The following is a 144179-nucleotide window of genomic DNA, read 5'->3' on the forward strand; positions in this document are numbered from 1 at the left end:
TAAATTGGAAGGGGGTCTTAAGAAAGTTGAGGCTAATTACCAAAGAAGTGTGGCAAGCAGTGAATGGGCTATTTGCTTTGGAGGGAATGAGCATGTGTGTTCAAATGAGGAGTATCACTGTACCATTTAAGGACAAGGGTTGGGAATCAGGGATCCCAAACTGATTATAAAACCCTCCAGTACCTAGAGAGAGCTAGCAATGAGATGCAGCCCTAACCCCGTGTTTGCACACGTTTGCAGTAAATATAAGGTGCCCTATGTAGAAAGGTTTCAGGATGAATTCTACAAATTGCCAGGGTAGAAAGAGTGTTTTACCTCTCACCACAGTAAACATTTGCTAGCAATTTAGACAAGCCATGATAAACAAGCCACGCTTTCCACCAAGACAGGACGACTGTAAAAGGGGCATTAACATTTCCACACAAGGGAAAGCAGCCTGTGAGCATCAGCCTGGTCTGGAATTAACTTGGGAGCAGTAGTCACAAAGGAGGTAGAAATCTAAATAGAAACCGTAGTTCCAGTCCCTTCCTGCTTCTTTCCCATTCTGCATCCCTGATCATATGGACTAGGTAACTGTTAGTGTCTATGGCTTGTTAGCTAAACTTTCAGATACAACCTTAGGAATAATTGATGGTTTTCTTTAACTTTTGTTGGCAGGCTGTTACTAAATATCTACAATAGTGTTTATTTGGCATTTTCAAATGAGCGCTTTTGTTTTCTTTAAATTTAATCTCTCTTGTATTACAGATTCAGAATAGCTGAGTAAAATTAAAATATACCAATCCTACAAGGAGGTACTTACTCATTAGTATCAGTGTCCTGGGCAGTACTCAGAGAAATGCAAATACTTTGCTCCAGAATATGAAAAAAGCACAAAGGCATTCCTCTGCTGAGATGTTTTGGGAGCTAGAAATGGAAAACTATGTTCTCAATATCAGCATTATCCATATAACTTTTCTCTTCTACAGGTGTTTCCTTGGGAAAGTATCAGAGCCTTGTGGGTTTAGAATCATATAATCCTTTAGGTTGGAAAAGACCTTTCAGATCAAGTCCAACTGTAAATCCAGCACTGCCAAGTCCAGCACCTAAATGCCACATCTGCAGGTCTTTGAAATACCTCCAGGCATGGTGACTCAGCTGCTTCCCTGGGCAGCCTGTTTCAATGCTTGACCACCCTTTCAGTGAAGAAATATTCCCAAATACCCAACGTAAACCTCCCCTGGTGCAGCTCAAGGCCATTTCCTCTCACCCTTGTTACTTGGGGGAAGGGACCGACACCTAGCTCGCTACAACCTCCTTTCAGGTAGTTTATGAGAATGCCAAAAAGTAATACACTTCCAGGGCTTGTAGGGAGACTGGTTCGATGAGGTGCAAGTCCATTGTAGGGATACTCAATCTTTGGCAATTTGATGGGTAGTGGGGAGTGAATTTAGAGACTCTCAGCGCCTAACTTCAGGCTCCTGCTCTGAATTTTCCTCTGGCAAAACAGATCTCTGGCTATTGAATATAAAAAGAGTAGGAAGAAAATCTCTTACTTAGTCGACTTAGTTACCAGATCAAATGGTACTAGTCAAGACTTAGATGAAAATAAACATGATGATTTGAGTGCCATTCCAATAGAGGATTTTAGCATGTAGAAGCACTGCAGAATTGTTATTGTTTATCAGTACAAAGTCATGCATGAAGACTGCCTCTGTCCTTTTTAAGGATAGACTTTCTACATCTGCCTGGAGTAGATGGCAAAGTAAGAATACAGGGCAACTTGAGCAGTCACTGCCAGTGTTGTACCCATCCAACAGATAAATACAGGAAGACAGTCTCCAGAGTTGTCAGCTTGGTAACTTTCAAAATAATTTCAATCCGTGACAAAAATTCCAATAAAAAAGCATTCTTCTTGCCAGAAATCTTGTGATGAACACGTAGTACTAAAATCAGACTCCCTGCTGCTGTAAAAATAACTCAGTTCTTCTGAGCACACCAGAGAAGACAAAGCATCCTAACAATGTTTTAGAGTTAATGAGGCAATTATTGGATGCTAGATAAAGATGTGTTTCTAACGGTGTGTTTAAAGGGTAAGCCATGGGATGGATGTGTACCTGTTCTGTATTTCCTGTTTCACAACAACTATTTTTAAAAATCACACGGGCTTAATTGATATATGTGTAAGCTCCTTCTCACTCTAATGAATTAGACACATCTTAAACCAAACAAAAATGTCATTTGAAATCTACAATTAAATAATTACAAATATATTACATTAAGATTATACAGTGGACACTGTATTATCACAGAATCTGAAAGATTTTTCCGTGCTTTCTATCTTCCTTCTTGCAAGAGCTTAAGTCACAGTGGACCCCTCCACCCTGGTTATGCTGGGGACAACTCCAGAGACCCATCACTGATTCAAAGGCAACAAGAAACAACTTTGAGGGATACTGTCAAGATAGCAGCACTTTGAAGTCATTATCATCTACAGCTATAGTCCTTGCTCAAAACACTTCTTCTCTAGATAAAGCAGATACAGGAAAAAAGAATAACAGTATTTACACAAAGATTTGCTAAGGTCACTGAGGAAGGCTGGTAAAGACCTTGGCACAAGACTTCATTAGTCTTTACACCATCCTTCCTTTCCAATTGTAAGTTTCTGCTGATAAATGTCTACTCTAAATTGAATTATGAGTTAATTAGCTTTCAGAAGGCTGACTCAGAAGGCTCAGAAGCTGTAGCCCACCGATTTGAAATAGAGTTCTTAGACACAGCATATTAATTGTAACAGAGAAAGAAAGAAAGAAAGAAGAAAGAAAAAATCCCCTAGATTCTTTTAACTTTTTTTTGAAAGAATAGTCATTTAAAAATCAAGACATGTAACTAGTTTCCAAAGCAACAGTAACTAAGAGAAACCAGTCATGGTTTTTGTTTGCTGTTTGACAACAGGGTTAATAAATGGAGGCATGAAATACTCTATCCAAACCCACAGCAGGATTAACTATTTTATATTACAAAGGGAATTGCAATAATATCATTAGCATAAGAAAAAAGATAATGTACACTTTAGTTTGTAGCAAATGTAAATGGTAAATTTGAGTATCAACTATATTTTAATATTGACAGTAGTATCTTGGTAATGAAGTGTAAATAGCTTCTTATTAACTAACAGAGAAATTAGTCAAACAGAAAATTAAGAGCTGGGAGGAAGAGCTTTCAGTGGAGTTCAAGGGATTGAGATCTTCAATAAAGACAAAATTCTGCTGGAACCTGACTTTTATCTTTGGTATATATGCAAATGTCTAAGAATCTATACTCATTTTTGCAATTCAGAGCAGAGCACTATGTTCAATCAGCAGGGGGTTTTATGCTTTTAACAGCTTGATGAAAATATTCCTACTGAAGCAGTATTTTGCAGAAAATTAGGGTTTTGGTTAATTTTCCAAGGTCTGCTTTTCATGCTCCATTTGATTTTTTTGTGAAATATGAAAACCTGAAAGACAAAACATTTTCTCTGAATCTCAAGATGTTATGTTTGGAAATGCAAGTAAGTGCCCTGTGAGTTTCTTTATCTGCCCATCGCCATCACCTTTTTGGGTTGCTCTCCTGAGAGCTTCCCCAAGGTGCACTGCTTTCATGAACTCCACTGATGCTTCTATTTAGCAACAGGTTGATCATCAGATACAGGATAAATAGAGAAACTAGACCAAAAAGAGAATTAAATATTGCTTGCGAAATAAAATAACAAAACGGTCACTGAAAAACTTCCACAGAATATGTGTCTGCATGTGTCTGTGTCTGAGTATTGGTCTTCAGCATTTTTGAAACATGCAACTAGCTATATGTTACCCAACTAGCTCTAAAGATCACCATTAGTTACTGCTGTCCTGTGTAGCCACCAAATGTACAGGGCACATAGCTATTAAAATATGCATGATTAACAGCGGTGATGGAAACTTTTACACAGAATACTTCAAATTCACAGAAACTAAAGAAACACTTTTCCTCAAATCACTTGGGAAGTTTCATCTGCTACAGAGTCAAGCCACATAACTGTGCTATACCCTGCCCATTACAGATCTAGCTCCTTAGAAAATTATTAGCTGTGCAACTATCCCTCAAATGACTCAGTCCTGCAGAAGCCTACCAGAAACAATTGGCTCATCTGTGGTTTGTGCTAGCTTAAAAAAGCTTATAAAAGCTGTCTGATCCTGAACGCCAGTATTACCCCACGGGGCACTGCAATCGCCACATGCAGGATTTCATCAGTAACTGAGGATTTTACAATCAGGAGTCTCTTGAGGGGGATCCCCCTTCCTCCTCTTGGATCAGGAGAATGATGCTCCCCTCTGCATCCCTTGCCTGTGCCTCTGATGGCTCCACTATTACCAGCAGCCAGATTAGCCCAGGGACTGACAAAAGGAGAAAAGATAAACGGGACAAATACCATCTCCACAGCCCACCTTGTCCTAAAAGCGTCTGACTTTTCACGCCCTTTAAATAGCCCATCACTACATTCTCCCAAGCCCCAGGGATGTCGTGTCGATAGGAGTGGGGCCGCATGCAGCCCCCTGGGAGGCAGTGGGTCACCGCGCCTGTGCTGCGGCTGGGCTGGCCGGCCCTGAAGCTCCATCCTGGACCTCCTCTGAGGCCTCAGTCATGCAGAGGAGGGACAGCCCTTCTTGCTGGGTTTGTGGCCAACAGCATCTGCCCTCAAGGACCTGTCAGACATTTTTCTTTGGCTTTTGGGCCTGACACACCAAGCCGAGGATTTAAAGGGCATTGGTGTAGGGATAGGCACTTACAGGCCTGCCCTGCCATGCAAGAAGAGCTCAAAGCTTTAGGATGTTCCATCAGGATGAAGCCTCTACAATTTGTGTTGAAAATCAGACTTCCTCTCCACGGCCATCTTTAGTAATTTGTGTAAGATTGATCTGATCTGGGAGAGTACACCAGGACCTAGTTACTCTCAGAAAGTACATGCTTGAACTTGCTCCAAGGGGTCAACCCTGAGGCATGCTCATGTGCAGACACCGCAAATCTGGACTCTCAACAGGCTGGAGAAGTCCAGATTCATTTCAACAGCCAACATACTGGGGCCTTTCCCCTTCACTCCGTGCCAGGATTTTTCCAAGGCTCAACGCCCACTTCTTGCAAGACGAAACCTCTTTAATGTATCAACTTGCTGTATGCCTGATGAAGTGTGTTTAGGGACTCGTACAGCAAAGAATGCTGTATAAATGTAAAGAAGTGCTATCACAGCTATGTGCACTTGTGGGAAAAAATTAAAGGGAAACGGTTCCAGGTTGAGGCCACAGTAACTTGGTAATTGAAATGTTATCCACAGCATCCTTTAAACAATGAGCCAAATGCTAAAGACCTTATTTCAAACACTGCTTATTATTTCCTTTGAAGCTTTATGCAAGTAATGTTTAGAATAAAAAAAATGAGCTGGTAATTGAGGACTTTTCCCACTGTTTGTATACAATTTTCTTTTTAAAATATAAGGAGAAAAGGAAACAAAGGTTTCACAATGAGAACAAACTGAAATGCAAGAACTTCTGTGGGAGACTGAAATAGCAGCAGGATTAAAAGCAGAAAATACATGCATCCCACAGACTCCTTTCTTGCCTCTGAGGCCTCTCATTCAAGTACTGACCAGGACCACTGTGGCTTTGTTTATGGCATCTGACAAGCTCAAAGCCTCCGGCTGTAGGACTGCATTAGATATTTTTTAAAGCATTTTTGGAAGCTCCAGGGAACAATAAACCAGTATTAGGAATCAAATTCAGCTCTTCCACATTTGCTCAGCACTCCATCTATATTGTTAATGTGGAGGCAAATTTGTGTCTCTGTGTAGGCATGGGCGTGTGTGTGTGTGTATATATGTTGAAATATTTTATTTAACTATCACAGAATTACAAAGATCTGCTGTTTATATTGTGGAACTCCAGATAGTTTCAGAAGGACATGTGATATGATACCTGCATCTTCTTGTTTTATAAAACTGATTGACAGTATATATAACTTTTGTTAATTACATATAACAGTTATTTATAGCACATTAGCTTAATTTAAATAGCTTCTCTTTCACGTTTAAGGGTTTCAGGGGAATTTTTAAGTATTTGTGGAAAAGAATGGATTTTTAAGGCTTGTTTCAGCACCACTGGAGTCAATGATTTCTCATCAACATCTGCAGGACTGAAGTCACAAAATTCAAATGGCTTACAGCTGTCATCTTGCCCTCTAGTGGTATTTCTTTAAAGCCACCACTGAATAAATAACAGATGTACTAGAGTATTTTAAATTCATGAAAAATATAAATTGACTTACGTTGCAGCTGGAGAGGCAAATAGATTTAAAAAATGCCTAACTATTCTAATTTTCCATAGCACAGCAGGCAAGATAAGGCTATTACAAAAGCTCTGAAAACATCACAGGAATATTTGCAATTGAAGGTCAGGCAACTCAGGTAGCTTCATTTACTTTGTTGGTAAAAAATACCCCCTTCTTTTTTTTCAACTTCTCCAGCATCTCAACTTTCTTCATCCCTGATAAGAATATACTCATGTTTTGGCATTTGATTTCCTGTACAGGGGCTACGATGTCAGACTTGTTGGATCACTAAATATCACCCAGTTTTGCAAGGACTGTGAGCAAAGGTTAAAAAACCATCATGACTGCAGGAATTTCTGCCTGTGATTCTCTGCAGAAGTCTCTCTGGCTTCATAGGATGCAGAAAGACAATACTGAGATTCAAAACTTCCAGTAGAATGAGGAAGAGAGAGGTCTTTTTATGCTCATAGGGAAACGGTGTCCCGACACTGTCAAAGCACTTCTGGGCAGGCTATGCTGAAGCTGATTTATAGCAGAGTAAAGGGATGCTGCATTGACCCAATCTATTTCCTATGACACTTCTGCAGTATGTCACATGCTTCTTATCTTGCAAAATATTTTGCTATCTGTTCGCACTGTTCTGTGGGTAAAAACAAAAGAGGCTGGGGGCAAGCCAAGAGAAAGACAAGTTGTTCTAAGGCAGAAAAGTCACCGAAAACTAAGAGTAAAGTCCTATAGCAACCTAGGACTTATACCTCTTTCTTAAGCCTTGTCACATGTTTCCACCTGCTTTTACACTGAACTGGCACCATCAGGTGAGGTTTGGGGAGCTGATCTAGCTGGAACCCAACTCAGCAGAAGAGGAGGTGACTTCACCTAGATCAGCTTTCCTATCCAGTTCACCAGGTAAATCTTAAGACTGAGTCAGGAGAGGGAAGACCTTCCCTGGAAACATGGACTTTGATCAGCCTCACCTGCAAAGGTCCTGACTGAGAAATCTAGCAGAGTTTTGGAGCAGCAACAAGGAGAGGGCACGAGAGCACTGCTGTACAGGACCTCTGTGTGGGACATCCAAGCCCTCCATGTATCCTAGAGATTCATGGAGAAGAATTGCCTCATCTCTCAGAGTCAAAACCAGCTTTCTCCGTGGGATCATTTTTGCACAATTCTGTTCAGGAGACAATTCAAGATGTAACCTCTACCAGTTTTACACCCATTTATATTACCACAGGAGAGGAAATCTGAGCCTCTGGCTTTTATGTTTCAGCATTTTTAAGTAGTCCATGAAAGAAGACTCTGTCAGAGCTACCTCACTGAAACTGTATGATGGGGAACAGACACTGCTTCCCTGGCAAAGTAAAAGATATCAGACTTGGGGCTAAATTTCTCCCAAAGCTTTTCACTTCTAAATAGCACAATCAGAACTGCAATATTCATAATTACGAAAATTCATAAAGACAATTCATGTTATCACTATTATACTCTGAGATGAAGTTACATTGGCTCTCATCTTAAGGATCGTGGCCGCTGGAAAGGCCTGTTTGCAAACAATTCTAAAAGCAATACAAAGAAGTACCTTTTCAGAAAGATTTTTCTTTGTAGTAGTGTTGCAAAAGAGTTTCTACTTTGCTCTGGTGAAGTTACCAGATAACGATAAATATTTTTCTAAATTTTCCTCTGGGCCTAATCCTGAAGTCATCACTCTTGAGTCTGGCAAGCACCCTTTTGCTTTGAGGGTACAAGTACAAAGTTTCATACCAGTAAAGACACTTCTCACATCACCAGGAATGTTGCTGTGCCATGCTTTCTTTGATCATTCAAAACAAAGCATAAAATTTTACTAGAGATGATCGTGAGCCACAAAATCTTAATCTGTAAGTAAACATGTTTTTAAATACATATTTTGGCTCATTCTGCTGTGGAGATAGTCTGGCTAAGAGTTCATAACCTGAAAAAATACTAAGCAACTTTAAAGTATACTGACCTCTACACAGAGGTTTGAGTTCAGGCTACCCTCCAATTCTTCACTGTGAGATCATAATTTACCTTAGTTGACTGTCTTGATCAATTAACTTCCCTAATTGCCTTTAAAAGCCAGGCGAAATACACCAGTGACTGCATGTTCAGCCTGATTCTTTATTGTGATTATTATCATAAACATAGTTTATGAATCTAGAGATGCATTTGGATAATTCTGGATTGGAACATCTATTCTGCCCTGACACTATTAGGAAAAATCCCACTGATGCCTGACATTTACATGCAATGCAGATTGGAGACAAAAACTTTATTTTAAGTGAGAAATAAGTTAGGTTAGTTACATTGTTCAACGATTACTAAAAGCAGTTCACTCCAGAAGATGGGAATCAGTCAAGCTACTAAACTGGTAAATGATGTATTGAATGTGAAACTTAACCACTATATTGCCATCCCTGACTCAGGAAATAAAAGCTTTGATATAATATTTGATATAACATAAAATATTCTTAAAATTTCCAATGAATTTTCTATGTCCTACCTAACTTAACAGATGTTCGCTTCAGAATAAGTTTAAACAGCTTATGCTTTCAGCATCAAAACCTCATAGACCCAAACTTGCAAAAGTGTCTACTGATCTAGGATATTTCCATTTTTACAGACTGAACTCATGATAGTTAAACAGTCTAAATTTTACAGTGTACTAAGCATGCATGCATAAGATGTCTCAAGGCTAGCAACCTAAATCATGAACCACTCCTTAAAATCTTTTTAAAATTTTGTCTGAACCACAAATGAAACACATTTCTGTTGGAGGCAATGCTGGTGTATGCAGTTTATATATGTGTATGTGTATATATATCTTTCTTTTATTTATAAGGTATATATGTTCATATTATGTACGATCCTTTTTTATATATAAAGTAACAATTTTTCCAGGTGTAAGACAAATAAATTTTGAGAAGGTTCAGGTCCACCTTTAGTTTCCAAGAAATGGTAGGACAGTCAGAACATTTTCAAAGACCTGTCCAAATATCACTCCTGCGGTGAAGTTGGGAGCAGCATAAATGGAGAAAGCTAGTCGCCAGCATATGCATTTGGCCCCTAGTACTCCAGCCATTCACTTGATCACAAAGTTTCTTGCTTCATACTCTGAAAAGACAGGAAGCTATCATGCAGTTATCCACAGGTCTGGATAACAAATACTCTTGGACAAACGAGTGTGGACATAATTTTGTATTAACAAAGAGAGAAAAGAATGGAGTGGGAGTGCTATGCCTAACATGGGAGAGGCAAAAAGGAGATCTACAAAAGGCTGTGGTTCGCATAACTGATCTTAAGAAGCACCTTAATGATTGATGTGTCTTCTAAAGGCTCGGCAATGAGCTCAGTTTCACTGAAAGCACTTAACATGTTTCCTTTTACCTGCACTGTTGTTGTAGGACTACCTGGATTCCAGTATGACCCTCGCAAAGTCCCTGTGGTCAGATGGCGCTCAAAGCTCCATGGTGTGTTCTGTGGCTCTAAACATGAAAGCCTACACAAAAAGCAAGTAATGGTCTTGCTTGGCCTGAGTTGTAGGACAAAAAGGTCAGCAGACTTTCTTGCTTACCACCTAGCCTTTGGCTTTGTTTAAAGCTGAGAAGATACCACCAGTCTGTCTCTCACGTTCTGGCCTGAGAGAAGGAGACAGATTTAACCTTTGGCAAACTGAGGCCTTTAGGGACTTTTGTTTCAATTTTGTGGGCTGTGTTTCTATGAGAAGAGGAAGCCACTATATAGCACAGAAATATACGACAAGTGATTACTGTGTGCCAGATCTGTGGAGAGAGGGTGGGAAGTGTTCATCTGCATATGCTGTAACACTTCATTAAATGCAGTAAACTGCCTGCAAAATTTGCATAGTGGAAAGAAGGCATTTCATTTTTCCCTCTCTGAGAGAGACAAAGACTACTGAATATATCTCAGCAGTCATCATCTTAAGAGGATTCTGTTCACTACAGGGGAAGTAGTACCTGGTAACACTTCAGTGGGACTAGGCTCCTGCCTTGCGTTCGTCAGCTGCCCTCAGGCTCATAATTCCAGAGATCAAAAAAATATATTCCTAGACTAGAAGAAAATTTCCTTCAAGATTTTATGCAGCAAATATTCACTGCTACATTGGGTCTACATAAGTTAAACATTTGTAGAGTCACATAAGTGCAAGAGAAAATATCAGAACAGAGATCTTCAATGTGGCTGTGAAAGAAACGCTTCAATTCAATTGTCAAGATGCAGGATTTTGCTGCCAGACAGTATCATACAAGAAGGCTTTGCCATCTAGTTTGGGTGATCCTAGGTTATCTGACTTTTAGTACTTAAACTATGCCAGGAAACTGACAGCCATTCATATTTTCACTAAGTTACTTCTTCCAAGAGAGTCCTCAAGTGATTTGCCTTCTCTTGCATGTATTTGCAGTATGTAATTATTTTAAAGCAGAAAGAACACTATGCTTTTGCGCATCTCCTTTTGACAGTAGTCATCTTGGATTTCAGTAGAAATTACTCAGATTGAAAGGGATGTGTTATTGTAATTGACTCCTATTTATATGCCCCAAAATATCATTTGCTGTGGGTGGCGGGGGAACCTCCACCAACATGCTGATTTGTTCTGTTACTACATGTTCTTTGAGATTATCAACAACCTGAAAAAATGAATCTGCCATATGTCTATACTGAGCCATTCTCCATTTGGTTGAATGTACAATTCCTATTTTATAGAGCTCTGGAATTTACTCTCAAATCATGCTGAATGAAGAGACTTAGTACCCAGGTAAATCAATGATCTAAAGCCAAGCAGGACAATTATGATCATCTATCTGACCTTCTGCAACACATTTAATTCTATCTAGTCAAAGCCCAATCAATTTGTGGTTAAAGCAGGCTAACTACTTTAGGATGATATCCACTGTTTCAGTCAGCTGCAGAGAGCCTGAAAGTATGGGACAGAGCATCAAACATTTTTCTAAAGAAAACGGAATCAAGCAGCAGACATAGCTATGCAATCGCACCCATAGAAAATTACGCTTTTGGGAATGCACCACGTTTGGAGTATATCCCTAGATACTGTGCAATGTCGCTGGAGAATTTCAGGTCCTCTGTGTATCCTATTCTTTTCTTTCTCCAACAGTCACATGAAGACATAACATTTTATATAAAATAAAGTAAATGATGAGTACAAGGAAATTGTGGCTTGTCAACTAGTGCGACATGTCAGCGGAGGGCAGTCAGATCACCTGCCTGCAGGAATATTTCTGGTCCATTCACTGATTCGCTAGGGAGCAGAATCTTTAGTCAGGGCGAATACCTTTTCTGGCCTGACATATTACATCAAAGCACAAATATAAATGTGACTTTGTTATCAACATCTACAGGATACATCATATTAATTATTTCCTACCAGATAAGAAAAGCTATAGCCAAGTAAGATTTAGTGAGATCTTAAACACCATCATGGTGGGAAGTCCAGGTTCTGGTGCTATTTTGCGTGTTCTGGTGCCATTCTTTGATGACATGAGGTGGGAATCTCCTTTTCCATTGTCTTTTTCTCTCTTCTCTTGTTTCACATTGATCACTACATGCTTTGCAGAATTAGTTTCTTCTATCAAATTAGGACTTAAATCTGCCATAGACAACTGTTGTCACCTTGCAATCCCAGCTACTTGCTGTGGTGTTCTGAACTGCCTCACTCCAGTCTGTATTATCACTAGACCATTTTCAAGGCAAGTAATACTTTTTGTTACAACATCAGCTTCTCTTTGGTTACACACTCAAGAACTTCCCTAGCCTTCACTATTACCTGAACAGCAATGTCTGCTGCCCTTGATCCTATAAAATGCTTGTGTAACTCACAATGTGCTGCAAAACCCATCATGAATCCCCACCTGCAATAACACACATGTGGACCACAGGCTGCACCTTGATACGGGCCATGGTCTATGAGAACAGCTTCTGCTATTTAATGGTGAAAAAAGCTTACCTTCAGTTTTCTCCCTGCTCACCATAGAAGAGTGCACCAACTAGAAGATACCAAGGAGCTTGCACCAGCCCCACCAGCAGAGCCTCCTCCTGGCTGCCAGGGGGAACCGAGCGTTACGGGAAGAGAGGCGATTCCGCTGGGCACAGCAAGCACCAAAGCAGGGCTCTGCGGAGGTGCAATGGCACCTGGAGGACAGAGGACTTGTGGTAGGAGGTCTGGGGGTGCAAAGAGTCAGCCAGCCAGTGACAGGTATAGGTGAGTGAAAGCTGGGTACAGGACTTTGGAGGGGAAAAGTTAGACCTGGATTGACTACAGTGGCAGTGATTTTTGAGGGGAAGAGGGAGAGGAAGCATTTTGTCAGAGAGGTGGAAGATAGAGAATGAAGGCTTGGTGCAAGCCAAGACATACGTCTGTCTAAACTATCAGAGCAAGGTAGTAGCAAGCCCAATGTAAGGAAACTTGGGAACTGCTACTCTAGCGAAATGACTACAGAGTAAGACTGGGCTCTAATCTTGGCTTAAATATTGATTCGATGTATTGCCTTGGGCAAAGAATCAGTTAGATGGGATTAATTATGTCTATCTACCTATTTCAAAGGGCTGCTGGAAGGATTAATTAGTCATTGTTTGTAGATTTCTTTGAAGATGGAAATGTAGAACTGTATAATTAAATGAAGTCATCAGACATAAGGTTATGTGACTTTGATGTTTTCCAAAAATGCATAAATTAATACCATAACATCTACTTCCATTTTATTCTTAGACATATTTGTAATCCTGGATAAGGAATTAATGGTGCTTGTAAAACATTCCTACATAGCGGTTACATGAATGAAATCCACTTTATAAATAAGGCTATATTAAAAGTATAAAGATTAAAGCAATAAAGCTTAGGTTTATATATCAAGCTTTCTGTTGATATTCAAAGACTTAGTGAATCTGAGATAGACCACTGCTGTTTTTAAGTATTTTTTTATCTATAAAACCAAGTATCTGATTGCTTTCCAACACTTCGGAATTGTAGCTGATGTTCCTCACAGCAGCAGTGAAACTCCACTGGAGAGAAAGGAATTACCAATGTCCAGGTAATAAGGATTACAGTCTAGCACTGGAGCTGTGCCTGCTGGGGTGACATGCTAGCCGATGCGCACACATTTCAGTGTCCTCTCTAGGACAGCCTTGGGCCAGAATACATGGGAAGGATGATGGATCTTGCCCATCTCTCGCTTAAATGAACTGAAAGATGGTGATACACAGTGTATATGTTGGCACAAAGTTTCAGAAAGCATAAACTGTCAAACACATACCACATCAACTACACAACTTTCTGTCGTCATCTCAGGCCAAATAGATTAATAGCTATGACAGAATCATGTCTTTGAAGTTCAGTGGTTTTTTGATTCTGCATACCTACTCACATGAGTGTAACAGAAGTTCCTGTATAGTTTTACCCCGTGATATAACACTGACTAACTTTACACCTATGGCAGAAACAGTTTCTGGTGATAATGAATTTGTCATCTTAAATTACTCTGAAACCATCATGGAAAGCTGCTGTGGAAGTTTCTAGAGTAGATTTGTTATCAAAGACTTTTTTTTCTCTTTTTTAAATGGAACTCTATTCTGTTTCTGAAAGGACACAACAGATCCACCACCACACAGTTTGCTTCTTTGTAGATGTTGCTTAGTATTCATATAATTACAACAGCACAAATGAAGTTTTGTTTTCAACTGGTTGTTTTCCAAACAGCTTTTCTGCACTGATTTATTGGAGTTGGTGGGAAGGGGGGAGCGAGAGGGAGTGTTAGATTCCTTCAGGGTCCAATCATCCCACCTAATTTTTCACAGCTCCTAAGATCCATACCACCCCCTGGTAGGACCCATCTGCTGGTACAAAATGGTGCCTAGGACATTATATGTCACAGAAACAGAAGTTAGCAAAACAGCTAAACAGAAATAAAAGATGACTATGTTTGTATTTAATTATCTTTAGATCACATGCAGAAAGCTTCCTATACCCTCTTATGGTAATACTCCTTGACCACGGAGCTCAGAATACAGTCCTTATGCAAGTCCATCACATCCTGTGGAAGCAAACCTAAAGAAGATTTCAGCCAGAGAATGTATGCCTCCTCCCTTTGTTAGCATCTGTCTGGAATAATTCTTACCTCCGCAGCCCTTTTTGCTTTGTCCTTCTCACCTCCGCCCTGACTCCTGCTCCGCATCAAGAGACTTATTGATTCATAATTTATTCAGGAGACAATGTCAATACTCACTCAAATTCTTCACTGCTTTCACCTCCTCGAACAGCCGGCACACCTGCTGAAGCCAGGTGTACACATCCCTCTCCTTCCTGAAAGCAGCACCTGTTAATGACGGCCACTCCCCAGACTTCACTAAGTGTTAAAAAACTATTTAGCCCACACTAAGGCAAAATGTTGCCTCTCACTTGGTAATGGACTGTTCAAATCTCATCATGAGTCTTACCGCATATTCAGATTCGTATTACATACAAGCATGAGTACATAAGCATATACATCTGCTTATATGTTTTGCCACACCTTACAGAAATATGTCCATGTATGATTGGCTTTTGCTTGAAACGGGACTTGGCAGTAATTAATCATGTGGAAGTGGTGAGGTTTGGTGCGACAGAACCCTGAAGCAATCTTTGAGGGACGCTATGACAGGCTTATTATTTACAAGACATGTCAATAGGAAGCGCGTATTTCAGACAACTCTTTATGAAGGGGGTTTTCCTCAGGGGCATTGGGAAGAAAACATCCAGTACTTCCTCTCCTCATCTGGACTGCTTAGTTACAATTCACACACCTGTCTGCCTAACCAAGTGCATTACAGACACTCTCCATCCAGAGGTTTCCTGGGTCAACTATAGCAACTGAACTGGATGCAGAACAGAGGTCTGTTTTATAGAAAAGACGTAGAAAAAAGTTGTTAAGCATTCCAGACAAAGGGTCTGGTTTTCTACAATTCTGTACCTGTGTAGAGTGAGAACAGATGGCTGTAAAAAGCAGGAAGATCAAAATTATCTACTTGCAAGTCACGTGCAATCTCTGCATCTCACTATCTACACCATCACTACAAATATAAGGCACAGAAACATGTCTCTGTGGAGGCCGAGAAGAAAGGAGTGGTGAATTGAAACACTAATTTTATAGGATCAGAAGGAGGCCTACCCTGCATAGATGTAAACTGCCAAGAAAAACGTGAAGAATTGGCTTTAGCTGCCTCCAGTACCTGGGCTTAAACACTGAGTCACTCCAGTGGCTGGCCATGGGTCCTCAGTTGCCTCATGCATAGACAGACACACACACACGTCTGACCTCAGCCAAGCCCACACCCTACAGGCTCTCTGCCACACAGCTGGGACCCCCGCTCCTTCCCACAGCCAGCTCCTCCAATTGTCTCACTCTCACATGTGCACACCTGGCTCAGCAGCAAGCACGCTGACTGACATACCTCACCCACTCCCCTGACTAACACCACAGCCAGTGCCCCCGGTGATCCCATGGCCCCACTCCAGCTGCTGGGCTCTCAAACCTCCTTACACACAGAAGAGAACCCTGCGCCCAGGAAAACAAAAGTAGAGTTTAACGAGAAGACGGGACAGACTGTGCTGATCGACTGCAGGGATTGTCAGATAAGTCTACTGACCACTACCTGTTTACATGCAACTGCTGCCTTTTAGCCCCTTATCCCTCTGTTTTCCCATGGTTTTTTTTCTCCCCAAACCGGGGAGGGATCTCCCTTTCCCTGCTTGCAGTTCCTTTCCTAAACATCCTATGGAAAGTTTTGCACAATCCCAAAATGCTCTTCCCCTGCAACCCATAATACATCCTGTACTCTCAGGCAGCGACCCCCCTCAGTCTGTGAAGTGCTACAGAGACACACTCCCATCTTGCTGACAAAACTTTCTGTCTGTATAACAACAGCAGACCTGGATTCTGACAAAATTCAACATGAAATGAAAGCCTCTTCCCCTTACAGATTCCTCTACCAGTACAGCATCATCCCGACATCTGAGATGCTGTATCCATGTTCTCAGCTGCTCCAGAGCTCTTAGATCTTGCTGGCATCTGACACACAGTGATAGCTTGCTTTTGCATTCCTTGGTAACCACGTGGAGGGAAAAAAGGTGAAGACCTGCATGAGAAAAAAATACCCAATATGAAACAATACACTCTGGTTGTAACCCACCCCTCCCCTAAATCCAATGCACTAGCATTGTTCAAAAGCTGTTTATAAGAACATTAGCTGGCATAATCTTGTTGCCAGCTTCCTCCATGCTCTTTTTATTTCTATGTTCAAACGTGTGCGTTTGGACTCTTCACACGGCATAGACACCCCATGCTAGCCAACGTCTAAACCTGCAGCAACAATTGTGCCCTTCTGAACGGAAGGTTTGTTCAGCTGTAACATTACTGATTAACCACCAATTCAGCACAACAATGTTTTAAACTAAAAAATAAACCTGCTTCAGAAAACCTGGCATTATACTCGGCATTGTGTGTTCCAATACATACACACATGGTGCTGTGATGTACAGTTTCTAAAGCTGAGCATTTTCCTGGGAAGAATGTATCCCTGAGATGCGAGGGATGTATTGGTCAGGAGTTTTTTCTACCTTGAGAAAATTTTCAGCTAGGTATATATAACCTGGACACAATGCCTCCTGTAACAATAATTTCTCTCTGTACAAGAGTGGTGCAGCAGGAAAAAAAGAAAAACAGGAAAAAAAGCTTACTTTCAATAAGTATCGAAATAAATTTTCTAGCAGTGACTAGAGATGTTACCAGCTCAGCTTCATCTGAAAACTGAAGATAATTACGTGTCCCTCACCAAATACATTTTCATAATACAATCAAGTCACGCTTATATTTCAAGATTTTCAGAAAGTCTTGAAATGCATTTTAAAAATCAGTGCCAGGCAAACTCTGAAAGGAATTTTCTTAACCAAGGGCAATGTATTGCTTTATCATAACAAATGCATTTTGCATATTAACAACATGATTAAGTTTTATAAAAACATCTCAGTTATTTACAATAGCTGTTATTCAAGTGACACTGCTCATTTCATCTAATTAATCCAGCTCTTAAGTTGAAATTGGGAAGAAATTGTATACAGCAGCTAAAAAAGAACTAGATGAGACTATATATATAAGTGCTTTCCAATTTAATAACATACTTGCACTTCTAACATAATGATAATGCTCCCTAGGTACAGACTGGAAATCAGATTCAAATCACCATAGGTTTGTACATGAACATAATGAACGCTAGGTATTCTTTGAAAAATAATCATAACACCCTCTTGCCAAAAAATAGCAACACTTCTTTTAATTATTTCCTCTATAACAGCCCCTTTTCCATGTGCAGAACAGATCACCTCCTGTTTAAATACCACAATCGTGACTACAAAATACCAGAGTCAGCCAATACTAAAAACACTTATGTGCTGTATATGTTCATAATAAAGAACAAAAATATGAAAGCACTTGCGAAAACAGACTGTGCACGTTAGCTTTGAGGCAGCACAGATTTGCACAATGACAATCTTATCTTGATACTGTGCTTCAGTCTGCAGTGGCCTGTTTTGCCTAGGAGACACACCTGCCTCATCATTTATCTGACATAAAAGACAGACCATTTTTTCAAAGATATATAAACACCTTAATATGTCATGTCAGTGTCATCTGGAATGGCAATGAATATTATTTCTATTCCAATGATCTTCTTTCAGATGCATTTAATTTTGGTTTTCTCTCTCTCTCTCTTTTTTTTTTTTTAATTAAAAGACAAGCAGGTGAAGCAGATGATAATAGTGCTTTACCTCACATGTGGTGTACTGTGGTCCATATCCCATTGTGGCACTTCTCCAGAGACTGAAAGAGAATGAAGGTGATTAGCAAAGTACTGAAGTCTCTAGAAAGGGGATGAGAAGGGGCAAGATGGGGAATGCTCATACATGTTCTGTATCAAATTACATGCTGAGGAGGAAGCAGGAGAACCTTCCTCAAAAACCAAAAGGGTGTTGTAAAATAAACTATGAGAAATTGCCTAGAATATGTTTCAGAAATCTGAATGTTATTTCTGCTGGTGATACACAGCAGCCTTTGGAAAATCACTTTTCTTTGCATTCTGTTTGTAAAATAGAATAGAATATTTTCAGTTGGAAGGAACCTACAATGATCATCTAGTCCAACTGCCTGACTGCTTCAGGGCTGATCAAAAGTTAAAGCGTTATTAAGGGCATTAAAATGGAGACATCAATACCTTCTTCCTTCTGTACTTTCTCTTGGCTATTCACTGTACAATTTCCTTGTAGCCAAGACTTCTTGTGTCTCTTCATGTTTATGTAGAGAGTTTAACATAATGAGGCCTTAATGTGGACTGAGGCCTTCTGGTGTCTTTGTAATACCAGTATTTAGAAGTTAGCTAACTTTTATTTACAGTTCCACCACGGGCTTCAAAAGAAATTCTGATATTTCTATGAATGTGTATGCAATTTGACTTACAGATTTAGTAAATAATTTAGACTAATATTTACCAATCATTGCGAGATATGGAAATTTAGCTTAACTAAGATGTACAGACTACTTTTACTCCCTACAATAAGTGAAGCATGTGAGCCTCCAGAACATTAGTAGCAACAGCATACCTAGCACAAGTTGAGTAAAATATTTTTAAAAATAGCATTATATTTGGAAATTTGATGCCTTCAGGATGGTTTCAATGTTCAGTGACGTACATAGTTTTGCCAATGACTATAAAGGGAAGGAGTGTTTATGAATTACATTCACTCATTCCTCTTGCTATTCAATTAGATGTGGCTGATATGTTAAGTGGTTTTCAGTAAGAACATAAGGGACCAGCAGGAATGGCTTTCAACAGCATTAATCAATAATGCAATAGCACAGTGGTTGATAATGAAAAGGCAGCAGTTACTAATGGTTAGCACCGTGCTCTGAGACATTGCTCTTCTCCCATTGTGGAGTGATGGTAACCCTTCTACACCATAGCCAGGTAAGCACGCACCCCAACAGGACATTTCTTAAGGCTTTTTACCATTTCCCGCCCACTACCAGAGCGCTACAGAGTTGCAAAACTAACTTGCACTTTCATGCATGAGATGTACCCATCCAAACAGCCCAGAAATTTCAGGGCGTGAGTTCATTTGTGCCATTCATCGCTCCAGAGCGGCGATCAGGCATTGCACACATGATCACATTAATCTGAGGAGAACAAATTTTGTCTGAGATTAAAAGGGGGAAAAAAAACCCCTGAGCACAGTGTAACTTCTTGCTGTGAAGCAGATCTGCCTTAAACAAAAAGTTTTACCCATAGGGATACCTCTTCAAACAAGGAATACACCTTGTCGTGACCCAAAGCCCTGGGGTTTTTTGTTTACAAAGATTTTCTCTGATTTCAACAAACAGTGCAAACAGTAAGACCTTCTGCTGCTGCCAGTCGTTCTTACCGCTATAAATCTCTGTAAATGTGATCCCTCCTTCCCCTCCAGATACCCTTGTGCTGGCTGCAGCCCAGATTCCAGGGTGCAGTATACACAGTTTTCTACACACCAAAGGCCTCAACACTGACTCCAGCGTTGGTGCCAGCTGCCTGCTTGAGTGAATCATGAGCTACCACAGCTGGGACAAGCAAGCTCATTGAAGCTATTTCTTTCCCCCACTAAGTTAACTGACCTCAGTAACTGAACTCTAACAGCTGAAAAGACTCATCAGTAGATGGAATCTCTGGTGCCAACAGAAACACTAACCAGAGGATTTGAAAAAGAGTACCTGAAAGTACCAAGTGAAAGAGCTAGCACGTACTCTGGCAGTGAACAAGGACACTAGTTGCAATTACCAAGGAGATTCTGGGGGTTGTAAAAGAAAATATCCAATTGGAGCAATAGCTTGCAAAATCCTAGTCTAGAAATAAAGACAAAACAGCCCTCTTCAAGGCTGTGAGGAAAGCATAGCATCTGCCATCCTCATGTTCCACCTCTCTTCATCGTGTTAATACAATTCTGTTTGCTTGTTTCAAAAGCTTGCTTTAAGTTTTGCCTTTCACTGCATAGCCTACTGATAAAAAAAAAAAGCCTCCTCCCTGTCCTTTGATCTTCTGCCTTTTATTAGACATAGTTCAGACCCCGTTAAAAGAAAGACAGGTTCTCCTATTTATCTCCCTCTCCTGATGATCATTTTTCATTGACATGTTTCTGACAAGGATTTCAGCACCTCTTCTGGGCAGGACCAAATCCACAGCGTATTCTTTCTCCACTTGCGTAATTGGTTTAAAGGTCCTGGTGCCAAAAGACTGCTCTATGGTACAGTGAATAACCTACTTCACAAAATAATGATGCCATATAAGTTACAAAGCAGAATTACATTGATTTTCTAGTGCAATCTACATTATATCTGGCAGCAGGCAGTGTGTAAGTCGCCTCTGAACAGAGCCCTTTGACCATGTGCGATTATTCCTTTTATATGGTGATCATGTGCCACAGAGCAAATGAAACAAGAAGTGGAATGGGGTCAAATGGGCATCCTTGCAGAGTATTAAGATAAAGGACTTTATATTTAAAACTGGAAGATCTAGTCATCTTAACACAGGCTAAAGATTAGGATCAGTGCTTTTACAGTAAGATGAATTATACTTTGAGAAGTAGGGAATCTATCAGAACAAAAAGCCTGCTTCATGAGAGCAATTTAGCAAATGCAATTTCAGCTATGACTGTAAAAAATGATGAACTTGACATGCTAGTAAATGTCAGTTACTTGAAGCTTATTATTCATTTTATGTACAACAGAGTTGTCTTAATACTCTGCTTAGAGCAGCTGAAAACAAGAATCCATCTGCTTTGTAATTCTGTAGTTGTAGGTGCATGGCCCATTAGCAATAGCATTTCTCCTACCAATAAGTTCATAACATCCCCTAAAATTTTTATCTAAAAGGATAATGGTACTGAACTTCTACAGCTGTTTTCAGTTTCTTCTGTTTTTTAAAAAAAGAAAAAGGAAAATGGAAAAGTTTATTTTCCTGCAAACAGAAACATGCAAAGAATTTTTTTTATGCTACCTCATTAAGTAGGGATGTAATCATTAAGATTCTTATGGTATTTTGCATATTGTAGCAAAAGTTGCTGGAAAAAATATACACTTTCTCATATAAAGGAGGTCTTTGAGTAAAATTAGGTTTTTTGTAATGTATCCTATCATAGCAGCAGTTTCTATCACAACAAACAACATTTAGATCAGATGTTTGTTAACATTGAGTTTCTAAAGATAAATAAAAAGCACTTTGGGACTACTCATGCTACAGATTTGTTTCTAATGCATTGTAACTTATATTGAGAGTCTACCAGCAATTTTCAGACTGTTAACCTTCTAAAATATTTGCCAGTTGTTTCATTGCAAACCATTACCATTTGATATAATAACGTACATGAAACATATCTCAATTTAGATTGCAGCTATCATGCATGAGGTAAACAAGATCTTTCTACTTTTCTCCAGCTATCTGATAAAATCTATGTCCTTGCATTGCTGATTACGGACCCTAGAGCCTCCACAGAGTCAGAAGAACAAAGTAGAGGTGAAAGACTGTTTCTGGTTTTCCTGAACACATAAAGAGAAACACATCACGTTTAGCCAGGTTGGGTGTGTACAAACTAAAGACGAGCTGAAGGGCTAGGCTCTTTTTATGGAGTGACATTCTGGGAATGTAGATGAAAAATCAGAAAGATTTAAATCTCTGAGTTCCATAAAGTATGAGAAAGGCTGTTAGAAGGATTAAGTAAATTAAATGTGTGGAATTTGGGGATGCTTACTTCTCTTCTGGAGTACATACTGTCTGATTCTTCTTCAGTATGTACCCTGCATTATTCCCTACCTCAGGTACTATTTTTCCTTGAGCAGCAACCAAGGGATGCAATCCTTGTTGAGCAGGCTAACAGATGTTACCAATTTGGGGGTTTTTATTACAAGAAATTTCTTAAAGCTCCTGTTCTAACAGTCAGGTGATTACATTAGTTTCCATTTTCAAGGAAGTCTGAGGAGTAGGCCTTGCACCTTTCTCCATCTGATCTGACAGGGACATGGCTTGACATGCCATGGCACAGTGGTACCAGTCAAGCCTCTCCTTTCGCAAGAACTCTACAAAGCCATTTCACCCTTCAGCACGGATGGGTTTATAAAACCTGGCTACTTCCTAATAACCAAGGAAAGCAAAGCCGCCAGAAGCTAGGATGTTTTGGGAGACATAAAACTGATCAGCAACACATGGTGACAGCAGCAACAAAACATTCACTCATCCATTCCACCAACCCTAGGCTAGATAACAAGCTTACAGACAATAACTGCTTGCACATATACCCTGCAACTACCATTGCAGGGTTTCCTTCCTGCTGCGGCAGACTGTAAGGAAGCAGGAAAGTGTGCAGAGACACTCCAGGGCATGATTAGTTGGTTATATATTCTGCAAAAAGCATAGCATACAGCAATCACTTTCCATAGCAACCTTAATGTATGGAGAATCAATTGCAGAAATAAACTGATTTTAATTACAGGAGTGAATGTAATTAGCAAATAAGCTACATCTAGACAATGTAAGAGAAAGGGAAAGCCTTTTTCCAAAGGTGTTTTGTTTCTTCAGTCAACTGAGAGCTTAACCAGCATTATGCTCGTATTCAGTTATTTAGCGTATGCTTGTATTCAATTATTTAGTGTGTCCTCAAGGGCAGCTCTGCAGCAACTGAAGGGAAGAAACAGGCACAGTGTTGCCAGCTGCAGGTTTCTGATCAGGAAACCAATGTTATTTTGGCAACTATGGTCACCAGGAATAAAATTTGTCTAGCCTAAAATAGTTGTAAACCTGTGAAATGTGTGTGTCTGAGTTAGTCACCCTAGGCTCATTTTATAAGTATTGGAGAAACATAGACATATTTGGTGTGAAATGCATCTCATCCTATGCTAGAAAACTAATTATTTTTCTCTGTAAAGAAGACCAGGGTGACATGCTTAAGATACTTAATTTCTACATGTAAAGGTAGGACTCAAATGGTCTTGACCAGCAGCAGAGAACCGGTGCTGAAGGCTGCTTATTCATTTCATCTAAAATGAGAGACCTTGGAACAGCAACCAGAAGCTAAGATTTCCCTCTACTGGACAAGTAGTTTAACCACAGTTTTAGACCAGCCTAATGAATCCATTTCTCTGCACATGGCACAGCTTCAACAAAAGGGCAAATTATGGCCCCAGGTTGGAATTTAGTCTATGAAACCTTGCTACTTAGGGGGAGAGGCAGACAATATCTTCCCCCCTTCCCCCCCCCACAAAAAAAAAAAAAAAGGGAATTAAATTAGAGTTTTCCACTTCTTACTTAAAGGTGTATTTTGTAAGAGAAGAGTAACAGTAGTGGTGGCTTCAAACAGAAGACTGAACCTCCGTTAGGACTGTAAGAAGAAGGGCACTGCTGCTTGCCTTCAGGAAAATGCAGAGACTCTAATTAAGTGAAGCCAGGAATTCTGTTTTGTGAGCTGCTTTATACTGACAGTGCTAACTGCTCTTAAGCACCTGGCTTGGCAAAGTCTGGGCACCAAAACTTCTTTGGGTTTCAGCCCTCCTTGATAAAACAACTAAAAAGCGTTTCTCTGCTTTTCAGGGACACTGCTGATATAAACAGATCAGAGATTCTCAGGGGATCACTAGTCTGGTACTGTCATGGTGCAAGTATTTTAAGATTTTATCATACATCCTTGTGTCCCAGTGATCTCATATTCTTGGCCTTTGAAAATGTCTACCTTTAGGGAGAAGGAAGAGTATGAAAAGAAAATTCTTTTCACAAAAAATCTTCAGCCTCTTACATGGAATCACAGAATCATAGAATCACAGAATGTTCAGGGATGGAAGGGACCTCTGGAGATCATCTAGTCCAAGTCCCTGCTAAAGCAGCTTCAAGAAGCTTGGTAGAAAGACTGTTGTAAGAGGTCAACACCTGTGTAAGACTTTAGGCATCACCAGCACACTGCTATATTATTAAATACCATTAGAGGGGTGCATTCATGAATATATTGCAGCACAGAGGATGTCTGTGTGTACAGCATACTACAGTATGTTTCTGAAAGCCTGTTGCACACTAACAATGACATCTCCCACAGGCAAATATGGCTAAAGCACCAGGATTGCCTTTGTAGCTTAATTTGGTTCTATTAGTGGATGACTGAAATTCATTTCCCTGAGATATTTCTTCTTGTGTATCAGTCCAGCTTCCTACATTCCTGAAAACTGCTTGCCAGCACCACCATTGAATCCAGCAGGTTTCATGCACTCCTTTATCTCACAGGACTCAAGGAGATAGGGAACGCTGTGCATCATGCACACCGATCAGAAAGTGTGGAAGGCTGTTATGCTTAGGGACTCATCGGAAGAAACAATGGGCCACCAGAATGGAAAGGGAATTATGCTAGCGGCAGGTAACATTATAAAAAAAATGAAAAGCACAGGTTCTTCAGGGCATCCCTATTTGCCACTCCCCCATTTACAGATTATGGCAAAAGGAGATTCCTGTAAGCATAAATGCCAAACTGCCGCATAAGAATCACCACTTACTTGGCACTACGCCTTTTTAAAAAGGTGCATAGTTTTGCACAGATTGCAGCGTCTGACCACATTTTCCTTTACAGCAGTGGCACAGCTCTCCACTTGCAGATCCCCGCCGGACTGGAAGCGCGTGGCTTGGCGCCATGGCCACTACAGCATCGGGCGCGGGCACGGCCGGAGCACCCTCCCGCAGCCACCCGCCACTTCCCACACAAAGCACCTCTGCGTAGTGACGTGCGGAATCGCAACTCTGCAACTCGAGGAGAGTTATAAAGCAGGTATGTTTATTGTGGCACTGGGTGCAAGGGGGATCGCTCCTCCTAACTTGCACACCGTTTCAACAGGCAGCCCGATAGTTATTATACAAAGGCACGCACAGGTTTCCGAGCATTCAGAATCTCCTCCCTCTGGCGCCTCTTCAAGATGTACTTTTCATCTTCTTGGGCAGTTACCTGAAGTTCTTGTTTATCTTTGCACACATTAGCAGTCTTTCTTATTTAGTTTGTTATCTTAAAACATCTGCTAGCTAACAATGAGCCCTTCCTTATTGCCCACTCTAAACATGCCAAGCTAACACATGCCCACAGGGCTGGTTTTAATCTGTACCAGCATGATCCCTGAGCGGGGGATCCACCCTCTTCGGGGGGGCGGGGGGGGCATTTCAGTAGGAGGACGCTGATCTACTACAATTCCTTTACCGTGGTTTGTTTTTCTTGTAGCAGTTAGCACGTCCTCGTCAGAAGGTTCCTTATTTACATTCTTGTTAGCTCATCTACATCGATACTAATTGTCCCCTCTCGAAGAGCTAAGTGCAAAGCTCCCGCCCTTCGCTCTTTCTCGGGTGTTAATGTTTCTGTTATCTAGGCAGCTTCTGTGTGCAGCAGAGTTCTAGGGTTTTCACCGTATCGGTAGGACTTCAATAAGCTGCGCTGCAAGGCTGGCCCCGGGCACCCCTCCCACAGCCCCGCTGCGAGGCCTTCCCGAGCCAGCGCCGTGGGGCGGCAGCAGCCCGGCCTCCTGCCTGCCCACCTCGCACCGCCCGCCTGCCGGAACCGAGGGAGGGATACGCGGCTCCGCGGCCAGCCAGAGGCACGCTACCCTCGGGCAGCGAGGCCCTGCAGGCCAGCCGCCTGGGCACGGACACAACGCTCCCACTGCCCGCCAAGCGCTCCCTCGCCGGCCGAGCCCCCCACAGCCGTGGCGGCGACGGGGCCTCCTGAGAGAAACCGGCGAGCCACCCCGCGCCTCCTGCCCCCGCCCACCCAACGGATGGTGCCATGTGCCGCGGAGGGGGCACCGTGACACCCCCCTCCGGACCGCTACTTGGTACAGCCCGCTCGCATCGCTTCCCGCCGCCCCCCGCCCCCCCACCGCGCATGCGCGGCCGCTCCCGCTCGGTTTGACAGGCGGCCCGGCGCCGTGCCGCGCGTGCGCAGCGGCTGGAGCGGCGCGCCCTGCCGGGTCTCCGCGTTGTGCGTCTGCGCGCCGGGCCGCCGTCATCTGCGCGCCCGGATCCTGCCGCCGCCGTCTCGCGGGAGGTGGTTGCTGGCGCCGGGGTGAGGCGAAGCGCGGGAGCCGTCGCCATGACCTCTGCTTTGGAGAATTACATCAACCGTATCCTTCCGGCGGGCGGAAGCGTCCCGGGGCGGCCCTAGGGGTGGCGGGAACGGGCCTTCCTTCTCCTTCGTGCCCGCGGGCGTGAGGGGAGGCCGGGCGCGGGGGGCCTGGCGGCTCGGTGCCGCGGAGGGCGAGCGGCGCCCGCCCCCGTGGGCTGGTGACAGAGCTGTTGTGGGCATCGGGTACCTCCGGGCCCGGCAAGGTGTGAGCTGCCAGGAGAGCCCCAGCCCTAGGCCGGCTGCTGAAGGGCCTGCAGAAAGCATACCGGCCGGGGCCGCAGGCCTCCTGCATCCAGCTCCCGCGGGTGGTGGCGTTCGTTGGCCCTTCCTGGCTGGCTGTGTCCCTTTACATAAGGTAGAACAGAGGTTTACGGGAGACCCAGAGAATAGAATCCCCTATAGCCTCCCGCGCTGCAAACTTGATCCTCGTTTGGTCGGTGTGAGGAATGAGGCCTGGCCCCATAAAGGGCTCTTTGCATGTATTAAGTTGTCGGCTTTACATCGTTTGCTCAGAAGCTGGGAGTTGCTGTTCTTGGAACGCCCTTCTTGTAGTTCTTTGCACTCCTAATAGCCTATGGGCATTTTCAAATTTATTCACAAACAGTAAGGTAGTAACCCAGAATCATTCAGGATAATGGATATGTGGTCATCAAATTGGGATAGCCAGACTGACTTCAGAGTGAGGGCATGTAGAATGCCAGGGATCCCCACTAGCAAAACAGCTAAGCTGTTTTGAAGGACTTAGCTTTGAAGTGTTTATAAAACTTGTTTCAATTTTGAGGTAGTGCAGTTAGTAATGGAAGAAGAGATGAACTTAAATCTTTAGTCTGCCTATGGTGTTCATGTTTGTGTATAACTCTCCATAGTTGAGTAAAGTGAAACTTTAAAACAGAATGTCATAAAAAATACTGCATTGTCAAATGTTGCTAACAACCATGGTGCTCTTTCTTATGAAAAAAAAAAAAAATACTGGTAGGCTTTTCTGGCTTTTACTGCCTCTTAAAACTTTCAGAAGTGTTAATGGTTCCGTTTCAGATATGTCTAAATATTTTCTTAATGAACTATCAGGTACTGTTGCGGTAATTACTTCTGATGGAAGAATGATTGTGGTGAGACTGGTATTTTTTAACATTGTATTTTCCCCCATAAAGACTCCATCATGGCATTAAAGAAGCAGTGCTAGGGTATTATCACTTACCTATTCACGACTTCACAAACTTTATTTAAAAGCTTTATGACCATTATTTTATGCTGTTTGATTTAAACACTGGTTCTTGCCTGTCAGCTTTGTCCATTGATAAACTTGTGCATGCAAATGCTTGACTTTTTTCAAATGTTTTTGTCTATAGGATTGCACAAGAAAATGCATTTTCTGTTCAGTAATATGGTTTCCACCTAAAATGTTCTCTTTGTTCAGTAAGCTTTTCAACTTCCATGCTAAAACCAATTCTTCTATATGGTAATAGAAAAAGTCAGCTAATAATTACTGAAGAATTGTGGAATTCTGTAAGCTTGAAAAGCTGAGGATTGGCAAACTGTTATATATCAGACTGCATAATGTTTTGGTTTTATTGCTTATGTATTATGTGGGGTTTTTCTTCCCCCTGCCCCCCATCTTTTATTCTTTTGTGCTTTAAGTTTAACTTTTTAGTGTGATCATTGCATGATGGTTATATCTTTCTGTCTGTACTTAGCTTTGTGCAGCCTCTGGGCAGACAAAACAGTACTTTTAGCAGAAAAATACTAGTTTCACCCAATCTTCTGTCTGTTTGGAGTCAGTCTGGTAAATTTTGTGTTGTGATACAAGATCTTTTCCACCAAAAAGATTTGAATGAAATCAGTATATATGACTCATTGTTACATGGTTAGATGATATAAATGGATACTGCCACTGCTTGAATGATGGTGTTTTACATTAGTTGGAATTAATCAATTACAGATGGTAAATTGCACAAATCAATTACACATTTGGAAAAATGATAACGCATTAAAGTGGCACAGAAATTCTTCTCTTGATGCATTTTAGTTTTGCAGCTTGGGTGGTTTGGGGTTTTTTGAGTAATTTTATGGAAATAAGCTAATCTCTTTCAAAGAGATACCACTTAAAATTGCATGTTAAGAATAGATTCAATACTGTTGACCACAAGAATCCAACTTTTCTGTTTGTTAATTTAATTATTTGATTTTTGGAAACTTCCGTACAAGGAAGACTAACACAGTTTATAAGTAGCAAAATTAGTTGTCTAGAAGGCCTTCATTGGTAAAAAGGAAACTTTATTTCTTTCAATGTTAAAGATTGCTGTGGCTTTTAGCATGAACACAGTAGTAAATACAGATACTTAAATTGATTATTGCTTTTCAAGTTTCATTCTCCAGCTCTTTGTGTTTAAGCCTAACAATAAAAATTAAGTAGAGCATCTGTTCTCCAGTGCCTTAGTATTGCCACCTTGTTTAAGATATCCTTGAGACCAAAGATGATAAATTTAAAAGGTAATTGGAGTGTTTTATTTTTTGTCTTGTTTTTTTTCAGGGAACCCTCAAAGGTTTTGATCAGACCATTAACTTGATTTTGGATGAAAGCCATGAACGAGTGTTCAGTTCTTCACAAGGGGTTGAGCAAGTAGTGCTGGGATTATACATTGTAAGAGGTGATAATGTGTAAGTATAACATATTCATATTTAAACCAATTAATAAAAATTTAGTATGTGTATATATATAGTGTATCTGTATATATCTTAGCCCCAGACGTCTTATATCTTTGCATCTGTGGGTAGCACTAGTAGTACTGCCAAAGCTGAGGCAACCAAGGAGGTGGTTGAGTCACCATACCTGTATTTAGAAGACATGTAGATGTGGTGCTTATGGACATGGTTTAGTAGTGGACTTGGTAGTGCTAAGTTAGCCTTTGGACTTGATGATCTTAAATGTCTTTTCCCACTGAAACGGTTTTGTGAATCCTTAATAAATGGCTACACTTCTGTTACAGAAGTGATTGCATTGTAACGTTAAGATACTGTTAGTCTAGATTTACTGAGCTGTAAATTAACCAGATCACGTAGTGATTTCTATCTAGGAAAGGTCAGCATAAACCTCAGCCATTTTCCTTTGAGTCAAGGCATTGTGTAGATTTTCTTTATTCCAGTCTGTGAAAGGCAGGATCCACTGATGGAGGAAAAGATAGAAGAATGAAAAAAGATTAGATGGAACTTGTGTGTAAAAAGTCAGCAATCTTGTATACAAAGTTGACTTTTAACAGGATTTTTTTAGATTTTTAGAAAATATATGAAGGTTCTGGCTTGACAATGTAACAGCTGCTGAAGCTGATATAGTGACATGTCAAACGTATGAGTTGATATTTGATGTTAAATACGCTGACAAAATGAAAGTAAAAGCTCATTAAATGCAGTGAAAATTAGCTATTATGCAGAACAGATGGGATGGTTATAAGAGAAGTGGAAAGAAGGCCTGGTAAGTGGCCCTGCAAGGAAGATGACTTTTGCAGCAGCATTCTGAAACTCATGGTAAAAAATGAGATTATTTTTTATCACAAAGGAAAAAGGGCATGTTGCAGTGACCAAAATGTGTACCTGGACAGGAATCTCAATCTTCTAATTCTAATGGATATTTCTGTACAAAGAAATGTCAAGACTGAATTTTATTTAGACTTATTTAGGTGTGTTTATCTAACATCATTGAGAAAGTGGATCATTTTGGAAAGCTTTCATCATTTTTGACTTGAGCTTTTAAGCAAAACCACATAGTGACAAATGTACAAAGGTAGGCTAAACATGCTACTTGTAACTTTTCAAATTGTATGGATGTGTATAAAGCCAAATTACTGCTTCACTTTTTCGCCATACTAGGCTGCCACATTACTCAATTATATTCAAAACATTCTTTTATAGAAATTAATCTTTTTTTTAATCATAACAAACTTGGAAACATATTTGTTAGAAGGAATAGTTCTGTATTCATGCAACTCCTAACAAACTAAAATTCAGCATCCTTATAGGAAGAAGAAGAAAGAAACAACAGCTAAGTAACAGTAACTTCAAAATAGGGGACTTGTATAATAGAGAAGCTATTGAAAAATAAAAGAAACAAAACACTCAAGGGATAAAGTGCTTCCAGGCGTTCCAGTGTGTATCACTAGAAGCTTGCAGTGAATATACAGCATCAATCAGAAGAACTTGGTATGGTTCAACAGCAAGTAAAGGCTGTTAGAAGGAAAAAGACAACTTCTGCTTTAGAAGGTGTGATGACTTAGGAAAATAAAAAAAAGGTATTAATACTAGAAATTTATGTGTAAAACTGTAATAAAAATTGTGAAGAAAAGCTGATTAAAAACCCAAAACCTCTTAAATACATGTGTGTTTGTTCTGCTGCAAGAGAAACAGAAAGTCTGTGGAAGAGATATCAGGAGTGACCGGTATTGTCTGTTCCTTTTTCATCTAGGAGAATGTGATCTCTAATGAAAAGGCTTTATTTCTCTATGTGAACTAAAGAGAAACTTACGCTGTGATACCATAGATGGATTTTAATCTAAGGAAATGTTTTAAATTGAAGTGTCACTTTGGAAAAAGCTAGTAAATGAAATGGTAATGAGCATGCAGGATCAAGTCCTTTTCATGCAAGAATTCTGAAGGCACTCAAATTTGAAGTGAGGCTTCATGCTGGTCAGTGCTTGAATATTCAGTTGGCATAAGCAGTTTACATTTGTGTTGTCTAAGCTCCCAGTGTAGTGATGGAACTGAGAAAACTACTCAGCTAACCAGATTACTCTTTCAAGGCAAGTTAAACTCCTCTTTAGTTTCCACTGACTGTCATAGGAACCTGGACTCCTGTATTGGGATGTTTGCTCTTAAGCTCAGTCTCACCCTGCTCCCTGGCTATTTTGTGGTAAATATGGATTCACTGGAAGAAAGAATGTTAGGGGTTATTAGGAAGAAAACTAGAACAGTGGACATCATCATGTCATTGTATAAACACCTGTTATGCCACTGTGTTTAGAGGGGTGCAGGATGAAATTACATGAAGAGCGCAAGTGAGAATAACTAGAGGTATGAAATGTTTTCTTTCAGGGAAAGGCTGAATAGGCAAGGGCTCTTCAGTTTGGAAAAAGCACAGATATAGTGGTTATTGTTTGCTGTGAAATCAGGAGTTGTAGGAGAAGTTGGGAAGATAATTGCTTTATGTAAATTCCTCTGTTTTTTTTCTGCTATTGAAAACTGACATAATCTGACAAGTCACATACAAAGGTACTTCATTGCACACCGTAAAAGTTAATTGTAGAACTCACTGTTGCGGGATGTAACAAACACCAAAAATGGAAATGTATTCAGAAAGCTATTGGATGGATTAATTTAACAGTTTTTAATGGCTCTTAATTCATTTTGTGGATACAGCCATTAGCTCGTAAGTCTCTGACGTGGTGAATGTAAGGGTGTGCTGGAAGGAATAGATTCTGTTCTTACTTTCCCTCTGGGTTACTTCCCATCCTGAGCTAGTGTGATCTCTATTATCTTAGCCTTCTCTTTAAAATGGTTTTACTGAGTCCACTAGTGTTTTAGTTCAGGTAAGTCTTAACATAGCATAGGTGAAATACTATGTACTCTCCCTTGGATAAATGAACGTTTTACTAGGTTGTGTTGAAGGAAATTGTCTTGCTTCTCTAATGCCATAGGCACTTACGAATTGCTACAGTTAGACATTATTCTTGAAAAGCTGTTATCTCTCTAAAAGGTTGTGGTTCTTGTTTCAGAGGCTAACCTGCTGCCTAAAACAAACCAGTAGTATTTGGTTCTTATAACCTGTGTCTTTAAAAAAAAACCAACCAAAATCCAACCCGAAAACAACAAAAAATCCCAGCAACTTCCTTTAGATTCTACTTAAGACTATTTATAGTCATCAAAATTTGAAGTTCAAAGGATAGAGTTCTACAATTTTAAAAAAAAAAATCTTCACTAACAACTTCATTTTGTGGCTTTCCAGTTTTGTACCAGGGGATTTCAACAAATGATAACCTGTTTGTTGTTTGTTTGTTTATTGCAGTGCTGTCATTGGTGAAATTGATGAAGAGACAGATTCAGCTCTTGACTTGGGGAATATTCGAGCAGAACCTTTAAACTCAGTTGTGCATTGAAAAGATGAAAATGCACATGGACTTTGTAAATCTTCGGTTGTACAGACCTATTTAACAACGTGGATGATTTTTACAAATTGTGTTTAATTTTAGTCACCAGTTTTTTATTATGAATATATTGTAGTTTGCCATGTAAAGTAAAGTTTCTACGTTTTACTAAAGAAGTTTTCATTGAATTTCCTTTGGGGTTTCATGCTGCGTGATTTCACTCTGAAATATGTACTGGGAAATGTAAACAATGTCAGTGGTAGTCCTGTGTATATATACCTCATTCTTAAACAAAGATCTCAATCTTAAAGGAAAACCAAGGCTTTTTTAACTCAGAATTATTTGGAGGTAGATTGTGTAATGGTCAGTTTAACCAGCTCTAAACCTAGTTCTGGCTGTAAGTAGAAAACCAGGTTTTGTGCCTTTTTTTTTTTTTCATTTTATTTGTAGTGTAGAGAGCAAGAGCATTAAAAGCTTTTGCAGTCAAATTAATGACTTGTGCACATAATAGGGTTTTTTGTGGTTTATGTAACATTGTTCTCTAGTCCCTAAGGGTGTACTGGAGGTGCAAGAGTTCTTAGTGCCTTAAGACTTGCAGACAAATTAAATGGGGGAAAGAAAGACTTTTGAGTAGAAACACAGAACCTAAACCAAATATATGCATTTATTTGAAGCCCACTGAATTCCAGACCAACTGATTCTCTGTCTTCTCTTCTCACCAGATGTTGTGGTGCTCAAAAACTGGGTAAGATGTATAGAAGGAGAATTGTGTCTTTGCTAGTATGTAACCATTGTCTTGCTAGATTGGAGGTTTTAGGGGACACAGGAGTACTTTGGCTAGAGAAATTATTTCCTTTGAATGAAATTTGCCTTAATATTGGGTGTAAGAATTACATGTGACTGTTAATAGACCTCCTCTTATACATCAGCAACACCTAATTTAAGTGGGACAAGCTCTGGGCAGCATGGTGTATTTTAGGCTTACTTACTCACTACCTAGCCGAAATACTGGTACGGTGGCAGCAAGAGGAAGTTGGTATTGGACAGAGCTGTTTTCCTTGTCCTCTAGTGTGCCAGCAGGTCCGGTATTCCTTCCCCACCCACCCACCCCATATAAACGTGCTGTTGAAAAAAGAAAAGTGATTTTAATGTGCATATTTGTTTTTACATTGATTTTAATATTAAGTGGGATTTGGTACTTTTTATTATTGCAAGTTCAGTTTGGAAGCCAAATACATTGAATTGAAGGTATTTGTTCTGCATGTAATTGGTTCTCAATTCTTGTAGCTTCCAGCTTGTTTTCTGAGATTGTTCTTAGTGACGCATGTGAAGCCCAGCGAACCTATTTCAACTTTATCCATCTTACGACCTGGTGATGTGTTGTTTTTTGTCCACATTTCTGCAGGGAATTGCTAAGCAGATGTCGAATTGGGGGGTTTCCATACCAAAGTCCGTAGAGTCTGGCTATAATTCATTATGTTAAAAGAATCGATCAATTTTGTTAAACAGTCAACAAAACAGTGTATAACAAAAAGCCCTTTTGCTACTCATACCAGCATGAGAGAAAAGAAAGTATAGAAAGTGAACTGTATTGATAAAGGACAAGTAATGTGGATGTAAATTAGCTACTTTGGGGCTCAGCCAAAAGAAATGCGGAAGCAAAAAGGTAGAATCAGGATGAGCTGAGTTTAAATGCACTGCTTGGCCTTGCATGTATTAGGAGAGTTACTGTTGAGATACACAGGCTAAATACTTATAGGAGCTCTGGAACGACTAAGGAAGTCTGTTCCTTTGTAGCTGTGGAATTATGTTTGAAGCAGAGTTATGGAATGTTAATACATACAGAGGCCTTCTGCCTTGAGCACGTCATTTGTAATGCAACTCCTTGGCCCTGTGCTTGGTTGAGGACTTACAATATGATGAGCTGCTGATGTTAATTGAAAATTTTCTCTGTCCTTGAAGTGATTATTTCAGATGCAAAGCTGTGGCACCGAAGTGGTGAAGCTGATTAATAATATCTAGGGACTGACAGATGAGAATTCTGAGTAGTTCAGGCATTGCTCAAGCAGGAAAAACAGTCTGGAGAACCACAGTTTCACACAGTTATGTGTTTAAAATGCAGATTGCAAACCCTGTCATCTTCCCTTCTGGTGAGTGATTTCAGCTCTTGCATGCGCTCTTTCTGGACCTGTGAAATTGTGTGTGTGCAGGGTGGGGTGGTGGGGGAGGGGTTACAGCTTGAAAAATTAAGATGTGTTTCCACTTACAGGCTGACATAAACGGAGGGCGTTTTCCAAGGCATTGAGAAAGGTGTTTAAATTCCCTTTCAAAAAAAGATCCTAACAAAACCTGGCTGTACAAAGCCCAAATGGGTTGATATGCAGTGCACTGTCAACTTGATTCTTCTGCAGTGAGATAGGTGAGGGATGGCCAGCTCACTGGTCTGACTGGGATTGTGGGCAGTAAAAGCCCTGCCAAGGCAGAGCCCACTCAAAAGCAAAATTCTGTCTCAAACCTTAAAACTGGCAACTGTGGAGTTTGCTTACCTTCATGCTTAGGCAGCAGCAATGTAAAGGTTTTTGGAGTTGTGGGTTTTGGCTTACACTTAAATTTTGTTTCGGTTTCTGGACCACATTTTGCTTCAGTTTGATGCCATTGACTTTGATCTGGGTTTGACTAAAGCCTTTTCTGGATATACTGGTGAAGGGATCAAAGCCAGGAGACCCAGTCAGAAGGGGTATCTTGAAATTTAATCTAGGGCTTAATATGCATTTAAAATTCATAAAATGAAATTATAGCCTTGTGAACTTACAGGAGCTTTTAATCCATAGGGGGTAGCTAGGTCCCTGTATGTATGGTGGAGAGAAAGCACTCTGGAAAAGTGTTGGATGCAAGATGTTGAATTATAACCAGCCTGAAACTGTTCTCATAGAATCAAATCTGTAGTGCAGTCCAGCTGAAGAAATAGGTCATCACTGAAAGTTAGGGGTTTTATATCATTAATTTATTTTGATTCATTCTATTAAAGTAGGAAAAATAAATGGGGTTGAAGTCATAAAGTGGACATAGTTATACTTTAGTATAACTTGTATTATCATTCTAATAAAGCAAGCCAGAGGACGTTAGTTAGTCCCGGGAGGAGGAAGAGTCTAGGGTAGAAGCTCAGCAGGTGTGAAGGTTGTGGATTTATCTAGACTCTAGGTGAACCCACACTGCAGCCAGTGTAGCAAAAGTGTTGAAGGTAATGAAGAGGTAAAACATAGAGGAAATTAATTAGAGCTGAATTTTTGGGTGGAAAAGTTATTTCTGATGCTGAGGAGGTATGAAAGAGGACTGGAATGGAAAAAGAGCACCGCAGATTACTATTGTGTGTTGAGTGGGGGTATGCCAGTCAGTGTCTGTCAGCTGGCTGGGGCAAAGGTTCTCTGCAGATGCCCACTGATTGTAGAGATGTAGCAAAGGAAATGTCTCCTGGGAGATTAGGAGTAGTGTTGTCTGCAAAAAGCCTTTGCTTTATTCTTGCTGGAGCAAAAGTACCCTCAAAGAAACAACAAAAAGAGTAACTCCCTTTTCTGACTTGAAGGCATTCACAGTGCTGGCCACTGTGGCTCTATGACTGAGCTGGTTCCCTGTGGTATGTGAAGAGCCCTGCTGAGATGGGAAAAAGGTCATCGTAGTCCATAGTGTTCTTGGAAACTGTCTTTTCCTGCAAAAAGCCTAGATTAAAGATTCAATAAATAACAGGTGATGTTCCCTAAAATCCAATGAGTCCTTGCAGAATAATAAACCAATTTTACAGAAATGAGTAGGGCAGAGAAAGGTGATGCTAAGGACAAGAGGAAGTAATGCTGAATTGGAGGTAATTGTCATATTCCATTAAGTTTCCTGCATTGCCCTAGGTTGGTCACTTCCTCCTTTTGTTTGTTTAATAGAGATCATGGAGGGAAAGGACAAATCCTGACGAGTACTGGAAAAGGATGCCTCCAGTGAAAGGACTCAGTTGGCTTATAAAGAGATTAAATTCGTTTGTTGTGCATGAAGCAATGCAGGAGCCATCTTCTGTGGTTCAAGGGCAGCATCCCTAATTGCAGTCCATGTGAAGTACCTCCATGTCCACATATTTGGAATCAAAGTTCTTAAAATACTGCATGGCCTATAGGCAGGTTATGGGATTGAAGGAACGTGGATTCTATTTTGAGGACTTATTCCAACAGTGGAGAATTTCTGTACGACTCAACCTTTGCCATCAGCTATAGCCTGTCATCCTTAGTTCCTGGAGTGTTTATTCTTCAATCCATTTTATAAGTAAAGCAGCTGAGTGACACATTAAACGCGCTGTGCTGGAGCTGAAGATAAAGTACAGATGGTTTGTACGATTTCTCATGGCCACTGCTGTTCTCATTTCATAGCAAATGTACCTTGAGTAGGTCCTTTGCACCTGTGGTAACATAATTCCACCTCTCAGTCTCTCCTGCAGGAATCTGTGCTCTACTAAGAATTTTATTCTGCAGATTTATACAGAAAAATTCCTAAATACCAGGGTTGTGTTCTCTGTGCATTGTTAAGAAAGAATTAAATTATTCCACAGTTAATGTGACAAATACCAAGCCATGAGCTGTTGTTCCTTTAAGAATTAAATGACAACCACCATGAAGGCACTTCTGAAGAAGGTAGATGCCTCGTTTGAAGAGACTTGGAATCTATGAATGTGAGTCGTGCCAGTGAAACATCAAGATGGTTTGTGCTTGCTAATTATATTTGGTCTGTCGTGCATTTTGGCACTGGTGTATGCAACTCTACTAATTTTTACTAATTGTGTTCTTATTTCTGCTTTCTAGCTGGGGAAACTGCAGTTCCTTGATTAGAATCACAAGTCTGTGGATTATTTTTATTTTCAGTGGAAGAGAGTTCTTCAGTCGCAGTAAAGATCCAGTAAAGCTGTGTCATGTCAATCAGTCTTAGCTTCCCTGTTGCTTAAATAATAAGACATACTTCATGTAGCGGGTATGCACAGACAAACCGCCAAACCTAGATGTGCCAGAAGGTGCTATCTGTATGGACCAAGCCTTGAGGTGAGGGAGGGAAAACTTGTACCAGGCTTCGGTTAAAAACATGACAGAAGATGGTAAAGAGCCAGGCATTTGTCCTGGAAGTCCTGTTCTAACAGCCTCTTCCCGGGTGCTATATTCTGTCTTAGGGTCCTTTTCTGGGCCTTTTTTTTTTTTTTTTTTTACAGTAGTTTTTAGTTACGGCAGAAATGCTGACATTTCTTCCAGTAGCAATGTTTTCCCTGAAGAAAATAAAAGCTTCACCGACAAAGGTGGAAATCAAAGCTGAAAACACAATAGCATTCAGACTTTTGCCAAGAATTACTTGCTAGCACTAAGGGCCTGACCTCATCCAGGCGGTAATACCTTCCTTCCTGGAGCCTTCCAGAACGTTCCAGGAACTCTGGAACTTGCGTGGAACAACGTGCTGCTGCTGTTCAGCCTTACATCAGTCACAGTGCTGCCGAATGCCAAGAAATTTTACTCGGTGCTGAACTCCTTGTCTGCTATTTGCACCTTTTTGATACAAGGTGTTCATTACTCAAGGGAGCACAAGGGCATGTGCACACGCTGGTTTTGTCCACCAAAACAGCTTTAATGGTTGTCCCACCATCATCTTTTTGTTTTGTACTTTAGATTTATCTTTAGTGCCAATTTTTCCAGCAGTGATTACGGTGCTCTGCATAGAAACAAGTGGAGATTATGCAGGTGGAGAAATGAAAGAAGCTGGATATGAAGTAGTGAAATCCACAAAAAAAAAAAAAAAAGGCAGAACACAAACCTGTTGAATGTGAACAAAGTTAGGTTTTACAGCAGTGCTCATTATAGGGACGTTTTCTCTAACACAGATACAATTGTTGCGCATGTCATTCATATTACAAGAAATACTGAGAAATGTGAGAAAACATTCTCTACCGAGAAATATTTTAGGCACTAGAATTTCATATGGAAGCTTCCTATCATAAAATGTTATTTTAAAATTTTTGTTCTTGCTTTGGATTTTTGCGCTTAAATCTTTGGCAATTCTCACTTGTACAATTTCAGGCTTCATCTCTGCTTATGATGCAGATGGAAACCTACCTGTGTGCAGATGAATGCTGTGACGTTTCTGTGAAGTGGCCACAGTTGCAGGTGGCGTATGGCGAGAGTCTGCAGTATTTGCACTGATGGAACGTGCAGGTGATGTAGTGCCCTCAGATACAGGGTACAGACTGTCAAAACCGTATTTAAAGCAACGTGCCTGCAGAAGACCAGGAAAAAACATGCAACAGTGAAAACCTATTTACAACCACTTCAAATTCGGTTCATAGCATTTCCAATGAATAAAAGCAGTTCTTGCCAACTGCCACCTAAATACTGCTTCATCTATACCATTTCATGCACACAGACCAGGTGTGTGGGAGTTCTGTTCTGCAGCAAGTTGCAGTGCTTGAACAGAAGCCAGGGCAGGAAGCGATTATGGCTGAAGAGCCGATGCTGATTGAAAGTGTGTGATGCTGCGGAGGAAATATAACACAATAGAACCTCAGTTAGTTTGGAAGTAGATTTCAAAAACAGGGCACATTAAGATGTAAACAGTCAATAGGACTGGAGCCCACCTTTCTCCTAACAATCAGGTCATTAGCAGTAGGAGTGTGCAGAATGATTTCCATGATTAAACTGCAAGTGCAAAATGCATGAAAGTGCGTGCTCATCAACGCTGAGCGGAAATGGCCTTGCTTTTTGCCATGTTTCTGCTACTGCTTGTTCTAATTCATCCTGGATACAAGAGTCAGACGTAAGTGCAAAGAGGCCTTTGAAAAGGCAGGCTTGATTCTTTTGTGTAACTGTAATGGGGAAGCATTGCTCACTGGACTTGTGCTTCTGATTTTCAAGACTGCGTCCTTGAAAAGTCATCAGCTTGCATTCAGTTAAAATTGTCAGGATCTGAGTGGAAAGCATCTCTGATGAGAAATGGAACAGAATTCAAATATTTGGTAGTGTTAGCTATTGTTATAATGTAAGTGATGATTGTTACATGGGTGAAGGGGGCAGCTTCCTGTTTTATCTAGAGGTTAATATCTTGCGTAGTTTATAATATCCATTAAGTAATTTTGAGTTTTATTCTCTAACTTCTGATTGCACCATTTTTTAGAAGTCCAGTCAGTGTAGAAAGGAGTAAGAAAGACAAACTTCAACCTGGGAGCTTTTTGTTTGGTTGGTTTTTTTGTGGGTTTTTTTGTTAAGATGCGTATGATGCTCTGCAATCACATTGTGTCTGTCAGCAGTTTTCCTTTTCTTTGCTTTTCTGCAAAGTGCATGTGCCGGCAGAATTGCTCATAGCTGAAAGGGAATTGCCAGGCTGCCCTACTGCTAATGCCGTGCTTCAACACAGATGTACCCAGAGCAATGCCCTTTGTCATCTTGGGCCTTTCAGCAGCTGAGCATTATTTATGAAAGCACTGAAGTTTCCCTGCACTCTTCCATGCACCACCTGAGCCATGGTAACTTATTAAAGTGAGAAACTTCTAGGATGACAAAGGTTCTAATACAGCACCAAGAAAGGCTTTATCAGTGAAGATAATCTAGACAGAAGGAAGTTTAGGTAAGTTGCAAAAGCCAGTGATCCATCATTTTCCCCCTGCACTTCTTTTCCGTTTGCTACTGTCTGTGTGCCCATAACATCTACACATCTTGTCTTCCATGTCCAAAATGAAAGCTGATTTTTCTCACAGTGACTTGGGCCCCTCGTATGACAGATGGCAAAATGCAGGTGCAGGTTTTTGTTTCAGGGATAAAGTTGGAATGTAATACAGCCAGTCATTTATACAAGGAAGATTAAATTCAGCCCATGTTCAAAGTCATTTCTTCCTTGCCCCAAAATAGGTGAGTAAAAAAATCCCCCAAGTATGTCCTTTTCTTGATGGAAGAAAGCTCAGCGCCATTGTGGATGCCAAGGAACAAACCAGGTTTTAAATCCCAGCTTCTCTGAGATGTTGGTGTATTTCTGGGAAGCAGCCCTGCAGCTCTCAAAAATTAGAGGACAGCATAAAACAATGAAGAGTTTATTAACAGTAAATACAAAGACACATTGTTGATTAGATTGCTCTGAAGATTTATGTGGAAAAGGGAGCTGGAACAGGCCTGTGTGATTTAGGATTCCTTGGTAAATAATTTCTAGCTGCTGTGAAAGGACTGTTAGCTTTGTACTGGGTTATTTTTGCCTTGATGCTCCAGAAATCCGTAAGCACGATGCTGTTCCATGAAAAGCCATTGAAGAGGAGCATTTGAGCTGGGTAATAACTGCCTATTCATTCTTGCAACAGGGAACGCAGTTTTATGCACAGGATTTTGATAATACAACCGGAGATTAAAAGTGAACTTTCTCTGAGGCTGTGGCAATTGGCACTTCACCAGCAAGAAGGTGACTGGCAGTAGTATTCGTGTAGGTGCCGTGAGTGTTCATAGAAGTGAAGCAAGCTTGCTTGTTTGTTTATAAAGGTGCCTAGAGCTCCATTCTACGCGAAGGCATTGCTGTAGACATCTGGGGATGGGCCTGTGAGGCGGGAGCAGAATTTGTACTCAGTTTCTACAATTAGAACAGAATTGGCAAGAGAAGATAAAAAATACTGTCCTTGTTGTCTGCGATACACGGCTGTGCTCATAAGGCCCAACAAGTGTGTGGTCCAGATTATCCTGAATAAGACATGGACTGTGCTGCTTGTCTTCCTAACAGTCACCATCCTTGTTGTGCTTATAGTAATTAATTAATCATTTATAGTGATTAAATTTATAGTGATATAATAGAAAAAATAATAGTAATAATCATTAATAATTCATCATAGTTAATAGGTAGGAGAATGATCATCTATTACAGTAACCTCAGCTAAAGTAGCGCTTATACTTAGGGAAAGGTGGTACTATCAATGAAAAGCAATTTGCATATTCAAGGTTGACAGTGTCAAGAAATATAATTATCAACTTGATTTGCAGGTGCAAACAGTCAACACCATCTGCTACTGGCAATATGTAACCAGGGGGTGAGAGGAGGCATGAATCAAATAATACACATGATGGTGTATTAAAAGTTGAAAAACTGGTTGTCAACCCCTTGTCCTAGGGGCCTTTTCTAGGTATCCTGATACCTCCCAGCACCTGCACCTTGTGCTTCTGGCTGTCGTGTAGAAGAGGTGTGTTGTGATGGTGATTCCCACAGTCTTCTCAGGCTAGCTGTACTAGGAAAAGGCATGCAAAGACATTATAATTATAAGCAGATTAAGTCTTTCACACTGCTATTTCTTTAAGCGTTCAGTGATGTTAATCTGTTTTAGAAGTTAAAAGAAATCAGTTAGCCAACAGCAATGTTAAGTTACCGGACGCTGGTATGAGGAGAGATTGGGACAGCCATTAAGAGTGTAAGTCAACACCAGCCAAAGGTCGTTTTGCCAATTTCTTGGGGTTTTATGGGTAAATAATGGGTACAAGTGACACTGGTGAGAAATCTGACCCATATGCATGCTGGAAGGCGGTGAGGCACCGAGTCGTCAAGTGTTGGATTACGTGATAAAAGCTTTTCTGCTTGCCCCCCACAAAAGAGACAGGGTGCAGGTGGGGTGGGACACTGGAATAATACCCTGCTCCAGCTGCACCCAGGCCCGTCACAGGAGCTGCCAGCTCTTCAGAGGCCCATCTGCACCAGCTCAGGGGAGCAGAGAGGCCCAAGGGTGGGCAGGAACCCAAGTTAAGGACCCGGAGGAAGGGGCTTGCCAAATCCTGTAGGCTGCTAGAGAGATCCACGCTGTAGTACCTGTACCTAGCTAGGTATCTCTGTCTACAGACGTACCTACATGCATGTATCTTTGTATATGTAGCTATACATGTTTTTGTACTGTCACATCCTCATCAGCCTACTGGATTTGGCAGTAGGAATTGCCTGACACTATGGTCTGGAGCTGGAGGTGTGGTGGATAGGAAAGAAACCAAAGCTCACGTTAGAGAAAATGCTCCACTAATAGGCATAGTTGAAGAGATGTGGTTTGGTAGTGGGAAACATCTCTTGGCATGCTGTTTGTTCAAAGTCTCATACATTTCTGCCTTGCTTAAGAAAGGCATTCTTTGTTTGAACTCCTTGCTCTGGGGTGCAAGGAACACTGGCAGTGGGGAGCAGGAACAAACTGAAATTCCCTTGGTCACATGCGATTTGCCTGCACTGTTTGCATGGGACAGACAAAATGAAAAAAAGAACCCTGGGCATGCACTCGCTGTGTGCAAATAGTGTGTGGTCAAGTACTAAAGACGCTAGGTCCAGATGCTTAGTCGGAAATTATGAAAGATAAACACCTGCACAGAAGATCAGTTCCCTGCTTTATAGAACAGGACACAGCTCTGCTTCAGCATAGTGAGCTTGCGTATGGTCAGGTGTGGTAGCAGCACGCCCTGGTTTCAGCTGGGATGGCGTTAATTAGCTTAGGAGCTAGCACAGTGCTGTGTTTTGGCTCTGATGTGAGACTTTTCAGTCCCTCAGGCCTTCTTAGCAAAAAGGCTGGAGGGGCACGAGGGGTTGGGAGGGGACACAGCCAGGTCTGCTGACCTGAACCAGCCAAAGAGGTATTCCATACCATGGGACGTCGTGCTTGGTATATATATACCTGGGGTTGGCTGGGGCAGGGGGGTTGTTGCTTGGGGACTGGCTGGGCATCGGTCCGTTGCGTTGTGCACCTCGTGTTCCTTTCTTCCTCTGGATCTTCTTCTTTCCCTCGCCCCTTCCATTATAACTGTTACCGTCATTATTGCTCTTTCATTTTTATTCTGTTTCAATTACTAAATTGTTCTTATCTCAACCTTTGAGTTTTACATTCCTTTCCAACTCTCCTCCCCATCCCTCTGGGTGAGGGGGCAGTGAGCGAGGGGCTGCGTGGCACTTGGTTACCAGCCGGGGTTAACCCGCGACACGGCACCACTTTCAGGTGGTTCCCAACAAGCAGCAGGAACCAGCCACCCCCATTTGAGAGCAGGGTTTTCACTGGCAACCAGAAAACAGACACGTCATCACTGAAGTTCCGTGACTTGCCTAGGCTTTCCCTCGTGGTCCTGCTCGATGTTAACACTGGTTTGCCCAGCAGCCAGTAACCTCCGCTTCTCACTGACAGCCAGCAGTAAAGCAGCATTTACCAAGGCTTTCCTAGGTATATAGAATGTGTAGCTTGTCTGTTTTGATTAACAAGTGCTTTATCTCTGTAGCCAGGTAAGTGTGGTGAGAGGTACTTCTAGGGTAGAGGCAGGATGAAAACAGGACGGAGTTGGTCAGCATGCTTACGGGACACCGGATTTATGTTCCCTCTGCAAAGCATCAGTGAAACAGCCATCAGTGGCAGCCATCGGCAATGAATTATAAGCAAATGCCTGGACGTTTCAGAAGCCAGGACTCGCTGTGCAGACATACTAGTGCTGCAGTAGCACTACTCAACTGCTACTCTGCTAATAAGTAACAATGAAAAACTAATGTTTTGTAGCCATGACTCAACACATTTTGAAGACAGCAAAACCTGCAAAACTTCTGACACATTTGCTCATGAGGAAAAAGTGACTGGCATAATAAGATTTTCTGAAACAGAATTGTTTATTCCATACAAGTGATTGCAAAGATCTGCAACCTGCTTGTAGCTACTGACCGAAAAGGGTTTCTAATGTATCTTAGCAAAGAAATCAAGAAACACACTTGCTTTCTTCTTTGGAAAGAGATCCGGAAGTTCCAAAACCTGAACTTGACTGTTAATGCACAAGCCAGAGAAAGCCTTGCTGAAGTCAAGGTCAGCAACACGCACTGCTCCTCCTCTGTCCACTCGATTACTCACACATCGCTAGAAAGGTACCAGATTAGTGTGGCACCATTTCACCCTTTGCAAACCCATGCTGGCTCTTCCCTACCAACTTCTTGTCCCTAACATCTTTGGAAACGGCTTCCAGAGTATGTGCTCCATCACCTTCCCAGGCAGCAGGATAAGGCTGTAGTTCCCCAGCTTCTCTGTCTTGCCCTTGAAGATGGGACAGACGTTCCCCATCTTCCAGGCCTCAGGAGCCTCCCTTAAGTGCCATGCCCTCTCCTGCCCCACAGTGACACTGGAGATGGACTTTCAAGCGAAGGAATTGCCTGGACTTCTCTTTACTCCCCTCACCCTCATCATAACTGCTATCAATGCCTGTTATGGCAGATGCCAACACTGAATTTCTGTTCTGCTGCTCCACCAGCCAAGAGCTTTCCCCTCTCACTAACAACTGGCAGCAGAGCGCAGGTTAAGAAACTTGAGCACAGGTCGTGTCTGAGTTCATCACAATGACAACACAAAGTGAATGTCAGGATGTTCTGTCCCTGCTTCCTCTGTGGAGGGACACTAGAAAGTCACTTCTCTGTGACCACTCTGGTGCAGGCTGGAGAAATTCCGTTACACCTTTTGCCTTTGCAGCTACACATTGGCTGGCTCCCCATGGGATCAAAACCTGTGGGATTTCCCAGCGTTTCATGGCCACCAGAAGCTCACCTGCTACCTTCCGCCCAAACCACAGGAAGGATTGCTCTAAAATACAGGAAGAGTCTGGGAACTGAGCATTAGCAATACCACAACTCCAGTCCGTGGTCTTAACAATTGTGGAAAAGGACATACACAGGTGCTGGCCTTTCACCTGGCCTCCAGGACAGGCTGAAGGTGCAGCTGTGAACAGAGCTGAAGCGAGCAGAGGAGAGCTCAGGAGAGCTGTACGGTTAGGGAAAGGGGTAGAAAGTCATGTCAAGAAGGGGAACTATAAAACAAAGACATATACTAGATGACAGAGTTTATTAAATTTCAAGTTGAAACAATATCTGGAATTAAATACAGTATATTAACTTCACAAATATGTATTCATATAAAAAGGAACAGTGTCACAGCAACATTCATCGCTTTCCTCACTGCCTGTTAACTCAAGTCCTTGAATTAGTGAGTAAAACCCCCAAATTTTTCCAGTCTTAATTCATCTGGCGACAACCATTCTTCCTTTTCCAGAACTGGGACTTTGCTCTATCATCTTCTGATCACTACTGAGTTCTGTGGACAGGAAACGACAACGCAGATCTTCAGTAACAACAGCTAACTCCCTGAAATAAGTAAAACTGCTGCTTTTATTGACACAAATGTCCCAGAACACTGGCTAACATCTGGGCTACAGCCACCATACCATCAGCTGCTAGCTGCAACAAAAAGATTGGCTATCCTCTCATACAAGTTTTGGAAAGTACTGAGGAGACTGCAAATTAATATATTAACATTCATTTTTCCCGCGCATGAAGTGTTTCAGGTGCCCCACAGCTGCTGATGTAGTAACTGTGAATGTCTACAGCTGCAGCGATTTTTGATACAAACCTCAACACGAATACTGTGAGAGGCAATGGGCGCAAACCGAAACACGGAGGGTTGAGGCTGAACATCAGGAAATGTTTCTTTACTATTAGGGTGACGGAGCACTAGCACAGGCTGCCCACGAGGCCATGGAGGCTCCATCCTGGAGATAAAAGCCAGCACGATCTTGGGCAACCAGCTCTAGGTGGTCTTCCTTGAGCAGGGGAGCTAGAACAGGTGACCTCCAGAGGTCCTTTCCAACCTCACCCGCTCTGTGATACAAAACAAACATACCAAAACCACCACATAACATTCTTGGCACTACTATACACTCACAGTAATTTTAAACCTAAGGCGCATAAAGTGACAGCCATGTAAAGTGCTCTGTTCTCCAGCATGAAACGTAAAGATTTCACTTTATCCACAGAAATATTTACAGCATCTGGACTGAAGCAGCAGGCTCAAATCACATCAAATGACATCCTAAGCATTAAAATAACACTTGAAACATTAAAAACACATAGGGTGAAAGGATCAAGCAGAACAAAGGGAACGTTTTTGTTAAAACACAGGACATCAGCGGAGAAAAGTAATGCATCTACCTTAATAAGAAACATTTTGACAATTCTGTCAAGCTCAGGAATCAAGATGAGTCATTCTGCTAGTCAGAAAAAAATACGTAGGCTTCTTATGGTGAGTGCAAAATAAAACAACTATGCATCAATAAACCAACAGGCAAGTGCAATGTGCTTGACATCCATTTAATAGACTTAGAGTTTATATTCAGATTGCACTAAACGCATTTTCACATCTGAACTGTGGGATGAGAAACTATAGATGCACTATGTAAACAAAATGATTTCCAGAACTTTTTCCCAGCATTCTGTTCAAATCAGGTAATTTTTGGTTAAAACATCACGGTACTCCTGTATCGCCCTGCAAAGGGGATCCTGGTCAACATGGATATTTCTTGAAGATCCATCAGTCGATACCATGGGAGAAGCTCTGGCAGATCCAGTTTCAAGTTCAGCAGTGGCTAGGGAGAAGAGAGACGAGATTCCAGTGTTGCTTTTACACTAGACAGGGCCAAATCAGTCACTATAAAAACATTATGGGTAACTGGAGAGACTACAGTCCAGAAAGAGATTTAAAAACTTCCAAGGGAACATAACAATCAAAGGGCTAGGCACAAAGGAAGAAACAATCTTTTTCCACATTTACTTACCAGTCAACAGCATTTCTAAAGCCAGTGACAGAAATTCTATAGGCTACACATTGAACATCTTCAGGGAATCCACAAATGACTCCTGCTTACACCGGTGCTAAATTGAGCCCCCTCTTGAACCTCAAGTATCTGTTTTCGTTACATGTTCAAAGCAGCGATTTATTGGAACTCTACTCCTAAAAACCAGCTTCTGCATTCTCTGTGACACACTTAAAAAGAATCCGCCTGTGAAAATGCAAACATCTGTGCAATGCAGTCAGGCCAGGACAAGTCTCCTAGCCTGGCACTTTCTTTGAGGCATGTCTTTGTAACCCACCCTGGCAAAACCCTCTTTCCTCCACAAAAACACATACTCAATGAAAGCAAACCCACCTTTACTATCCTTCTCCAGCCACATTTTTCAGAGAAGGTCCTGAAACCAAACGCACTCTATGACACCTAGCAGATGCACAATTATGTCCAAAATGCACGTGGATGAAATGTGATGGCTTTGTGTCCATTTGGACACATGCAAAGAGCTGTGAAGCTACAGCTAAACACTCTCTGTATTATTAAAAGCATGCAGGAACAGAAGGAAATTCTCTCAAGGGCTACCTGCTTTGAAATAGCACCAGTCACTGCAAAGCAAAGCAGTGACTCCAGAGGAGCAACTACCATGAAATAGGTGGAATTCCTCTTTGGACACCTGGCCTCCTATTATAGAGCATGTTTTATGCTATGTGTTAAAAGCATTCAACTTATGTTTGCCTAAGTGCTCCTAAATGATCTTTTCCTCAAGAAAAGGTATCTTTTATCACTAATTATGTTTTTCTTGCTTATTCAAAAAAGACTGCAACATATAAGCTACAAATACAAGCAATGAATAAGAAACAGCAAAAATCCAGACCCAACAGCAGAGAACATGTGTGGTCTGATTTAGTGCGGAATGCAACTGATGCACTTGGAAGAAGCAGTGATGGCTGAAGTCTATGAAAATCTCAGGGCTTCTTTTATGTTTGATGTTTGTGCTCAAGGATTCACTCTAGCAAAAGGTGACTTCAGCTTAAGCCACCTGTGTAGAGGAAATGGGTTAGTTTTCTTTGCACTTGGTTTTTTCAGGCAACTGCATAACATTCTACACAATGTTTCGGTAAGCAGGAATTTTTCATGTTCAAGTCTAAACTGGAAAGCTAGCAGAAAAAACCCCTGTGCTTAGCACAGGAACTTGACAGCTTTCAAGCCATTATGTTCAAGAGTTAGGAACACTCTTTCCTTAAAAACTAACATAATGACACATTACCTTGTTCAAGTTCTTTAGTGATTTTTTCATCTAGTTCCTGCCGTACCTAGAATTATACAGAAAATACAGTTAATATTTTAACAGTTACATTTTTCTAATATTAAACTTCTAAAACATTCTTAAAACCCACACATAATGAGATAAAACCTAAAAATATCATTCCAAACAGAGACATCTTGGTTTGGGGTTTGATTTTTACTAAAGAGAAACTTTTGGTCAGGCAGGCTGCAGCCGCCTCATTGCTCAGCAACGTTTAACTGTAGCACAAAACAATCTGTAACTCACCAGCTGGATTATAACTGGGCAGTTAAAAAAATACACAGGAAGAAAGCAAGAAAGCCTAGCGCAGTTATTACAATGAAGGTATGGCTACAGTTTAGCATCAAACACATGAACAGAATGTCAGCTAGATGCCGAGATATGGACAAATGCCATCCCCGGGGACAAATCAGCCAGCTGAGCCTGGCTCCTGCAACTTCATAAAGAGAAGAGGCGCAACAGCAGCTGCTGCAGGATTGACATATACCGTTTGTATAGAAAAAAGCGTGTGCCGATATTCTTCTTTTCTCCACTTTAAGATGGGAAATTGAAAGAGCTCCTACAGACCACGCCAAAATTTTTCTTTATTGTAATTGCAAATACCATGACACACGTTTATAAAAATACAAAAGCGCACACAATTTTTTCTTGCAAACTTTGTACTAAGAAAAGATAACCACAGCTACAGCTTCTACGCAGCAAGTGCTGTGGGATTTGTTATGTAGCTGGAATCAGGCTGGATCACTAGAAAGGAGCACTTATACCTTTTCTCCCCTAGAAAGTCGGTACTGTTACCAATTAAGTTATTCTCACTTATGATTCTGCCTTCAGAAGCCTTCACAAGAAGGAATCACATCTCTTTAAGAGTCAGTAGTCCAAGCGCTATATGCTGCTGTTTACATTTGATGATACTTGTTATTCCTACATTTTTTCCATCAAATTTGTGACACACAGAAGCAAATTTCAAAATAGATATCATACAGCTTCCAGGCCTATGATGGCCATGAAAACGCTGCAGGGCTTGGACCTTGTGAGCTATACAGAGAGGCTGAGAGCTGCAACTGTTTCTTTACTGGAGTACAGGAAAGCTCAGGGGGACCTTATCGATGTGTATAAATACCTGGTGGGGAGAGTAAAGATGATGGAGCCAGACTCTTCTCAGTGGTGCCAAGCAAAAGAACAAGAGGAACAGGCACAAATCCAAATAGAGGATATTTTAACGTAAGGATTTTTATACTTTTTTTTAAAAAAAAAAATTTAAGCATGGACAAACACTGGAACAAGTTGCCCAGAAAAGGTTGTGCAGTGTCCATCCTTGGAGACGTATAAAACCTGGCCGGACAGAACAGTGAGAAACCTGCTACGGCTGGCCCTGCTTCCAGCCGGGGTGAGGTTGGACTAGATGATCTCTAGAGGCTCCTTCCACTCTCACCCATTCTGTGATTCTCTGATTTTAGTACTGAATTCCTGGGGGAAGAAGCATTTATTTTATGAAATGAGCAGACCCACCTAGCAACATGACAACAAGAAGAATGGAAACACTGTACAATGTACTCAACAGGACAGAGAGAGCAAGAGCCTCAGGAAGGAAACTGCTCTGCTTACCCTCACAAGAGAAGCAGTAACAGGCAGTAGCTGCAAGGGTCAAAGAAGCGGGGCTGTAAACCAGCAAAGCGGAGGGAAGGGCTCCTCTCTCCAGGAACACAGGGACAGCTGTGACCAAATTCACCAGCTCCTCCAGGAGAAGCACCACCCTGTGATACTTCATTGAAATACTCTGTGCCAACAGAGCTTCATGAACAATGGAAAAGGACACCCCCCCCCCCCCCCCCCCCCCGATCTCTAATTGTTTTCAAGCAGGTACAAGCAGAAGCAAAATCCTGGGGAGAAAGGACCCCCTAACACCTGAGATGAGACACAGGTAACAGAAAAAAGCAGGTAAACTAATGCCTAGACCAAAATAAGACCCAAACCCAGGACCAATCCCAAGCAAAGAAGCAGTAGTTGAGGTGTTAGAAGAAACCACTTTCCCTGGTTTCTGGAGTCTTCACAATGACTAGAAGGTCCACAGGACCCTCTGCAACATGTATGAATCGATCAAGAGAAGAAAAAGATCTTGTTTTTCTCTTATTCATTCCATCAATGTCTTTGTGATTCTCACCCGTGTCTGAGGGAAGAGAAATAGGTGGAAATAAAGCCAATACACTGATTTCTGAAAAGGGAATGGATGAAGAGCCAGGCAAAATACACCTCTGCGGACCTTAACTTGCCTCCACTGTTCTCCTTCCCCCCACACCCCTGGGAAAGGCATCACAGCTGAGTATCCCAAACCTCCTGAGCGGGTACCTCTCACCTCACCGCACATCTCTTCAGGCAGGCAGTTAACACACCAGGTGTTCATTTGCAGCAGTCACCTTCTCAACAGTTCTTTTTCAGAAAGTGGTGGTGACTTACTACTTATCCACACAGGCTGCTTCAGCACAAAGTGAGCTGGATCCAGTAAGACTCCATGAGATGACGCTCAGAGTCTAGGAACTCAACTTCAGAACAGTACTGGTACTCCAGACACAACTGCTGTGACCACCGAGAACTTTTTGAATATGAGAACTGGCAAGGAGGGTAAACCAGCCTACTCCTATAGTTCAAAGAAGTTCCATGCTAACAGATTAAATCCATAGATTATCATCTTTCAGATGGTTAACTACCACAGAAGCCGTAACACTACAAATACATAAAGCAGGAGAGTACTCTGCAACAGTCATTCTTTCACTTGGACAAACTAAAGTTCAAAAATACGTGCAGTGTTAGGAAAATGTGAATACATCAGTAAGTTGTAATCAAAACCTAACAGCATAAATAGACAACATTTCCAGTATAAAATACCACCCAACATTAAACAATGCTGGCTACAAACCTTGCCATGTATCTGGCTGCAGAGAAGAGAGAGACGGACAGATTTTTGATTAAGGAGCTGAAGAAGAAAGAAAAACGGCCTTAAGTTCACAGGTCTTCAGTGAGAAACAAGAACATGGCCTACATGTAAATGAAGCAAGTAAAAAAGCTAACAATAAAGACTGCTACAAGAGTGCAGAAAACCAAATCAGAAACGGAACAGAAATTGAAGGATTAAGTAGGAAGCAGACATTTCCCTTCCCACATTACGTAGCAAAACTGGTTTCATTTATCCACTGATTCACCCTGGTTGCAGAGTTCACTATCCTCTTCTATCAAGACACCCACGTTCATTTTCACCAGCCTTTGGCACAACTGTTAGGATTTAAGCTTGTCATTTGTTAAACCTAACAACAGGACTCCAGTCCCAAAATCTCCTTGCAGCGCTTGCAGGAGACACTCCTTGCCTTAGTCTATGGACTAAGGCAGCAGGTCTGAAATTACAGTACACAGACCACTAACAGTGCCTCGTACTTGTGTTTCATCATCTTGATTCAATTTAGTTCTGGATGGTGACACGCCAATTCATCAGCAGCTTGGGAATCAGTACATCAAATCATAAAAAGACAAAAAGACCCCATCAAAGATCTCTTTATTCCTGTAAAGGAGAGGCAACATGCACGTACATCCTTCTTACGACACAAGTCCTACTATGAAACGGAACAAGTTTCAGTCAACCTCCTTCCAGAACATAATGAATTGCTCATTGCTACAGTCACTGTCTAATTACATGCACAGAATTTGTCAAGTACTTGTAATTTATTCCACACTACTGGAGTTCTAATAAAAATAAAAACCACCAAAAAAACCCAAAGACATTTGCATGGGATTGGGATTCTACTGGTTAATAAACTTGTGCCAATACGAACTTTTTTGTATTTTTAAAGATCCTTTTGCACTTCCACTTCAGGGTTACTCATTTCTGTAGCATATATATTTGATGAAGGGGAAGGGGCTATACTGTAATGGAACACATTTCTTTATGCTTTTTTTAAGAATAACATGCTCATTTTTTGCTGAACTTGCGACATGACCATCTTCAACATGTAAGGCTCTATGTGTAATCACTGATATTCACGCCTCATGTTTAGGAAAACGGTGCAATCTTTCAAGCCTTTAAACACCAAATTCCTTAGTTAAGTCTAAAGAAGAAACCGTGTCCATTTGCTAGTGGAGCACTTCTTCCTCCTGTCAGCATCGTTTACCAGTGTTTTTTCCAACAGCTGCAGTGGATGTGGGAATAAACACCATCACTTTGAATAACAGCAGTGTGGACTATTTTCACCTCTTTGCCCCTGAAGCTCTCTCAAAGCTTCTGCACAAACAAAATTTACATCAACATCTTCCTCTTAAGAATGGCTTGCATGTTCTCTGCTTCCAATAACCTTTCTCACCTTGAGGAAGCTACTACAAGGAACGCCAAATCTGAAGAGAGCTTTGACTAAAAAAAAGAAGTGCAAAAGGACTACCTGAGGCACACTGCAATTTAAGCTTCGTAACTCCCTGTCATTACCAGCTTTAGTGGCAGAAGCATTTGTAATCTCCAGCCAAGGCAGCACTGCGCATCCTGAATTTAAAGGCAAGGCAAATTCTGTAGAAGGGAACCAGGTTAGTGGGAAAACAAACCTGAGGCATAACTGAAGTAAACAGTGAATTGAAGAAAAGGCTTAGAGTCAGCGAAATTCTTCTGTCTTGAAACAGTCTGGTGAACAGACAGAATACTAAGCAGCACAAGCAGCAAAGCATTTCAAAATAGACTAAAACTAGAATCTCTGAACTCCTCCCTCATGCTCCAGCTTGCCTCCTGAATGGCACGGGACTCCTGTGGAAATGACAGCACAGACTGTGCATCTGGTAATTTTGAATTTGGAAACTGATTTTGATTTGCCACCCATTATTGTATGCAGAGGGATATGTGCAGTTTTTCCCTTTTGTTACTTCTTGACTTAAGTGTCTTACGTTCCAATTCAATCCCCTTCTTTCAGATGCACGTTACACACATGACATACTGCACCCAACTGAGAAAAATTAAGCCAGCAGTTCTAAGTGAAATACTCACTTAGATGCACGTCCTCTAGCAACTACTGCACCTCTGAGAACTCAAGTTTCTTTTTTCTGAAGGACTCAAGAGAAGATCAGGTTTTAAGACTTCCCTGAATACATCGAACATCAGGTGACTTGAGGCTACAAACAGTGCCATTACAATTAGTCTCAGTTGTTCCCTAACTGGTGATCACAGGAAGAAATATCACAAAAAGATGTGCAGCTGCATTTAGTCACAGGGAGGTTATTCTTTTTTTCCCGTTTCTTCTTCAAAAAAAGAAACCACAACTGTTAAACCCTTTTCTTTTAAACTAGGACAGCTTTTTTCCTAGAAGTGGGATGGTTTCCTTCTTTGCCTTTTTCTTCTTGTAACATCTCGCTCCCATCTCTCTGACGTTTTTCCCTGCCCTCACTTGCTCCCTGCTGCCTGCCCCTCTTGTTCCCTTGTCCTGGCTTTCTCCTTATTTCAGTTTTGCAGTGGATCCCTGAATCTTGCCTCCTTTCTACTGCTTGCATGCTGCATAATCCCTGCAGATGGTACTGTACTAATTGCCTCCCACGTTCTTTGTGTAGTGTTATGGCCACCCCTCTGACACAAAAACACATTCACAATGATACAGAGAAGTTATCTCTTAACTGCCACTGCTACGCATTACCTACACACTGCTTTGCCTATTTTTGTTTTCTTGTTTGGGTTTTTATTCTTTTTCTTAAACCAGGTGCAGTATGCAGACATCTTAGTGAAATGGATTCTTTCCGCTGTAGGTGGGACCACTGAACCGAGGTAAGACTTAAAAGTGAACAAATACTCCTCACATTTGTTCAGTGACAGAATATGCGAGGGACAGAACACTGACTGAATAGGCTTGTCCATGCCTCAGTCCTACGCTAGGTGGGAAACTGATTACAACTACTGACATCTGGTTTCCAAGTCTCATGACATCATGTTTACCATTCTGTGAGGGATGTGCGATCATGCTGACTGCTAATTACAGGGCATACTTTGACCAGAGGTACTGCAGAGGTTGCAGCTTTTGTACAAAATCAGAAAGCTCTGAAGACTTCCTGAGGAGCAGTTACATATAACACCACATAGCAGGACCTACAAAAACAAATGCCTCCTATGCATAGCATACATCCCACACTCAAGTGAGAAGTTACGTGATCCTGTTCATATCATCCTATTTTTGAAGCATCCCTTTGTTGGTATTGTACTAAAACAAGTTCTGGTGAAGAAACTGCTAAAACGAAGATCAGTGAAGAAGGAAAAGGTGTCTCAAACATAGATGTCCGATGGGATTTTGCACTCATCATGAAGTTAGCTGTTTTAATAAAAGGTCATCCATAGAATGGGCTGGGTTGGAAGGGACCTTAAAGATCATCCAGTTCCAACCCCCTGCCATGGGTTGCTAGACAGGGTTGCTCAAAGCCCCATCCAGCCTGGCCTTGAGCACTGCCAGGGGTGGGACAGCCACATTAAATTTTACTGAAGAGCTATCTGGGAGCTTCCTATGCCACAGTATTCTTTATCGCAGTTTCTCTTCATCATTTAGATCTCAGTGTTTTTTGGTCTTTGAGCACTTTTGGAAACTTGTACAACCCTGATGACCAAAAGTCTTCAGTTCTACCACCTAGTTGTGTACTGTTTTGATGATGAGCAATTTGTTCTGGCATATGAGAGCATATGGTTTGGAACTATAAATGGATTCTAAGTTTAGACTGAAAAGCACAACCTTGCTTACAGATACGCTTCAACACTAGTTGAGAACAGTATTTAAAGACGCTTACCTTAGCCACGTAGGCTTCAACTCTGTTTCTTGATGCTAACGTATTCACGGCTGGGCTTAGGAAGCTTCCTCCTAGACTTAGACTTCTGTTCAGTGCCAGATTGTTGCCAATATGTCCCAGTTCAGTTGAATACAGAACTGGACTTGCAGCCAGACCTCCAGTGACAACGCTACTTGCAATTAAAGGTTTGCTTCTATGGCGCGCCTGAAGGAGCTTAGCGTTGGCTTCTGCTAGTCTCTCATTAGCTCTGAAATGTTCAGAAGCACACAAAGAATTATCCTTGGTAGTAACACTTCTGCAAAGTTACCCTCCAGGTCTTTGACTATTATTTGACTTCTGAAAGTGGAAAGGATTAAGAGGGTCTAAAAAAATCCCCGTGATTTGATCTGAGGTTTTTTGGAGAGCCTATTTCTAAGTAGTCACACCACCTGCAAGAAGCAGCAAGAGTTAACCAATACTTTGGACTTCTCAGCATTCAGGCCTCAAAGCAGTCTGTGCACACCGTGTGTTTACATAGCTTTTCCTGAAAGGTACATCGCCTGCGTAAGAACTCTGGGCTACCCTTCCTTTCCTAAAGAAAGCTTAAACCTAAGGCGTGCTGCTAAAATGGAAGCCAAAAGACTTTTGTTGATGTCGCTTCACAGCATCAAACGCTGTTCTCTGAAGGGCCTATCCTTATTCAAGCAGTAGAGGACATGAAATTTATCTTTTCTGCCACACTTAGAATAAGAAGAGGAGATTAGAGACTGGCAAAAAGGCTGCCTGTTAAAACAAAATCAACTTCAAAAATATCCTATTAACGCCCATGATTGGTGGTGTTACTGCTGGAACACTGAAGAGAAATGAAGATAGTTCCAATGAAGAGGGGGGAGCCTTAAGGTACTTTCACCACAAATATGCTATCTTGTGCATAATGCTGACCAGATGTAGAAAGGGTATTTAATGAAGAAAACTGCTTGAGGAAAAAAGTAGTATCTTATTACCACCCCAAAAAAGCATGGACTTACCTTTCCAGTTTATTTGCTAGGCATCTTCTGTTTTTTACTTCCTCCAGATACAGGTCTTTGTACTTTTCCACTTCTGCCTGTGTGGATTCTTTTTGAAAAATACTGTCTTGTTGGGTATTTTTTATCCTGTCCAGTTCACGTTCGAGGTCTCGAATTCTGTGTTTTAGCTGGTTTCTCAGTGAAGCATGATGACTGGCTCTGATTTGTTCTAATCTGTCCTGGGAAGCTGCCTGCGTCTGAAGTAGATACGTACTTTCAACCACCGCAAAGAAAAAGAGAACTCTCCTCGCCAGTCAATTGCATGTACCCAGTTTCAAGGGCCCAGCTTTACTCAGCGAGGCAACTGGGCCTCCTCACTGCCATCAGCGACCAGGGCAGAACCCTGGAACTACCACATTAAATAATTCTTTTCATTCGGAAAGAACCCCCACCTTAGCACTATTATTCATCCAAGCTACTGATGAAAGAACGCTACCTCTGTAGGACAGGGCATAGCATTCCTCAAAGAAATTATGAGTCTGCCTCACCCTCACACCCCACCCTGCAACTGTGGTGACTTCTTTTCTGAGCATTGTCCCCTGTACAATGACTAAGGAAGATGTGTATGTCTGGCTGCGACAACTCTAAGTTGCAATACCCATTCAAGGATAAACAATGAGTACAAGACCCGTGGACAGTGATACCCCTCCAAGAACTGCAAAATGAAAATCTACCTTGGGCAAGCTTTTGATTCAGGGCCTGCAGGCACATTGCACACACATGAAAGCATCTTGCCCAACCATATCCCCTTCTCCCACTGCCCTTCAGGAAAAACAGAAGTATAACGTAACACATGGAATCAGGCACCAAAAAAAAAACCAAACCCCTAAAAATGACAACCAAAACAAAAGTATATAACAGACACACATAAGAAATTAACTTACCTGCAAAAACAGATTGACTTCTTGCAGTTTTTGTCTTATTTCTTGTTCAGCTCGTTCTTCCACCTCTTTTTTGTATTGTTCTAAATAGCTGCGATCCACCATGTTAGTATCCACATGGTGTTTGAGATTAGCCACCTCTTCTTTCAGCTGGCTTTTGCTCTTTTCCAGTTTTTCATGGTTCCCACGCATGGTGGACAGCTCCTCTTGCAAATCGTGATTTTGTGCTTCTAGCTGCATGCATTTTTTAGACTCTATCTCCAGCTGCTGGGAAAGTTCATCAACCTGTAGACAGAAGAGGGGAACAAAAAGGGAACTCAGAGGGATCTAAAATTAGTCAATTCTGTGAAAACTGGTAAAGGAGTTGGCCATCAAGACTGCATTTATCATCTGCTGATTCAGTATTAGAACAAAAGTGAAACCAGGCTCTTCTTTTAAAACAAGAACAGCTTTCACAGAATTTCTGATAGTATTCCTCACGTTCCCATCCTTTATCAGTTCTGCAGTGGGTCACAGACCAAGAGGTACCAAACTAGCGGCATTACACCCATAGGGCTAGGTTGAAAAGGACTAGGGCTATTCATCTGTGAGATGTTCATATGATCATGGAAAATTAAACACACCCATACCCGGTTACATCACAGCCACATTCTGGTTTCATCAAGAAAAAAACCATGTATCGTGCTTCAGAGGAATTTTTACATGCTGTCATGCAGTCAAAGCTTCATTACAGAACTGACAAGACAAGAAATGGGTACCCTTTTCTTCCATTACGCTAACAGATCTGGAAATAGTGGTTCAGACCACAGCTTTTACAGCGGTGGTGGTAGAAGGCAGTCTCTTTAGGCCAAAGCTGCAGTTTGTTTTCAAAAGATTTCCAGGAAATATCAGACTTCCCATAGTTCCCATTGGTCAACTACAGCTCTATCCCCTTCTTTCTGCCTCCAGAAACATACATTGTTTATACCTATTAACCATAAAACATGATATCCCATCTTTTATTTTTAAAAAAGTGGAGGAAACCAGCATAGTAAACACTTGAAAGAGTCTCTAACATAAGTAGAAACTTTACACCTATTTAAAATGGCCCAAACGTAATTCCATGCCCTGTCATTCAAAATAACTCTTCCAACAGGAACACAAATATGCTGCTAACCTGTGAACTAAAAATGAGCCACTGTAAAGGCAGTTGACTCATTCTACAATAATATGTTCTAAAAAGGAAAACAACTTTGAAATACAGCTGCTCTAGCAACAAATCTCAGTAATGAGCAGAGAAGCAGATAAAAGGTTACATGCTACCAAACAGCCAGAGCAACCTCATAAGCACTTCTGGGTCTTCATGACCAGGGAAAGATGGACTGAGGCAGCTACTAGTAAGCAATAAGTTATTGCATTTTTAATGCATCACCTCACACGGCATTGTGCCTTAGGAAGCAAAGAACCGTTCAGAAAAGCAGAACCCCAACTGCCTCCTGCTCAACTGGTGCCTAAGACAGGCTTCTGGGGGTGATCTTGGGCAAAGCCAACTTCATGCAGTCGTTCCGAGTTATGGTGGCGTTACTCCTCTCTCTTCCGAGAGGGAACTCATCCGTCAGAGCCGGACGATGCTTCCACGGCCTCAAGCTGCAGCCAGGCCTGTGCTGGGCCTTCACTGCTCTCAGCCCTGACCCTCACCCATGGACGTGACGTCCCAGTAGGACCGCAGACCTGCCCATCCCTATGGACTGGCCTGGTGACCTGCACTCTTGGCAGACTCTGCTTACTGTCCCCAGAACTGTCCCCAGAACTCTTCTGCTCTTCTTGGTGAGGGCCTGTGGGACTGATCCCCGGCCTGTGTGGTCACAGACCCAGCCAGCCTTGCCGTGACTCTCGGTTTGCCCTTCCTCTGCAGGACAGCCTACCCTTGATGTGCCCTCACAGATACTGCTGTGTATGGAACACTTTCATCTTTACCCCTAATAACTACATCAGTATTACAGTCATCTGCTACTGTGACAGTAGAAGGAACATCAGAAAACACTCAATTCCAAAATACAGCCAAGGAAAAAAAATAATCAAAATCAACAATATGAAAAGAAGTATAAAGAAAGAACAAAGGTTCTGAAAGAAAAAACACCACCACCAAAATAACCCAAAGAAAGCAAAGCTCACCTTTGTTCTTAATCTGCCAACTTCATTGACCATTTCAGAAGACGTGTTCTTCATCTCTCCCTGCAAATTAAGCTGGGACAGTCCCCCTCTCTCCTCATAGACCCTTAGTTTCTTTGTAGCTTTGCTCAACAGCCTCTTCAACCTGTACAGCAAATTAGTCACGAAAACAATGAAGCAAAGGAAAAAAACTGGACTTTTTCACATACTCTCATGTAATCAGCACAGACAGAGCTTATTCATCTTTAATGTGCTTGACACACCAGGAATTACTGAGAATAACCAGTATTCCTGTGCCACATACACTCGGAGAGTCTAAATTTCACCTGAAAAGAGGAATGAAAGACTCCCTTTTCTCCAGGAGAACTGCAGGGCAACCTGCATCTGCAGTTGTTTTGGCAGCTATTGAAAACTAGGGGCTGATGTACAGAAGCACCTTGCAAGAACTAACACGATGCTGCTCACAGTTAGGTACGCCTGTTTCTACATTACAGTTCAATAAAGCATGACTTCTACTTAGGGATACCTCTTCACCATACTAAAAAGCCGTACCTCTTACAGTCTTTCTGCAGATCGAGGTTTCTTTTCATTTCTTCGTTCAGACGTAGTTCAACTGGGCGTTTCAACTCTACCAGCTTCTTCACTTTCTTTCTTTCACTCTCACACTTTCAAAAGAGAAAAGAAATATGTATCATACACGCAGAGCACAGGAAAAATATCTATATACAGTCTGTACATCTAGCGTTCTCCACAGAGAAGCTGCCGGATGTCTCTATCTGTTAGCCAAGCTCCAGAGAATGGCATGGGACAGAATTCCTGAGAATATTCAATCACTTCAGGTTTCACATCAAACAAACCAATATCTAACTACAGAAGCAGATGCCCTCACTGAAGCTAAGGCCATCCTCTTCCGGACAAAAAAGGTGGAAAAGATGCTGGAGAACACTTCCGGCACTGCCTCTGCTCATAGCAGGGATTATGTAGGTATGCACTTCTTGGGAGAACATCGATCCATCTAAAGCTTTCATGGGATCTTCCACCAACCAGTAGGCAGGGGCTTGTGGAAGAATCTGATCTTTTGGTGTTCTTCAACATTTTATTCCCCTCTGCCATTACCTCCATCTCTTCTGTGTGGGTATTTATTTATTCACGTGCTGTTCCTCCTCTTGGTGTTTTCTCAGCCACACCAGAGGAGAGCTGCCAGCTCTTTTGACTTTGTACTTCCATTTTTCCTCTACAGAAAGGCAGAAAAGGGGAAGGCTGCCCCTTGGAAACTAGCAGCCACTGCTTGTTTCCCAAGAACTAGTTTATTTACCCAGAATTCCTTCAGTACGTTTTTCTGCAAGGCTTTTAAGCTCCCGCTACGCTGAAAATATACAGCAGCTCCTCCGTACATGCATTGGAAACAGCAAGCTTTTTAAACGTACCCAGAAACCAAGGGGTCAGAAGATGACCACATGAAATCCAAGGAGGAACTGGGAACTGTGGCCTTGCTCGATGTGCTCAACTGATAGCCAACCACACCGGGAACTCTTCCCAACAGAACCACTCCAGAACTTACACAAAGATACCTATCTAGCTTTTATTTGCTTCCTCCATGACCCCTAAACAATAAGGTCCTTGAAGCCTGAATGGCAGGGATGACAGAAGACAGTGAGTATGTAAGAACTTGACCAAAAGGTGCATGTGGTTCTCCTGGGTATTGGCTCGATGCCTGGAGAATTTTCTGGGCTCACCTGTCCCAACAGTTCAGCCTTTTCCTTGTCAAGCTGAGCAACGCGCTCTTCAAGGTGGAATCTTGACTTCAAGTGCTCCTCCCACATGCTGTGCAAGTCCTTCGACGTCAGAGCCAGCATGTTCTGCTTCTGTGTCTGTGAAAGCAACAGTGCCAAAAGAAAAAGTAAGGTGGCCAGGAAAGACCAGAGTGCAGGAGAATGCAGTAACTTACACAGAAACAGGCCTAAGCTCTCCTCTCCCCATCCAAGACCTACAGTTAAGGTTGATGAGGAGTGTAAAACATGTTATGTAGGAAACATAACCAAGAACAGCAGCTGGAGCTGGTGGGAAGAAGGAATACTCTAGAAGTGACAAGATGAGGTTACAACTTTAGAGGATAAGATGACATGCGCGCACACACACACACACAAAATCACCCTATAGCTTTCCTGAAAAGGTCCTCTGGATTTCATAATGATACATACTTTATAATGTAATAATTCCTCTAGTGCTCACCACAGAAAATACCCTACCCTCACAGCTTCTGTAACAGCTGTACATCTCCTGAAAGCAAGAAAACATTTTCAAATCAACAATGCTATTAATGCTTCTACCCAAAGGGACAAAGATTTATCCAACAGATGCATTTGAGTGAAACAGAACTTGCTGATTCAGTTCAAATATAAAGAATGCAAGCTGACTACATGCTTTTAGTGGCACTCTAAGGAAAGAAAAAAAAAAAAAAAAAAGATGTCTACTAATCTACAGAAAGTCATGAAGACCTTAGCACAAAGGCTTAGATTAAAAAAATCCTTAGGGTGTACAACTTTCTCAAGTGTCCTTACAGAGTAGGTGAAACGCTGGGTCTTACAACAGAAGCAAACACTGTCTCAAAGGTAAGCTCTGACAAAGCTGCAAAGATAACACGGATCTCCCAATGCCGGTCTTCTCTCTCAACGTTCAGCCATAGGTCTCCCCCCGCCCACAACATCCATCCTATCCATTATCTGCCATTTGGTTTAACTCCAGTGAGCAGCTCAGCACCACACAGCCATTTGCTCGCTCCCCCTGGTAGGATGGGGGAGAGAATTCATCAGATGAATTATGCTGACAAACACAACTGTCTTGCACACCACGACACAGATACAAAAGACAGCAGGAAGGGAATGAGGAAATTTACAGTCTTTTCCCTCGAGGGTGCCTTGCCCTAAAACCAGAAGGGTATTGTGAGGTGCACTGTGCCTACACAGCCCACCTGATCTTTTCAATTACCTGCACAATTTCAAAAACTGAAACACTCATAGAAGCCACTCACGTACCTCTTGATGGTGGTGGCCCTCTGCAGCTGCCTGCGTTGTCCGTAAGCTAGTTATCAAGTCTTCCAGGTGGTTATGGACCTACAGAAGCAAGAAGAGAAGCAAGAAGACACACTATGACTTTCCAGACTGAAGTTTACACCTCATGACCAAAAAAACCCCAATATTACATACACCTCTTCATTCTTAGAGTCTTTACACCCAGCACCAATCAGAATGGCTTTAGTTTGATACCACTGTAAAACTGTCAGCAATCATCACCTCTGCTCTTTGCTTCGGGGAGAGAGAACGCCATGTGGTACGCAAAGGATCGTCAATGAAAACAGGCAGGAGTAGCTTTCTCCACCCACAGTACATTTGAAAACCGTACCCCAATAACCACAGGGGAAGGACCAGCGCCGTGACTGCCTTTCCTCTTCTCTTGTCAGTATCAGTGTATCACAAAATTCAACTTTCACATGTAGTCGTTTTCAAAATCTCTTCAGCACTAATTAACAACTACAGTTGTAACAGGAACCCTAGGTCACCGGTTACAATACAAAATGAATTTGCTTCATACAGGCCACAGGTGAAAGCACCTTCTCTGAGCTAAAATTAACCACTGTGTAGAGAGAGTGGGAAATTCCAAGGCTTGCACTGACTTACGCAAATGACACCACTGGCACACCTCTTCACTGTTTCACAGAAACAGACACACATCAAGTAGGCAAGGGAAATGCAATGCTGAGCAGCAAAAACTCTGAGGAGTACAATTTTTGTTCCCATCTGATGATGCCCGTCAGGCCTCCAGCATCAATATCCCCTGTGGTATTTCCAAGATTTAACTTGATAAATACTTTTAATGCTACACTTTGCAACAAGTGCCTGAAGCAGCATCTAATGTCAAGACGGGTCTAAAGCAGACAGTAGTTACACCAGCATATTAGTGGCAACTCCTTACCTTTCAGAGCGTTAAAGAGGACTTGCTATAGTAGCATGGGAAAACTCAAACCCAGAAAGCTAGGGAACGGTTCAAGCAGCCTATAATCGGTAGAACACAGGGACTGAGCTCCCCTAGGCTCTCCAGGAAAACCTCATCTTATCGCTTTCCCACAGAAATAAGCAACTGGGCTCAGGAGCTCACAAAGAGGGAAGTTTATGACCAGCTTACCGAGGCAAAAGCTTGCAGATCTCTCTGAAGTGCTTCAATCCTATCGCTCTGTTGCTGGACTGTGGCTTCCAATCTGGCATTTTCAATTTCAAGGCTTAAAAAGAAATACAGGTCTTATTAGGGAAATCCACCCTAGCACCAATTCTGAAAGAACAGTGTGAAATAACATCATCTAAAACAAAAGCATCCTTCAAAATCGTGTATTAACTTGCTGTGATGCAACAACACTATCCTGTTCCCTCCACACAATCCCGGAAAGCGGCAGACACCTTGTTTCACTGTGTTATTCTCTTACCGTTGCACGTCTTCTTGCAGTTGTTTTATAGTAGTGTTAGTCCCAGAAGATGCCTTCAGGAGCTCCTGCAGTTTCTGGGAAGAAGCTGTTACTTCTCTTTCCTTATTATCCAAGGCAGCTTTCAAGTCATGAACACAATGCTCAGACTGAAGATGCTGTTCTTCCAACTCCCGCAACTGTAAACTCACAGTAAGAATCCACAGTAGTCAGATGAGCTTTTGTAGAGAGGAGTCAAAGGAATCGACTGCTGCTGAAGAATTCAAGTCCTGCATATATCTGCACATACCCTCTACCCAAAGAGCTGTAATCCTTTCAAGTACATTCAGACCTTCACTTCTCCAAGCAAATAAACACAAGCTGTGTTACTTCACCATCTTTTACACTGGCCTCTCCCATCCCTCCACTGATTTCCTGCAGCACGGTTCCGAGCACCGACACTGCCCCTCGTACCCTGTCAGTGACTTGGGACACTCTTTGTATCCACGTGTTTGCTCCTCCATTGAAAGTGTGGATTAAAAAGTTCATTCTTCTCCTGAAGTGACTTCACAACTGCCTCATAAGGAGATTTAAGATTATCTGTTTTCAGAACTCCAAGGCCTCTATACTTCAGTTTTCATAAGAAAATTTAAAAACGTGGCGCCCCCCCGTGCCCAAAATTAGCTTACAATTCACTTGCAAGAAAGCTGCTTAAACGTGGCAAATGAGAGCAGGGCCAAAGAAGAGGGAGGTGGAGGGAAATGCATATATATGCACAGTAAGTTACAAAAGCATTTGAATTCACAGGTTCTGTGGTGGTGGGGCAGGGAAGGAGCAGTGACCCCATAAAAAAGCACCAATGCAGCAGTACAGTATTTGTATTTTTTTCCAAAATCAGACAACATGCTTGGCCAAACCAAATGCAATAAACTAGAGACACATCATTTTCTTTTGCAAAGCATCTTAGCAAATACAAACCTTTGCCCAAGTAAGGGCACAGCATCCTCGTGCCAAAGAGTTGGACACATTTGTAAAACAGTGAAATTAATTCACACGTCATTAAATCTGTTCTGTTGAATTTTTTTCTAGGGTTTTAGGACAACATTCACTCCTACTTTCAACAGATACACTCAGATTTATTCATCTAGTTACAGACATTATGTACCTCAGTTTTAACCTTTTCCAACTCCTTTTGCAAGCGGAGCTTGTCTTCCTCCAGGTCACTGCGGTAGCGTGTAGTAACTTCAAGTGAAGCTTCTGACATAGATTGCTTTTTAAGTGCATCAGCAAGCTCCTGCTGCAGTTGTCTGACCATGCCCTAACGACACAGTTAAACGAGCATGAAGAAAGTCCTAAGAACACGAAATATGCCTTTAATTTATTCGATTATACAATTAGACCTGTCTTTAGATTGAACCCAAAGGTATCAAAATTTGCCTGCCACCAGCAGGCATCTGCACGGATGATGACCTCTCATCATCCTTTTCTCGGCTGAGCACCTCTGACTATCAGCAGCTGTTCGTGAGGATTTCTGCTTCCTAACACAGAAAAAAGGCTCAAGTATTGCTCTTCCTTGAACAATACACAAACACACACTGCAATCAGGTATTTTTTTCTAACAAAACCCAAAGAAATCTGTTGTGATCTAAGAGCCATAGTTTGACTGCAAATAGTACTCTGATGACTGAAGGCAGGACTTTGTATTAGATTGTTCTTTGTTCTGTTCCTTCATTATACAAATATAACTAAATGAATACATATATCTGAAAGCTCTTTTGAGATACACTTTAAGGGTATGTTGAATCACATCCTCTTGTAGTCTTCTTAATCAACTTGTTTTAGAACAACAACTGCCTTTATACTCATAGATTAGGTTTACAAACCTCTGGATAGCTCATATATAGCTATATACATATACACACACACTCTCTCACATGATCTTCAAAAGGAGCCTGTTATTTTGGCAGTAAGAATACAAAGCAAGTCACAGATTACAATGATTGACAGTACTGCTGGAGTGTGGCTACACATCACAGAAGAGAAGAGAAAGCTTAAGGTCACCGTCTGACATGAACTTTGAGGAACTGGCAGGCCCCTTCGAACCCTCAAAACACATAAAGAAATTAACATCTGGACATTACTAATACTCTTCAATCTAGATAGCAACTTCCAGAGAAACTATTTTTTCCCCTCTGTAGAAGTTTCATATAAATCCATCCCCAACCACTTCACTTGTCTGCATCGTCATTTCTCAGCCCTTGTGTATTGGACGGTTCCTCCTTTTATACCACTCTCATTCATGTCATCAGTGAAAGACTTACATCAAAACCATCAAATACATAAGACTATTCTATAGGGCATAAAATGGACTAAGTAAGAAGAATCACCTTTCTTGATCAGAGCTTAGACTTGGATACCTTTTTTCTGTTCTCTGCTTAGATCTGAGGACTAATATCCCGTTTGCCAAAACTTTCCGCAATTCCAAGAGAAACATAACAAACCACAACAAATCAGTATTCTTTGGTCCCATGCATATACATACCAGGTACATTGTAGAAACAAAATCATTTCAAAAACGGATAAACTTTAAATTGTTCTTTCTAAGCATATACTTTACCTCTCTTTCTACTTTGTCAGTCTCGTATTTGAAGACTTGTTCCCTTAAATCAGAACACTTTGCATTTAAATCCTTGTTTCGCTCTTCTATTAGATAAACTTGCTTTTCCGTATCAGCTCTGAGTTTGTTGAGAATATTATTAAACCGGTCCTGCACATCATTCACTACTTCTGCTTTCATGATCCTCTTGTTCTGCATATCCTCCAGTTGCTGACGCAGTAAAAGGTTTTCACTCTGGAGCTGGGCCAATCGCTCCTGCAAGGACTCCTGTTTTATTACAAGTTTGCTTGCTTGATCTTTCTCAAGTTGTCGAGCATGATCATATTCCTTTGCCTGACACTGGGCTTGACTTAATTCTTTTTGTGTCATTTCTAGAAGCAAAGTTTTTTCTCTGAGGGCTTGCTTCAACTGGTGAAGCTCATTTTCTAGCTTATTAGCTTTGCTTTCAGCTTTACACAGCTGCTGAGACAAGCTCTTGTTGGTTTCTTGCATGTCGGAGAGGTCATGATGGAGCTTGTCTTGCAAGCGATGCCATTCATCACGTTCTCTGTGAAATCTTCGATCAGCATCCTTTTCTGACGACCGATGACGTTCAAGTTCTTGAACAGCAGCGTTCAGGCGGGAACGAAATGATTCAATTTCTGTCTCTAATCTGCCTTTGCTTTCGTTTGTCTGCTCAAGTTTGGAAGTCAGCACTGCAGATTCTGTCTTTAGTAAGTCCAGCTCTGCATTGTACTGAAGAACCGTTTGTGTTAATGCTTCCTCGTTCAGTTTAAGTTCCTTTTTGAGATCTTCATTTTTTTCTTTCAAGGTCTCATTTTCCTCTAAATATTTTCCTTCTTCCTCCTGGTGCCTAAGTCTTACTTGATTGAGTTCTAGCCTTAGCACAGCAATCTCGTCTTGTAGTAACTGATTCTTGTACAATAGATCCTTCTCTCTCTCACTGCTGGATTCCTGAATGACAGGGAACATGAATAAAGAGCCAACTGGGAAATGAATCTACAAAAAAACTTCAGCAATAAACTGCATTTTAACATTTCTAACACTGAAGCATGACTTCAAAGGAAGTTTCAGGCAATAAGCTACTCTATGAACCCATGCACATGTACAATCCATGTACACAATGGAAGTGTAACATATCCTTAAAACCTAAATGAACATCCCAAATACACAATGCCTCCCCCCCCCCCCCCCTTAAAGCAGCAACCTAATAATAAAATTATTTAAAATATCTCAAGTGTAAAGCTTTTCAAATGACTGTGCTTTCTTGTATGTGCATGCCTGTATAATATTGCCTTTAAGGTTGAATTAGTTGTGCTACAGATCTGGTAAAAACAAGGCTAGAAAGGGTATTTTCCTTCTCAAATGTCTGCTGAACACTTATCCTTTTGTATTACTGAAAGTTAGCTATAAAACTCCATCATCCTTGGAGTGCAGTAGTCCTGTATATTTCCCCTTTCTTATATGTATAACTTTTTTCCACTTAAACACATTCACCCTACATTTATTGGGCAGCACAGCCAAGAACAAACAAGGCTTTAAAGCACTGCACGTTCTTAGGAAATTCAGTAAACTCTTTTCAAGATCTTTTTTAATACAGTGTTTATGACTGCTTTTTCTCCTCTGGTTACTCTAACTCCTACAGAGAGTTGAATTCATTGTTGATATTCGATCATAAAATTTTAGTATGTGGAGGTGGAAAAGAAAGGCATACTTGAAGAAAGTTCAATAAGGGAATAAGTACTTAAAAGAAAAAAAAATAATGGAAACACACTGTCAAACAACTTTCTTCCTGGTCAACCTTGACATAGGTAGCTAGGTGTTTCACTGCTAGAAACCCTAAAAAGTGATAATAAAATGTCTATGGAATGAAAAATAACAGATAGGTTAAGAAACGGTGTAAATAGTGTCTTCTTTTAGTTTCCGACTTGCGCAGGTAATTCAGGTACACACAGGACTAATGCTGCTTTCCAGAACTTTAAGGACATAAGAGAAAACAGGAAAGGTATTTAGAAAGTTAAGTTACACTGGTAAACTGTAAATAAACCATCAAAAACTAGAAAAAGTTATATAAGATTTATTATGACTTTAAAACAAACATGGTGAAATCTGATTTATTAGGAAAAAATCTGCTTACCTCTGATTTTTTTCCTATAGTTCTTATTGTCTCTTCGAGTTCCTTTTGTCTCCAAAGGTGGTTGTTCAAAATTCCTTCTTGAAGGGCTCTGGCACTTTTTTCCTGAGAGAGCTGTCTCTGTGTTTCATCACGCTCCTCTTCAACCTACAGTAATACAATACAACTACTTGCATCTTAAGAAAAATCAGAGCTAGCAATACATCTTCCCATTCTCCCTTGTATACTTGAAAATATATTTTATTCCCCACAGTTATGATAATCCACCTATATATAATAAATTGCAATTTTCTTCTGAAAATTCAAGAAGAAGAAATACAGGATGTTTTGTAGTAATTTAGAAGAAAGTCAGGCTTTGCCTGAAACACAAATGAAACTTAAATTCTGAAAAAGGAAAAAAGGAATAATAAACTGCAAAACACAACAAAAAAAGAACAGACCAATTGTGAACCAACTGTACTCTACCGCCCTCAAAATCTGGCAATAGTTATCCAATGCCTCTTCCGTGAATAAAAGCACCTCTTTCTCTAGGCATACTGGAATACAATTGAGAAGAAGCAGAAAATAGGACAAAGTGTTCAATTCATTATTTCATATACCTGTTTCAAGAGCATTCTCAGTGTTCTTAACTCCATTTCTAAATTCCTTGAGTGTAACTCAAGTTTCTGTTTCTCCTCCATCTCTTTACAATATTGATCTTCTTGCTTTTGGAGGTTTTCTCTCATTTTCTCATACAGTACTTCTACTCTGAGCCTCTTTTCTTCTTCTTGTTTCAAAGAACATCTGGGATTTAACAGAGTATTTGAGAAACAAAACTACTGATATGAAAGTAGATATTCCACATTATGAACTTGCAGAGACAACTCAAACCATAAAAATGTTAAATGTTTTCAGATTTCATATTTTTACTGTACTTTTCAACTTTTTAAAGAATTCTAACTTCATTCCATTGTCCATGGTATCAATTGTACAAGATATGGAAATAAACCTTTGAGTGATTTAACATTCATTTGTAATTTTACATTGGGAAATACACACTAGCGTGCACACTTTATAATAAAAAAAGAATCATCTTCATATTACAGACATTTTGTTCAAAAAGGAGTTCGTTGTCTCATCAGATCAAAGCATCATAAACTTTTACTATCATTAATATACATTTTCTCAGTATACTGAGCATTGCCTACGTATTACGGATTCAGTGACTAGAAGTAATACTGATGAATCAGCACGCCACTTATCTACGGCAGACTCAACAATTTTTTTGCAAGCCTTCTGTAAGTCTAAAACAACTGCTGACCATAGAAAGAACAAGTAGTTTCTATTTACTCAAGAATGATGTCAGTGTTCAAAACCAGATTCGGAAATGCATAGGGTTTAAGCTTAATATGATTAAAACCAGTTTTAAACATCAAGGGATCTAACTCTGGGAGAAGGAACAGCAATTTCATTTTGAAGTTAATTTATAATGAAAGACTTGTGGAAGGTCATCTTCTTTACTAACTCAAACAATCAGCAATAAGCACTGACATGGTAAAAAATGGTCCACGGTGTGCCCACAGTACCCAAACAAGAAAGCAGTTTTGTGTTTGATTATTATTTTGACTATTTTTTCCGATATACTTGCAATGGTGAACAAGAAAAAATAAAATAAAATCAAGTATGAACATAAGGGAAGAATTGCCAATTGAAAGCCTGCTTTAGAAATTCTGCAAAACAAGAATTAACAACTACTAAATTTACTTGAAAGACTGATGGAAACATTTGTATTTGAATGGTGTATATTGCAAGGAAAAAGATTTACATATAAGCTGTAGTGTGTAATTTCACAAAACGTGTAACTTTTAAGTATAAATTTAACACTGCTTGGAGAATTTATTTAAAATGAAAACATTAATTCTTTATAATTGATAGATATTTGAGAATTTTGAACAAGTGCTGAAGTCAAATCCAGGCCAAGCTGGGACTGCTTTGTCTTCCTCGTACTCCCCCCCTCCCGCGCTGGGAGGCCCAGCTCCCCCAGCCTCCCCTCACAGGGCTGGTGCTCCTGCCCCCGGGCCAGCCCGGCATCTCCCTGCCGACCTCACACGGACTGGGTAAGACCTCTTGGGCTGGGAGGCCAAAAACCGGACCCCGGGCTCGAGACACATCTCAGCAAGCCCTGAGGAGGGGTGGGCACTCACTGCCCCCAGTGCGGGCCGCCCCAGCTGCCAGCTCACGGTGGCTCCTGCTGAGCTCGCTCTCTGCCTGGGCCGTCTGGCCCTGCTGGGCCAGCTCCCCAGCCACGCCATCCCACCGGGGACCACCACAAGGAGACCTCCCCTCCCAGGCCAGGGCTTCGCAGTTGGCCTTGCTGAATTTCCTACGGTGCCTGCTGGCCACCCCTGTCTGACGTGAATCGTGATGAGAAACCTCACTCATACAGGTCTAGCTCAGGAGTATGGGGAAAGGGGCAATCCCAAATTTTACCTTTCAGCTAAACAAACAATAAGCAAACAAATACTCTAAGCTCTGTTTGGAGCAAACCAGAAATCCTAGTATAGACCAACAGAAGCTGCAAGGACAAAATAAATAAAAAAAATTACATATCTCAAATCTCTCTTATAAATCTGAGTTTCTTATACACACTCTCTTGTTCTCTTCTCTTGCGATAAAAGAAAGATAAAACAACATACACATACGTGGAGCTGATACCCAGACATTTTTCCCCTCTGACATTATGCACTTTATAGCGTAACTTGCCCACAGGATTCAAAAAACCCAAACCCTAAAGACTGGAAACTTCTCATCCCGTTGCCTGTTCCATCAGAGTCTTTCGGAACAAAACCACTGACAAGATAATACATTATCAGAACACAAAGTTACATACTTGAGGTTTTGGATATCACTTTTCCATTCTGCTTCTTGGTGAGCCAATGTGGATTTCAAATCTTGAGTCTCCTCTGCTCTTAACTGTGACTCCTCCTTTTCACCTTCCAATTTCCTTACTTCTCTTGAGAGAGCTGTACACCGATTTTTTTCATGTTCTATTACCTGTTCATATTCAAGAAGTATGTTTTGCATTTTCAACAAAATAGTAGAACCTGTTTTGAGAAAGAAAAGACACAAAGTTGCACAAATACTTTCCAATGTATGAACTGTTCAATGCTTTGCTGTATTAGGTGCAGGTGGCAGGTTTCGGTAGTGGGAAGGTCCCTGTGAGAAGAAGGCAGGAGTCGCCCAGCACTGGACATGGATGGATTCAATGGACCCACTGCAGGGCACAGCTGAGCCTCTCAGCCGTGCTGGCAGCACCTCAGGAAAAACAAATTTAGGAAAGGGCAAAACCACTACACAGGCAGAGAAGGGGAAAAGCATGTGAAAACCAGCCCCGCAAATGAACATCCAGGCCAGCGAAGGAGGAGGGAGAGGTGCTGCTCCAGGTGCCAGAGCACAGACTCCCCTGCAGCCCCTGAGAGAACCATGCTGGAGCAGATGCCCACAGCGCAGTGCTGCGGAGGACCCCGTGCCAGCGCAGGTGGATATTTCCAGAAGGACCAGCGATTCACGGAGAGCCCAGGGTGGAGGAGATTTTCCCCAAAGGACTGCAGCCTGGGGGAGGACTCACACTGGAGCAGGGAAAAGGGATGAGGAAGGAGCAGCAGAGAGAAACTGCTACATCCTGACTGCAGAAGAGCTTGAGAAGCGGGGTGGGGTGGCGACGTGTCCTTTTAAGTTTTTTGGTCTTTGTTTCTCACTGTCCAAACGTATTTTAATTGGTGGAGTCTGTTTTGCCAGTGACAGTCACTGGGAAGTGACAGCCCTGCCTTCACACTGACCCACAAGCTTTTTCACCCTGTTTTGTCAAGGAGGGGCAGTGGCAGCCCCTGGGTGGGAGTTTGGCCTTCGGCCAAGGTTAACACTTGCCTAATGAAATTTTAGCATAGTTTAATAGACTAGTAAGTGATGCTTATGTTTATATAATGCTATGTGTATATATGCAAGCATCTTATAACAGTTGATTTTTGTTATACATCTATTTATTTATTTATTATTTTTAAGCAAAGCTGTTATTTTGCTGTACTATTTGTCATTAGCTATTGAGGGGTGTGCTGGTATTGGCTGGAATAGAGTTAATTTTCTTCACAGCAGCTAGTACGGGGCTATGTTCTGCGTTTGTGCCGGACACAGTGTTGGTAACACAGGGATGTTTTCGTTATTGCCGAGCAGCGCTTACGCAGAGCCAAGGCCTTTGCTGCTTCTCACCCCACCCCACCAGTGAGGAGGCTGGGGGTGCACAAGGAGCTGGGGGGGACACACAGCTGGGACAGTTGACCCCAGCTGACCAAAGGCATATTCCATACCACATGACATCACGCTCAGCATATAAAGCTGGGGGAGGAAGAAGGAAGGCAAAGACATCCAGAGTGACGGCATTTTGTCTTCCCAAATATTTGTTATACGTGATGGAGCCCTGCAGTCCTGGAGATGGCAGAACACCTGCTTGCCCATGGGATGTGCTGAATAATTCCTTGTTTCGCTTTGCTTGCGTGTGCAGCTTTTGCTTTTGCTATTAAATTGCCTTCATCCCAACCCATGAGTTTTCTCACTTTTCCCTTTCCGATGCTCTTCCCCACCCCACTGGGGTGGAACAAGTGAGTGGCTGTGCGGTGCTTAGGTTTTTAGGTGTGGCTGGGGTTAAACCACAACAGGGGGATGTAAAGAAGAAAAAGATCTTGCTAACTTTTGATGACTGCATTAGAAGGAGCTGAACTGTACTTTGCGAGAAAGTGCTTCTTCAGCCCTGACTAGACAGAGAACCAATGATAAAGTAAGGCACGTTGGCTGGTAATACAGGCAAACATCTCAGGTTAGGTCACAGTTTCACATCTTTTGAGGGGGATCTCTAATCATAAAGAGATATTATATCAAAATATGAAACTAAAATACTTAGGAGTGCATACAAAGAAATCATGTTTTAAGGGGAACTTGTAACAGCCGAAGGCAGTGACTTGAAAACATACCTGTATGATCCACACTAAGCTGTTCTAACAGCATCATAGCCTCGTTGTAGGTTGAAGTTCCTAATTTGACATCCTCTGAAGTTGAGACAGATGAGTGAGATAAATCAGGGTCATCAGTTACTTCCATTTGTCTGCCGACCTACAAAAAATACAGTATTTTCTGTATGCCACTGTCTAGTATTATAGATCATTACAAATGCATGAATGATTCGTTCTCTCCTTCACAGCCTACAGATTTGTCTCAAATACAGTAAAGCTGCATACTAGCAGCAATTTGTACATCCGGTTGATCACTACATAAACACGGTTCCCATCTAAGTGATTAAAAGCTGATAGAAACTTTATCAAGAAACTAGTTTTACAGTACCTTGTTCTCTTCACTCCCGGTTGTTGCTCCAGGTCTAGAAAACAGAAATATGTTTCAGTACTGGAGTGCTTATATTGCATTATGAATAATACCTGAAGTTGCTTTGAAAACTTCATTTCAGAACTGAATTAAACTAAAATCTAGTATAGCAACTTTGCTAGATGTAGTTCAAGACCGAAACAATTATTGTGTACTATTATGTCTACTGGAAGGCTAATTTTTCCACAAGATATTGAGCAAATAGTTGAAATAACCGTTCTCTCAGCTTCACTCATCGACAGAAATCGTACAGCTACGGACATGTAGATATACAGTTATGTGCCTTCCCTGTTTAATACCAGGGGTTTAGCTCTCTTCAGTATTGAGAATCCTTCTCTTACAGGTCAAAGAACTGTAATTTTGGATTCTCTAGTGGACTGGGTCTGGCTGGGATGCAGTTTATTTTCTTCACAGCAGCCCACACAGCGCTGTGTGTTAGATCTCTGACCAAAACAGTGTTGATAACAAACCAAATCTTTAGCTAGTGCTGAACAGTGTCAATAACTTCTCTTTCTCACTTTGCCACAACCCACACAAGTAAGGTTGGGGTGGGCAAGAAGTCAGGAGGGTACACAGCTGCAAAAGAAAACGCGGAGCAGGAAGCAGGGCAAAAAAACCCGAGATACCTGCAGTGAAAGAGCAATTTTGCTTTTCTGTCTCTCCTCTCCCTTTTTAAAGCTATAAAATACTTTGATGCATGTGCACACACTCACATAATTAATCAGAATTTGTACACATGTGACCTTATCATTAACTTGGCCAGCATGCTCAAAGCACTCTAAACAAAAAAGAAGTGTTTTTCAACACAAAGCACATCAGGTAGTGTCGTCACATAAAAGAACAAGAATCTTGATATGCATCAGGTGTACAAAAAACCTCAAAACACAACAAAACCCCAATCCTGCCCCTAGCTCTTAGGTCAATTTTCATCATTAAGTAAGTTTTATTTTTAACATTCCTTATATGCATACCTTCCTTCATCCCGAGATGTTTCACTGGAAGTGCTATCATCCAGTACTTGACAATGATTCCCACTGGAAGAGCTCATCTGCTGGTGAGCCTTCTGCTTTGAAGACTGTCTTTTACTTTTCTTTGCAACGTTGGCATTCAGGGCAAATTCACTGCATTAAACAGAAAGAAAAAAAAATCACCAAGTGAGTAGGTTTACAAAAAATATTTCTGTAAAACAGACATACTTAAGATGATGTCCAGAAATGACTGAGATAAAAAATATCTACGATACATTCACAGACTTGACTGCAAAGATCGTGGAAGATACCCAAGTATTTAAAAAAACCTTCCCCTAGGAGTGAGGGGCACATGTGGAATCTGAGCTAGATTCAGGTTAAGCTGGATATCCCCGTTAAAGCAAGCACCTAGAGCAGAGATCCCTTTGAAGGACAGACAGGAAAAAACCTCCTGCTTAGGTTTACATAAAAATACGTGTGCCTTCTTTAGACTTTTGAGATTGGTTTGGTAATATAATCTTTTCCCCTTTCCTGACAAAGGGCATATTAACTTAATGAAAAGGAAAACACCAACTGCATGGAGACCACTAAAATCCCTTAGAAAAGGGAGTAGTAGTAAACCACAAGTTCCTACTTTTCCTACTCACTATGGCTTTCACCACTGGGGAAACTACTTCAACTACTACAATATTAGAAAACCTAAGATACTTACATAGTACTACAAGTAAGAATTAGATATTATTTCATTAGCTTACTCTTTCATTGGCATTTTAATCAATTTTGAGCTCTCATCAGATGAAAAATTCTTTTCGCCTTTTTCTTCTATAGTGTTTTCATTCTCCATTTTCAAATAGTCATTCTTCCTTAAAGTAATCTTTTGTTTCATTTGCCGATCAGTGACGTTGCCTGATGGTATATTTAATTTATCAAGACATTCCTGTTTTGCCACCGCCTGCACTTTGGAAATTCTTTGTTTGCTTTTTTCCTTCTCAACCTATAAAAAGAAAGTTAAGCTTTGTGTATTTCTTACTATTTCTAGAAGACAGAAACACCACATCTAAGATTGATTAATTCAGGGTTTACCCCTGAAATAATATGAAATTAGAGAAGCATTTTCACAAAATTACACTGAAAGTGTATTATGTCATTGAAAGTACTTCAAATTCACTCAATTAAAGATAACAAAAATAAAGCCCTTAGAAAGAAAACAACAGTCTATCTTAAAACATGAACAACAAAAAAGTGAAAGCATTACTGATGGACAGAGTTAGGAGGACTGCACAATGTTGGCTGTAACAACACCAGAAAAAAGATCAAGTGGAACTGCAGGGGGATAATGCTCCCTTAACAAGGGGAGGAAAATAAAAAAGATGCCAAACCCACAAACACAAATGGTTTCACAGGAAAGAGGAATTTTAGTGAAAGGCAATGAAGACACACCATGCAGATACCACAGCACATGAATTATTAGTCAAGACCCTGTTCAGAAGCTATTTTCATTCTTTGATTCAGAATCAGAACGGATATAATTGTATGGATTTCTTTTTATAGCAATGAAGTGATAATTACTTACGCTGGAACCGAGTGCCACCTATCGTTAAACTGGAACAAGAATGCATTCTGTTTTCCAAAAATGGGGAAAAAGAAAACTTTCCACTGCTCTCTTTATTCACAAGTAACATATTTCCATCAGAACAAAACACAATTTGAAGGAAGCATCTTCCCTTAATGATGAATAGCTAAAGTGAACAGGACCATTGATATAGAGAGAGATTAAAGAATAAAGAGTAGCAGGTGAACTACCTCTTTTTGCAGCTGTACCTTCTCTTTCTCCAAAGCCAGGAATACTATTTGCAGCATTCCTACCTTACCCTTAAATCTTTCAATATCTTGTTGTAGTTCTTCATCAAGATTCCTTTGCAGCATGCTATGTGCTTGCTGAGCATTTGCAAAAAGACCTTCCATTTCTGTTTCTCCTATTCTGTTGTCGATAAAGCAGTCCCTGGGAACATCATCATTAAATCCAGAGTCTTTTCCAAGTTCCCTCTCTGTTACAAAAAGTGCATTTTCATCACATGTAGAAACTGGTCTTATTGTAGGAATAATATTAGAAATGTCATCCAACAGACTTGGTTTTAAGCTGTATCTCAGGGAGTATTCAGGACCTCCCACTACATTTCTACTACTTCCATTTTCATTCTCTTCCACTTCCATAGTAGGCATTTTTTTTTCCTCTCCTTTTGCTAGAGGCACCTTTGTATCATCGATATTGTTTGTGCAGTCTTCTTCATCTGTACTCCAGGTATCTTCCATGTTTGCATTTAAGTTATTTTGATCAGAAAGGACACCAAGAGTTGGAATTACAATTTCCATTTTGGGTACTTTTCCACCTCGTGTAAGTTTAGTATCTCCAAATTCAACTTTACTTTCTAAGTTATTACTTGATTCTGTTGCATGAGATGAAACAACATGAGAACTCTTCAATTCATCACTGAAGCCAACTTTTGACATTTCTTCCACAAGAGAAGTAGTTTTCCCAGTTTCATTAATTTCACCAAACAGCTGCTTTAGCTCTGCTGTAATGTTTTTAAAGTTTGTTTTCAATTCCCTTTTCTCATTTTCAACCCACATTCTTTCATATCTTTCCTCCCAAGGTTTTGGACTTAACTGCTTGTCAGCACTGTGCAATTCCTCATTTTCTGCTAGGGCTTCCTGATGTGAAATTTCTGCTTTATCAGTCTGATTTTCATGTGCTGTTTTTTCTATCAAGTTGGTAGTTTCTAAAATATATTTATCCTTACGTAAACAGGTATAGACAGAAAGATTATCAAGAAAAAATATTACAGTTAATCTATGCAATTTCTGTTGCAAACTCATCATGTAATAGAAATAAGGCATTTTGAAAGCGAGTTTTCTAATAAAAATCAAGGGTTACTAAATTAAAGGTTCACTGCATCACCATCTTCTTGAAAAATAGAAGGACTTAAGAGACAACAGTTTCCTGGATTAGATTTGTCTGGGCACTAGGGTTGCTTTTACCTTTTAGCCTGCTTGCTTTCTGTAACTGCTGGCATTTGTCACAAAGTATTTTTACTTTTTCAAGTTTTATTGCTTTAATACCATTTTACATTAAAACTGCCAACATTTTTCTCACCCAGTCCTCCCTCCATCATTCTCTACTGCCTGGCATTTTACAGTCCCCGGCCATCTAAGCTAATACAATGTGAATGAACATGACAAGCTTTTTACCGTTCACCACACAGAGAAGTGGCTAAGGGAGGATTATTTCTTCACTCAAGATTCAGAAATAATAAATTCCATTCCAAGGTCCAAAGAAAAGGATTTATTAGGGAAACCTGTCTGTTCCTTCCCTCATCCCAGAAATCAGGAACCCAACTTGCAGGAAAACCGCACCGTGCCTTAATCCTACCCAGTCCCCTCAAGTCCCTCTCCCCACGCTCTGTTTCTCAACAGCTCCGACTGCTTCTGCCCTGTGTCACAGTCCTCCCCATGTGCCTCCTCGGCTCGTGGTGCCTTCTGAACAGGTCCTGGCAGCCTTGGTGTCCCAACAGGCTGAGACCATCGCGCTCCTCACGCTCCTGTCGTGTTAGCCAGGCCCTTTTCTCCCGCGGCAAAGACCCCTCCTCTCAGAAGGGGGAAGCAGCACCTCAGCCAGCCACCACCCGTCTCACCCTCCCTGTTCCCAAGCTCATCGGCCAACTACTACCACCTTGCAACAGGCTTTCTGTGCTTTGCCTGTTAAAATTAAGCATGTCCCTCTTCCGTGATGCCCGGGTGTGCGGTGGAAATAATTTGCTATACTGTCCCTTCAGGTGCTCCAGAGGACGCCAGACCCCCCTGTGCAGCCCCTGCCCCGTATGCCCAACACAAGCAGGACGCCTGCCTCATTCCCCTCTAGGATACCCTCTGAAAAACCCTTTTCAAACACTTAACATGGCCAAACAAGAGCATACTTTGCAGAGACTGGGAAAGCATCAGAAAGGTCACCAAATCTCAAGGTGTTCTGTTTGTTCTTTGTTTTACAAAGAGGAAGACCAGGTATGTTTAATCAAACAGATCAGCATATTATAGACAAATCTCCCTCTTCACTTGAATGTGCATTTTGCACAGGCAAAAAACCCCCACATTTGGCTGCACTGTTTCTCAGCAGCGCACAAAAGGAAAAACCCTGCCCAAAATTTAAGCAAACCAACTGAAAACAAATCACTATAACAGCAAGTATCCAACATAATGGCAAAGATTTTACCCCACCATAAGAAGACTGTATCCAACTTTACTTCAGACTGTAATACAACCTCCAAGACTCTCCCTTTATTCAGCATTATTCACTGACTGGTAAGTTTTCTTTACCTTAGTGTATAATACAATTTACTGAATCAGACTGTAATCCAAAATACTTGGTTTTACATACCCACAGCCCGTAATTTTCAATAGCATCCTTCATGTTGTCTTTTTCAGCTGATGATGACATAGGAAAGATAGATCCTGAGTTCTCACCTGCAGTAAAAAACCACAAATTTTTATAAACAGCATAACTTAATACTACTTATTTACAGCTAGAGTGCATCTTGAATCATCCTATTTGTGACAAAAATCTTAACACAAAATAACACATCCCCTCAAATTTGTGCACTGTTAGAGAGAAAATCATAATACAGATTTAAGATGCATCTGTGTGAATTCCTTTCTTCCTTTCTTCCAGGGCATTATACTTTTTAATGTATAAGGGAAATTTGCTGAAATTCACTACATATGGCCACAAATAACCCATTCCTGTTTCTTAAACATGCACAATCTCTCTCTCTCATACGTAGATAGATACCTCTGTATCTCTGGCACACTGTGCGCCATACAGTATTCCTCCATCAATTTCAAGTTCCCTATGTGTTGTGCACAGAAAATCATGAACAACAAAGTCACAGGTTTGAAATCTTGAAGACCCCAGCTTTGTTCCTTGCACGACACAAATCTGTCTCTAGACATGGATCTAGACAGAGTATTTCAGTCAAACTGTTGCCCCATCTGTTCCAGAAGACACGGATGGGCCACTGAATGAAAGACAGGCTTGTGAAATGTGCAGAAATAAACCATGATCTGGATGTCTTTACAGTTGGAAACTGGATTCCACCCTTTCCTCTCTCAGAATTTCTAAGTAATACTGGACAGGTCACAAACTCCTCAGAAGCAGTCACTCACTCAGTCTGGGCTCCCCATTATGGGGTGCCTACCTTGAATCTCTGTTATACCCGAGAACTGGACTCCAAATAGTTCCAGACACAATTTAGAAGCAGCAACTCATTGTCATTGTTTGTGTGGAAGGCACACTGAACATTTTGAAGGAACAAGTATTCAGAAAGAAACAAGTCCCAGCAGCTCAAGTGTGGCATCTAAAAACAGAGATGGATTCTTTTCACCTTAATCACTCTGGATCTCCTTTCCTGCTCCATAATCCTATGGCTTCTACCTAACAGCCTTTCTGTACACAAAGCTTCGCTGCTAGAGAGGGACACAACATTCTTCCCATAAGAAAAGCAAGCAAGAAGGAAGAAAATAGATAAAATCATAAGAATACAAAAGGGTCCACCATTTATGAGTCACAGGGCCAACCTCACTTTTGGCATTTTCTCCTGTAGGTGACTCCTTTTACAAACTTTCATTGTATGTGCTAGTCCTAGAAGCCTCTCCACCCAAGTACAGCAGGGGGTGGTCAGTCTGTCGGACAGATGGGGCTGCTCCAACTCTGTTTCCATGAAGGTACGCTTACCAGATTTCTTCTGTCACTTCACCAATGTTCACTCAGGTCAAAAACAGCAAAATGCAGGCAACTTCCTACCATACCATTTGATACGTGTCATCGCTCCCATCATCTAACATGGACACCACCATTTTGCTTAAAAGACAGACTTTAAGTATTTTGTGGATGCAGGAGAACTGTGACATCTTTCCTGTGCACAACACAGACTGAATAAGCTTTTCTGGTCAACTGTATCTGCCTGAAAACTGGATAAAAGCAAACCTGCCAGCACCCAGAGTTTTGTACTGGCCTTCTAAGAATGCAATTCACATTCTCTGTTCAGAGTATGTAGGTGTCTTAATGTTTTGGATTCTGTTTCAGAGTGCGGTCACTTTACAATTAGGTGCCACGCTGCTATAATCAAAAGCAACCCTAACTCCTGTTCAGCCTTGCCCATCATGGTCAACAGTAAAGTTTTCAGCAGCAGCTATTTGAGTCTGAAGTCTCAGTCTTTAGATAAGATTTTAGTAACATTGGAGGCCTAAGAATTCTTTTCCATAGGGTTTAAATCAACCTTGAAATTTCTGTATGATGGGTACAGAACAAGGAAGAAGGCAGGAAAGATGAAAGGCTACCGTGTTCTTCCCTCCTTAGAGTTCTCATTGTGTCGGTAACTCTAGTCAGTAATTACTTTTCCAACCACCAGAAAAATAACTAAAAAATAAACCAGACTTCTCCCATTAGCTGTTGCAAGTAAAATTTCTTCTTTTCTTGGAGCAGTAATTCATGAATCTATTTTCTGTATTATTGGCTTCTGTCAACATTGTGAAAGAGGATGACTCCTCATTGCCAAGAGTTCTTCACTTTTAGCACAGGGAGAAAGTTTTAGTTAAAACACTGGTAGAACCCTACTCCAAGGCTTCTGAAGAGCCCGTCATTCAAAAAAATGTATACAAAAAATTCACAGGGTAAATTAAATTCCAGTATTTTTGCCTATCATTTATTGCTAGCATGTATTTTTATTAACGGATGCCTGCAGTGCAGTGTATACAAAAGATGCAAGTCCCCCACCTTTTACTCTGTCTGCTTTCTAGCTAGCACTGAAAAATGACTTCTAGTCATCTTAGGTCTTTCCAATTAGTCTTTACCTCTCCACTCTATTCTGAGACTTCCCTCATAAATTGTCGTACATAATGACTTTTTGCAGATTACAGTGGACAGCAGCTACTCTGCTATACAGGAAACATGAGAACACCACTACTTTACTTTGACTCAAAAACAGATTTTAAGAATGTATTACTATGAGTCAGTAACAAAGTAAATAGAATGGGAAATTCCATCTCTCCTTGAATATTTAATTGCGCAAGATACTGTACCCGTTTTCCACATTTATGAAATAAAACTTGTCAAGGATGGCATTCAACCCTTTTAGAGTCAGAAATATTTGTGCTGCAGGAATCACGATGCTTTGTTGAAGCAATCTAATTTGCTTAAACCCAAATTCAAACATAAAATGTTTGAAAGAAAGAAATAAGAAATTTTTACATCTACTTCTTAGCACCTGACCTTCAAGATAACATACGGGTAAAAACCAGCATGACACAAACGAATAAAGCCATACAGGAAAAATAGCTGACCTGAAATGAGCCATGAAAAGGCAACCTTTCCTTTCTTTCTTTGTAATATTGTAACATACTGGTCCATTATGGGGCTACACTTCACATTACTGTGGAATACAGACATAACCAAAACTCATGTTTTAACTGAACAACTTCTAACAAATATCTGTGTGTCTTACAAGAACACTGTCACTGCAAAATAAAGGGTGAAAGAGGACTCGCTGCTTACCCATTGCAAATACGTGAGAGGGAGAAGAGCGAGAGGAGGAGGAAGGAGATACTGCTAGAGAGAATTTTCATCTCTATTATTGTCAAAAGAACAATACTTTTTTTTTTTCTTCCCCTACAGCAAAGATGCCCAAGAACTTGGAACTATTTGTATTCTATACTTAGAAGTTACAAGTCCGCTTACTTGTCTACATATCTGTTCACCTCTCTCTGGTTTATAATTTCAAGAGCCAATTGTAGAAACTCTAAAACCTGAGCGGCAAATTGTTTCTCATCTTATAAACAAGTGTGATTAATACAAAATACAACACAAATAATCAAATATGCAAATCAATAAACATTAGAACAAAGAAATTAAAAAACCATTAAGGTTACATATCCTCTCTCCAATATATAGCGGACCAGCTAGCTGCCTCAATTTTAGCCTTGTTTCCAAAGGAAACAGAATTCCTGACAACATGCTGACACTAATTTCCTCCCATCTTGTCTCTCTTCCCCACTTCCTTCCCATACACCTCTGAACCTGCTGGTCATTTTCCATGAAATAAGAGAAGGAAGCCTTAGAGGAATGTGTTTGCTACATGTTTCAAAACAACTGCCAGACAGGTAGAGAAAAGCCAGGCAAGTAGTAATTCCTGAAAACTACAGCTACAGCATGAGCCCAAGAATTACCCTTTCTGCCTCACCTGCAGCTCCTGGACAGCCTAGCCTGCAGATCCCTAGCCTGGAATCAGCCACAGCACATGCTCAGAGACCCAGGAAAATCAGGAAGGGCTTTTTTTTAGAAACTGAAAGAAAAGCAAACTTCAAGACTGCCTGAAAAGGGGAGATGGCAGCAAGTATGGTGTAGGAAGCGTGTATCATGAAAAGGTATGTACAGTGCTCAATAGCAGACTAGAGGAGGGAGCAAATACATACACAGAGGTATATTTCAGCAGACCTTCTGCTCCCAGGATGCCTTGCTAGAGCCACTCATTTAACATTAGAAACAAAATTGCAAGTACAACGTGTCTGTCCATAAACGAACACTACAAAGAGATTGTTATGATACCTTCAACATCTTCTGCATCTCCTAAACCAAATTCCTCCAACAGATCTGCAAAACAAATCAGATGCTTTATTAAATACTCCTATCTAGAAAATTATGCTAAACCCAGAACCACATGAAGTGAACATTACCTGACTTCTGCTGCTTTTTTTTAGGAGAGGTTTCATTCATTTCCAAAACAGATTCAGAGGTCTTCAGCTATGAAAGACAATACAATGACAAAAAAAAAAAATCAAACTTAAAGTAACTACATAATATTTAATGAGCAGAACAAGTAGTCAGTCTGACATGAACAAATACTTACCTGGGAATTATTGGGTGTCTCCAAAAAGCCTGGAGGTGAAAAATGTTTTAGAAAGTGTTATTTTATTTAATTTATACAATTTTTACTCCATCCAACATCAGTAGTTTCTACAACTAAGTATTAGTTGCAAGCATTATTTCATCGAGACTACGATACTGAACATTCAATTTACCTGAACATTTGTATCAGTATACAAGAAATGGACAATGCATGCTTCCCATCATGCACCTTGGATTTAAGAAATAATAATCACAGAACTAGTACAATCCATAGGAAGCAATAAGGACTTGCTTGTTAACAAAACAAGATCAAAATACTTATTTTGAGGAGCTGAATCCTGCTTTCTACAAAGATTATTTCAAAAGCCAAAGCTGGCTTGCTGTAATGAATGCTCATAAAATAACACTATGAATTATATAAAATAACAGCACTATGACCGTGATGTTGAGGGGTATTTTCCTTTCCATGGATGGGACAGAGAAAACAGGCGTGCAGACATAGAAACCTCATACACATCATACAATGAGGAAGAATCAAACTAGTTCTTATCAGGTTGTTCTGGTTTAGATTGCAAGGAAAGAAAAAAAAACAAATTACAATTGCTTGTAATCTGCATTTATAACACAGTTCCAAATAGTTATTTTTTTTTAAAGGCTTTTGTCCAACATTAAGTAACTTACAAACCCACACAATCTACTGGCCCACCTATATTTCTCAAGTCCTCTGCTTTAGTCATCTTACAGTTTGAGTCCTCTCATGAAAGAAGCGTATGAAATGTTGTTAAGAATGGCTCCACAGCAAAATTTTTGTATTTAAAAAAATTGTTAAAAACCTAACAGCATTTGATTTCAGTAAACTTGGTGGTCTAGCAGTATGGAAACACCTTAGAAAGATTATCATAATCACCTTCTATCCCCTTTTTACACTGATTCTGGATTTGTATGAATCTACTAGAATCTAGTGGATTCACACAAAGCAGACTTTCATGACAACTACTCAACAAGTAAATTTACAAGCTCCCAGGAGCTTTTAAAGTTTTGCTTCCAGCTTACTAAACTAAAATTGGATTAGCTTCTTCAGCTATTCTATTGTACTTAAGCTACAAGCAGGACTGACCATTTAGCAAGAAAGAAATCCTTCAGGTAAGAGTTCTACCCCAATAGCAAAACTTCCCTGCCATTCTATGCTCCAGATGCTCAAGAGACAGTGTCACAAACTACAGGCAGAAACCCTTCACAGCAAAACCTGAACTTTTAGTCACATTTTAGCTCCTAGGCAAAGCATAACAGAAAGGTATAAAAAAGATTAAGATAGGGGGGAAAATGCTTTAGCCAGATCACAGCTCTCTCCTGCTACATTATCATCCAGGAATGTTTAGATGTTCAGACAGCCCTAAACCACATACACTTTCATCGCTATGCCACAAGAACCTGAATCCAAAAAAACAGAAACACATCCAAAGAACACACATAATGCAAACAAGATATCTTCCTTTACAAACTTGCCAGCAAGCACTGTGATAGCTGGTGTTAATTAACAAATACTAAGCACTTCATTGCTATAGTGCACACCCACACCATACCAGCATTCCTAAGGCAGACATTGATAAAAGCTCATGTTAGCCTATACGTGTTTACAGACAAACATTTAGTCCACCAGGAAGTTACCAGTCTTGTGGTCCCCTGAAACCATCTGTGAGCATGCTCCGTGTCTGTCTGCAGCTGGAAGCAACACACCAGGTGATACTATTTCCGGACTTTCAGAATCCGTCTGTATAACATAAAACACATGCGTGAGAATCAGTACAAATTTTCAACTCATTTCTATGTAAAAAGTTCCTGCTAAGCCAACTTGCACAGCATGGAATCACAGAAGCCTTTGATAAGCCCCTTGGAAAGGGCACATCAAGACACAGTGGAAAATCACAGCAGACTTGTGTGTTTTCAGATCTTAGGCAAAAACCTCACAACTCATCTAAACTATTCTGTCATGTTGACAAACTGCACAGCCACAAAAGAGAATTAACATGGTAACTCAAGATGTGGGTTGTGAACGAGTAACTGCAGGTCTGTGGTGATCCAACTTTCGTACTGAACTGGTACCTGATACTCAAATTTGTGCTGGTGTTCCCCAGGCACATATCCTGCAGTGCTGAGTGAACACATGGCTATTCCCAATCGCAAAGGTTGAATCAAGACTGTTGGGGTTGAACAAAGACTAGCAAGACAAAGCTTACAGAAACTAAGGCTACCTAAAAAAACCCAGTAATATTTTAGCCTTGTATTTTTAAGAAGGGGATGGGGAAGAGTTCCTTCTTCCTCACAAGAAAAGTCAGAGGGGGTAAGCTACAGACTCTGCTTGTTTTCTTCTAACCCGTTACCATAGATAGAAAGAACTAAAGGGGCAAACACAGCCAGACCGTGTGGTATCTCTGTTGAATATTACTTTCAAAAAGGGCCAAAAAGGTAGAAAGGATCTTTACAGAAGTAGCTAATCATCTAGGCTGTAGACCCTAAGGGCAACCACTGAACAGGTCAGCAGGACAAAGTTGTGTGGTGAAAAAGCAACAATCCCACCAGCCCCCGTGGGAAGCTCAGAGTATTTTAAGCAGCAAGAAACTTCACGGCCTCAATACTATACTAGAAACCAAACTCAAAAGGCCAGTTGCTATGAGACCCAAATCATTAGACAGACCTAACTTCATCCCAGGCCTACTGAACAGCTAGTATACAGCACAAGTATTTCAAGGGCCCCCAGCTACAAACATACAGCAGAACCAGGAAAAGAGGACGTAAGCCTCATCAATGGCAGGGCCCAAGCTCCGAGTGCTTCTGGATCTTACTCCCCACCCCCGCCAGTGGGTGTCTTCACAGTCCTTCACAAAGTCCTTCACAGGAAATACCTCAGAATCCCAGGGAGATTCAGCATCTTCCTCTTCCTCTGCTCCAACTGCTGTCAGGGCACCTACAAATGCAGTAAGAAAGAAGTGAGGCACTGAGTGTTTATATTTCACTCTGCTTTTCCCCATCAGTCAGTCCCTGCATCCAAAAGATGCACAGTGGTTCTGTTGCTGAGGACAAACTAAGAAGTGAGTGCTATTCAAGGGTTTCTTCACACCCAGAAACATCATGGTGTTTCCTTTAGATTGCCACCTCTCTTGCCTCCTTTCCAGCAGAAGACGGCTATGCACAACAGCTGGCACAGCTACAAGCTACACCGAACACGTGTTTGGGTCACACCTAGGAAGGGGCTCCAGCACGCCGCAGTCCGGTGCTATACAGAGTTTAGGTCACCTGCTCTCTGGCCTACAGCTCCAGAAATTGCCACTGACTACCACTATCCACTGTACAACAAGTACCGTAGAAACATCATCCAACATATCTTCACACTCAAATCACCAAGAAACAATGCTCCTTTTGTAGCACTACCAGCAAAGATCTTCCTTGACTAACAGTTGTTATCTTGCACCTTCCCAGAAGGCAGACACCTAAGCGTTGCCATTTAAAAAGAGCAGAGGCTCACAGCCCAAAAACTCACCCCAAACACACAAAAAAATTGTTTCTATCTCAGGGGGCTAACATCCAAATCTCTTCTCTACTAGACAAATGTAAGGCTCAGTCTCAGTAGGTTCCTGGCCAGAATAAACTATCTTCATTTCTGTTTTAAGCTAGTCCATTTAGGTAAAAAATGATTCAGGATTCACTCTTGTGGAGACATGCACACAAAAAAGGGGAAAGGAGCTAGAGACCAGTGAGGGCACCCATCCTAGCAGAGGGCAACTACTGGTTCCAACCTCAGCTATGACTACTTACACTGTGCCAAATGCATGCTTATGGTAAAATGCAGAGACAGAAGAGCGTGTATAGGCACAACATCTGGAATACAGCAAGTTTTGCCAGGGCCCATGTAGCATTTAACCAGCTCCGGTAACATGCTCCGGTACCATCTACCATACCTGCTCCGGTAACATCTACCATGCCACACTACTCTCTAGAGACAGACAATGGAAACTGTGCCTTCTACTCCTGCTCCAAGACCTGAGGTGAGTACCAAAGTGCTCAGCCCTGACTGACGTGGCAATGCTTTCAAGCCCACATAAGTGTGGCACTGGAGAGACTTTCTCCATTTTAAAACTGGACAAGGTGAGGCACTGGACCAGAACAGCTTTCTCTCAGACTGACTCAAATCTTTCCCAGGCTTCAGCCAAGAGCAATCACAACTTTTCAGTCTGACAGTATGGGCCAGAAAGGGGAATGCTACTCTCACACCCAAGACACTCTAGTCCTTCCCTTTTTATTCTGTGCATTTTGTTCTAATTGCTTCAGGGAGAACACAGCAACAAAACCAAGAATGACACTTGCTCCATATAGCATTGTTTGGAATCGAAGGCCACAATTTCTTCTTCAAGAACAAATGAAAAGGAACAAAAGCTACTTTCCTTCTCTGCCAGTGCCCACTAGGGTTCACAGGCAAGGGAAAAACTAACTGTTCCAGAAGTCAATCACCATTTTGGTTCATTTACTGTGCATTAATGTTTATAGGAAAGAAGTGGGATCAGTATTTACTAACTCATTTCTCTCACCAGTGTTGTCTTTTGAAGCACTGTGGACTTGACGGCTATCATTACGAACAGAATTTTTCACACCCTCAACAACTGCAGTTTGTAGCTCTTTACCAGTGTCTTCCTTTTCCTGCTCTTCCTCCTCTTCTTCCCATTTAGGTGATTTTTCCTAAAAGAGATTAACCAAACAGCTGGAAATAGCAGAAACAAGCATCTTCTCAGCCACCGATTGACAATTTTAAAAACACTTTTCTTGTGCAAGACAAAAGGGAAACTTTGTTGAGCTTTCTTTCACAAGGCCTTCAGTTTTTCCATGGGAATCTATGAGTAGACAGCAATGACTCATGTCCTAAGTCTTAACCCTGGTTCTGCAAAGCTCCTGAGAAGCAATTCCTCATGCCAGCCTAACTCTAGCTTTCATTTAAGTTACATCATTCTGGAACGCACTCCTTTTCCTCTACTTTGCTCCAAGGAAAATCACTAGCTTCCTGCCCTCAATCTTACTCAAACTTTTTGTTTCCTCACTTTCAGCCATCACACCATGAATTTTACTAAATGGTAATAAATCCTGACAGATAAAACCTGTTCATACAACTGAGAAAAACCGAAATGATTTCAGAAAAATTATACTGCCTATTCTTTCTCCTGCAAAACCACTGTAACCAATAAAAAAAAAATGAAAACACTGCCTGATATTATTCTTATATCTAAGAAACTGCTTTGCTTAGGAGTAAGGCATTTTCTAATATAAAAAAAGGATGATCAAAAGATGGATATATGTGAAGTAGTACCAGAAATCCAGTTTGCCATTTGGTTCTTACCATTATTATCCTTAGAAAATACCTTTGTGATTGAATCGTCCTTATACAACTTACCTTGGTGCTTGAGTGAAATGCTGCTCTTAAATTTTCTTCATGTCTATTCAAGCCTAAGTTTTCACTTTCTTGTTTCAGTGCTTCACAGACTTTATTATCTACTTCATATTGCTCTTCTTCTGTATCTTCATCATCCACATGTTCAAGAACAACAGAGTCTGGTCTTTGACTTTCAAGCCTTGGGTTTTTTCTTGCTGACCAAGAACTATTATCACTTTCGAAGCCATTACTGAAGCTTGACTTTTTCTCCTTAAGACCACAGCTATCTGAGAGAAGCTGAGGTGTCTCTTTTTTCCAGTCTGTCATCTCAGAGCCTGCAAAATGGGAGTCATCATTTCTGTTCAACTTCTCCTGAATTATGCTTTTCTTGTTCCAACTTTCTTGTTTATCTTGCAAATTATTTAGATTTTGAAAGACAGTTGGCTTTGGTACTGACTTGCAAGATACTTCATTATTCATTATCTTTGGAGACACGGCAGTTACATTTTCTTGCAACCTTTCATAAGACCCAGCTATAAAAGACACAGGAGTATCAACAGATTTCTCCACGTTTTCATCAAGTTCTTGACTTATTTCACCATCCTCACAGACAACTCCAGCTCCAGTGTCCAATTTCTGATTAACTTCCCCTTTAGGTTCTCTCTTCTCCCTCTGTTTCTCTTCCGGTATGTCATTAAACTGAGTTTCTTCATCTTCCAGATCTTCCTCCTCCTTTTCATCTTGAGTAAGATTTTCTTCCTCCTCCTCTTCTTCTTCCTCCTCATAATCTTCATTGTCATATACATTGTCATTTTCATCCTCCTCCTCCTCCTCCTCCAATTCTTCTTCCTCCAGGTTGCTTGCATCTGAGACATCTTGATTCAACAGTTCTCCACAATCTCCTTTGTTCCGGTTTGCATCTGACAAGGTTCTTTGTTTGAGGCTTTTCTTTGGTGACCTAGGGATTTCAGTTCTAGAACCATCACCATCATCTTAAAGCACAAGAAAAGGAAAAATGCATGTGAACAAAAGGAGTTATGTGAATAGCAACAGGCACGTTACCAGATTAATGGAGTAATCTGGGAATGTCTGGAAAAGGAACCATGTAAAGGATGGGCAGGATGGAGGAAGGACTTGGCCAGGGACAAAGGCTTAAGAGGGGATTAATATCTTCATTTTAACAATATGACTTATCTTTTCTGAAATGACTAAGTGCTGTGTTTTAAAAATGCTACTTTTCTCAGTCACTACAGGAAAAAAAATTGTTTAAAAAACACTTAGCAAATCTACTTTTATATATTAGTATACCATGCAATCTTTTCCAAATAGCTTACTGTTTTTCCTGAACTGCTGGGAAGCATTCATTAACAGTGCCAAGTTTGGCTTCTGCAGCTTCTGTAAATAAAGAAGCCAAAAAATAATTTGGTTGTGTTTTTTGTTTTGTTTTTTTAGAACACTAACGACGACAACAACAAATCCTTTGTTCACATCAAATCTTGAACAGTAAATGTAATCAGGCTGTCCTTTTCGTATGCAATTCAGTGAGCACTTCACCCCCAAAATACTGCGCAGGCACCCTTCTGCAAATTGTTTCCAAAACTATGTTTACATGCATAACAGTTCTAAGAATCTGTTTTTAATATTTGTAATATCTCAGTAAAATTCAGTTATATTTAAGATCGCAGCTTCTGGATGCTTACTTGCAAGCGTGCACAAGGAAAGTAACTGTTAAGAACCCTAGACTTAATGCATTAATTAGTCCCTGCAAGCACACTTAACAAAATATCCTTAAATTTCAAAATCATGCCAAAAAAATGCATCATTTTTATTTAAATCAGTGCAAGAAAATGAAATTATGTTAAAACTAAACATGCTTGCATCTCCAGTATTACAGAGCAGGTTGAATACCACACTGGTTCTTCATCACTGCAGAATCCCAGAGCAACAGAAGAGATGCTCCAGACATCACTGCAGAAGTTGATAATTCTTCAGAACATTAGCAAAAAAAGTAGGCATGAGAGCTTGTAGCTGACAAAAATAATACTACCCAAGCATTCAAAAAAGAGGGAAAACATGCAGTGTGAGATTACATGCAAGTACAGAATGCCATCTCAATAGAAGAAAAAAAGATGACACATTTGAGTAACTCATCCACTGAGCACTCTTAAGTAACCTGATGAGGAGGAAAGGAGAACTAGGTGATGAAGGATTTCAGTAGATCTTCATTAAAAAATGCCCTTTATCAGTCAGGATTCTATCACGAAATTTACAGGAAACATTAACAGTGTTTGGGGAAGAACAGAATAGGTTATAACAGTAACTTACAAACTTAAAATCTGACTCAAATGAACAAGAACAAATAAAACTGTGGTGGTTTATCTCGTCACCTATTGCTCTTTTGCCTCAAACCACAAATCTACTGCATGCTCTGCCATAGCTACAGATCTTTTAGGAAAAACTCACAGCAGAAGAAAGGCTGGCAAGTCAGAGACTGCTTCTAAGGAGAAAACAATATTGGCTGGAACCACAGTTTCTTTCAATCCCTCATTGCCTTCAAAACACTTACTTTTACAGGACATCTACTGTAAATACACCATACCTTGGGAGTAAAACCGAGTTCTTCTTCCTCAGAAGTATTCCAACTGACATCACTCCCCTCCTTCTCCGAGCTTCTTAAAAGGTAAAGCAAAATGAGTACTGTCTCTCTGAAATCATTCCTCAGGTAAGTGTTGGGTATGTTTAAAGTCTTACCTGATTGAGTCTCCTTGCGACAAGTCATCTATTGCTGTCAAACATTAATTGACATGATGAAATTAGATTTGGCATGCTAAAAATTAACCAGCGCATACAAACATTTAACATGGACAACTCTACATGTCATAACAGAATGAAACTCTGGGGAGTCAACTTAACATAAGACAGCATGAATGAATGCATTTCCAAACAACTGCTTTTTCAAGTCACACTGAATTATAAAAAGAAAACAAAAAAGACTAGAGTTATATCTCCTTTGAACTTTACAACTTAAAAGTTTAAGAACTATCTCTAAACTAAAAAAAACCCAGCACAGCATGAATATGCTACGTTAATAAAACAGTTAACAGAATACTGGTGCTTTAGCATGACAGTAAATAAATGAACTGTTGAAGTACTCATACTGCACACACGAGTATACATTATTTACAGAGATGTTACCATTTTATTTACTATCCCAGCTGCTGCTCTACCCAGTTACAGATTATTCTGAAAAGGGGAGAAATATCAAAAAGCATAACCAAGATCTAAAGCTTATCCTCGAGTAGAAGAATCACCAGCAGTTCTCTACACTGCACCAAAAAAGGTATTCAACAGGCAAAACAGGCGAAACCAGGGCATTCTATACTACACTCCAAGCTGTCATCAGTGTTATGAAGGCAACTTGCACATAGGATCACAGGATAAATCAGGTCACAAGGGATATCAGGAAGTCTCTCAGCCAACCGCCTCCTCAAAGCGGACTCAGCTCCAAGGTCAGATAAAGCTGCTTAGGGCTTTATCCAGTCTGATCTTGAACAACTCCAAGGAGGGAGACTGCACAACCTCTCTGTTTTACTGTTCTTACCATGGCCAAGCTTCCCACATTCCATTAGAAATTCTCTTGTTTTATGCCTCTTGTATCTTTGCTTCCTTGTCACACACCACTGGGAAGCGCCTGTCTTTGTCTTCTCCTTATACATACTGGAAGCTGCTGCTGGGTCCCCTTCAAAGTCATCTCTTCTCTAGACTGAACAAGCCCAGTTCCTTCAGCCTCTCCCCAAAAAGCAAGGAGTCCTGCCCCTGACAAAGTTTGATGGCCCTCCACTGAACTTGCTCACTGATGAAAGACAAATCTCTCTTGCACTGGGGGCTCAAAATTATACCCAGGGAGCTGGACACAATCCAGTGAGTGCCACGTAGCGGTGTACAATCACTCTCCTCAGCCTCTTGGCTATGCTGCTCTTCATACAGCCCAGGACACGGTTAACCTTCTCAGTTGGCAGGGCACCCTGCTGGCTCATTCTCAGCTCACTTTCTGCCAAGACCCTCTGGGGAATACCCAGCAAAGTAGCTCTCCAGCCAGGCAGTTCCAGCATGTGCTGTAGCAAGTGGTTGCTCCTTTCCATGTGCAGGAATTGGCATTTGCCCTTGTTGAATTCTGTAAGACAGGCCTGACAGTCCATTTACCCAGCTTGTCAAGATCCCTCCGAATGGTAGTGTGGCCCAGAAGCATATATTGCAAACTCAACGACTGTGCACTCCAGCACACCACTGATGTACTAAAGAAATCTGAACTCTAGGAATCCTGCCTGAAGAGTGTTAAAACTTCTCAATTATCAACAACTAAGATGAAATAAAGGGCCTCTTCAATTCCCAGGACAGAAAGGAAAAAAACAAATGTAACCTCCACATCCTATCTATTTCAGTATTCCTCAATTCCTCGATAACTAGTTCTTGTTAACTATCATCACAAAATGAAGTTGCTTATAAACAGGAGATTGGTGACCTTCCATAAAGTTGGATGATAACAGCCAAACCGAGCTCTTGGACAGAATCATTAAAAGGAAAAGAAAACAAAGGGCATACCATGTTGAGTAAGTTATCTGAACTTTTGCTTTCGATGTATAGTAACTTCAAGCAATGATCAAAACCAGTTCCCATTGTGCTTTAGAAAGCAAGAGAGAAAGTTCATGAGCTAGTTTTCAGACAGACCTTGATGCCCTGCTGTAGAAATGGGATCTAGAAAAGCAGTCTCTGGGGATCACTTGTTTCCACTTTAACTGAAGTCCATTTTCATTTTGGAGTAACAGAAGAGCATGTTTTTTTGAAAAAAATTTTTTACTATCAACAATGACACAAAGCAAACACTCAATTCAGTAATAAAGGACCCATGCAAAACATGCAAACAAATAAAAAGCGCCCAGAGCCTGCTCTCAGACCTAATTTATAAAACCAAAACCATCAGAATAGAGACCTCCAAGATAATAAACATCATAGGTGTGTTAGTATTTGTACATCACACAACATGTTTCATATTTGAAATGCTACTGTATAGAATACCTTTCTTTGTTTTTCCTGTTCTTGATGTCTGGTTAGGAGATTGTTGCATTCCTATATCCATTTAGGGAAAGGCATGTCAAGGACAGACCAAACAATGACATCAGAATAAATGTGAATTCCCAGAAATTTGGAAAACATAAGGAGTACATTAACACAGCTATAGCAAAGGGGGAATGTACTGTGGCCATCAGCCTACTCTACAGTTACAAGTGCTAGAAGCAACACCTATCACAATCTACAGAACTCTACTCTTACGGGACAGTGCCAAACAGTGTAACTTAATGTACTTGCTCCATGTAAAATACCTATATTCCAATGTTTTGAAATACTGAAACAGATTACTGGAAATTTAATGTACTGCCAACTTTATATGTCTCTCAACTTGACTAGTCCTTGTCTAGCACCGAAAGCAAATGCAATTCCTTCGTATTTGTAGAGTGCTTTATACATACAGCATACAGCACACTTAAAATCCCTCCGTCTAAGCATCCCCAAAATCCGTAGGTGCCAACAAACTTCAGAGATACACTAGCCACTTGTGTCAGATGGTACCCGATGCAAACATATGCCCCTCCTACCTCAGTTCGAAGGTAAAAGCCCTGCATATATTGATTTGACCCGCTGAGCTGTTCACATACAAATGCTACGCCACCAGCCAGAACGCAGGTATGACAAGCAGTCAGAATGAATACCCTGTTCCCCCCAGGGCTATAGGGCAGGCCACAAGTGGACCAAAACAGCTGCGTTGACTGGTGTGAGCGTCATGCACGTGTGTTTGTGTGCGTACGCATGTCTGTGTGTTGTGGAAGAGAAGCTTGAGAATATAAATCACCATCCACCTGCTCTACCCATACTACTTAGTACAATTTTATATCAATGAATGGTGTGGTTCTGTTATTGCAGCTATCCGACACCAAATTTCGTTGTGACAAGGCCATAACATTTGCCTCAGAGCAGCAGGGAGTCCTGCTTATATTGATGTTACCACAAATACATGGAATGGATGTGGCAAGAGGACTCCTATCAAAACCACACACTTAAGAGTTAAAAAAAGGACCTCAAGATTGTTTCTCATTCCTTCTCCATTTCTTGGTCTTCTTAAAAGGTGATACAGGATAATGTTTCCTGACCTCAGGAGATATAAATCACACTGAAGCACTCATTTCTATTCCAAGAGCTCTATGATGAAAACCCCATGGTTTCTGTAGGGACTCGAGGAAACACGGAAGGAACAACACACTAATATGCAGTGCAGCAGCTAAAAAAAGCTGCCACTGCAGACATACTAGAAATCCGAACCCCTGCCTTTAGAAAAATTGCATAATTACTTTTTGCCAAAGAAATTCCAACTTCAAATCTGAAAAGTCTGTCATCCAATACGCTAGAGCTGGAAGCCATTCATTTGGAAGTTTTTGCAAGTCTGTCTGTAATTAACAAAAAGGTTCATGTTCTGACAAAAAGTAAACACCCAAATAAGCGTGACCCAACTTCTTAAATATACCGACTTGCTCACTAGAGGAGAGTATTTTGAAGAATGTTCAACAAGTGCAAAAGTAGTAAAAGGAATAAGGACTACATTGAAGATGCCAGAAAAACTGGAATGAAGAGCAAGATTAAAACAAAGAATTCAAAGTGGGTATTCCTCTGTTGTCTCAAGATCAATCTAGCTTCCCCTCTAATGGGGGCTTCAAAGCTTTTACTGCAGCCTGAAGGGACTCATGATGCAGGACCTGTGCTTTGTGGGTGCAAGCAAGAGACTGCAGAATCAATGCCAGTAAGTGTTCCCTGCATGCTACTAATCTCTCTCACTCAACAGGCCAGAGTCATTTTTTAAGAGACTGTGCACAAGGAGAAAAAGATTTGTACTACTCAAGAAAACAAGCCCTACTATAAACAGTTTGAGAACACAGCATATTCTTTCTCCTCCCAAGTCCTTAACCCACATAACATTCTGTTCACACTTACTATGCCTCTTCAAGTGAGGACTTCCCATAATATTGTGGGCTTATATTAGTACTGTTATCATTTTCAAGGAACTGAGCAAATTATTTGGTACAAGAACCCATATTTCTCTGAGGGTATATTAATTTTGGAATCACACAACAGTACTATTCTTCAAGCCACATCTTCTAAAATAACCCAGGCCTGTCAGCCATTACAGTGTGGTACACAGCAATTATCTACGTGCACAGGAGGCAGCAACAGAGTGCTGTTTAGGTAAAAGCAACGTTTTGTTGATTAAACTACCTATTTCCAAAAATAAAATAAAATAAAATATAAAAACCTCCACATCTTCCTTCAATCTATCAAGAAGCTTTACACATCTCTGACTAGATCAAAATAACTATTCCTAAGTCAAAGGAACAAAGTTTGGCTCTAAATTAAATTCCCCTATCTGGTAAAAGTCAATTAGGAAAAATATCCCATGTTTTGCTCATATTTCATGACATATCTAAAAAAGGAGTAATAAACTGTGTTTGAACACTGTCTGCTGCCCATTTGCCACAAAGTTCTGATGTAACACTCTTAAAAAAAACAGAAAGAATAAAACTTCCCACTGTAGGGCCTGAGATGTAAAGTACAAGACAGTTCGATCTATATTCAAGTATTAGTTTTCTAAGATACCTCCAGGGCTATATGAGCTCATAAGCATAGATTGGATCTTAAAAACTATGGAGTTAGTTTTTTAAATTTAAAATTAGCTCACTGAAGGAGTTAATTTTTTGATAACAAGGCAATTTAATTGCTTTTCTGGATCACAAGGTAATGTGGATTTTTTAAAGTTTACTTTATAAAATTACTGGAAGTGGAAAAAGTGTTACTTTTACTGTAAATCAAACTATGTCCAAGAAGATACAGTACACGCAGAAGCTGCATTATTATTTCTAACAAAGTTACTTTTCCAAGACAATTTTTCCTAAGTATGTCTCTGCAGTACCTACACGGAAACAGTCATAACTGATGCTGAGAAATAAGACAACTCACTCAAAGCAGCTTAGTGCAGGTGAAACTATTAATATTAAAACAACAACACGCAAACTCAGTGGAAATCAACAAGACATGTATGGTCCTGCTAACTCATCTGCTGCTTCCCAACTACAGGAAGATGAAAACTACGCAGCATGAACGTACTGCTTTTGCAATTTGTTTTCACAATCTGAATGGCCATCTATAGGTAAAAGTACGCACCCCAAAACCAAAAACAAAACCACCCTCACCTAGTTCCTTCCCTGTCCCCCTTCTCTCTCTGTATGAAAACCTATACAGATGGGCAATCTGACAGGCAGAACGCAACAACCCTATAAGCGAGCACGTAGCACACAAATTGCAGCTGCCTTCACACCTGACAAGAAGCACCTCCAGCTGGCAACAAGTCAGCATATTCACAAAGCTTCTTGCGCTACTCCATCTGATGCCTCCACTAAAGTCGATGGGGAACACAGTGAGCACTGACAATACAAACCCCCTAAAGAAAAAGGCCATAATGATTTTTCCTCATGAGCTCCTCCATGATTAAAGATCCTACCTCCTCTGTCCACAGCAGGTGCACCCAATGTAAAGCCAGCAGCTCTGGCTCGGTGAGGAGTTCCAAGTCCTGGGATGCCTTGTGCATCACCTTCTCCTATATTTTCCCAGTCCGCGTATTCCGCCAGTTGTTTACTAAGACTATATAGGGAAAAGAGAGGAAACATATCTGGTAAAAACAACCACATACTTGCATATACTGTTTAACAAAATAGTTAACAGCCACTTATCCATCCCACATATATTCATAGCCATGAATTCATATACTTGTATGCATTCACCAAGGATAATACACACAGAACTTACTGCACGACTATTACATACTTCAATATTCATACAGTCATGTTCACTCTATAGATGCATATCCATACCTATGAAGCTATTAGCTCCAGCTTGGCACAGTATTTTCAGCCCAGCTTTTAAGCACACACAACCACAACCCTTAGAGAAGGGATACCCACAGGTACAAAGCTATCCCATAAGAGGGGTGAAACTGCTTAAGGTTTTAACAAAAGGGCTATCGGTTAGATCTCTGAAACAAAAGGCTGGTAGTTCCTGGTCGTAGTAGTGGAAGTCAGTAAGGACAACGGTGCTGGCCTGAGGATTGACATGCATTTTAGTTTGCGAACGTTCTACCTCTGGATAACTGTAGGATACAGACATGTTTTAGAGTTTATATTGGGCAGGTGCAAGTTTAGCAACAAAACTTGAAATCTAACAGACAATTCTGGGTGGAAATTTTCCTCAACTTCCAGATTAATACTAGACACAGGGAACGATACATATCAGAAGATGTCACTGAGCACAGCTTCAGGACAGGTCTCAACATACCATTAACTGGTGCTGTTACCAAAAACGTTCAAAAGCCACACTGACAACTTATTCTAATGATAAAGTTAAAAATTTACCTAGAATATCCATGAATAACAGCATAATCCTCAGCTGTCCATCCGTTAGTGTCTTTATGGGAAACATCAGCACCGTATCGAAGAAGAACTTTTATTAAATTAAGCACTCCACCAGAAGCAGCAGTCATAAGTGGGGTTCTGAAACATCAAAAATATGATATGAAATCGATCATTTGACACAGACACTGTAATTATTTTTGTTCCTATTTGCTCTCAAAAACTACTGTCCTCATTACTGAATGAGCAAAAAAAAAATATGTTTTCATTACATATTAAGAGCAACCATAACATGCAAGAGGGAGTCAAAACAATTAAAGGTTCAATCTTCAGACAAAGCTTCCACATAGACAACACTTACAAATTATGCCACTATGCAGGAGACGTTTTTTCAAATTGAGGCAGTGCTGCTGAACTAATAGCATTTTTCCTGTCAGAAGGGCCACCACAGACAATGCCTTCTTGTAATCCTCAACGAGGAAAGCACTCACTGAGGTATGACAACAGCCAAGCGCAGACATGCTTTCACAAGTTATACAGAAATAGCTGCTATGTGGCTCCTTGGTTTTTTTTCAGAGCTCATCCTCATGCCTCTCAACAATCCAACCTAAAGAATACTAAAGAGACCCACAAACCGCTAACCTTTCACAGTGATCTCGAGCATGCACATCAGCTCCTTTCTGAAGAAGAAACTCTGCTATATCTTCATGATGCTCAGAGATAGCAAGAATAAGTGGAGTGTATCCCTCCTGAAAGGACAGATAAATAAATTTAAAAATCAAAGTAAAAAAACCCTACAAGAGAAATATTAATGCAACTTTCTGAACAAACTTTCTTAACAAATACAAAAATTTACCTTATTCTGAGCATCAATATTGGCATTATACTCAAGTAAGAGCCCCGCTACAGTTGTGTTCGGACACCGGACAGCAAGGTGAAGGGCAGTGTTGCCGTCAGCATCTGCCAGATGTGGGTTGGCACCGTGCTCTAGCAGAATAGCTACACATTCTTCTTGATGGCACTGTACTGCCTGGGAAGAGCACAAAAGGAAGAACTTCCAGCAGTCTGTTGCAACTACCCCAGCTTCCCAATGCTGGAAAATAAGAGCACCTTCAAAGCTTAGCTAACATATGCCTATTCCATGTGGATGACAACATGCATGCTTCTACACAGAGCTGTGTAAAGAATCCTCCCAGCCACCTCCCGTTTAATGCACAGTTGACAAGTCCCACTTACAAGAGTATAACATATTCCACATACCTTCATCAGTGGTGATCTGTTATCACCGTCAGTAAGATTTAACTTACAATTGTTTTCCACTAGATATGTAACAACATTCACATGGCCATTCGCAGAAGCGAGATGCAGAGGCGTCCTAAAAATTAAACATATTAAATTAGCACAAACAGACAACTAGAGAGATAATTTCAGGCTGTGATAAATTGATATGCCCACAAGTTTCACTTTGCAAAAAGCAAGCTTAAGAATTGATTTCTCATTCTGTTACCAGTAACAGCAGTTGCTCACCAAACACCCAAGACTGGCTAGCAAAACCCCTCCACAGCATCTGCTTAGTGAGGTGCCATTTCCTTCACTGTACAACTTAATCTGCACAGATCCCTGTGCTCAGGCGTTTGTCACTGCCTCCAGCAGGACTACACCTGTGGCACAGCAAAAGAGACCAAAGCTTGGGAATCTGAGAACTATGGCAAGTAACCCTCTAAGTTCTTCTATGATTATTCATGTGCCAGAAGTGTATCAGAGATGTAGATGGGCTTTATATAAAGAGTATTAGCGTTTCTCTGCACTTTGAGAATTTCTGCTTTTCCTCTAGCTTGCTTCCTACTGCAGCAAAACCAAGAACTCACTTGCACCAAAGTGCCTGCGATAACATGTAGCAAACCAGACAACAGAACACTGTAATCCTGAGCACAGGAAAGTAATATTTGATCTTTCCAATATGTATAACTATGATAGTCATAATAAGCCTACTACAGAGGAATTCCTCTCCAGGGAGGAAATACTGTGTTTCCATAATACATGACCAGCATAAGAAAATGAAACTCTTCAAGTTAAAACCCTGCCAGAAAGAAAAGGACTCCTTCAAACCACAGAACATCTTAGGTCTGATGTCAATTAACCAGCCTACTTACACTGAAAGAAATTGCCCAGAAAGTCCTTGCATGTGTTTCCCCCTAAGTCACAGGCACAAATCAGCACAAGCTTCGCTCTGTGCAAAGGCAAAGCACCTGCTGCTCTGCAGGACACCTGTCCCAACAGAGCAAGAGACAAGCTAGAAAACAGCTGGAACCTTCCTCCCTTGAAGGTGATGCAATAAAAATCCCACAGTTGCTCATGAACTGAGGGGAACACCAGCACTAGTTCTGAACCACATCACTGTAGGTAGGTCCTTCTCTCTATTTAGGAAAGCTCAACCAACCTTGCAATTGTTTTGGTACCTTGCTGAGACAGGAGCACAACAGCTCCCTGGCTAAGTGGGAACGGAAAGGGAGAGGTACACAAATGCAGCGGCAGGTGATGTAGAAACACAGCAATTTGTAATGCAGATACTTGTTACAGGGCAGTTGACAAGCCTCCTCCACTGCAACAAAGAAGAGGATGAGAGAAACACAGAAAACTTCAAAGAACTTGTAATGTCTTGCTACAGACAGGGAACAGACTGGAGCATTAACAGAAGAGTACCTCCAGAGCAACTACCACCACTTTTTCAGAAATTCCCATGTAAATATGCAGGATCCTTCCTCTCTGAAGAAATGACTGACTGAGATTATCTGAAAGCTAACCAGGACTGGTTGTGAAGGAGTCCACAATCTGCTACTACCAACCACTAGGACACATGACAAATGTGAAGTAGTCACTATCAGCACTGCAAACAGAAAAGCCTTCAGAAAACTTGTGGACTTGTTGCTGTCCTCCTCAACCCAGACTCTCAGTTTGTCAACAGGAGATGGCTCTGCTTGGAGCGAGGCCTGCTGTGCTCCACAGAAGATCCACTTCAGGGAACAGGCTGGCAGAGAACACCAGTGTTCAGGGTTGCCTGTCCCTGCAAGAGGCCTCCAGTAACACCAATGTTCTTCTGCCACCCAGCCCTGGGGACACTGCCCAGATCCTGTTCCTCCTGCTGCTGCTGCAATGCTACACTGATCACCTATTGAGTAGAGGAGAAGTGCTGATGCCTGAGCAGCCACGAAACAACCCCGCCGGGAAACAGCAGGTTGGCAGTACGCACTTTGAATGGCCCTTGGGCCGACAACCCAGCAGCTACAAGCCAAGCAATGAAAAGCTCTAGAGTTCAGTCTGACAGGCAGCTGACAGGGTAAATCTCTCTTAGTGATTAGCTTTGACCCAGGATCCATGACTAGCTGGCATTGTGCCTACAGTGCTTCCAGCTCTGCGCTGACTTTTCCCCATCTCTGTCAGCGAGGCTGAAGGTTTTGCTAGACCACCTCTGAAAGCTGCCTGCTCCTAACTGATGCTGTTTCAAGCACATTTTTTGGGAGGTCTTATGGGCTACAGGACCCACTTTATGGAGGGAACCTGTATGTGTGATATTTGCCATGTCCCTGGTGCAGGATTTTGCTTTTGGAAATCCTGAGGAGCAGAACTGAGATATTCATATGAACAATACACACATTTTTGCCATTACTTCGCTATTTCCCATTCTTCATGTCTATTTCCAATGATATTAACTCTTCTTCCAACACCATGAAGCCCTGAAACTCAACTGCATCTGGTGGTCACTCAAAACACATCACACCCACAGCACTAAGAGGGCACAGGTGGCCTTGAAACCCTCATGGCTGGGTATAGTGTGCAGTGGCTGCAGCAAGCAGGCAGACTCTGTCCGCTGAATCACTCTCAGATAAGCTTTTCAGCAGCTTTTCAGCACTGGGCATTATCATGCCGAAACCATCACAATGCTCATCATGTGTATGCTGACTTTTCTTTTTTTTCTTCTTTTTTTTATAGTTTATTACTTTATTTGCCCTGTTATAACACTGATAATAGCCTGGCACACAGATGGAAACCCTTCCAGAGGAAATAAAGCTTTCTAGACGAGGTGAACTTAAAATGCAAAAACTAGCTACATTTCATACCAGGCTCTGCTAAGAGCTGATGACTGACTGAATCAGCCACAGTGAATGGGAAGGTAGTAAGAAGAAAAGAGACAAACATTCAGAACTATTTCTGTAAATGCCATCGGGCACCTTGCCTCTGGCAGCTGATGTATGCACAAAACTGTGCTCAAGCCACCTCAAACTGCGTGCCCCACCTCCAGCTGCATAAACTAAGATTGGCTGGCAACTGCTCAGGCACACAGCCCACGTGCTGACTGCCTGCACTCTTCATTGCTTTTCCTACAAATCCTGATAGTTTTAGGTGTTTTCAGGGCAATAAGCTAGCTGGCTAGCAAAAGTCCAGTCTTCAGAAAAGACAGCCTAGGATGCTGAAGTACTCTGATAAAACCAGCATCTCCTTTGAATATCATGGATGTTTTGACTCAGCCTTTTCAGAAAAGGCATTAACGGCTTAACACATACAAGACCCAAAAACTTCAGCTGATTTCCTCATGCTTATGATGGATCATGAGGAGCTATGCTGCAGCCCAAGGCTTCTCCTTAAGATGCAACTGCCAAGTACTTGTTGTGCTTCACTCAGAAACACACCTCATAACACCTGGCAGAAGCAGCAGCTTCTTCTGCATGGCACTGCCCCGATCTTCCAATCCAAGGCACTAATTAGCTGTACCAAGGCCACAGCGCAAACAGCAAAGTAACTGCCACCTAAAATCAGACTGTTGCTTTGGCTGCAACATCACAGTCACAAAAGGCACATCTGGCAACTGTCCACGCAGCACCAATACACAGCACATTTACTCTGTGCTATAACCCTTTCCTAAATGCGGTGCTTACCGCTATTTAAGTTACTCCCAGCTGAGGCTGTGCAGCTTTCTCAGCTCAACCACTCACCCCGCACGCTGAGGCCTCAGAGGGGTATACAATTGCACTCTGCCTTTAAAACGTGCCTGGAGGATGGCCGTGAGGCTCCTTCTGCAACCCGCCTTGGCCAGGCTGCTGCCGGCCCCCTGCCGCTCCTGCGCCCCCAGGCAAGGCGACACCCTCGGGAATGAGGGCACGGAGGGGGCCGGGGCAAGACGGGGATGCTCGGCCGAAAAGGGCTCCAGGCAGCACAGACCTGGTTCCCCGCCCAGGCTGAGGCTCCCCGCAGCGATGCTGCCGTTCCCTCCCAGCGCCGTTGAGCTGCCGGCGGCTGCAGCTGCGGCCCGCCCCAGCACCGCTGTCCCGCTCACCGCTCCGCCTTGTCCCGCTCGTCGATGCTGTATTTCTTCAGTCCCTGCCGCACCTGACCCAGGTCGCCACTGGCGGCCGCACGGTGCAGCTTGCTCAGGTCCTTCAGCCGAAGCTCGTAGGCACCGGTGGGGAGGGGCTCGGCAGCGCTGCTGGACGCTGCCGGCTGCCCCTTCTTCTTCTTCCCGAACCCGAAAAACCTCTTCATCCCGCGGCAGGGGCGCGGGCACGGTCCCGCCTCAAGGAAGCGACGGCGGGAGGCAGCCGGTGGGCCGCGTCAGGGGATCGGGGCCCCGGGCTGGGACGGGGAATCGGGGCCCCGGGCTGGGACGGGGGATCGGGGCCCCGGGCTGGGACGGGGGATCGGGGGCCCCGGGCTGGGACGGGGGATCGGGGGCCCCGGGCTGGGACGGGGGATCGGGGGCCCCGGGCTGGGACGGGGGATCGGGGGCCCCGGGCTGGGACGGGGGATCGGGGGCCCAGACAGCGGCTCGGTACAGCTGTCTACGGAGCGAACCGTCAGGGGGGCGGGAACCTGCGGGCAGGAGCTGCTCCCAGCGCCGGCAGCTGCAGACAGCGCCTCCCTCACCACAGCGAAGCCCGCGCAGGCGCGGTCAGACACGATGGGAAGGTAAAGGCCGGCCCGCCGCGCCGGGAGGGCCTGTGGCTCTGCGCATGCGCAGCCTCTGGCGGTGCGTGGGCGTCAGCGGGGCGGTTAAATGCCAAACAGTCACTTCCGGGGCTGGCCGTGCCGGTTGCTGCCGCGTGCGTCGCAACGCGAGTGACGTCACTTTCTGCCCCGCGGGCGCCAGGGAGGGATGGCGGTTGTGGGGCGGGAGGCACCTGGACGCGGCGCTGCCGAGCGCGGGGGGGGGCGGCGGGAAGCCGGGCGGGTGGCGGGGCCGCAGCTCCCCCCGCAGAGCACTCGGGCCGCTGCTGGGAAGCCCGTGGGGGTGCCGGCGTACCGGGCAGCAGCTGCCCCCCGGCGGGGCCTGGTTGCTTTCAAAAGCAACTGGGAAAGCGCTTGTCGTTCAGGGCAAGGAAACCTCAAGGAGTTACGGGCACAACAATTCTCCGATGCGGTTCCTCTCCTGCTTTATTGAGCAGTACTGCTCGTGTGCCATCGTTAGGCCTGGGCAAATGGATGCCAAGGGAACAAACTGCAAGGGTTAATATAACGGGAGGTGGGCTGGAGGGGGACTGCAGGCATCAGCTAGTTACCTGCCTTACCATGACAGGATCAGAAAGTTATTTTCCATTAAACACGGCTGAGCTGGCACTGCCATGAAAGAACAAACACACCCCCTGAGCGTACAGAAATGTGGTACAGAAATCAAAAGACAGGTTGTGCCTTTGGTATAGAGAAGTTGGGACTCCTTCTCTGTATTGTACTGCTACGGTGATGCTGCTAGGTAGTTCAGGGTGGTGAAACCTTACTATAAGATACCATATGGTTTTGGGGTGATGTCACAGTCCGGTATACTCTACATTGTCTGACTCATGGAATGCCTTGCCAGAACACTTCTTCCTAACATTCGAAACTGCTTCTTGCCTGTGAGTTTGTGAAAAATGGAGAGATGGCAAAGAAAACCTAGGTCAGGAAGAGGGACACACTTCGCTGTGATAAGCAGTGAAAATACTGATTGCAACAGGACAGGAATCTAGTACCACTTTTTAGGGAGGAGATTCAGCCCTTTGAAATACCTTCTTTTCCTTCATCGCTAATAATGGTGCAGCTACTAAAACCTTCATTTTCCTTTTCGGAATGAGTCCTCACAGTTTTATCAAGCCTGTTTGCCTTCTGGCAGTGTTCTCGCCGACCAAAGTGGCTGATGTACAGTCACCTTTCTTAGTTGATGCTCAGTGTATTAGCAGTGTTCTGTTATTTCAGACGTGATCTCTCGAAGTAAGAGCTATAATAATAATAATCTTAAAAAGACAGAAAAAAGACTTGCTGAAACTACAGCCAAGTAAATTCAGGTTGCAAAACCTGAATTCTGAGTTTTGGGAAATGGCTATGAGCAGCAGCCATTTCGAGAGTGCCTCTGTAATCAGTCTGACCATTTAATGGAGAAGTGGAGAGCAAAATGCATTTGTTAATGGGGTATATTTGTTTTCTTCCAGACATTAGAAGAAAGGCAGGATTTTATTTACAAGATGGCAATACAGAATAAACACAATCCGTCTCTGTGCTCTTTCCAGGAGGAAGTATTTCTTCTCCAGTTCTTTTTCAAGTGCACACATACTCAGCCCCCAAAACTTTGGTTTTTTTACAGGTCACTCCCCAGCCAAGACCAGGAGACCCTACAGTTCCTGTCCAATATCAAATGTTTCAGAATGGTATTAAAACCCCCTGTGATTACACAGTTTTAGTTGGTAGGGACTTGGGTAGCTGGCTGGGCTGAAATTCAGTTTCAGGCTTTGCAGATAAGGGGGTGCTGATGAGTCCTGTGGCTATAGTCTTATGGGCACAACAGGCACTGTTTGTTTATTATTAGCCAGAAAGGATGCAAAATTAAAAGCTAGAATCTATCACCTAGAGCAATCTCAAAAGCACTTCTGGGAACTCTACTTCTGGGTCTCCATGACCAGGGAAAGATGGACTGAGGCAGCTACTAGTAAGCAATTTTTTCTGCATCACCTTACAATGCATAATGCCTTGGGAAGCAAAGACACCATTCAGAAAAGCAAAACCCCAACTGCCTCCTGCTCAACTGGTGCCTAAGACAGGCTTCTGGGGGTGATCTTGGGCAAAGCCAACTTCATGCAGTCGTTCCGAGTTATGGTGGCGTTACTCCTCTCTCTTCCGAGAGGGAACTCATCCGTCAGAGCCGGACGATGCTTCCACGGCCTCAAGCTGCAGCCAGGCCTGTGCTGGGCCTTCACTGCTCTCAGCCCTGACCCTCACCCATGGACGTGACGTCCCAGTAGGACCGCAGACCTGCCCATCCCTATGGACTGGCCTGGTGACCTGCACTCTTGGCAGACTCTGCTTACTGTCCCCAGAACAGTATAAAGAAAGAGAAAAAGTACATTCAGACCTTCACTTCTCCAAGCAAATAAACACAAGCTGTGTTACTTCACCATCTTTTACACTGGCCTCTCCCATCCCTCCACTGATTTCGTGTAGCACAGTTCCGAGCACCGACACTGCCCCTCGTACCCTGTCAGTGACTCGTGACAGCACTGTGCTGGAGACAGCCTCACCAGGAGCAGTGGCCGTGGCCTGGAGCTCCCCAGGCGGTGCCAGGGATGCCCTGACCCTCTCAATGTACATCCCTGAAATGAGGCGGTGGCGGGGGGGATGGGTTTTACTGTTAGTTACATCTCTGTCCACATCGCATAATCCATAATCGCAAGGCAGCAAGGAGTCTTGCCGAGTCAAACCTGCATGGCTAAGGATTTTCCCCTGCCCCCTTCTTTTGCACTCTTCTCAGAGGTTCACAGCCTCTTGCAGCCGGGACTTCTGAACTCTGCTGAGCCCTGTCCTCAGAGCTTCCCCATGCCCCGTGTGGGGGCTTCAGCTGTAGCCTGTTTGTGGAGGTTTTGATATCTTTTGGGTAACTAGCTTTACAACGAAACTGGATGCAGAGGGAGGTGGGTAATTAGGCAATGTTGGGACTCAGTGCAGCTTTTCCAAAGGCGCTGTGCGTGCTTGGGCAGGGCTCTGGTGCTGCCTTGTTGTCTTCCTGCTTGTGCCCCTCGAGCAAGGAATCAGCTCCCCTGGATGAAGAGACACTGACACTCGTAGTCCCCTCCGGAACGTGGTGCTGCTTTCCACGTGCGCTTTTTGCCATCTAGCGGCAACAACGTATTGGTGTGCCATGTGTGTCTGCTAATTGCACTTTCCAGCCCCACAAAATCGTGCTGCGGAACTTCTCCATCAAGCAGCAAGCTACAACTGTCCGTCCATGCTACTGACTGTACTGCTGTGATGAAGGGACAAGAAGCTAGCTTTTCCTGGAATGGTCAGACTAGGGGATGTATCTAGTGTCAGGTAAAACCACAGACATGCTCAAAACTGGTGCTTTTCTGAAGCTTAGTGGAGTTTATTTAAGCAAATGCTTATTATGTGATCGGATGCCTTGTTACTGATTTGGGGATGTATCCTGAAAGGTAAGAAATCTTACGAGGAGGGGCTGAGGGAACCGGGGTTATTTAGCCTGGAGAAAAGGAGACTTAAGGGAGACCTTTGTTGCTTTCTACAACTATTTGAAAGGCGATCGTAGACAGTTGGGAAGTAGGTCTGTTCTCCCAAGTTACAATCAATAGGACAAGAGGAAATGGCCTCAAGTTGTCCACAGGAGGTTTAGATCAGATACGAGAAAAAAAATTCTTCACTGAAAGGGTTGTCAAGCATTGTAACAGGCTGCTCAGGGAACTGGTTGGATCACCATCCCTGAAAGTATTTAAAAGATGTGTAGATGTAGAGACATGGTTTAGTGCTGTACTTGGCAGTGCTATGTTAATGGTTGTACTCAATGATCTTAAAGGTCTTTTCCAAGCTAAATAATTCTATGATTCTCTGATTGTGGTGCTTTTAAAATGAAAAGTCATATTTTGATGGGAATGTTTGTTTCACCAGTGGCCCCCAGCACATTTAGGTATGCTGTGTCTCTGAAATGCAGCAATTATGCTGGTCATGCACGTAGTTAAACCATTTCCAGGACAGTGATGCTAAATTGCTTTAGAGGAATTTCCCTCACTGAATTACAGTCCTGCACATCTGTAGGGAGTTTGTGTGCCCACATTCCTGAGCTTTCACACTTTTGAAAAAGGCTGTGTCTTGGAAATGAGTTTTTCTTCATTTATGGCTTCTTCTGGCTCCTGCTGTGAGGTTATGAAACGTGTCTTTTCACATGCAGAAATTAGAGGCCTGCTGTTGGTCACCCCACATCTGAAAGATGCTATGATCTCACCAGTTTGCAAGTATGATAGGAATAATATCTATCCATATTGCTGTTGAGGTACTGAGTCCTAAAGCAACGATTAACAAGCTTCAGCATGGATAGTATGTGTCAAAAGGCTGTAGGAGGTATGTTCCAGGTGCTTTGAGATATGTGTTGCACACAGGAGTAGACATGACATAACATGTAACTATTCATGGAGTGTTTCGGGCATGTCCTGATGTCCTGAAAAGTGACCTTGGAGTGGTCCTTTAAATAGCTTTACCAGGGCAACCCTGAGGAGCAATCTTGAAGAATAACACTGAAATGGCCAAATACCCTCCAGTAGGTTATAATGTCTGAAGAGTACTATTCAATGCATACTTTTGGAAGGCAGGCTTGTTTGAAAATGTGTTTTTCTTTGCTCCAAGATGTGTTATTTCCCAAGATACAGAAACACTGTGCGGCATACAGTTCAGTCAAAGGCAATATTGAAATCACAGCTCAAGTTAGGATTGCACTGGAGATGGGGAAATGAGGTAGATCTACATTCCATGGTAGGATGGCTTTCTTAGCGTAATTATGTTGCCATAGCTAGATTTGCTCCCGTGAGCAAGTGAGGTTTTTTAACAGTATCTTCACCCTGTTCACCAGGACACCATGAGGACAGACACTTCATCCCATCTCATTTGGTATGTCTGCGGAGTTTCCCCACTCAGCTTTAGTGGCACACCTCTCCCATGTGTGAAACCTGCTAATTTGCTTTTCCCTGTGGAAACTTCACAGATTGCTATTGCCCAGTTACTATGCTGTTTCCAGATGTCTAGCTGATGTTTAGCAAGCATCTGTGGTGATTTAAGGTGATCTTCCCTCTAGCTGCTTGCTGTTGCCTTCTACTTTGAAGGAAGGATGTTGCCTTTCACCTCTGTGGTACACGTAGACATTCGCTGATGCCCTTTCCCTTTTAAAGTGATGGACTGGATTCTCTCTGAAGCGATTGATTGAGGAAGTACTCAGCAAAACAATCCACAGGCTCAAGGTAATAGCTTTAGATGGGGATACTGGCTGCTGTTTGCAAAATTACTCTCTGCTTACACCCAGCTGTGTGACAGTATTCTGAGAAAGGGACAAGAACCAACACCTGGAATTGACAAAGTCCTTCACCACTCCAGTTGAATCCAGGAGGAGGTGAATAGTTGTAGCCCAAATGATGCACAAGATAAAGAATTTATATCTTTTCCATGCTCCTGCTTGGGACAAGCATTTTATTTCTAAAAATCTATTACTGCAAGACAAGAACTTCAGCTGAATTTTAAGAAGGCTAGAAAAGAAAGAAGAAAAAGAATACCAGCAGCAAAGATATCTTGAATGTATAGTTTATTATTGGGATACTAAATTTTTCAAAATAAATCAATGACTTAGTGCGCTAATGCATGAGCTCAACAAATGTAAATGTTATGTATTTACCCACAGAAATAGTCCCCGTAAGTAGGCAAAATTGCCTGTTCCAGGTCATCTTGCTCTGTTTGATATATTGCAGGACATAGTTACATAGTGTACCAAGCTGGGGGCAGAATCCTTTCCTTATCTTTAAGTGGTGTGACATGATTAAGGAACGACGTTCTTTCACCTCCAACCTTATGTTTGGAAGTTTTCCTGTCCCACTAAAGCGTTATTCTGTTGTGTCAAAGCCTCTGTGGGTATAACGTTTAGATTTTTTGGGGTTTTTGAAATTCAACTTCAGTTTCTTCTGTCCATGGAAATTGGTTTACAATACTCTTTTAAAATAATCTTCCCTTATAAATAATTTTCAGGCTGCTTAGTTTAAAATTAGAAGCTCATGGAATGAAAGTAAAAGGCTTGTTACTATTAAACCTTGTGTTGATTTAAGCCTCAGGCTTCATTCATCATTGTTGACTGTGGTAATGGTCCCTCAGGTATTTGAGAGATCAAGAAACTCTCATATACCTGTAGGAGTGATACAAAGAAGTGGCAAATTCTTCTCTTGAAGTGAGGCTTTTTTATAACAAAGCAAAATGAGTAGCTAGAAATGGTAAAATAACCCTTCTTGTGTGGCTGGTGCTCGGCTGGCTGTATTTGGTATTCTCAGAGCTAGAAAGTTACTCTGTTTTATTGGTGTTTGGTTTTTTGGTATTGAATAGTGTGCTGAAAGCAGTTAGGTCTTTGCTACCACCTTTCCCCCATCTTTTCAGTTACTATAACCACTTGTTTCCCATCTCATATTTAAATAGCAAATTGGCTTGCTAAGTCTGTACAGACCTTGCTGCAAAAGGCATTGAGTGTTCCACTGCTGTATTACAATGATAATAGTTTTGATTTTTTTTCCTGTACAAGTTAACCCATAACTAAAGGAAAAATGGACATTTATAATTTTATTGGCCTACCAGTAATTACTGGAAGGACAACTATCTTTTCAGTAACTAGAGTAAGAGGTAAATAAGCAAATAAAATACTAAGGTATCTAATGAAACATAGTGCAACGTTTCCCCAAATTGCAGGATAGCTATTGGCCATTACATTTTATCAAAGTAATTAAAAGGCAGCTAAGAAGAGAATCACCTATGCAGTATGCAAGCAAGAAGGTCTATTTTTCAACATCAGGTTTTGAAAAACATTGATTTCTATATTTGCAGATAGCTCTAAATAATGTTAATGAAAGACAGAAAATACAGGGTATGAGTTTTACATAAGCTAGTGAAGGGTTTACTTTTGGTAATAAAAATACTAATTGTCTATGGAAAATACTCTTAATACTTTATAAATTATTGAAATAACTGGGTGCATTTCTTTGTTTCGTCTCTGGGTACCACTGTTACGCCATGTATATACTTTTTTGACTGGTTGGTTTCTACTAGCAAGATTTTTAAGGGAGTAATCACAAACCAATTTTCTTCTTTGCTACAAAGACTGGAGCTTTCCTTTACTGTTGCTATACATTTCAAATTACAGTGGTCTATTGTATACAGCTTGCATCATTTGTGGCTTTGTTTATATACATAATACATATGTACATATATTGTTGAGTAAGTATGTATATAAAATACAATTGATAGGCTATTTAAAATGTGTAACTAGCTTTGGAATACAAACCTTGTTTGTTTTCAGAGCACTTGTGGTTGTACACTACTTGGGAAAAATCTGCCTTCCATTTTTGTTTATACAGAAAACAAACCAAAAGACCAACCGAAAAACCAATTTCAGTGTTATAGTAATTCTAATTCACCAAGGATCAAATCCAGAAAAGTATAAATTTTCTTCTAGATCCAAGAGGGGTGAAAGGAGGAGAGAAAGTATTTTTTCCTACATAAAAGCCAAAGAGGGATAGTTGAAGTGCCTTGTTCATTACTAATAATATAACCATCTTAGAGTAATATCACCTGTCAAAAGGCTTTCCTCTGCACCTAGCAGCTATGTGTGACAGAGAGTGGGTCAGTGGTGAATCCTGGTGCTATTCCCAGGGATCTGATGTCTATTGTCAGCCTCTTTACCAGCCTGCTTGTGTTCCCAAGGAGAGATGTTACAGATGTGCCATTTCTTTTTTCTAAAAAGAAACAATACTCTTTTCAGGGAAATGTCACATATTTTTACTTTCCTACCCTCAGGTTTGATCCTAGTTGATCTCAGTACTATGTCTCTAGGCTTGATCACAGTAAAAAGAAGAATGTCACCATGACTGTCACTCGTCTCTAGGGACAGTTTGTCTGCCTTGTTCAGCACTTTGCAAGAGCCTTTGGCTTAGTCATGTCCCACGCCAGCAGTAGGAACGCTAGCTAGGTAGTTGAGTTCCTCAGTTCCCACTAGAGATTTTTGTTTGTATATTGTACATTTGTTTGTTTTCTGACGTTCTGGTGAACTCCAGCTGTGGGTGAAGCCACATGTGTACTGAAGAAGCCCTAGATTTCCATATTCTTTAGCATCAGCTTAACGCATTAGTATTTCCTGGGTTTTTACTTGGCTGGCTATTCTCCATTCTCACAGAAGTGCAATAAGTAGGCCTCTAGCATATAAAAGTTTAAGATTTCTTCCTGATGCATTTTTTTGCACAGATGCCCAGTGGCTGTGATCTACCACTGAACTACTAGCTGTGCTATGTCTGTCAGACAGCTCTGGAGTAATTGTCTATGGCTAGATAAGTAGCTATACAGCAGATTATTTAAGATTAAACAACACTGGACTCCATCTTGTCTTGAACATCGTTCAAGTTCAGGTGGGTGGCAGCACAAGTGACCTACAGGTGCACTGGTCTAAAAAGAGCAGAAAAAAATAGATGTAAAGAAAGAGAGACTAGAAAAGAGGAAATCAGATATGGGGGTACTCAAGAGAAAAATGTTTGAGAGACCAATAAACACAGTCTGTAAAATGTTAGTCATTTGGATCAGTCTTAATTGTCAAGATGAGGATCAGTAAGTTTGTGTTTCTGCCTAGGGCAGAACTGTTGTGAATGTTAAGGGAACAACAGCCCATCTTTTTCAAAGTTGGCCACCTTTGAAGTAAAACCCCATGCACCTCAGACACAGAGCAACTGGGTGCAGGTGTAGGTTTTGAAACTCTGTGAGTCGGTAACATAGGGGAATTAAAATGTCCAGGCCAGCCAGTAGAACAGTAAAAGCAGTCATAGTCCATAGAGCCAGCAGGGGTGACCAGTAGGGTTCTTCTTGTTGCCACAGATCCTGAATCTAGTAGACAGACCACCCATCCTGTTTTCATTACAATAGTTTGGGAAATGGGTCCCTTTGTCCCTGCCTTGGTTGACACACAATCACACAACCTAAATATCAAATCCTCCAAATCAACACTGCCTTTGTCTCTTTCTCCAAGATTGCCTCCCTGAGATCTGCAGATGGTACCTCTGGCACACGCACAGAAAAACAATCTCCTGGGTCACTTGGTGATGACTAAACCTCTCACTTGCTGTGGTCACCCCTTCTGCTTCCAGAAAACAGTGCCACTCACAAAAGCCAGCAAGGTTCTGCTTCTGCCTTCACTTCAGCAGCCCGCCTCTCCCCCTTCAAAAGCCCCTCGGTGCCTTCACTGCCTGTAAGATGTGTGACATCACTGAGCAAAACCACACTGGCATCACAGTGTGATGTGTGATCTCTGATCTCTTCTGCCTTTTCTCTGGCTAAAAACTGGGGTGGAAGAGTTTCAAGAACTCCTACATCAGCACTGGATGAATGGAGGTATTGTTCTTGCTGGGTTTATAATTATGAGGAAAAATAGAGACAGCAGATCAGCCTAGAGCATAGCACAGAGTTGTCAGTGAAAGAGCATCAACTTTCACATGAAACATTTATTATAAAAGACTTCCCAACCATTTCCACAATTCATTGGTTAAAGTCTACAGAAGATTTTGTTTGGAACAAAGATATCCATGTCTGCTTTCACGTAACAGAGAATTGTGTTACCTTGAGAGGATTATTTGTAACACCAGTTTGGAACCAATTCTAGATCTGCTTTACTAAATAATGTTTAAAAGGCGCTTAGAGGCAGACAGCTGTTCTGGGAGCTGCATTGCGCATCACCTGTGAATATCCATAAAGCTCTGCAGCTGGGTGATGAAAAGGGCAAACACACATTTGTTCAAATTTGTTTCACTGGAGCATTGCAACAGAATTTCTGCATGCAAAGTACTTTAATGGCTAAGGGTTAAATCCTTCTAGAGCAGACTGTTGCCAACAGGAGGTGGGGCTCTGTTGCTGAGCTGGTAATTTTCTCCAGACACGTGCTAAGGGCTGAGATCTCATCTCTGACCCTATATTTCAGCTTTTCGAACATCTCAGATAGTTAATTATAAGCTCTTTCTGCATCAGTGGATTTCATAATTTGCCATGCAGTGACCAGTAGTAAAGTATAGAATAGCTGTTTCACAGACGTGTTCCTTTGAGCCAGAAAAAAGGGAGGATGGTCACAGCTGATGAGTTGGAAGGGCAGAGAGGTTAATTGTTTTTGCCTGTTTGCCCAGTATCAGTCTTTTCAGGCCTCTGGACAGAGAGGCTGTAGAAAAGCTAGTGACACAGAAAGTAATTTCCCTGGTGAATTTGTTTATTTACAGTTTGTGCATATGCCCCATTTAATAAAGAAGAGAGGGGGGTGAGGCTCAGGTGCACTGATTTGTCTCTGTGAAGCCCTGCCATACGTAGGAGTTCTTTCCTCAGGCTGGGGAGCACCACTGGGTGGGCTGGAAGCTTGGGCAAAGCACCACAATTTCTGCTAACATGGTGCAATCACCCAGCAGAGAAATACCTGGCAGAATGTGCAAGCCAAGCCAGGCTGGGCCCCCGTTCCTGCCTGGAGCAGCACAGCCCTGTCTGCTCCCACTGCCCACAGCCCCGCATTTTACCGATACAGCTGTTTAGTTCCTGAGGTGAAGCTGTTCATGGCTTGATGCTAAGGCATGGGAGAGAGAAACCACAGCCAGTCCCTGTCCGTCTCTGTAGACATCCCCCAGTTATCTTCCTCTTCAACTTCCACGGGCACAACTTTCACTGCCAATTTCCCTTTTTGTCTGTAAATCAGCTTAGGCTTATGATAGAGCTGCTAGAAGAGCATGCAAATTCAGCAGTGCACTTCCTCTACAAACAGTTACACAGTGATTGTAGGAGCTCAACATTTGTATTTGATCATCAACTTTTGTCTTACTATTTTATATGTATAATCTCTATTTTGGCTTTTCATTATCATGCCAGATTAGCAGTCATATCGTGGGAAGAAATATTAAAGCAAATGTTTACTAACTTGCACTTTACTTACTTGCATTTTTACATACAAGTGACTTTTCTTCTAGATTCCTTTCATATTCAAATCCTTCTGGAAGATGTATTTCCAATAATTACCCTGTCTGAAAGGTAACACGATGCCTGATGCCAGATGGGAGCTGTTGTGTGCTCCAGTAGATCCTTCACTGTCCAGCTGGTAAAGTTAGGGACACTGAGGGGAGCAAGTTTAGAACACAGGCACGTTAAGAAAGTTTGTGTTTTCTACAATGGTAAATTTTAGTTTGGGTTTTAAGGCTTAGATGTTCCATTATCATTAAAACATACCGTGCACTGCAATCCCTGGAATTCTATAGTTGCAGAAATTAAAAAAAAAAAGTGGATTCTAAACATTTTCTATGAAGAAAGAATTCTAAACTAAATGATTTAGTTTATAAAAATGGAAATTAGTTGCTCTACTAATTTTAGAGTGAACAGAGCAGTCCAGATAAGTCCTGTGGATAGTACATGGGGCCAGCATGGAGATGAGGGAATCCTGCCATCACTATACATACATACTTACAGCAAGAGGATGCAGAAGGTGTTGTGAGGCCTTCCTGAATCTCCGATGGAGTCTTGAATGAGAGCTGCCAGGCTGCTGGTTGTCTCTGGGCATGAAACAGCATGGCACGAGGCCATTCTGAACCAGCCAGGTTGGGAACCCGATGCGCTGTGGGTATGGCGCTCAGCACTGCCTGGGCTAACTCCCAGGAGCAGGGGGTTGTGCAAACATGGGGCAGGTAGTGCAGCTGGGAGCCAAGCTAATATCTGGGTAACACTGAACGCTGCTGTATGGCAATGTCAGTTTATCTGGAGATAGATCCAGTGTTTCTGCCTGCCACTAGTTCGAACAGGTCAGTGCAGCCTTTGGTAGGACACCAAAGAACTAGGGAGGTGTACATTTTTTCTCTGTAAATGTTTTTCTTGTGTTCAGATGTTACTACAGGATGTCTCAGTTTTAATGGCACTGTGTGTCATTTGTCACTGTGAAGCTACTTTGCCAAAATAATAATAATAATCATCATCATAAAAAAAGAATTCTTGTTGACTCTAATCATAAATCTTTACGTAAGAAATGAAACTGTTCTTAATAAACAAATTAACAACCAACTTTTGTTGATACATTACCTTGCTTTGTTCATGTATTTGTTCTGTTATTCACTAATTTTATCCCCCTGATCATTAGTGTTAATTAATGTTAATTTGTGAGATTTGGCTGTTCCAGAATGTGGGTGAGAGGTTTTAAATACTTATAATTGGTTAACTACTACAGGATATTTTCAGCAATACTGAAAATCTGCTTTTATAGAATAATATTAGAATATCACAGAATTCAGCATTAATAATAAAGATAGGATATACTTTCTTCTTTATATGCCAAAACAGAATGACACAAGTTATGCAGGCTTTTTATTACAGACGATGTATGTGGGAGTGGAATTTTTTTCAGGCTGTTAAGTCATTAAGAAGAGCAATTTTGTAACTTGATCACAGGTGATAGATGGGTTTTGAGACATAGAAGGAAAACAGAAGATAAGCATGACATCTTTCTCCATCTGTCTCTTGGGCTGCTTGGATATTAGCTACTAATCTATAATAAGCAACATTTTATGCTTCCTTTCCCTTCTTCCTGGTATGCTCCATTATAGTTTTCAATTGGGTTTTCATTACCTTGGGTAATGAAAAGCAGCTAAGAAGAAAATGAAGACTTTTGTGTTAGTATTTCTGATGCTGTAAGCAGTTTGGGTGCACAAGGAAGGCAATATCAAATTCTTTGCTGATGTAAGAGCACCCTAATCAGAACTGAGTTCTTCAGATTTTCAGTCCCTTTTCCAGCACGTATATGAGTGAAAGTTTTCACGTTACCTGTTGAACTTCAGTAACATTGCAAATACCTGGGGGTATTGTAATGTCTTACACAAATATTTCAGCAAACTGTACTTTCTCACTGTTCTGCTTTTTGGGGTTTTGTTTATCAGTTTGTTTGTTTACTTGCTGCCTGTGTTACTGCACATATACCTATCCATTAATTTCTTTTAGAGCTATGACATTAAAGTTTGCTTGGGACAAAAGTCTTCTGTTATTATCTCCTTCTCTTCCCCGCGTGCCCCCCCGCCTTCCCCCCCAGCTTTATTGACCTCCACTGCAGATTCCTGGATGGTGTTAGTTGATCTGGCTTCTGAAGCATATAATTTTCTATCAACTGAAGATCTACTCTGGGGTTGCCTGTTTTCAAGAAGGTGAGTGTCTCCATAGGGAATGCTACATCTGGGTTAGAGCCTTGTCTTTAACCTCATAGTCCTACGAATCTTCAGAGATTTCTTTTGTGCCTGAAGGGCATAGTCATCAATTACTGGCAGATTTGAACAGGATCAGACCATTGCACAGAAACCTCAGTCAACCATTTTGAGATGTTCATATTTTCCCACAGGTTGTCCACCCCTTCTCTTTTTCCCCTATTGAGTTTGGTTTTTTTCCCTAAGATCCCATTCCTCAACCAGTTCTTTTGTCTTTACTTGAATCATCACATAGAAAGGCACAATTATTTCCTTAGCACTAATTTATAGTGCAATTCATAGCCCTGGTCTAGCAAAGTGGTTAAGTATTTCCTTATCTTTCACTTGAAATTTATTGTTCCAGTCTCGTGCTCAAAAATAAATGATTAAATACATTTTTGGTTCAAAGCCAAAATAAGTGCAGGTATCTTTGCCTTGTATATGATAATCACAGATGTCTTCCTGAAAATCCCCTTTGGGTAGTAGTTTGCACATTAGCACAGCATAACTTTGAAAGATGTGAGAGCAATGTAATAGTGCATGAGTGTTGCAGTACTCCCCAAATTTCCATACTGTGATAATCCCATTCCTGAAAACGAGCCAGTGTTGTATCAGGCTGGAAATGCAGGAGTGTTTTTTTAAAGGCAAAGAGCCTTTATAATACCTCCAAAATACATGTAATTTTCAACTATGGAATGTGACTGTTTCAGGATGTATTTTCTTTTACTGCTGAGAAACAAGAAACATATATTAGTAACACTTTAGTGGCTACACAGACATAAGTATTGGGGTAGTTGCAGGTCAAAGTCTTCCTTGCCCTTAAGCAGGATACCCTTCTTATCTCTCTCGAGTGTCAAATGAAACAATCCTGACATTATTTTACAAATGCAAAACATTGTACTCAACTACAGTGTACACTGACTTAGTGTCTCTATGACAGGCAGAATTTAGTGCAACAAGACAGGCAAAAGGCTGAGGTTTTGCTGAACAATTAGTGTAAACTGAAGAAAAGATGCGAAGTTAAATAAGGAGGTAAGTATGTAGATGTGAGGGACCAGATTTTGAAAAAGGTGGGATGATATTTGTATTCCTAAATATCTAGCAGCATGTCTAGGGAAAAAAACCCAACGGAGTTCACCTATTCATGGTATTTTCAAAGCAGACTGTTCCTATGGATGCAAGTTGCCAAGGCACCATACGTGAAAAATGCCCTCACTGCAGAGGCTAAGACCTTGAGGGGCACAGACACTGAACTCATTGGTGGTATTAGTCACTCCAAAACAGGATTAATTCTGGTTGCCAGATACAGTATAAAATGGGGACAGCTGTCACTATAATTGATGGATACAGGAGACAAGGCAAGCTTTAATAAAGGTCAGGAAAGTGCACATGGGAAGATAGTAGGGGCCAGGAGATACCAGCATCTGAGCTTTCAGTTTCCCTTCAGAAGGTGACAGAGTAATTTAATCAAGAACAGAGACACTTTAAGACTTGCTAATACTAGCAGTGATTCATCTTATTCACAATAAATTCTTTTATTCAGACTGCTTACGTAGATGCAGTTAAATGTTTTGAATCTTGTTAAATTGCTCTATGCAGTATTAGTTGTCTGTTTTATTCTAAGCTACAGGAACATAATGTGGAACATGTGCCCACTAGTGACAGTAAGTAAAACAACACAATTCCCTAAGACAAAGGACAGGAGTGTATTATGTAGCTTTCAAAAATACTGTAATTACAGTGACATGATCTATGATAGAAATGAGATTATTTATAGTATTCCAATGATGTGAGTCCTATTTTTGCCCTCTAGTGAGCAATGTGTTTCTTTCTTTACGTATAAAAAATTCTGCATAGATCAATTTTGTCTGACTTGGCAGACAAATAATATCATTCAGTTCCTTCTTCACTCCTACTGTGCATAAAATATTAACCCTAGCATTACAAAAAGGCAGATTTTTTGCATTTATTATTGTTCAGTTGCAGCCTGGAGAAAGTATTAATTAAGACAAAGTATGATACCACTCCTTCCCAGTGTATGCATTTTTTCTGCTAAATTGCTGAAATTAGGATTGTACTGGGATAGCGCTTCTCTATTCAATTCTTATTTTACATAATCTTCTATATTTCATGTGATCATGAAGGCACTCACTGAGATCAGAGTCTTAAGAGAACATGGTGCAGACATGATTCGCTGTGGGCCCGAAAAATTTAGGTCTCTTTTTAGTCCTCATTTTTTGGTTTTCCTTTGCAGTGCTAACATCTGACTCAAGACCTGCTGTCCCTCAGGGAGCACCTTTTCTCGAGCTTCTCTGATATGAAGGTGTGTAGGTGGAGGGCCTGACCCTCTTGCGCAGGGGCTGCTTCTGGCTCTGCATCCCTGTGAAAATGGTGGCTGGGAAGGGACCATGTGCCGTGAAAGACATGGGTACTTGGAGCAAGTCACAGGACTGATGCACTTCTGCATGAAAAGAAAGATGAAAAGGACATGCTTTGCCACTGCCTTGTTAGAGCCCCAAGTATAACCCTGACCCCCTGGGGGTTTTATGGAGTCAGCTCAGGGCTGGCGTTGATGTGGTGCAGCTGTGCAGCCTTGGTTGACCCTGCTTATTGTCCCTGGGCCTGCTCTGTGCTTGCTCAAGGCCTGTGGGACTTCGTCCTGGTCGGTAAGGCCACCGCTAGCCTCGCAGTGTCACACAGCTCCTGTCTGGCCAGCCCTGAGGCTCCTGGCACTTGCTATGTTGGCTTCAGCAGGGGGGTGAGTGTTTCCAGACAGGTTCTCCTATAGCCAGAGGGCAGAGCTGCTGTTTCAGGGTGAGGGACCAGGGTTTGGATCCAGAGGAGCTGACCCCAGAGCCCTGAGGCACAGAGGCTGAAGCCAGGCACTGCTCTTTAGATCCTGAGCAGACAGGGCTCCTAGAGGCCTGAGGAGGTGCATGATTTCAGATGCTGTCTGGTGGCCACCATTTCTTGCTGCTGGCTCAGGCAGCTCTCTAAGCAATGTGCTGCTTGTTTTAAGTCCCTCTTTGGAGTTATCTGACCTTCCACGACTCCCTTGGAAGGTTCTGAGGTTCCTTCTGCATCAGGCAGTTACATTGCTTCTACTGGTGAGTAGTAGACCAAATGCCAAGGCCAACAAAGGGACGTTTACACATGTTCTAGGATGCCACAGGAGAAACGTGCAGGAGAAGACAGTCCACTCCCCCCAGCATGGTGAGTAGTTCTGAACAACTTTCCAGGATTAGGTATATGTAATATTTGTAGATGAGGAAGCTTGGAAGCAAGTGGAATACAGATTTTGGCAAGAACATGGAAAGCAATGATCTATTTAACAAGCCATAGATATACACTGGAATCTGACAGGATCACTGTGTGTTTATTTAAAAGTTGTAAAATAGCTTATGTCTCTGACATAAGCCTGTATGGAAAACTACTTCCCTGAGAGCTGCTTTGCTGGAAGTGATGCTTTTTCTAAGCACTGTGGATCCTAAATTTATATAAATCCAAAGCAAAGGCTTTCCTTCACAGCATTTAGATATAAGCTCCAATTTAGGTATAAGCTTTGCCTTGCCTTCTCCAAAACTAATAGTGTGCTGAGGCTTAAGTCCAACTAGGATTTCTACCTTGAAAAGAAATGCAGAACAAAAATGGAAAGGTGTATTTTTCCTTTTTTTGCCTTCAATATTTTCTTTTCAGTTTGACAAAACTCCTAGAATTCTCACTAAAACTAGGATTTGAATATACTAGGCTCAGTAAAGGAACATGAGGTTAAATTTCCTTCCTAGATTTCTGTTTGTGCATAGGTTATGTGTGTGAAGGTGAAATTTCCCTCTTTTCTGGAATGAGTTCACATCATAGTAATACCCCGTGATAGGATCCATCTCAACTGACTGTATATATAGCTTCATTTCACGTGTACTTTCCAGCTATTCCTTTCTAGTCAAGAAAAAATGTAGGCACTTCTCAAGCATGAATCACCAGACCTGTTTTAAATAACTGCTTTAGGGGGCGATAAATCTCCACGATCAAAGAAATCTTGAGTGACTTAGTCAGATGTAGCATTAGATGATTTCCATCCATTGCCCCTTCTCTGGCAGACAGAAATGTCAATGCAGACAATTCTTGAAGCCTATTACAGTACTTCTGGTTTAAACTGCAGTTAAAAAATGGGTGACTACCTAGATATTTACAAAATAAGAGGGAGGCTGAGATTCTTGCTGATTTTCTCAAATCTGCATTTCAATGAGTGAGTGCACTTTTTATATTTTTTAACAAAACTCTTAGTCAAGCTCCTGAATTGGGGTGGGGCTGGGGGGGTGGGGGGGAAAGAAAGAAGAAAAAGGGAAGAATGTTTTATTTGTTTCCTCAGCCCAAAATGAATCTTTCGGCTGAACAGCATTGTCGAACCTACCAGTGCACCTAGGAGGGTTTTTTTGTGTTTATGTTAGACTCTTGTTCCTTTCTAGGGAACATATGCTTTAGATCTAAGGGACAGGAAAAACTTTGCTTAAGTGCACCCAGATCAAGTATTGCTTTCCCCAGATTTCCTGTGTAACATGCTACTACCAGTTGCTCGGTCATGTCATGTTCCTTCATGTGGAGTAATACATGGTGACTGTGGCAGCCAGATGTGACGTCCTTCAGGGAGACATTGCCTGAGGGAAAGTGCTCGTTATTTTGAAACCCATGGCATTCTTCAGAAATGAAGTTATAAACCCCAACTATAATACCCAACAACAGATTAACACTTCTCATTCAGAGAGGTGTTGGCTGATTCTTCCTGCAAAGATCGTAAGAGACCAGACACTGGCTTATAATTAATCCATTCATCTAATAAATTTTAATGAGAACAAAAAGGGCTCAGAATTCTATCTGCCTGATAAAAAATGTAATGAGAACAAAACCCAGCATTAAGATTACTGTGTGAACAGAAATTATACAAACTATTTCCATTTGACTAAGGTTAGAATGAGAGCACCAGGACAAATAAATGGTGTAAATTTAATCAGTTCTTTTGACAGCATTGACATAGCAATTTGATTGTTCTCTATAGATGCTGTGCCAGCTCTTGACAGGCACGGCATACTGTAGGCTAGGCTAAGTAAGGAGGGCACAGACAAAGAAAGACTAAAACCAATGTGTATCACAGCTTATGTAAAAAAAAGATCACACAAAGATACTTAGGAAAGAAAGAAAGTAGTCAGTGAGATGAGGTGTGTGATAAAAGTGTGTATTTCCTTCACTGCCAAAAGAGTTGTGAGATGCATTCGGAAGAGTTACTGATAAGAAAAGTTATTTTGTACCTAGTGAGCAAACAAGTAGCTAACTAACGGGGATGAGCACATAATGTCAACTACTGTTCCTAGATATGATAAAGTATAGCTGAGCCTTTCTACTTAGTGGAAGAAACATATTTAAATGAGTCATTCTTTTGTTCTGAGTTCTAGCCAGGATTCAGTCTAGCAAGGCAGGAGATGCTACTGAGATTAGCAGCTATGTTTAATTGCAGAACAGCAGAGAAGTGTCTGCCTTACACAGAAGACTTATGTACCATAGTGTCAAACTCATAAATGCCAATGATTTACACATATCAAATAAATGATAATAACAAGTGTGTGCTTGCATCTGATGTAGCTGCAGTGTTTCTGGTTTTTAGCTGGAAACCGTGTCAGTTTAAGATAATATAGAGAAACAGCCTCAAATCTGCTCCCCTGAGCTCTACCACCAGTCTTCATGAGCATGTGACCATATGGAGGAATAACACAAATGGAAGAACCTATATAGAGTGGTTGCCATGTCTGATGCATTATCTGTCTTCTGAATTTCATACATCAGCAATGCTGTTTCTGAGGGGACCAGTCTATCTCTTTGCTGTGACAGATACGTAGTAGGTTACAGAATTTCACAGACTCTCCCTGCCACCCCACCAGATGTTACTGCTGAGATAGGCCAGTCTTATCTTGTTTCCTTTAAAGACTATTAAAGGCCACCTTTGTATTCGCTGTAGCCAGCCCAAGGAGTTTAGTACAATGCTTAGGACAGTTGACTCCTGGTAGAGATGAAAAAAAGGTAGTTTCGGTAGCAAAATCTGAAGTCCTTGTGAAGGTAGGGCCCAATTCGAGGGGAGAACCCCAGGCTTGATATCTAATCCTCTTCTGAAAAAGCTAGGTTTGGACTAAGAGCTCATCCTTCCAGGATGATTTACTATCAGTAAAATGTTTGGATCCCATTAACAACTACTGTTAACGATCTGTTAATGACCCAGTTTTGATGAAATTGTGGTGCTGCCTAATGCAGTGGGGGAGTTTTATTTGAAGTATCCTGTAAATAAGCGGTGCTAATGAAAACCTGGAAAAATATCATCAGCACAGTAGTCTATCAGTTAGTGCAGCAATTTTCTATAAGAAAAAGGAAGCAGTTATGCATGACAAGACCTGTCTTCTTTAAATCCTCATTTTCACTCATGGTAATTGCATTTAGAACACTGTAGTTATATATTGCAATATTATTTGGTAGCTGATTTTTTTGTTAACTTTTCTAATTTTACTTATGAGTGATGTCAGACTAACCAGTTTATGTTTTGCTAGGTCATCCTTTTTAGTCTTTTCAAATAGAGAAATAGCATCTGCAATTCTTTAGTCGTGTCAGTATTTCCCCTTGTAAGACCCACAAGACTACTATTAATATTAGTGGTTCACCCAGTGAGCATCTAACAGGGTGAGAGTCATCTCAACTACTTTAACCATCTAGATGTTACTCATTTAGCCTATACAAAATTAGGCTTGTTTAGACAGTTCTATAGTATAGCAAATAGAAGGTTAAAGGCTCCACCAAAGAATAATTAACACTACTCAGAATATGAGCTGCATTTTAAAGGTTGTCCTCTCCTAGAAGGGAAAGGAGTTGCTATATGACTAGCTCAAACTCACTAATTAAGTTTTAGAGTGCTAAAATTAGGTGAGATGAATCTCATCCAAACTAAGCAAAAGTATTATAATCATTGCAACAACCAATCCCACTTTCCCATTCTTTCTTCAAAATATTTAGTCCCTCTGTTCTAACACTTGAGATAATGACTTAGCAACGGGCATCCTTACTCTATATCACCTCTTCATAAGGCATCCTGCTGCTGCAGAAAAGCATGCTCTTTAAAAATACAGTAGTGGCTCAAGGATTTTGCTAGCAGATCTTGCATAAGTACATAGTCCTTCTTATCACACCAGTAGCATTTGATTAAGCATAAACCTTAATCAAACTCAGTTTTCAAGAAAAGTTATTCATCAGCTAAGGATAAATTGATTTAATTGCTTTTGCAAACAAAGAGGATCTTTTTAAAAATTATTTAATTTTTTGGTAAATCACACCTGTCTGCTCCTTATTCTCTATCTCCACAACTGCAACTAAAATAACCAAAGTTATGGAGGAGTGAAATGTGCACACAAGGCCAGCCCTGTACTCATTTATATAGGTGTTTGTTCCTCTCTCCCCAGTGATTCCTGCTGAATTTTTTGCCTCTGCTTTCATAAAATGTGAATGATGGATGACAGTGTGCTTTATTTACTCTTATTCCTTAGCACTTAGTTCTCTGGTAGATTTGTTTGTTTTTGAGGAAAACAGCATCCCACTCGAACTGATTAGGCAGCCAGAATCTGGTCCTATATTATCCAAGTACAAATAGGCATGAAAGAAAAACAGGAGGTGATCTAGTTATATGGAGGAGTAAGGTTATTGTTCAAATAATATGCCTATTTTCCTCATTCTGTGTAGGAAGCATAAGGATACTGTCTTAGAGCTATGGCAAATTCCAAAGCCTTAGACACCTTCCTATGCGATTGTAAGGGGTCAGTGTATCAACTGTATATCAACTTTAGAATCTGTCCCATAACCTTAAAGGAAAAAACCCTACCTATTACCACATGCAAAAGATAAATGGAAAGCTTTTTGAGGATAGTAACAGTTCTGATGTAATTTTCAGTAGCATCACAATCAAATCCCTTTCTGACTGCATGGAACAAACTTTCAGCAAATTTGGAAGATCCAGGCTTGTGTTTCCTACTCACACATTAGGAACCACTGAAGCTGTGGCCTTACTCATTGGAGAATGCTTAAGCCCAATATACAGAAATATTGCCTATATACAGAAATACTCATATATATACAAGCAAGTTCTATGTATAGATCATATTAAAGGAAAACTATCTTGAAGGTTAATACAGTGCAAATAGCCATTGTGGAAAAGTCTGTATTTTTTAGAAATACATTTGAGTAATAGCAATTGTCTCATTTCAAGACTTCGAATACATTATATTGTAGCAACTTTTGGAAGATGAGTGAATATTGCAAGAGTCTATACTTGTTACTCATGACAGGTTAAACGCATGGTAAATATGCAAACTACAGGGCAGATGAATTAGCTGTGTTGATTTTTTTGAGGAAATCCAGGTGACCACCAGACACGGATTTATCGGCAAGGATAAGGACGCTTTATTGTTTCCATTAGCATCAGCTGACACAAAACGTATTTCTACATTGATGCTTGTGCTGTATAGTTGAATGGCTGCACAGCCCTTCCTCCTCCTTCCCCTCCTCTCCCCTGTTTAGACCAGGGCTCTCTCTGTCCTCATTATTATGCTGCAGGCTGTCATGGCCTGTGCTGAAGGTAAGTACAGCCTGGCATCAAATGTGAGAAATAGCTGAGGATACTGTCAGACATATTTAATTTAAGACATTGGTATTCTCCATTGCTGTAATCAATCTGGTGGGTTGTTTGTTACGCTGCAGTTTCTTTGCTGTTTCTATTGGCTGGCCCAGTGCTGTAGTGGATTCGGTGCCGTCGCAGAGCCCTGCTGCATCTCCCTCACTGCGCCACTCTGACCTAAAATGATGGATGGCCTGGAAGACATTTTAAACAGCAGTGAAAAGGCAAGAGCTATTGTAGTTTAGGAGATGTAAATGGGAGACATGGGTCAAAATATTATATTCTTCTGTGAGAAGGAGGAGGAAAGGAGAAACTGTAAATTTAAGGTGGTTAGAGAACATCAAGGACTGTTATTAAATACAGTCTATTTAAGCTGATAGACTGTCATTAATAAGGAAGCTGTAGTAGAGGGAACGGTAAAATTTACAAGCTATTATAAAATGTTATCTATCAAAAATGATGGAAATAAGGGGAGACAAATACCGAAATATGTTATAAGAAATCAGTGACAATTGCTAGGTTCAGCAAAACTCTTGGTGATTAACAAATTGGGCCACTGAGAGACTTGATGTCATTGATTTATATGAGCTGGAAATAGATCAACAGTAAATTCACTGAAGTGATTTTTTTGTTGTTGTTGACTCTTAGAGCATAATTAGACAGAGAAATGCACTAAAACAGGCAACTGAAATTCTGTACAAATAGGACTGTTTGGACCTACCAGATTTAGAATAAACTAGCTTTAATAGTAAACACTATCTTTCTTCCAGTAACAAAAGAAGCAATTTTGGTCCCTTGTAACAGGCTTTGGGGCTAGAAAGTGAGCATATTATCCTTCCACAGATTTTCATCTTACAATTACAGTATGTTTGTATGTCTGAAACATCACAGACATTCATGGCAAAGCTACTGCTGCTTTCTCTTTGTAAAGCTTAAACAAGGGAAGAGGGGAAAAAAAATTCCCAGCACCATCTGTCCACACAAAACAATCAACACAGGTCGTCTTATTTCTACAAGTCCTGCTCTAAATTACAGACATCAGCCCTGATCCTTCACTTGACACTCCACTCTTCCTGGGAGCCAGGGACTGCAGGAAGGCTCAGCTAAGCCTGATCTCCTCCCACCTGGGAACATCTCCCTGAGCTACCTCTGAAAACCTGTGCTGGGATTTAGCACAAAGCCTCTATCTGCCTTGATGTAAGCTCTCACTACTTATAGCAGTTTTGAATTTAAGCTGTACTTAGTTTGCTAAGTGATGTTCTAGGTGACATATGTAATAGTGGGGGACAAGTGCTCTCAAGAGCCAAAAGAATATTACATTCCTCAGCTTCTTCATTAGGGACTGTCTGGATCTCAAAAAGAGCCAGAAAGCATGTATTTGCAATATTAAAAGGGGATGGGTTTATGTCCTCAGAGCAGACAGAAGCCTTTTATGCAACACAGGGGACTGAGGATTCAAGAACGCACCCCGTGGCTTCTCTTTCCAGGCCCAATAGCAAATGTCATAACAAGACCTTGTGCCACTTTGACAAAACACCTTTTCAATCTGATGCCCTTGTTCGTATATAATGACTGGTATTGTTCCCTATCGGAAGTCCCAGGGAGGGTTCCTGGAGCACAAGAGGCCTCTCTTCCCAACCGAAGGCATCAGGCTCAGCACTGTGTAAGCAAAGCACAAGTGTGGTGCAGCAGCCTTGTCTCTTACGCTGCAGTTTGTTTCCTTTGCCTGTAATGGCTATAAGCTGTGGGCTCACTGCTCCAGCTGCAGCAGGATGAAAGCAGTAAAAAGCTCGTGCTGAACTGCCTTTCCCCAGACCTGCTTAGAAAGGTGCCTGTGTAATTCCAGGACACGTGCATTCGGTAGTGTGCTTCAGAGTCCTCACAGTCTCGCCCCATTTTATTCTTGTGTAACCACCTTGATTTCAGTAGTTAAAAGGCTGTCTTAGCCCTACAATTTCTGCCAGGGAAGCCCTGATGTATATGGCAGCAAGCTGTGCAAGAAAGGACATGGCCTACTGTAACCTCAGTGCTGGCCATGTGCTCATTAGTGATGTGTGTGGCCACATGTTGGACTGATGCTACCAACACATTGCTTTGCTTTGCTTGTTCATCAACGAGTTTCAGAGTTCAGAATTAATTAGATTGACTAGAATATTTGTAGCTCAGACTTACAGTGTAAAGGAGCAGCAACTCCCTCCCTTTACTCCCTTTACTCCCTGTAAAGGATCCCTCTGTGATCCTGGGCAAAAAATTTAAAATCTTTGTGGCTCATTCCACCCACCTGTGAAAATGGGAACAATACTACTTCTCAGACCCATAACGTTTAAGAATAAATGCTGCTCAGATTAGAAACTGTATCAGTAGAAGCCAAGAAGTACATTAAATAGATACTGAAAAGAGTGGACTACAAAAATGCCAATGGACTCGATACCTATACTGGGAGCTCAGCACATTTCTGTCATAAATACCATCTTCCTTCCCTGCTGGAAAATCAGTCCCAAGACTTCCTTCTTCTTAACAGATGGCATATAAAGTAGTCAAGGGATGAACCAAAACTGGAAACAAACTTAGCTGCCATCAAACACAGTACGGTATATTCATTGAAGCATATAATCATCCCAACATGTATTTTTTAATAGATTAGGACCTTTTTTTTTTAATCCAGGTGATTTTCATGTGTATGTACTGACACATACCCCCCTCCACTTTTTATAAAACAATCAGAAATATAAAATAAGTACTGCAGGTAGAAGTAAGTGGCTATAAAGCAAGATCAGTTTTGCTGTTTGCCTCTGCATGACTAACCCAAACCTCAGAAACTGACACTTGTCAAGAAGAGCTTGCCTAGCACTAAACGAGTATACTTCAGGGACTGTGTCACTCTGTTCTAGTACTGTATAGCACTGCATGCAGCCTTTTGCTATCCTAGTGTCACTTTTTTAATAATAAAACAGGGAACTACCAAGATTGCTGTAGTTTTACATGCCACGCAGGAAGAGCTGCAGTCAAAACAAGAAAAAAAATAAAGGTATTTTTAATGAATGACATGTTGCCATAGGTGACTTGGAAAAAAACAGGGACAATACAGGTATGATCACTGAAAGCTCTTAGATGGCTCCATTATAGGTGCTTGCAAGCTCTGCCTCAAGGCAGAGTCAAAGCTCACAGGGAAGAGCTACTACAGGGAGCCCCAGGACGATGATGGGCACGCTGTGCAGGCTCAGGCTACAGGGGGTGTCATGGCAGTGAGGGGATCCTTCAAAGTCCTCCTTCCGAGCAGAGCTAGCACCTGGAAGGGCAGAAACCAGCCAGCCAAAGGCAGGAGCTGAAAACCCTTTCTCCCTTGGCACCAGGTAGGTGGAGGAGTTGAAGAACATGCGATGAATCTATTGATTTTCTTCGAATTTAGCTCATAAAGCTGGGCAATTGGTAAAATTTCTTTGAATCATATGTGGACTCAGACTTTGGCAAGATGGATGAAATGTCAAAAGGCTTATGATACTGGAGAGATTTCTGACCTTTTCCTGGCTGTCGAGGAAAGAGGGAGAAAGAGGTTGAATGGGAGAAAGAGGCCTGAGATCATAAGCAGAGGCAAGGAAAAAGGGATTATGACTGAGAAAAATAATATGCAGTGTTGGGAAGATTGAAGTCCTGGGTGTGAAGTATGAAAAAAAAGAAGCAAATATACAATCAGATCTTAGGGACATATAAAGTAAATACAAATTATTTAGGATTTAAATAAAATCAGTTAAAATCATTCAAAAATAGTCAGCAGAGTAGATGTTTTGTTCTGATTAATTTTATTTGGTTTTTTTTTTTCCCTGCATTTTCCTTATAGCCTGACAATGCAATGTAACAGCTGTAGCAGAACACCAACCTACACTTCAATGAGCAAATGCTCCCTTTTTCTTACTTCAATGTCTATGTGCTTTTTTTTTTTTGGAAAAGTGTATTATGGTCATGAGCAGAGGTGCTAAAACTGTTGTATGTTTAATGATTTTTTCATGGTTAGCAAAGCCCAGGGCAAGCACTAATATCTTTATTGATATAAACCTGGTTAAGTTCCATTATTTGAAATGAGCTTGTTGGGAAACAAAGAATTTTGATCATTCGATGTCTCATAAGATTTCAGTCCAGAACTGGAGCTTTGACTTTTTTTGGCATATCTGCAAAATCCATAATAAAAAACAAAAAAGAAAGCTAAATTTTAATGAATCAAAATATTAATACTGCTGCAGAGTCACTGCTTTATTTGAAGGAGATAGCAGGAAAAAATATGTCGGTGGTTTGTAGTGGTTTCTGTACTAGACCCACTTAGTTGCATGGCACAGCTCAGAAATTGGTAACTGCTTTCCTTTCTTTCCAACCACAGTGATCTCTGAAAGGGAATAATCTTCAAGATGTTTTCCACCCTCTTTCATTCTTCTTTTTTGCAGATTAATGTCTCACCACTGTGAGAACAGCCCTACAGTGCTCAGCCTGCAGGCTCCACACTGTAGAAATGCTCTAATAGCAGTACTTGTGTCTGCCAGCTGACATTCTCTCCCTCTTCTTTCTTTTTGTAACCTTCCAAGAATGTGAAAGGAATGTTTATTTTTAAAACATCAAACCCACATTTCAATAAGCGAGTAACCTAAGTGCTCTTTTTGTCAATCCAACACGCTTACCTGTGCTATTTCTTTAATAACTCTCAGCCCTATGTTTTTAACAGGTTCTTAAGGAGTTTGGCAAGTGCTGCCATTGCAGGTGGGAATGGGTAAATGAGCAATACGAAGTAAAAATATCTAAAGAACAGGAACACAGACATTTCAGTGTTCAAAGCCTGTTTAAATCTCCTTGCAGTAGTTGCAGCTTTCTAGCAAGCTTCTGCTAGCCAGCCAAGAGGAGGTCTGGAGTACAGGCAGGGAACTTGGGCGGTTTCTAGGGCAGGGGAAGGGAAATGAAGTTTTTAGGTACATAGGAAAAGATGCCTTTAAGCTTAGAATTATCTTTCTAGCTGCATACTAATGTAACTGGACTGCACACTGGGTAGGTAAGCAGCTGAGAAGGACAGAAGGGACTTTCCCTTTGGTGTTCTTAGTTGTGGTGACCCATGCAATCCCAGATATCCTGATCCCAATCCCACATCACATGGGGCTGCAGTCTTTCTGCCAGGTCATCTCAGAAAACGTGAGCTCCAAGCTGCCACTGCAACAAATACACCTTTTGTGAACTCAAGCTCTCCCCACTCTTCTGCGAGGATAGTCTCTTAACTGTGGAGGCAGAGCATTTTAGCCTGTGGCTATGTGCATTGCAGCCTCAGTGCAGCCCACCAGCTGCACCCAATTAACCCTGATTATCCAGTTTTCAGGTGTCCCAAGAGACCTTCTAGTAATTGAGATTCTACTGTAATTTGTTTTACAGGTGGGACTTAACAGTTACAAAAATCCTCTCAAATAACTGGCTCTGTTCATTTTGTAGGGGTTTATATTGGAATTGACTCAGGAAAAAGGCTGATCTACCCAACCTGTCAATGGTTAAGTATGTGATACTCAGAGACATAAGCAAAAGAATGGCCTACTAAGTAGAGCATATACACTACTAAATTACAGAGAATACATCCAGTGTGTTTAATTCTTGTGTAAAAGTAGCTGAGTAGCTGAAGTCAGTTGCTGAAGCTAATTCCAGTGCAAATTTTATTGGAATAAATAAGATTGATCAAATGTCGTCTTCTTTTTTTTTAACATCACACAGCCTCAGGATGTGTCTCCTTCCTAAAATACTGAGAAGCACTAACTGAAGAGTTCATCAGCTACAATCAAAGCGCTTACTGTGCATATCAATATTTCAAGTTATAGACTCAGTGTAGAAGTACATGTTTACATCCAGCTGAATGCTGTCTAAATAAGCCATAATTACCAAATCAGCTGTACTGATTTGAGTAATGCTGACCTGGGCATGTACATTAGTCCTACGCATTTAATTTTGAGTTATCAAACTGTGAGTTTGCAGGGTGCAGTATAAGTGGATACATAGATCTTGTTTTCCATAGCTGTGTCATCTGATTTCAGTAGGACTAGTTTTGAAAAAACGGGCTCAGCTAGTGACAAGTACTGTGTGTAGATCTAGCTAATCGTGTGTTTACTGTAGGAGAACAATGCTTTGGTATAGAGGACTGTGACAGAAGAACGACACTCTAACATTATGAATACCATAAAACCTGTGATAATTTAACAAAACAGGTATATAATTTATAAAACCGTTTTATCATAAGTAAAGTCGCACTATCATTATGCAGATCATTAGGGTTTCCTGACTGACTTTTCAGCATAGTAGCCTGCTGGAATTAAAAACTGGAAGGCACTGGAGCTGTTTTATATATAGCCTGTCACTACCATGGTACCAATGCCAGCTCTGAAGGTCTTGTGGCCTGTCTGCAACAGGTTGTAGGATTAGTTTTGCTAGCTTTTGACCTTAACAGATCGGAGGTCTATAAACACTGAAAAAGTATGTGGGACTTCAGATAGCTGTCAGGAACAAAAACTGCTCAGCCATCTTTTAAATTACATTTCCCTATATTTGGAAAAATAACTCCATTTAGAAGTAAGAGAAGAATCTTTCACCAGACCCTGCTGTGATAAGAGGAGGGCTTTCTAGGAAGCTGAGAGTCACTGAAGCAACAGGAGAGATAAAGGTGTTCTGCCAGCTAGATGAAGATCTTGTCTACTCTGTCCAGTCCTGGGCTCCTCAGGACAAGAGAAATATGAGTGAGTCCAGCATAGGACCACAAAGACAACTAAGGGACTGGAACATCTTTTACATGAGGAGAGGCTGGGAGAGCTGTGCCTGTTCAGCCTGGGGAAGAGAAGGTTCAGAGGATTCTTATGTATGTTTATAAATAAATACCTGATGGGAGGCAATGAAGGCTGGGGAGCTGAGCTCGTCTCAGTAGTTCCCACTGACAGGGCAAGAGGCAGTGGTCATAAATTAAATCATGGGAAATTCCACCTGAAGACAAGGAAACTCTTTCATACTATGAGGGTGGTCAAACACTGGGACCACAGCAAGGTTATGGAGTCCCCTTGGAGATATTTAAAGCCTAACTGGACATGGTCCTGGACTACCTGCTCTAGATGACCTTGCTTGAGCGGAAATGTTGAACAAGATGACCTCCACAGGTCCTTTCCAACCTTAATGATTCTGTGATTTTTCCAACCTTAATGATTCTGGGATTCTGTGAACCTAAGCTGAAATAATTTAGTCTGGGTTTTTAGGTACCCCCTAGGCTTCTGTTGTATATGCTTTCCTTTCTTTTTTTCTTTTTTTTTTTTTTACAATTACATAGGATTTTATCTTAGATCAATGATTAAATGTATTTAAAATATTTCTATCACACTGAAAAGAAATTCCCCACCCATATGCAGAGAACATGTAATTTTGAAAAGTGGTGCATCACATAAGTGGATGTTCTTTTTCTAGCAAAAAAACTTGATGGGGTGAGACTGGATCATGGAGAAGATATAGAATGGAAAGAAAAGTAGATCAAAGGAGAAAGAAAAAGAATTCTTAAGAGTGCAGATGTAGTCATTTCAGAGTTTGCTACACATAAAATGCCAGGTAGCAATAAACTGAAGAATGCAGTAGATGAACCTGAATAAGCCATAAAAAGCATTCTCAGTGACAGTAATGCATTAAAAAGCCTTTATAAAAGGAATCAATTACTTGCCCTTTCACAAGAAGAAAAAAACCTAACACACATGCATGAAAAGCACTGTTTCACGCAGCTGTGTTTCTAAGACAAAAGAAGGAAAAAGGAATTCTTCGTTTTCCTTCATTTTTACCACCCCCCTGTATTTCTTAGTTTCTTTTTTTCTTGTACTTGTTTTATAGTTTAATGGAAATACTGAGCAGCTTTAGAAATGAAGCAGCATGTAATATTTGAAAAATGCTTGGTAACACGCATTCCTTTGTACTAATGCTTTCTGTCACAAAGGAGTGCAAACACCTTTTGTTTTCATTATATTTGACAGAGATTAAAAAATTATCTTTCTGGAACAGCTTACTGTCCCATTACAGTGAAGGCTTAGAACTGGATGCTCCAAAAAGGAACCAAAAAAAGCCATGCCACGTGCAGAACAATTTTCAGCATGATACAGGCAAAAATGAGTTTTTATATGTCAGTTTATTGATGTTAATTTGTTTTTTATACTTCAGTATTTTATAATGTTATCGTATTTGTATTTTTGTTAGCATTGTAGATTAGGTTTATGGCCTTGATCTGAAAAGTAGGTATTTACATATTCAGATGATCTTATTGTAGTTGTTTAGACTGCTTGTATGCTTCAGATTAAGAGGAAGAAACACTTAGGCTGTTCATAGCCCCTGTCCCAGCACAGTCATTCCTCTCTGGAGCTCAACATGGGGAGAACAATTAGATTAGTGTTTGTAATCTCTTTCCAAAGCACTTCAGGTTAAACACTACAAAATGTCTACGTTTCCAGTAATAGAACAAGAGTTACTTGTATATTAAAACATTAAATGTTCATTGAAAAAGCATACACAGAAGTTGCTGTTTATGTGTTCCCATGCTGTTTATTTTTTCCCTCATGATTTTTATGGTTCTTCAACATTCTGAACTTTTTAAGTGGAAGGCTATACAACAGACTTTGATTATTTTAGATATCCATACACTTGGACTTATTTTAAGATCTGTTATGCATTTTACTACTTCTGTTTCTAGCTAGAAAGTAGTTTTACTTTCTTCCTGAGTATTCACTCTCCTGTCTCTCACTGATGTCTGAGTCAGAAGATCTATAACTGATTGTCTACGAGTTGATGCACCCTAACAGGAAAGTTGTCAGAAGTTAAATTCATGATAACTACAGCCTGAAACTTGTCTTTTCGCTATCATATGGGGAATGAAGACATCTTCACTAGATTTATAGGCTGGTGTTAATCTGTCTCACTAGTGTTTCAAGATTTCTAAGAGTATAATACTTCCCTGATAACCAGAGGGACGTTATTTCCTATCACAGTTTGTAGACGAATATACTCCATTATTGCCTGTCACAGTTTGTACTTCAAATACATTCTGTTTAATACTGCAAACCAGTGAATTATAACACAGAGAGATTCTGAGCTCAGCTCTTCAGGTAATGAAATATAGTGTCGTCTCAGCAGAGTTACAATTAAGGGTTAAGGTTTGTTAAAGCCATGACTTTACCAAAAAAGTGTCTTTTAAATTGTCAGTATATTTTGTGATCAGCTTGTAGCTCAGCAAGCTTTCATCATGAATACCTGTGAGTTTGACTTTAGACATGCTTTGTGTAGTGTGATAAATATTTTCAATTACAAAAATATTTAATTAATTGCAAAACATTTTATTTAGTGGGCTTGTGTCTTAATTTTATATTGAAAACATTAATATGAATTCACAGGGGTTTTTTTCAATCTGTTATCTTTAAAGGATAAGTTAACTGGTGTTTTCCACCATGGGGCTGACTTACGAAAGAGCCTTTCTGTCAGCACATGCATACTTTGCCACATAACAGGATGCATTAATAGTTTTTCCAAGCACTGTGCAACAGTGTACTGATGACTGTATTTGGTCCATATATTCTAGAGTCATTGAGTTTACTCCTATTCTGCACTCCTGCAAAATGTGGTGGTTTTGCTTGAAGATAAAACTTGCATACATATTGAAATGCAATGCTGGGTTGGATAAATAGTAAAGATGAAACAACAATTTCCATTATAAAGCTTCACTCTTATTTTTCAGGGAAGTAATTTAGGCAGATAGGGAATTGAATGTACTAAAATGACCAAATTCCTGTTCTGAGAATAATGGTTTTCCTTATTTTATATAACTCATGTTTTAACAGGAAAAAATGTGCATGTGGTTTTGGACATTCAGCTGATACCTAATTGAGGTGGAAGTTCCAGTGTGATGTTATTTGCTGGAAAAATTTCTGGTCCATACACTTATTTGCCTGTTTCTGACAATGTGAAATGTTCATGACTCAGTATCTGGTTAGTCACTGTTGCAGGAAAGATCGTCCATTTTTCACAGCTATAATGCAGAAAGTACATTTCATTCCTTCCAGGCACAAATCTTCCTGGTAAACAGTCCCTTCCATTCAGTCTCTGCATGTCTGAGTGGGACATGTTGCAAGAGAGATGAAGGGACAGAAGTGAAAAAAAAAATTATATGGGATTTATAACATGAAGCTACATGTCCCCATCACTGTATTGCCCTTGGGACTAACATTACATCTTCTGGAGGACTTGATAATAATATTTTAGATTTCAGTTACAAAATCCATTTGCCTGCCTTAGATTTTGTGTACTTCTGTCGCAGAAGTGCCTCCCAGGGATTTAAAAATAGAAATGGCCATGATTGACTTTCCTTTCCAACCCTGAGAAAAAAAATAACAACCCGTTAACTGATAAGTTTATTTTATTTTAATTACAGTGATGCTTAAGTAGATGCATCCTATGATAGGAAGCTGATCCAGGGAAAGAGTTTAAGTAGAGATTTTACTCATATGTGAACATGATGAGCTGCTGCTGTCCTGCATCATCTGTAAGAAATCCTCTGCTGGTTTGTGCTTGTTTGGGACTGTGTAGTTTTTCTGCAGCAGAGCTAGTAACAGATGATTTATTGCCTCATCTATTTCATTATATTCACCTGCCCTTTCTATACTCCAGTGCCTTAAAGCTATTTTAATGACAGTGTAGCTGTTTACCTATAGCAAAACAGAAATAACCTTCTGTAATTATTTAAAAGAATAAAAAATTTCTGTCACTTAAAAAAAAGCAGCTACCATTCTCCTGAAAGTCTCCTATCCACATGTGTTAGGAGGAGGTGGATCTGGGAGAACAGGGTACGAATCTCCTTTCTGCCCCTCTACTTCCAGTGGGAGAGGAAGAAATGCCTGACCCACCACCACTGCCTGGAATATAAGTTTCTTTAAATGCTCTGGTGTTTAAATTAACTTGGAAGGAGTGCTTGTGCAGAATCAGAATCATAGCATAGTTTGGGATGGAAGGGACGCTTAAAGGTCATCGAGTCCAACTCCCCCTGCAACGAGCAGGGACATCTTCAACTTGATCAGGTTACTCACAGCCCCGTCCAACCTGACCTTAAATGTTTCCAGGGATGAGGCATCTACATCTCTGGGCAACCTGTTACGGTGTTTCACCACTCTCATCATAAAAAAATTCTTCCCTACATCTAGACTGATGTAAACATGTAGGTATGCACAGGAGACTTCAGCGATTTTGGAGCAACATTTCACATGTTATTTCAATATTGTTAGACCTATGTTCACATTTTCTATCAAGTCTGATATTAAACTTGATCATTAAGCTTAAAGTGACCTCAAATCCAAATCCAAATGTTACCATGCTCCCTGACTCTAAAGCATATTTCTATTTGACTGTAAGTGGAGGCAGTTTTTCATTATTGTTTTGTATGAGTCAGTCAACCAAAAGGGAACCGCAAGAACATTTGCAAAACCAACAGGTAGTTGTCTGTATCCATACTGATTGCTTAAATCTCCACAACACCTTTAGAGCAACTGTGCATTTCCTAGTGCAGAGCTGAACCATGTGACGTTTACATGGTGTATTACAGCTTTGAATACAACCTGTGTTCTGGAAGCAAAAATAAAGATCGAAGTAACAATGTGAGGCTAATACCAGCTGTATCTCTGAGGAACTGAATGGATCATAAAAACAATTTTGCAATAAACACCTTTTTCCCATCTAAGATACGTGCCAGTGCAATGTGCATCGAAGCTTATTCTCTTTTTAATGACACAATGCAATGATAAAAGTGCACATGCCACTGGTCCCTGAAGAAAATGCTTAAAACCTCACTGTATACTGCAGCACAGCAGCTATCTGTGATCTACTGGATGGCAGCCAAGCGGAACCCAGAAGGAATGGCAAGAAGTGCTCTTAACAGTAGTGCAGCGAAAGTTGTCTTCTTTGTAGGAAGATAAACCTTTTCAATTATGTTGGGATCTGTAAGAGTCTAACATGGGGCTCAGTGGTGAGATAATATCTCCAGAACGTGGGGAAATACAGAAGGTCCTATTCTAAGAAATGCTGTGCTTTTCTTCCCCTTCACCTACACTAAGGGCTATTTTTTCCCCCTATTGAAACACCAGCCATTTACACAGCAACAAATGTGAAAAAACCAAAGGTTTAAATCTGGATTGGTGCTGATTCTGTAATAGGAGTGTAGAAACACACCAAAAAAGCAATTTCCTCACCTATTTGATTTATGTTCAGTAAATCCTTAGCAATGATGACTCTTTACTGGTTTTTGTATTCATTGTCATCTTCATCCTCATAGTCACTGAAAAAAACTTTTCTTCTGTAGCATTTTTCTTTGTTGTTAGTTTTATGTTGTTATTATTATTATAGGTCACATATAATAGTAAAGTATGTCCTCTGCAAAATGACATGGATGATTGCAATGTTTCTTGTACTTTTCCCCATGCTAATGACCCTGTGTCACTTAGCATCTCTTGGATGGATGCCACACTTTCTTGTCTCCTGCTGTCTGAACAATTGTTTCTAGAAATTGGACCCTGAATCCAATGACTCAAGTTTATGAATTGTTTCTTCAGAAGAGCCATGTGTGACCTTCAAAATTCAGTGTTATCTGAGGACTTATAGCACCTCCATTGAGAACCAAATCAATAACTTTGACTTCAGACTAGTAATCAGCACTTTGCTTTGATAAAGTGGAGCTCGGGTTTAGTGGGCTTCAGCAGAATTGTATTGCACAATTTACTATTAAACATCAGAGACATCGCGAGTGTTGCCTACAAGAATGAATGAAAAAGAGTAGGAAACATGCCCAGAGTTCATTCTAAAAATGACACAAAAGCAGTGCAACCTGTTTCCATAGTTCATTGCAGCAAAAGTAACTTCTGACTAGTCTTTTTGATTAATATATTGCTTAACAGATCTAATGTAGTACGCCAAGTTTTTTCACAGGTTCTCAAGTTCTGTTGGTGTAACCAGGAATACTGCCTTACAGAAGTCCATTTGTCTATTCACAGTCTACCACTGTAGTTAGTTATAGCATATAAGCCCCAAAGAATGTATCTATTACACACCAAGTTTAATGAAAGCTGAACATACACCTAAGCAGTCTGTCCTGTTGCTGTTTAACATATTTATCCAATCTTGTCTGGATTCTGCTTCTACTGAAAACAAAAGCAAAATGTCAGTGATGTCATAGGTTTGTTCCTGTGGAAACTTGATGGTCCATCTAACATGGAAAAATGTACTTATATTTCTAAATCCACTCATTTTGTTCTTTTTTGGAACATACATAGGTAGGATGTATATAATAACTGAAATACTTGTAGCCTGATTTCCTAAATTTTAAAAAAAGAAGATATATCTGTCTTTTCTGTATGTCCTTCTTTGCCTTCCTAATAATTTTTGACCTTTTTTGACCAGGGTTCACATTTCAGAGAAGAATTGATGTCCTGAGCATGTTTAAGTTCTTACAACTCTGGTTATGACTGCTCCCTAAATAGAGAAGAGAGATCTCCCTCACTGAGAGAAAGGCTGATAACTTTTGCCTGGCAGCCCATGGGCAGCTCAAGGCTGGTCCCACCCCACACCAGCCAGCAGGTGTATGGAGTATGACATGAGGTCTGTGGAAGGAGACGTGGGGAAGGCTGGGGATACACAAAACCATCAGAAACCATGCATCGATGTTCTGACTGCTTAGGCAGTGATCTGTTTATAGGTGTTTCCTTTTGGTAGCCTCTTAAAATTCATCTGTATTCCTGGCTCAGTGACATCTGAGGGCTACAAGCTGTGTTGATTGGAATGCACGGCTGTTGCTAGCTGAATTGCCTTCTGATCAAGTGTGTAACCCATGAGTCCTCCGTGATTTGCTGGAGCCTGGCTGGAACATCAGGAGGTCTTCTGAGGTGAGATGGGGCACACAGGGTGAGAGCAGCCTCTGTCCCCATGGCTGGAAACACGCAGAGTGGCAGCAGTTTAGGGCACCTGTCTGACCTGGCTCAGGTTCTTGCCCAAGGATGTGGCATAGGGATGCCAGCTCCCTGGGAAGTTAGTCTTTAATCCTGGTCTCTGTGATCTGAAGAGTATACATAGGAAAAGACACACTGTCCTGAAGATCTGTCCTCAGTCACAGCATTTACAAGCTGGGTATGGCTTGTGCTCTCTAAGTGTGGTCCATACCACGTTGGTTTGATAAGACTGATACAGGAGGGGCATACATTCTTCTGAAAATTCAGCCAGTGAAGAACAGAGTAATCCAATGAAGAGTTCGTTCTGGAAAAAGTTCAGGTTTAGGTTTATCATTTTCATAAAAGAAATAACCAGAGGAAAAAGAGGAGACAAGAACAGCTCTCTTTGGAACAGTTAAAATGTGGAAAGAGGAAAAGCAAATGCTTAATGAAGAGAAAAATGATCTCGTTTTCTCATACTTGGCTTAGAAAAGTGAATTCATCTTATTGAGAAGTGTCTAATTGAGTAGTACACCTTTTTAAACAAAACCTATGCTATTTTACTCCTTGGTTTGATGGTAATGCTTCACAGATAAATCACCACTCAGTTAATAGCCATGTTTCTGTGCTGACAGCTTGATGAGTTGGTATGTATCTATACAGAGCTGTAACTCAGCATGCAAGCTGACAAATAACGAAGGAACCTAAGTGCCGGGTTTTTGCTCAACATAAATGAAGCTTGGAGTCTGCAATGACAGTGCTGACTGAGCCTTGAAAATAGCCATGGTAATGGCTCTAAATCAAGAGCTATGGGCCTGGTAAGCTTCAGAAGAAATTTCATTAGTTTGAGGGAATGAGCACAGAAAAAGAAAAAAAAAAAAAAAAGGCAAACTGTGGTAACAGATTAGCAGTAAGTGTGAGTCTGGAGGGGAATTCTGTGACACCTTCTTGTATATAATTATACTTCCAACAGTAAGAGAAAACTTGTGTCACCACTTTCACTATTCCATCAATTCTCATCATCAGATTCATCTGTAAATGACTTTAGCCCTCCACACAGAGCCCCAGATGGGTACAAGTTTTTGTCACTGTAAAGGAGTAAGGGATTTTCTGATGCAGCCTTTGTGAAGCATTCCTTGGAAGTTTTTTCCTCTTTGATGGTTTTGTACGTATGGGGTAATGTGACCTATTTTATCTGGCAGTGTAGAGACTGCCTGGTGTTACAGCTCTAGATGGAAATAGCTTTGACACAGGTTGTCTGTGTCATTTATCTTCTTGATAGCAACATGCATTCTAAACCTGAAAATATTGCCAAGCGAAGTTGATCCTTTTCATGCCTTTCTATGGAAGAAAACTTGCTTAGTTCAAAATAATCGACAACCTTACTAAATTATTTAGTATCAATTGTCCGTGCAATAAAAAGGGATGTTATCATACAACTAAACCCCCCTCTTGATTGGAAAAGCACTCAACTTTAACTAAACAGCATATATTGAAGTCTGGATTGATTTCAGTGAGAGCAGACATGACTGGAGTAGGATTTGAGCAAAGGGGGCATCTGTTTTAGGCACCTTTCAGAGACAGCTGGGGAAATGTCTTGACAGAATCAGGATCTTGATGCTGAGTTCAGCTGGCCCAGGTGGCTGGCCCAGGTTCTACTGAACACTTTCCTTTGGAAGGTTTTATTTGGTCAGGCCAGGCAATCAGTGGCCAAAATATTGCCCTGGAAACTAAAATGAAAGGCAGAGGTAAAGAGAAGATGCTTGCTTCTGGATTTCATACCCATTTACCTTGAGTTAAATTAAATTAATTGTAAAATACTGATAAACAAAGCCTGAAATGAACTGATATTTACTGAACAATACTGTAATACCCTCTGGAAATCCAGACAAGAGTATTCAAATTATGGGATTAATTCTTTTATTAATCAGTAATGAATATTTTAGAGGTAATGGAAATATGTCACTTTTTACTACTGCTAACTAAATATCACATTTTCTTCCCAGACTCCATTCATTATTATTAAATTCTGTTTTGAGTAATCTTGCACATGAGAAACATATAAAAAACCTACACAGCCTTTCCTAGAAATAGTTTTCAAATAAAAGGAATTATAAGGCTGTACTGTATGCTTGCAATATAAATGTTCATATTAGGTCTTGTAGCAGAATAATCACTAATGTAATTAATGCCAGTGCATGTCTGCCCCCCCCCCCCCATGTGTAATACTCTGTGGTATCTTTTGTATATTGAAAATCTGACAGAAAATAAAAATTCTTGCTTCACAGATAGAGTGACAGAAGTATTCCTGAAGGCTAATGTTAAGAGATTTCCAGTAATGAATGGCAAATGAACACAGAAAACCCCCACATTAGTGTCTGCCACTTCAGATGGTAAAAGGAAGAGATTTTTGGCTTCTAGTGTGTAAACTTCAGATTAAGTGATTAGTTCTGTGCTTCATAGGCATACTAAAATTAGCAGAGATTTTTATTTCTGCTTATATATATTGGAAAGCCAAATTTTGCAATTAGCCTTTCTCTGCTACAGTAAAAACTCCTCACTTTTTCCTAACAACACAGTGCTTTGGGTGATAATGACAGAGTAAACATTTAGTAGAGAGCTGCATTGCTGATCGTCCTGGTAAGTTTGAACATGCAAAGTTCCTCAGTTTGTAAACTTGAAGGCTGTAAACCCCTCGCCTTAATAAAAACAGAACATAACTTTGAGTGATTTGTAAATCACAGCATACGAATTACACTACGCGCAGAGCTGAGTTATGCAGATCTAAGCCATATAAAAACCAATGTCCAATAAATAAGTAGAGTTCTCTGCTATGTTCTTAGCAGTTTCTTGTTTACATCATATCAGATTCATTTTCAGTCATATATCTAGAAAAAAACAAGTATATGGAATCTCTAATTTAGTTGTTTATCCCAGTTTCAAATCTGTTCCTTCCCTGGTGCCTAATTACCGTTAGAATAAGAAGGCATGATACATAATGAGGTATTGGAAAATACCTCCTCTGAGCTTTGCTAAAGGTACTAATATTTACTGAAATATGCTTTATGTTTTCTAAGGTACTTTGACCTATGTACCATTGCAGACTGAGTGAGTTTTACTGAGCAGAAGTCCCCATGGAGTCTGATAATGAATACGTTATTGCTCTGAGCACAATTGAAAAGGAAGATCCAAAAATAGCTTCCAACTTTACCTGGAGTGACAGCATTAATATTGAATCCCTTTTCCTTCAGCCTCACACTATTCTGTTCATGCTACTGTTAATGTAT

General features: G+C 41.2%; 3 protein-coding genes and 1 long non-coding RNA gene across 9 annotated transcripts; 1 reads left to right on the forward strand and 3 right to left on the reverse strand.

Annotated features, from left to right (window-relative positions):
* Window positions 1-16326: 16326 nt before the first annotated feature.
* LOC129736212 (uncharacterized) lies at window positions 16327-25581 on the reverse strand. The gene is made up of 3 exons (XR_008732512.1): window positions 24948-25581; window positions 18167-18218; window positions 16327-16479 (listed from the first exon to the last, which is right to left on the reverse strand). It is a non-coding gene; the product is annotated as an uncharacterized LOC129736212 (long non-coding RNA).
* An 813-nt stretch (window positions 25582-26394) lies between these two features.
* LSM8 (LSM8 homolog, U6 small nuclear RNA associated) lies at window positions 26395-32877 on the forward strand. Of its 2 annotated transcripts, XM_055712293.1 has the most exons (4): window positions 26395-26552; window positions 27623-27663; window positions 29085-29212; window positions 32607-32877. In XM_055712293.1, the coding sequence occupies exons 1-4, from the start codon at window positions 26522-26524 to the stop codon at window positions 32695-32697; spliced, it is 291 nt and encodes a 96-aa protein (XP_055568268.1). In that variant the 5' UTR covers window positions 26395-26521; the 3' UTR covers window positions 32698-32877. The 2 variants fall into 2 exon arrangements, with proteins under 2 accessions (XP_055568268.1, XP_005441827.3); XM_005441770.4 differs by lacking the exon at window positions 26395-26552 and having other exon boundaries at window positions 26590-27663.
* A 12648-nt stretch (window positions 32878-45525) lies between these two features.
* LOC102051093 (ankyrin repeat domain-containing protein 26-like) lies at window positions 45526-104876 on the reverse strand. Of its 5 annotated transcripts, none has more exons than XM_055711726.1 (39): window positions 104277-104876; window positions 100205-100319; window positions 99801-99974; window positions 99587-99693; window positions 98948-99085; window positions 98041-98180; window positions 94515-94565; window positions 92190-92223; window positions 92038-92107; window positions 90773-90833; window positions 89460-90430; window positions 88606-88753; window positions 86926-86987; window positions 85691-85793; window positions 84024-84052; window positions 83851-83917; window positions 83723-83767; window positions 79502-79587; window positions 75825-76063; window positions 75073-75222; window positions 74063-74096; window positions 73696-73834; window positions 71562-71775; window positions 69292-69475; window positions 68696-68839; window positions 66559-67512; window positions 65107-65259; window positions 63966-64141; window positions 63671-63764; window positions 62524-62601; window positions 61225-61359; window positions 60041-60153; window positions 59492-59633; window positions 57341-57622; window positions 56418-56653; window positions 55411-55657; window positions 51542-51598; window positions 48589-48634; window positions 45526-47120 (listed from the first exon to the last, which is right to left on the reverse strand). In XM_055711726.1, exons 1-39 carry the CDS (start codon window positions 104480-104482, stop codon window positions 46972-46974), a joined length of 6573 nt encoding a protein of 2190 aa, XP_055567701.1. In that variant the 5' UTR covers window positions 104483-104876; the 3' UTR covers window positions 45526-46971. The 5 variants fall into 5 exon arrangements, with proteins under 5 accessions (XP_055567701.1, XP_055567700.1, XP_055567703.1 ...); XM_055711725.1 differs by having other exon boundaries at window positions 92038-92110; XM_055711728.1 differs by lacking the exon at window positions 94515-94565 and having other exon boundaries at window positions 104277-104875.
* On the reverse strand, window positions 76071-79495 carry LOC114016531 (uncharacterized). Its single transcript, XM_027808998.2, has one exon. The coding sequence runs from the start codon at window positions 77965-77967 to the stop codon at window positions 76843-76845; it is 1125 nt and encodes a 374-aa protein (XP_027664799.1). The 5' UTR covers window positions 77968-79495; the 3' UTR covers window positions 76071-76842.
* Window positions 104877-144179: the final 39303 nt, after the last annotated feature.

This window comes from Falco cherrug, chromosome 5 (genome assembly GCF_023634085.1).
Source record: "Falco cherrug isolate bFalChe1 chromosome 5, bFalChe1.pri, whole genome shotgun sequence".
Taxonomy (NCBI): domain Eukaryota; kingdom Metazoa; phylum Chordata; class Aves; order Falconiformes; family Falconidae; genus Falco; species Falco cherrug.

Excerpts from the sequence above, each read along its gene's own strand:
- LSM8 (XM_005441770.4), top strand. The coding sequence starts at position 27,475 with ATGTTGCTAACAACCATGGTGCTCTTTCTTATGAAAAAAAAAAAAAAT. Across the intron at positions 27,664-29,084 it reads CTGATGGAAGAATGATTGTG|GGAACCCTCAAAGGTTTTGA; the intron begins GTGAGACTGGTA and ends GTTTTTTTTCAG. Across the intron at positions 29,213-32,606 it reads ATTGTAAGAGGTGATAATGT|TGCTGTCATTGGTGAAATTG; the intron begins GTAAGTATAACA and ends TGTTTATTGCAG.
- LOC114016531 (XM_027808998.2), bottom strand. The coding sequence starts at position 77,967 with ATGCCTTATTTCTATTACATGATGAGTTTGCAACAGAAATTGCATAGA.
- LOC102051093 (XM_055711725.1), bottom strand. The coding sequence starts at position 104,482 with ATGAAGAGGTTTTTCGGGTTCGGGAAGAAGAAGAAGGGGCAGCCGGCA. Across the intron at positions 100,320-104,276 it reads GAGCGGGACAAGGCGGAGCG|GACGCCTCTGCATCTCGCTT; the intron begins GTGAGCGGGACA and ends TTTAATTTTTAG. Across the intron at positions 47,121-48,588 it reads CACTAAAGAACTTGAACAAG|CCACTGCTGAACTTGAAACT; the intron begins GTAATGTGTCAT and ends TCTTCTCCCTAG.